The sequence below is a fragment of the Pan paniscus genome, chromosome 11, assembly GCF_029289425.2.
Source record: "Pan paniscus chromosome 11, NHGRI_mPanPan1-v2.0_pri, whole genome shotgun sequence".
Classification (NCBI taxonomy): domain Eukaryota; kingdom Metazoa; phylum Chordata; class Mammalia; order Primates; family Hominidae; genus Pan; species Pan paniscus.
Window position 1 is genome coordinate 49381453 of NC_073260.2, and position 144179 is coordinate 49525631.

General features: G+C 44.5%; 2 long non-coding RNA genes across 2 annotated transcripts; one reads left to right on the forward strand and one right to left on the reverse strand.

The window, feature by feature from the left end:
- The first annotated feature begins 32688 nt into the window (after nucleotides 1-32688).
- LOC130540485 (uncharacterized) lies at nucleotides 32689-53478 on the forward strand. The gene is made up of 4 exons (XR_008954453.1): nucleotides 32689-32895; nucleotides 38060-38143; nucleotides 48023-49558; nucleotides 52582-53478. It is a non-coding gene; the product is annotated as an uncharacterized LOC130540485 (long non-coding RNA).
- A 693-nt stretch (nucleotides 53479-54171) lies between these two features.
- On the reverse strand, nucleotides 54172-105305 carry LOC130540484 (uncharacterized). Its single transcript, XR_008954452.1, has 8 exons — nucleotides 104645-105305; nucleotides 95715-95871; nucleotides 86669-86936; nucleotides 82169-82312; nucleotides 81351-81505; nucleotides 67362-67436; nucleotides 58861-58958; nucleotides 54172-55091 (listed from the first exon to the last, which is right to left on the reverse strand). It is a non-coding gene; the product is annotated as an uncharacterized LOC130540484 (long non-coding RNA).
- Between the last annotated feature and the right edge of the window lie 38874 nt (nucleotides 105306-144179).

Here is a 144179-nt window from a genome sequence, read left to right on the forward strand (position 1 = left end):
CAGATAGGCTGAACTAATCCCCTGATCCTCAAGGTGGTTGGGTGATAAAATTTCCTGTTTAAATGGGACTCTGGCTGGATCTGATAAAGCAGTTGCCCACACAATACAAGTATAAACACACCACATAGGTAGTTTCAAATTTCCTAGTGGTCATATTTTAAAAATATAGACAGAAACTGGTGAAAGTAATCTTAATGCTATATTTTATTTAACCTAATATATGCAAAGTGTTATTATTTTAACACAAAACCAATCTAAAATGCATTGATGATATTTTTTACATTTTTGTCTTACCAAATTATCACAATTGGTATTTTCTAAATGACAGCACAGCTCAGTTAGGACTAACTGCATGTTAAGTTTTGAAAAGCCACATGTGGCTAGTGGTACCACAGTAGTCATCACAGTCTAGAACATTGAAATCAATGTCAAACACTAAAGCAAGGAGTTACATCAACTGTGGACAACCAGCTAAGGTTTGTGAATTTGAAACTAAGATAGTCAGGATCGGCCGGTGACCCACTTGCAGGGTCTAAATGATGAAAAAGGCTGGCATAGTAAAGCATAATTCTTCAGAAGCTGTCACTGTGCCACTATGCACTCTCCATCAGGATGAGGAGGGCGCTTGCATTCACCCTTCCCATCAAGCAAGGGGGCTTCCAGACACCACTGAGAGACACTGGCTATCCCTCCTGGAACTTGAGAGCCATGAGACCTGGTTTCTGAGACTTGTCTGGAAAAAGCACAAAGGTCAGAGATTGTGGCTGATGATGCCCAGCTCACAAGGGCAAAGACAGCAACCTTTGGAGCAAACTGCTCCTTCTCTGATTTCGGGCCTCACTAGCCTGCAGGAGACAGTGCATTGAATAAAAGGACCCACCCACACCTGTCTCAATTCCCTTGCAACTTTCTAGTCCTGAAACAAGCCCAAGTTGGCAAAGAAAACATTTTTTTTTTTTTTGAGGTGGAGTCTCGCTCTGTTGCCCAGGCTGGAGTGCAGTGGCATGATCTCGGCTCACTGCAGCCTCCACCTCCCGGATTCAAGCAATTCTCCTGCCTCAGCCTCCTGAGTAGCTGGAACTACAGGCGTGCGCCACCACTCCCGGCTAATTTTTGTATTTTTAGTAGAGACAGGGTTTCGCCATGTTGGCCAGGATGGTCTTGATCTGCTGACCTCGTGATCCGCCCACCTCGGCCTCCCAAAGTGCTAGGATTACAGGCGTGAGCCACCCCATGCCCAGCCAGAAATCAATTTTAATGTGATAATAATGGAAGTTTGATCATTACATTGGACTGACCAACACAATTACTGAGATGAGACTGTTCCTATAACCAAAGGCACCAGAAAGCCACGATACCTATCCAAGATGTTAATTGAGAGGTAAGCAGAAAAGAAACAGGTTCACAGAGTGAATTTTGCATGCAGGGATTAGACACAATAAAGCTTCTCTGGTATTTTCCTGATCTGAGTCCTCTTCATTCAATAAACTGGTTACCTGAGGGGGTTTTTGTTTCACCTCTTGTGGCCGTAGGTAGGGGACCAGAAAGAGCTAAGAGAACCTGAGAATCAGGTGAGATTTGGGCTCATTCTGCACTGTGGAGGATGCTTCCCCAGAGTCATACCCTTCATCAGTGGGACCAGCACAGCACCCAGAGGGGCAGATGGTCTTATCGCACTTCAGTGGTCTGGTCCGTGCTGCCCGGGGACCAGACTATCAGTTCTATCAGGTCAGAGCCCTGGTGTCATCCAGAAGCTCCTATCATTCAGGGCTCACTTTCTGGGCTGTGGAATCTTCTCTTGCCACTTCGGAAGGTGGAAGGAGATGGGAAACTTGGAGAGAAGCAATCGATAGCTTTGACAAGCAAGTTAAAATTGTATTTTTCTATTTATTGGTGAGGGACTAGTTAAACTGGAAGAGATTCGAATTTTGGGTAAAAAACAAGTTTTTGTTTTTGCTATTAACCAAAAATAAAAAAAATGCTCTTTCCTTTAACCCAAATGCCATCACCATGAGTCCAGAAAAAGATCATACCAGCTACCTAAAATAAAGGGTGCTGCACACATAGGCACAAGCTGTATTACATTTTATAAAGGAAATCAACAATTTCCTTGAGAGCGTGATATTTGAGTGGTATCAAAAGAAGCATAAAGGTTAATTTTTGTGGCAGGAGGATGAAGGAAGCAGATAATTATAGGGAAATATAGCATAAGCTATGGGAGAAGAAGTCAAGCTGTTGGAGTCAGGAAGCTATAATTTTGGAGACAGGAAGGCTCATGGTGATTGCCCAGGCACCTTTTATTTTGTAGATGAGAAAATTCTGTCAAATGATTGCAGAATGTCTCACAATTAGTAGTCAAGCTGGTGGAATCCAGTGAAACTTAATTCAGAGATTTTCTTCCCCCACCAAAACATGCTCTAACTTTTCCCCAGGGAACTGTTCTTCACTGACTCCATTTTTCTTTTTGTAATTCAAAGGTAATTCAGCACTATATATTTGCTGTGGTTTGAACGTCTCCTCCAAAATTCATGTTGAAACTTTATCCCCAATATGGCAGTATTGAGAGGTGGGACATTTAAGAGGTGATTGGGTCATGAGAGCTCTTCCCTCATGAAAGAATTATTCCACTCATGGGTTAATAGGTCAATGGGTTATGGTGGGAGGGGAACTGGCAGATTTATAAGAAGAGGAAGAGAGGCCTCAGCTGGCACACTCCGCCCCCTCACCATGTGATGCCCTGCACTGCCTCAGGACTCTGCAGAGAGATACCACCAGCAAGAAGTCTCTCACCAGATGCTCCCTCTTTATCTTGGACTTCCCAGCTTCCATAAGAAGCAAATTCCTTTTCTGTATAAACTACCAGTTTCAGGTATTCAGTTATAAGCAAGAGAAAATGGACTAATACATTATTCTATGAGATTTTGGCTTTGGGAAGCTGAGGTGGGTGGATCACGAGGTCAGGAGTTCAAGACTAGCCTGGCCAAGATGTTGAAACTCTGTCTCTACTAAAAATACAAAAAATTAGCCACGCGTTGTGGCGGGTGTCTGTAATCCCAACTACTCGGGAGGCTGAGGCACAGAATTGCTTGAACCCAGGAGGTGGAAGTTGCAGTGAGACAAGATCATGCCTGGGAGACAGAGCGAGACTCCATCTCAAAAAAAAAAAAAAAAAGAAAAAGATTTTTTTCCTCTCCTTCTTCTTCTCCTTTTTACTTTTAATGTCACTGGCTTGGGAAGACTGTATTTATCAATGACAGACCCAACAATATCCTGTTATGATGGAACATTTGGGTCCTCTGAAATTAATATGCTGGAGCCCTAATTTCCAATGTGGTTTTATTTGGAGATGGGGCCTTAACTAATTAAGGCTAAATGAAGAAATGAGATCATAAAAATGGAGCCCTGGTGTGATAGAATTGGTGTCCTTCTTATAAGAAGAGGAAAATCGCTCTCCTCCCCGCTGCCACCCCATGTAAGGATACAGTGGGAAGACAGCCACCTGCAAACCAACAAGAGAGCCCTTACTGGAAACCAAATTGGCCAGAACCTTGATCTTGGACCTCCAACCTCCAGAACTGTGAAAAATAAATTTCTGTTATTTAAGCTGCCAACTCAACAGTTTTTGTTATGGCAGCCCAAGTAGTTTATACACATCCCATCCTCCATGCTCTTCTTCAATGTGGCCATCCTAGTCCCCACTAAAGCCACCCTGCTGAAGCTGGGCTGGCCTCAGGAACTTGGTCAGAAAGCATGGACCTCAGCCCGGTTCTCTTGGGACACTTGCTGTCTGGACGATCCCTTTTGAAACCCTCCTTTTCAGAGCTCAGCCTCCAGGCTGTGAGAAACTCAAGTCACATGGAGATGCCATGTGCAGGCACAGAGCCCCAGCTGATTCCAACCTTTGAATCATTGCATTCTGGACATCAGACATGCGAGTGAGAAAGCTTCCAGATGGTTCCAGCCTCTAGCTGGCCAAGCAAACCACAAAGTTCCAGGTTGTCCCAGCTGAAGCCCTAGACATCGTGGAAGAGAGATGAGCTATCTCTGCAGCACGTGTCTGAACTCCCAATCACAGAATCTGCAAGTATAGTCAAATGGTCATTTATGCCATCAAGTAGGGGCATTTTGTGTGTGCATCCATGGTAACTGAAACCTGACATTTCTTTCAGGGAAATTTCCTCAGTGGGTGTTGTCTGGCCAACTCTATCAATTCCACCCTGTCTGACTTGTGAGACGTAGGGAGAGCAGAGATAAACATGGGAGAGAAAACCTCCTGGGGGTGAGCTAATGACAGCTTGTAGAATAGAGTTCACAGTGTTTCTTATTTATGTTCTTTCTCCCCATTTTATTATTTTTATTATGAGATGGGGACTTGCTCTGTCACCGGGGCTGGAGTGCAGCAGTGCAATCGTAGCTCACTGCAGCCTCGAATTCCCGGGCTGAAGTGATCCTTCTGCCCCACCCTTCCAAGAAGCTGGGACTACAGGTGTAAGCCACCATACCTGGCTAATTTTTAAAAATTCTTTTCGAAATTTATTTATTTATCTCTCTATTTGTTTGCTTACAAGTTCTCACTAAGTTGCCCAGGCTTGTATTGAACTCCTGGCCTCAAGTTAATCCTCCTACCTGGACCTCCCAAGTAGCTGTTTACAGGCACAAAATACTATGACCAGCCCTCAAACTTTATTCTTGATGGTAAGTTTCCAAATTGCTTACTTTAACTACAAGTGCCTCTGAGCTTCTAACTTGGGTTATACTCAAGGCTATGTTTACTCATCACAACATTGAAAGTTGAATCCGTCAAAATGTTCAAAGCACTCCATGCTGGTCCTTTTGTTCAAGTTAGACCAGCCCAAGTCACTACTCTTACCAGACAGAAACCAGAGTATCTACAAGGGAGTAAAAGCATCAAGTGGAAAGACAGGAAAAGCAAGAGTCAGCGTGGTCTCTCCTTGGAAAAAGGCAACCAGGACTCAAGAACAGGCTTCAACTAGCTACTTGCCTGGTAGTAGGTTGATTATAGTACAGTTTATTGTCCAAACAGGAAAGGGATGCTCTTCATAATTACACTGGAACAACAACATGCATCTGGTGTAATTCCATTTATGTAAAATTCTAGGAAATGTAAACTAATGTATAGTGACAGAAAGTATCTTAGTGTCTGCCTGGGGTGGGGAGGAGGGTTGGGCCGGAGGGAGTAAGAGTAAGCATAAGGAGACTTTAGGGAAGATTGGCATGTTCTTCACTTGGATTGTGGTGATGGTTTCACAGGTGTACACAAATGTCAGAACTTTTTGAGGTATACACTTTAAATACATGCAGGTTATTGTTTGCCAATTATATCTCCACAAAGCTATTAAACAGTCTATACCACAGCCAAGATTATGTTGCTGGATGTTCTGATAGTATCTTTTTGTAAAAGAAATGAAAATATTGCAAAAACATCTTTTCTAACCTCCTAACCTTCCCTTATTCTCTCACCTCCTAAGCCATTTCCCCAAAGTAACACCTATCAAGATGGTAGCATACTTCCCAGGCACAATTTTATACATATTCTGTGTGTATATATCCATTAAGGTTATTTGTTTTCTTTTGTGGGTGCAGAATCTTTGCATAAGTATTATCATATTGAGGAAATTATCTAATTTGTGACCGTTGGGAGAAAAAAAAATTTCTCCTTTTGATGTCTTCTCTCCAGGTCTGAGTGCTAGCTAGCCTCCTGGGGTTGCTTTTCAGGAGCCCTTAGGTTATGACCCCTGTTTATTAGAGGCGTTGTATTCTCCTTGGTTGCACTCCTTTTGCTTGTTTTTGCAACAGTGTATTTTCAAGAGATCTTAGAAAATATTTTTCTGCACCTTCAGAAAAGTACATAGATGAAAAGTAAACTTTCTAATCCTTCCCCGAATGTCTAAAAGTGTATTTTTTAAATTTTTTCAATTACATTTGATCTATAGTTTGACTGGGAATAAGTTTTAAGTTCCAAATCATTTTCCTAAGAACATTCAAGCACTGTTCCATCATCTTTTAAAAACTAGTGTTACTGATGGAAACTTTTCTACTAGTCTTTTTCTTCTTCCATTGCAGGTAACATGCATGTTGATTTTAGAATGTTTTATTGTCTTTGTTTTATTCTTAGTTTTCTGAAATTGCTTTAGGATGTGCCTAAATGAAGATCTAGTTGAATATGTATATATTCCTTTTTTCTATCATTGTTTAAAACATATAATATACTCCCCCTTTTTTCTCTCTCTTTTACTTTTGTAGACTCCTAATAGAAGATAGCATTTCTGAATGAGCAATCTCTGTTCTCTGTCTTTAGTTTTCTCTGTCATGTTTCTCATCTCTTTGTACGGAGACATTTCTTACTTTATAAATTAGTTCTATTGAACTGTTTTCTTTAGGTACAATATTTTTAATCCCATGAACTGATTCTATGTTCTGATTTTATATCTTCCGAACAATAGTCTGTTCTTAAATTGTGAATGTAATTTCTTCTCTTCTAACTCTGAATAGAGGTTTGAAAGTACCTCTTAATTCTCTGGATTGTCTTTGTTTCTTTTCTTTTCTTTTTCTTTTCTTTTTTTTTTTTTTTTTTTTGAGACGAAGTTTCACTCTTGTTGCCCAGTCTGGAGTACAATGGCACAATTTTGGCTCATTGCCACCTCCGCCTCCTGGTTTCAAGTGATTCTCCTGTCTCAGCCTCCAGAGTAGCTGGGATTACAGGCATGTACCACCACGCCCGGCTAATTTTTTATTTTTAGTAGAAACGGGATTTCACCATGTTGGCCAGGTAGTCTTGAACTCCTGACTTCAGGTGATTCACCTGCCTCGGCCTCCCAAAGTGCCGGGATTACAGGCATGAACCACCATGCCCGTCCGATTATCCTTGTTTCTTCTGGGATCAATTCTATTCACTCCCTCCTAGACCCTGTTCTTTTCTTTCATTTTCCTTTGATTCTTTTTCTTGGAGTATGCATTTATAAATAAATCATATGGATGATTTATTCAGAGAGTTCACAAGGTTTTCTTCTACCATTACTCTCATTTTTTGGTCCTTCTCCAGGGTCTGAGGGCTTCTTGCAAGGTCTGACTACAGGTAAGATACATCACCTGGTGACTTCTTTAAGGGTATAAATAATGATAAGGGAAATTGGCAGGCCTACTCAAGCATCAGATACAAAACTGGGCCGTATCTCAGGGCCTCTATTGTTTTAGGAGCCCTAGCTTCTCTCCTAAGCAGGCATTTCTGCCTTTAGTCTGGGAGTAAATACCGGCTGTAGGAACAAAAGGTGGAAAAGCCTACCATGACCCCAATTCTATTCTCAGAGTTGCTCTAAACTTATTCTGTTTATATATTTCAATCCCAGGATCATGACCCAAATAAACTACATGCATTGAATCTGCTCTCAGGTCTGGTTCTGGAGGAGCACAAAGATATTCTCCTGAATTCAACACTTGCCTGCAGAATCCAGAGATTTCCTTTCTTCAATTCACCAACTAAGGGTTTGTAAATATATTACATGTCACTTTGTATTTTTACAGAAAAATAGTGTATATAAACTTCAAAGCTGCCAGAATCACCGCTGTCCATTTTATGACACTGTAAAATGAGGAAGGCTTTTGCATAGATTGCACTGCACTGCCCTTCTTGAATCTTTCATGCACTAACCCTGACCTTGCCTTGCACAGCAGACCAGAAGAAAAATAATTCTATAATCTAATAGTGTCCACTTACTTTTGACTTCTGGACAACTCTGGTTTTTATGAAAGATTTCCCTCCTGTGCTTTAATAATTATTAGGTTGGTGCAAAAGTAATTGCGGATTTTGCCATTAAACCTGCAATTACTTTTGCACCAATGTAATAGCTAACAAAATAATGCATTGCGTTGTATCTATTCATCAAGTTAGTTAAATAATGAGTGACTGATCACCTATTTGGTGCCAGGCCTTTTAGGAGATATAACGTCCATCATCACAGCCCATCACAAAGTTTATAGTCTAGTGAGAAAGACACACAAACGATAATTATGATGCATGAGATAAGGGCCATGAGAGAAGAATGTTCAGCACTGTGACAGCCCAGGAGGGATGCGGGTCCCTGACTTCAGCAGCAAAGAAGCTTCCCAGGATGAAGTGAACTGAAGGGTGAAGAATAGAGCTTTGCTCATCACAATGACCAGGTGTCTCGAGCAGAGAAAGCAGCATTTATGAAATACACCCTTCCATCTGCTAGATCAGTGACTTTCAAATTTTTTTTTAAAGAAACAGAACAGGCCAGGCCTGGTGGCTCACATCTGTAATCCCAGAACTTTGAGAGGCCTAGGCAGGTGGATCACTTGAGCCCAAGAGTTCAAGACCAGCCTGGACAACTTCGCAAAAACCCATCTCTACTAAAAAACACAAAAAAACAGCCTGGAATGGTGGCGCGCACCTGTAGTCCCAGCTACTTGTGAGGCCTAGGTGGGAGAATCACCTGAGCCCAGGGAAGTCGAGGCTGTAGTGAGCCATGATCAAGCCCTTGCACTCTAGCTTGGGCAAGGGGAGTGAGACCCTGTCTCAAAATAAATAAATAAATAAAATAAAGAAACAAAACAATTGCTTCAAACACAAGTTTCTTGGAATGCCCAGTAGGTACAACTGAGAGGCTCTGGGAATTTGAGGAGTGGAGCTGAAGAACACCATCCTTTGCTTTGGAATAATCTCCTTGTCAAACTCACAGTCTCAGTTCAAAGTTTTCTCCCAACTCTGGCAGCATCACGTCCTCTTCTGTCCAAGGCAGCCCCAGTGCAAGGGCATCCCCTTGTGCTATGAGACATACACTCTCTTCACTGTGAGTCTACATGACTTAGATACCGCTCCATAAATTAAAGAAAATTACTCCTACCACCAGCTGTCCTGAGAAGGACCACTCCAAAACAACGTAGGAGGAACGTTAAGAGCTGGATCAAAATGCCTTTTTGGAAGAGGCTCCATTTCCACAGCTAGTGACTCTGACTCACATGCACAGCTAGTGAGTCAGAGAGGGAACGAGTCAGCAAGAAATGGGAAAGCAAAGGAAGGAATTACTCTCCTTAGGAACATGAGATTTTTAAAAAATGTATGTTCAATTTTATTTATTACTTCTTAGATGTTGGGAACTGAGAAGTCAGAAATGGAGCAGAAAGATAGGACATTGCTCTGGAGGCCAAAGCTCCAGCTGGCTGAAGAGGCAACAGGTCATTAGTTGTTAAGGGGCACACATGTGTAATATTTAGTTTTAAGTTTTTTGTAAAGCATCCTGATTGGGGCAGTGGAGCCTGAAGTCAGCGTGTACTGGGTCACAAGAGCCAATTTTAAATTGTCAGGAATTTTACAGGCTAGTCGTTAAACCCAGCAAGTATTCAAGATTAAATAACAGAAATTTTAAATTAAATAAACCACATTTTTAAGAAGATAAATACTCAAAACGTATCAGTTTCTAATAATTTCACTACATTGTAAACCTATGCTTTTGAGATTACTGAAATCTATACTGTATGTCTGGGGGAAACACTGTATAATATGATAATAAAGTATTATATAGTAACATAATGCACTCTAATTCCTCCCGGACTCTGCTCAGTGATGTCATATTGGTAGCTTGAAGGATTTGTATCACAGGATTTGGCAAATGCTTCAAACCAGGGCGTTTTTGTTTGGAGAGCAGGTCATTAAACTTCCACCAGTGAGCCAGTGGGTCAAGGGCACAGTGTCTGGAAGCAGCCACTTGGAGATCTAGCTCAGTCAGTTGCTGGTTGTGTGACCTGAGCAAGTCATTTCATCTTCTTCTGCCTCTCTTTTCCCATATGGTTATTTTGAGGACTGCATCAATCAAAAATTGTAAAACACTTAGAACATTACCTGGCACAGAGTACCTATTATATAATTGTTACCCATTATTGGTGCTGTTGTTGTTAGATTTATTTACATAATAATAGTAATACACCTCTTATAAATGCCTGACACCTTCCTGAACCCTCACAAACACACACAAAAGCCTGGCTTTCCCAGTATCCATCCACTGAGTCTACGTAGTTACAGGATCCCCACCTATTACCTGAAAACACAGCGCCTATCACGAGGCCAGTCTTCCCTGCTTCCTTTGACAGATCTGAGCAAAGTTTTGAAACCGTATGTGTCAAGGAACAGCTACCTATAGCCTTTCTTAAGAGATATCTGAGTGGCAGCCTTGCCTCTGCCTCTTCACCCCTCTTCTTTCTCTGCAGGCTGTATCCCACAATGGTGGGATCCCCAGCAGCCATTTTGTACTCTGAGGTGACTTTGGGAATGCAGGCTCCATGATGGAGCAACAATATGGAAGTCACCTAGGTCCCCAAGGACTCCGCACCAGGCCTTTCCTGGGAAAGAGAAATGAGTTTCTGTGTTGTTGATGCCCTTATAGTGCGTTCCTTGAATCAGCAGATCCTTTCAGGTTTTAGAATCTCACTCTTCCTCAAGTCTGCTGAGGTGCACAGTAATAAAATCTGCATTTAACACAATCGTGGGGTGTTTCCTGTGCGCATTAAAGTCTGAGAAGCCCTGGTTTAAGCTGCTATAATGTCGGCCATTCTAATTCTCAGCTGAGCTCTATCCTAACTGCTTTAGCCCTGTTAGGATCTAATCTGTGCATAGCAAACAATAGAAGGGGTGGTGCACACCGGGGTTCTCAGGATGAGAAAGAACAAGACATGGCATGGTAAAGACAACTTATCAGAGGCAGGAACCTGGAGCCAGTGCCTCAGCAGAGAAAAAGCTCTTGGTGGGTAAAAAGAGGAGTGACTGGCTTTTGTAAAAATCTTGAAATACAAAGTTATACCAGTCTCCCCATTAGTCTGGCCCACGTGGCATCTGGATAACAGATTTAACATCTAATTCCCTGTTAGTCAACAAGCCACTCCTCTAGGAGCCTGGATCTTGGAAATCCAACTCCCAAGGCCGAGCCACTGTTTCTGGCACCACATTCTGACATTATCAGATTACAGTAAGTTATTTGCTCATTTCTCTCTCCCCTCTCAAGCCTGATGAATGGACTTTCTGGGGAGCTTCTCATTTTATGTCTTGAGTGTAAGTTGAATTAATTTTTCTCATCTTATTAATTTTAGTTTCTATCTAGCAACAAACTGTGGGCTTCTTCATCACCTTTCTCTCTCTTCAGGCCTCCTCATCACAGGATAATGATGCCATCTTGTTGACCATCTGGACTTCCTCCACAGCTCTCTGTCTTCCTTAGCCACTTTGCCCATCAGCTTCCTTTCCTATTTTGGGTGGAGGGTTGCACAAGACAAAGGCAAGACACTTTCCCTGGTAAAGAGAAATCCTAAAGCTAGCTTGGGAAGTGTTTTAAAACGCAGGTTTTATTATGATTCAGGTAAGGCGAGGCCAACAGATGTAGAGATGACTTCCATTAAAAAGATAGTATTTTGTACTTACAGATCCCAAGTGGGGGCACGCCACGCCACCAGGGCCACATGGGGAAGCATGGGGTCCCTAAGGAGACAGAGAGAGTGAGGAGAAAAGGTGGGTAAGAGCTTTTATTGTGGTTGTTGTGGAAAGAAATGGACAAGGCAGAGTAAACAGGCTAAGCAGATTTAGGATCATCTGGTTTGAATAATTTCAATGTGTTTCAGGTACAGGCTTTGCCTTGAGTTGTCTGGTCCCTGGTCTTCAGGTAATTAAGGCAGAAGAAGATTGGCTAGAGTGTATGAGCAAGATTGGGCTCTGGATTGGTTCTTTTGCATGAGAAAGGCACACTCTTGGGAAGTGTTTGCTACCTCTTAGCTGACTCTAGAAATTCTCTCCACAGTCAGCAGGACCCCTGAATCCAGAGCATTAAGACTACAGAAAATAAGAGACTATAATGAATACAGGAAGGCTTAGCAGAGACAATGATTTGGACTTGAAGGAGTATGTGGCCTCGAAAGGTAGAGAGATGATTCTATGCCAAGTAAAAGCGCAAAAGGCCTGTCTGAGAAAGATGACAGTGAGTGCAGGATAGGGAAGAGGTAGGTGGCAGGAACTGTCAGCTGCTTGCTAAGAGCTATGCAGCCACTCTTGTGGTGGCCAGCTAAGGCAGACAATGATAGAAGGTGGAGCCAAGGACCTTCAATCCGTTGTTGAATTCCGAAAAGAAATGTGTACCTTCTCACTCCAGACTCCAAGTTCTACGACATAGCAAGCTGCCCTCTTACTGAAGGCAGTTAGTTCCAAGCTTCTCTGACATGTGAGCCAAAAGCACTGCAGACTGATACAAGGCTGGTATAATGAAGGCAGAGGGCTGGCCAGACTGGCCATGTCTACCAGAATACCAAGCTGAAGGGCAACAGGAAGAGCCATGATCATAACATTTTAAAGAGATGACTTGAGATATTGCATAATATTTAAAATATGCATATATTTAATAATTCTTATAAAATATATAATAATAAATTGCATATGTAACAATGCATAAAATGGACTCAAGGGGAAATAGAATCAAGAAAAATATCAAATAGAAAGTAACTAAACTCAAGAATGGATGAGCATCCAGATTGTGAAAATAAAGAAGAAAAGTCTAAGAATGTTTTAATAGAGTGGCCACTGCACTTGGCAACATTGGATGCAGCACTGAGAAGGTAAGCTACTTGGAACTCCCATGACCAGGACAGTAATGGTGCCTTACAGCGAGAGCTGTCAATAAAACAGGCATGGCAGAGCCATCCAGACCCCAGCAAGCACATGCAGCCCGCGACTCAGGTCTTTGTGCAAGCTGACAAGCTGCTGTTCACAGACAGAAGTCTGAATATTACATGCCATAACAGATGAAACAAATCTTTCACTCATGAAAAAAAAAAAAAGAAGAGACTATTTTTGAGATTTGATGATAAATCTATTTTTGAAGTAAGGAACTTGGGTTTCTAGAGCAGTGATAATGCCATCTGATATTTTTTCTTACCACAGCCATGTTTGGTTATTATTATTCTTCACAACTTAATTATGAAGAAATGAAGGCTTAAAAAGTTCAAGTACAATTTACTTGTGTTCACACAACTGGAAGTTATAGAGCTGGTAGCTACAAACACATGTTTACTATAAAGACAAACAAGCGGGGGGTGGGTGATGTTTTAAACTAAAAGTCTTTTTATTTCTTTAATCTGGCCTCAAAATCTTCACCTACTATTTAAATAATGTTAAAAGCTCCTCCTGAATTAGCCAGTAACTAATTTTACTCCAGTATTTATAAATAGATCTGACAATTTTTACCAGTTTGGAAAATAGAGCAGAACAGATAATCTCTATAAACACAGGGATTAACTTTTTTTTTTTTTTAATCTTTACTGCAGGACCTGGATCAAAAGTTCCCATGAATTTAGGGTACTACATTTCAGAGAAGAGTTGGAAAAGAGCAGCTTGCAAAAATGTGGGTGATATGGACCTCGACAGGCAGGTATGGAATGTGGATTTATAGGCTGTTGCTCACCTTAAGACTCCCAGAGTGGAATGTGAACCCAACTCACACAGCGGTCAGGTTAGTGACACTGGCAAACAGCCCTGACCCCACCCATGGCACACAGCACTGGGGGTTTTCTCCACGTGGATCCATGCCTGGATGGGACCAGAGACTGTCATTCACTTCATCTAGATCGGCCACCTCCTGAAGCTCTGTTCAAGGTAAGCATCGTGTCACGCTGGGCAAGTACAGCTCAAACTCTTTGCTCCTTTCTGGTGGTGCGAGGGATCTCCTGCCTGGGCAGGAAGGGACTCTGTCTTCACTGTGCATCATATATGATCCTTGCTCAGGTATGGGTCGTGGTAAAACACCAAGGAGAAGGCATCCAAAGGAGTTCTGTGATCCACATTCTTTGAGCACGGGCCACTGACCACCAATATCTACCAACTAAAATGCAGGGCACAAAACCCTGAGTGAGCAAAAGACAGAACACCTTTTTATGAGGAAAGACGATTCAAAGGCCCTTTTCTAGATTAACCATGTTAAATCAGTGTATGTCCTTCAGAATATAAAACAGATAGCTCTGAATATTGATTTTTAAAATATCATCCTCCAAGCAGCTTTTCAAGGTGGCTGGCCTCACTCTCTGCCTTGTTTCTAATTGTGCAATGTCCTCATTCCCAGAGCTGCCCCAGGGAACCTGTGCTCCTCCCCACTCCAATGCATTGCTTGAAGGCTTCCATAGCACTTGACGGAAAGAACATCCCCCTCCCCACCCGAGACCCTCTCCTAGTGGGCTCCTATAATCCCCCAGTGGCTCCAGCCTTAAGCAACCCGAGACATTGCCTGATCCCTGGCTCCAGCAAAGCCACACAGGACCAGTACCATAGAGGACTCTGTTTTCCTGAACCCAGAGGAGTGTTCTGCCATAAGACCCAGATGGTCGCTGCAGCCTCCTGCCTGCCTTATGGGTCAGATCCTGCCTGATATAATGTGTCTAAATCAAAGCTTAGTTCCCAGGTGCCTGCTATCAGATTTGCCCATTTTAGTCCTACGTTTTCTGGGTCAGCCAGATAATGGACCTCATTTACCGGTTGGTTATTACCGCTTGGCTTCATCAGGCCATGCATTTGCTTCCTGCGACTGCTGTAGCACCTTACCACAAACTGGGCGACTTCACCGAAATGCACTCTGTCATACTCTGGAAGCCAGATGTCTGCAGTCAAGATGTCAGCAGGACCATGCTCCCCTGAAGGCTCTGGGGAGGACCCTTCCCTGCCTCTCCCAGCCCCTCCACGCTCCCTGTGTCAGCATCATCCCCTCTCTGCCTATCTTCACATGGCCATCTCCTCCCGTGTGTCTGAGTCTTCAAGTCTCTCCTTGCAAAGACACCCATCATTGGAGGCAGAGCCTGCTGTAATCCAGTATGACTTCATCTTAACTTGGTTACATCTATGAAGACCCCGTTTCTAAGTCAAGTCACATTCACAAGTACTGGGAGTTAGGACTTGAACCTACATTTTTGGGGAACTCAGTTCAGCCCGTTGCAGGCTACATGCCCCTGGCCTGGCCTAGGGAGCTGGAACCACTGTTTGCTGTGTGCTATGTAAAGCCATCTGCTAGCGTATCAGAGATCCATGCAGCCCTCTCCGCCAACAACTCAGGAGGGGCTATGTGGATGGGACAGATTTTGTCACTGTTTTTTGTTGTTGTTGTTTATTTCATTCCACTCACTGTTTTTATTTTTTTAGAGGGAGGAATGGGAGGAGGTGGAGGTCGGGATGACCTCTCTGGGCTAACCCGGGCTGCCCTCATGTCCCTCAGTTCCTGGGACCCAATGTGGAACCCCTGATAGCTGCGGCTGGAAATCCAGGCTGGTCGTGGGCCTGAACCCCACCCCTGGGCAGATCATAGCCATGGTCCCTGCAGCCACTCTCTGCCACCTTCACTCTAGGGACGAAGTGCAGATTCCAGGATGGGAGCCGGCCCTCATCATGACCACCATCATGGACTGTCTAGGCCCTCAGCCCTGGAGCAGTTTCTCCCAAACTTTCAGATAATAAAAATCCACTGTGGGACTCAAACAAACAAACAAGCAAACAAACAGAATAGGACGTCATGACTCATAACCTTCCAGAAGGAGCTGGGTGCTGTTTATGTTGGCATTTCTTCTCTTGATTCTCCTCATCCATGACTTTGGAACCACTCTTAAAGGAGCCTTGCACCATCTGATATGGTTTGGATGTCCCACCCAAATCTGATGTTGAATTGTAATCCCCAGTGCTGGAGGTGGGGCCTGGTAGGAGGTGTGTGAGTCATGGGGTTGGATCTCTTATGGCTTGGTACTGAGCTCCTGATAGTGAGTTCTCAAAAGATCTGATCATTTAAAAGCGTGTGGCCTCTCCCCACTCCCTCTTGTTCCTGCCTTCCTGATGTGATGCGCAAGCTCTCACTTTGCCTTCTGCCATGAGTAAAGGTCCCTGAGGTCTCCCAAGAAGCGATGCCTGTGCTACGCTTCCAGTGCAGCCTGCAGAACCATAAGCCAATTAAACCTCTTTTCTTAGAAATTACCCAGTCTCAGATATTTCTTTGTAGCAATGCAAGAATGGCCTAATACACTATCCTAAGGCCTGGGCTTCTGCTCAGTGTCACCCAGCCAAACTTTGTTTCTAAGTGATTGGAGTTTAGTCACAATAACAGCAACACCCACTCCAATAGACCATTCCTGCTGCCCAGGGCCTGTCCTGGTGCCCAACTATGGCTCTGATTTTGTGAGTGGGCCTAGGGCTTCTAATGACTGTTGAGCTCAGAATTAAAAGTGGAGTCTGGGGTGTGTGTCTGCATGCATGTGTATGTGTGCATGTGTGTGCATTCAAGAGTGTGTGTGTGCATTCACAGGTGTTTCATTAATGACCCTGTCTGACACGAGACGGGGGAGATGAAGACTGAAACAAAAGTAAGACAACCATAGTCACCCACTGCAGCCTGCTGGGGAAAGGCTGGTTTATCTCCAGGTTACTTGTCCTGTTATAAAATAAAATCCCATTTGGGGGGATTTGGAGACCCCCGAGGCCCTGGTCTGGAAGGAGAAATGGACTGACATGGAGAGTTAAATGCCTGTGCCCAAGAGGTTAATGGCAACATAGGAACCTCTGGAGCAGAGAAGAGAGCAGCAGGGTTTGTGTGCAGTGGAGACTGTCCCATCAGCAGTCTGCTGGAGGACTGGGACCAGAGACACCGTGTTGGCCTTCCTTGCACAGAAGAGTAAATGCTGGTCTCCTGAGAGTGGAGAAAGCCGGTCCATGTGCCTCTGGGGAGGGTTGCCTCATCAAACACAGATGTCCCTGCCTTGTGAAGCCTCCACTTAAGATTTTTAGACTTTAGGTGGTGCGAAAACGACATGGCATTCCATAGAAAACATTCTTTGAGTGCTCATACAAACATTCTATTTTTCACTTTCAGCTTAGTATTCAATAAGTTACATGAGATACCAACACTTTATTATCATATAGCCTTTGTGTTAGGTGACTGCCCATGGTAGGCTAATGTAAGTGTTCTGAGAACGTTTAAGGTTGGCCAGGCTAAGCTAGGAAGGCCGGTAAGGTAGGTATATTGAATGCACTTTCCACTTATGATATTTTCAACTTATGATGGGTTTATCAGGAAGTGACACCATTGTAAGTCAAGCAGTGCATATTGGAATTTTGCATGGAACACACCTATACAAAGACATTATGCCTTATCTATCTGGAATTCACACATGTGCCACCCTACCTGTAAGGTCCCCCAGGACATGTCAAAGACAGCCTGTGGGTGGGTACAGCCCATTCTCCTCCTCCCACTCCAGCATCCATGGAGACCACCAGGATGGTGTGGGAACCAATTCCATTAGACTCTCCAGATACCCAGAGCTTCAACACATTTAGTATTAATAGGGGGAGAACACAAGAGGGAGAGAAAACAAACCCTGTCCAGTACCAGGCATCTCACTAAGTGAGACACCCAGCATCTCAAGAAGTCCTCCCTCGGAAGACCCCTAAGCAGAAGTGGGGAAACGAAACCTCTGCGGTAGGAGAGGATTAAGTTATTTGTCAAAGCTCACATCATTAGTAAGCAACACAGGTGAGGAAGGGGCTCAGGGTGTCTCACCTCAATTGTTTTACTCCGTGACCAACCTCACTTGTCTACCACATTTCTTCTTGAGTTGCCAGCACAATGTTCCCACTCTCCAAGTGGCCCAGGTTGAAGGCTAGCTGAGGTCCTAGCTCTTGCTGTCCCCTGTCCATCATCCATTGCTGACCAGCATCCCAGGCATAGACATAGTGGAGAGAGTCTCTGTCTTCAGCAGTGGGAGAAGCAGTACATGTTGAAAGGGTGCTTTAATGGGAATATACAGAATTACTGGATGAGAAGAGGACAAGCAACTAACAGTGTTGTAGGAAGGCATGATGGAAAGATTTTCTGAAGATCTGATGTTTATGCTGAGCCTCAAAATTGACTAGGAGTTACTTGGGCCAACACCTGAGGGAAGGGGCATGGGAAGCCTGAGATATAAGGAGCAGCAGGTGCAAAGGATTGACAGGGGTAGGGGAGCCATGGTAGATTCCAAGAGCAAGGCCAAGGTGGCTGAGACAAGGAGGGAGGACCTAGTGGCCAGGGATGAATTAGAGCCTCAGGGTTGAGGTTCCTGATGCTGGATTTTATTCTTAGTAGAATAGAGCCTGGAAAGCTTATAGTTGCCCTCTAGCGCCGAGGCAGGCTGCCTGGGTTGGCTGCATTTTCAGAGCTTCTGTATTAGTCTGTTTCACTCTGCTGATAAAGACGTACCTGAGACTGGGTAATTTATAAAGAAAAAGAGATTTGATGGACTCACAGCTCCACATGACTGGGGAGGCCTCACAATCATGGCAGAAGGTGAGGGAAGAACAAAATCACATCTTACATGGTGGCAGGCAAAGAGAGAAATGAGAACCAAGCAAAAGGGGAAACCCCTTATAAAACCATCAGCTCTCGTGAGATGTATTCACTACCATGAGAACAGTGTGGCGGAAACTGTCCCCATGATACAGTTATCTCCCACCAGGTCCCTCCCACAACCTGTGGGAATTATGGGAGCTACAATTCAAGATGAGATTTGGGTGGCGACACAGCCAAACCATATCAGCTTCCCAACTTTCCGTGTCTTCCTCCAGGGCCACCTGACAGGGTCTCCCAGCTATGACCTCCCATGTGCCTTGGAGCTCCTGGCTGAGGGTCCTGGGCTGGCCTCTGACAGAGTCCCTGGAGCCCATCCCTGTAACCTGTCCTGCCCCAGTGAGAAGGCTTCTGCCCCACGCTGGGTCACTGTCTCCTGCAGGTTCTGAGACGTATTCCTACCTTGTGCCTAGGCCTAATGTCTGATTGACCCACCCTCCTGGAAAGCATCTCTAAGACCCACAGAATATCTGTCAATTTTGCATTTTTCAGAACAGAGAAGAGGAGAAAAGTAAAGAGAATTCCCCAGCTGGTTCAACATGATTCCTGGCAGAGCAGTCTTTCTAAGGAGGACAGATAGGACCATGGGCCACATAGTTACTTTTGGAAAGAGCTGTCATTGCCTGGAAGCTGGTGACAGGATGGACTCAAAATCCCAGCAATACCATTTGCTTGTTGGATGATTTCCCAGAAATTATTTATTTTCTCTGTGGCTCATTCTCCCCACCTGTAAGACAAGGTCAACTACAATGCCTACTGCACAGGGCTGTTTTGAGGACTGAGGGCAATAAGCCAAATGTAGCCTTTAGCACAGTCCTGGCCTGTGGTCTGTACCCATTAGACATTAACCTGGTATGAACTGGGGGCTGGCTCTACCCTAAGCCTCACATGAGGGTGAAAGACAGTAGAACAGGGGCTCCAACACTTCTATATTGTCCTGGTTATCAAATGGAGTGGAATGTACATCCTTCAGGAGAAGGCTGCAGTGGAGAACAGGATAGTGGGAGGTTGGGTCTTAGAGGAAGGGGAGAAGAGAACTGCCATGCAGGGGCAAGAAAGCAGGACATTGGAGAAAAGAGATGTTGGATGTGTGAAACCTTAGCCCCTCAATTAAAAAACAAGAATCACAGAAGTGTGAAGGAAAGTGAAGAAGAGGCTGAGTTCTGGATCCTGGCTATTCAGTCCATGATATTGCAAGCAGAGATGAAACGCTCACCTTCCTCACCAGGGGGTGTGTGTGGGCATGAACTGACTACTCTCTTACCTAAACACCAGCCAGACCCTGCCTCCAAAGTGCACTTTCTTCCTTGAGGAACACAATTGTTTAGCTACGTGTGGAGGAAGGGAAGACAGTCAGAACAATTGACCATGGCTTGTGTCCTGTTGCATTTTTCCAGAGGCAGAAAGTCAGGGCTGCACCGAAGATGCAAATATTTATTGTAACATATTCTGTGCCAGCACTTTGCCCTAAAGCATCTAGGGATAAAAAGACCATAGAAGACACAGGCACTCCCTCATGTTGCTCGCAGTGTAATGGGGGAGACACATTACTAAACTCATCAGAAGAAAGACTGTCTCAGAAATCATAAGGAATTTGAGGCAGGCAGGGTGGTTGCCCATTTGCCGGTGGCCAAGATGTGGACCTGGCTGCAGGAAGCTGATGCAATTAATCCCAAGAAGAAAAGGTAAAACTAGTGTGATGTGAGCGATACACCTGAACCAAAAGCACAGAGTTGGGAGGCTGGAGATGGAGTGCAGGCTTCCATTAGTCCCTCTTGTTCAGGGCTCAGCAGCTCAAAGTGCACATCAGACCTGGCTGGAGAGGAGGTGGGAAGGTGCAGACAGGGGTCAAGCAGGCTTTGCACCCTGAGATGGGCAAAGCCCCCACCAAAGAGTGAAGCCAAATGCCACATTGGCATTCTTTAGAGAGACCTGGACCACAGTTGTAACAATGTATGAATCTTTAAAAAATGATACAGACATCTATCATCTGGCAAATATGAGGACTTGGAAAGGGTGAAGGGCCCAAGCACTTCGATGAGGAAAGGTACAGAGATGGTGGGAAGGCCAGGGGCAGGCATGGCCACCAGTGCCCAAGGTGAGTAAGTAGGTGATGCCAGGTGCTGACAGTGGCCCCATGTGTGTTAACCCCCTGTTATAGGCTAATTGCGGCTCCTGAAGTTCATCTGTTGAAGTCCTAATTCTCAATGCTTCAGCATGTGACCTTATTTGAGGATAGGGCTTTTACAGAGGTAATTATAAAGTTAAATAAGGCCATATGGATGGGCCCTAATCCAATCTGACTGGTGTCTTATAAGAAGAGGAGATGAGGACACAGACACACACAGAAGAATGACCATGTGAAGACACAGGGAGAAGATGCCATCTGCAAGCCAAGAGAGAGGCCACAGGAGAAATCAGCCCTGCCGACCCCTTGATCTTGGACTTCCAGCCTCGAGGACTGTGAGACAATGAACATCTGCTGCTTGAGCGCCCCCATCTGTCATGCTTGTTATGGCAGCCTAAGCTGAGGAGCACAGGCTCCTTCCAAACAGCCAAGGGCCAGGGTTCCCATGACACCACACTAGATTCATAAAAGTACATGTTTAAGATTGTATTTTAGCTCAGAATATCAGCTCTTTATCTGACTAATAAAACAAATAGCTGTTTAATTGTATGTTACATAAACTATCCATTATTGATTAAATAAAAGTAAATAAATATATAAAACTTCCAGAACATATTGTCCAGATGAAGGAAATAATAAAACTCTCCTTGGGGGTAAAAGAATAAATAGAAGCTGGAAATAATTCACTTATTTGGGGACATTACCCTAAACAGATTAAGCTCTTTTAAAGATTAGAATCTCTTCTCCAAAACAATTTAATTTATGCTGTTGGTTCTACTCATCACACTTAACTCTCATAAGGAGATAGCCCAGTCCTCAGGTTTGCTCATTCCTTTTCCTTTTCCCTATAGTGATGTCCAGAAGCAGATGCAAATGGAATGTATTACTGTATTGGGTTTTGCTATGCTAGGGAATTTTTTCCATCTCCCAGTTTCATCTGCTCTGTGCCATCTTCTGAAACTTCCCCTTTGAAAAACTGTATAGTCCCAGCATTGCATGGCTTTTGCTTGGCTTCAGAATAAGCTTATTTGACTTCTGCTTCTGTGGAGATGGAATAGATAGATGTACACTTCCCTATTCCTCTCACTAAATGCAACTAAAAACCTTGCATATTATGTTAAAAAAAAAACATAACAAGAATATGAAAAGTGAAGAGAAGAAGGCAGGCCAGCTATGGACCTTGGGACAGGAAGATCAACATGGTGACATTCCTAGGTCTTCTTTTTGCCTCATATAACTCTGAGTTGGAGTGGAAGAAGGCATCGATAAAAACAATACCTTAGCAGAAGCCTGCCGTCTCTAGCCGAAGGACAAGGAAAGACACAACCTAGCCAAAAAGAACATTTTAGAAAATAAATGCTCAACTCTTAGCCAAATTCTACCAAAAAGCGGTAGCTAAAACCCCACCCATGCCAGCAAAAAATAAGTAAGAAGTGTAGACTTCCAGCCCCTCTGGGAAGAAAAGAGGCACCCCAAAATTCCCTACCTCGCCCTTTTCCCGCGAGAGTGGTGTAATAAAAAGACAACTAACACAGAAAGCTTAAATAAGATTCAACTTCTCATACCACAAAGCCCACATTTCCAGTTTTCAATAAAAAATCACTCATCATACCAAGCACCAGGAAGATTTCAAACTAAATCAAAAGGACAAACAAAAGATTCCAACGTCAAGATGACAGAAATGTTAGAATTCCCTGACATATATTTAAAAGAAGTCATCATAAAAATGCTTCAATGAGTGATTATGAACATGCTTAAAAACCATGAAATAATAGAAAGTCCCAGCAAAGAACTAAGAGATGTAAAAAAGAATCAAATAGAAATCTTAGAACTGAAAAACACAGTAACCATAAAAAAATAAATAAATGGAAGAACTCAACAGCAGATGGAGGGAGCACAAGAAAGAATCAGTGAAGTAGAAGAAAGAATGATGGAAATGACCCAATCTGAGAAACAAAGAAAGAAGACTTAAAAAAAAAATGAACAGTTTCAGGGACACATGATAACCCTACAGATTTGAGAGGCTGATTAAATCCCAAACAAAATAAACTCAAATAAATCTACACCAAGACACATCATAGTCCAACATCTGAAAACTGAAGATAAGGAATATATCTTTAAAGCAACGACAGAAAAATGAAACCTATCCACAGGTGAAAATATAGCGGCTTCTAAAAAATTGTTATGATGATGGACTTTTCATTAGAAACCATGGAAGCCAGAGGGAAGTAGCACTGTGTTTTTCAAGTGCTGAAAGAAAAGAATTGTAAACCCAGAATCCTATGTTTTCTATGTAAATTATATAAATGAATAGATTCTATACATGATTGAAGAGAAAGTCAAGACATACTTAGAAGAAGGAAACTAAGCTAATTTGTTGCAATCAGACATACCCCAAAAGAGCGACTAAGGGAAGTTCTCCATACAGGAAGGAAACAATAAAAGAACTTTGGAACATCAGGAAAGAAGGAAGAAAACAATGAGCAAAAATATGGCTAAATAAAATAGGCTGCCTTCTTCTTCTTACGTTTTCTAAATTATGTTTGACAATTCAAGCAGAACTTATAACCCTGTTTGATATGGTTCTAAGTAAATATACAGGAAATATTTAAGACAATCATAAGAAAGTGATGAGCAGAGTTTGTAAGATTTCTAAACTTCATTTGAACTGATAAAAAGGCAACACCAGTAGACTCTGATAAGTTATATGTGTATCATGTAAATCTAGAGCAATTACTAAAAGAGGTATATCAAGAGATAAACTAAAAAGCACAATAATTAAATGAAAACAAAATATTTAAAAAAATGTTTGAGTGATCTGCAGAAAGGCAGGGAAAAACAAGAGAAAGGAACTGAGAGGATAAACAGAAAAAATAAAATGATAGACTTAAATCCCTAACATAATGATTACTTTAATTATCAATAGTCTAAATACGTCAATTAAAAGGCAAAGAATGATGAGATGGATTAACAGCATTACCAATTTATGCTATATAGATGAAGTTGTGTGCACTTTAAATAGATAATATAGACATACTGAAAATAAAAGAATAGAATAGCTTATATTATGCAAATATTAAATAAATCAGTAGTGGTTACATTAATATACTATAAAGCAGACTTCTGAGAAAAAAACATTATTAGACATAGAGAGGGTCATTATATAATTAGAGAAATCAGCCAGGCATGATGGCTTACCCCTGTAATCCCAGCACTTTGGGAGGCGGAGGTGGGCAGATCACTTGAGGCCAGGAGTTCGAGACCTGCCTGGCCAACATGGTAAAACCCCATCTCTACTAAAAATACAAAAATTAGCAGGGCATAGTGGCAGAAGCCTGTAATTCTAGCTACCCAGGAGGTTGAGACAGGAGAATCCCTTGAACCTAGGAGGCAGAGGTTGCAGAGAGCTAAGATCTCACCATTGCACTCCAGCTTGGGCAACAAGAGTGAAACTCCATCTTTAAAAAAATGATAAAAAATTAATCTACCATAAAATATAGCAATTTGAAATTTATGTGCACCCAACAACAGTGTGGTAATATATGTGAAGCAAACCCAACTGAATCAAAAAGAGAAGTCCACCATTACAATTAGCGATTTCAACACCCTTCTCTCAACAATTGAGAGAACTAAACAGAAAATCAGTGTGAACACAGAAGACCTCAACAGCACCATCATCTCAGTTCAATTTGTGCTTTTAAAATAAAATTCCACAGATTGGACATTTTATTTAAGAAATTATTTTGTCACAGTTCTGCAGCCTGGAAAGTCCAAGATCAAGGCATCGACATTTTACAAGGGCCTACTTGCTGAATCATCACATGGTAGAAGGGCAGAGACAAAAGAAGGTTGGACTTGCCCTTTTATAGTGGCATTAATCCTGCCCATGCAGGTGGAGCCCTCATGGCCCTATCACCTCCCCAAAGCCTCAATTTCCAACACCACAATGGCAACCAAATTTAAACATAAGGTTTGGAGGGGATAAACATTCAAACCATAGAAACCATCAATCAACAAGTGCTAATCCATATTTATAGAATACTCCATCCAACAACAATAGAATACAAATTCTTTTCAAGTGCTCACACAATGTATATCAAGACAGATATCCCGGGCCATAAAACAAACCTTAGAAAATTTAAAAGATTTAAAATCAGGTAAGGTATGTTCTCTTAAAAGAATTAAAATCAGATAAAGTATGATTCCCACAATGGAATCAAATAAGAAATGAATAACAGAACAATAAGGGAAAATCTTGATATACTTACAAACTAAATAACACACTTCTTAATAATCTATGGGTCAAAGAGGAAGTCTCAAGGGAAATGAGATGCACAGAGTTGAATGAAAATGAAAATACAACATAACAAACTTTATTAAACATCACAAAAGCAGCGGCGAGACAGAAAATTGTAGCACTACATGAATAGATAAGAAAAAATGAGAAGTCTCAAATCACTAATCTAAGCTTTCACTCCAAGATCCTAGACAAACAAGAGAAAAATAAACCCAAAGAATGCAGAAGGAAGAAAATAATAAAGATAAAAGCAGAAATCTGTCAAATAAAAAGCAGAAAAGCAATAGAGATAATGAATGAAACAAAGAACTGGATCATTGAAAAGAGCAATAAAATTGACAAACTTCTAGCAAGACTGACAAAAAAAAAGATAATAAAATTTATAAATAAAAATAATGAAGCCAAGGATATCACTACAGACCCTACAGATGTCCAAAGCATAAGAGGATACTGTGAATAGCTAAACACATAAATTTGACAACTTAGATGAAATGGACCAATTCTTTGAAAAACACAAACCACTGGAGTTCACAAAATATGAAATAGAGAATTTGAACACTCTTTAGGAAATTGAATTAGTAATGTTAAAACTCCCTCATAAAAGAAAGCTTTGAGTCCAGATGGTTTTACCGAAGAATTCTGCCAAATATTTCAAGAATTAACACCAATTATACATAGTCTCTTCCCCAAAATAGAAAGAATGGAAACACTTCCCAATGAACTTTATGAATCCAGCATTACACTGATACAAAACTAGACCAAAAGTATACCAAAAGGAAAACTACAGACTAATATTTGCCATAATTATAGATGCAAAAAATTTTAACAAAATAACAAATAGAATTTAGCAATACATCAAAATAATCGCACATCACAACCAAGTGGATTTTGTTCCTGAAATTCAAAGCGAGTTCAATATTCAAAAATCAATTACAGATACTTTTCAGCTTACCATGAAGTTATGGCCCAATAAACCCAGTCATTAGCTGAAAATATCGTTAAGTCAACAATGCAGTTAATATGCTCAACCTACCAAATCTCATAGCTTAGCCTCGCCTACCTGAATTGTGCCCAGAATATTTCCATTAGCCTACAGTTGGGAAAAATCATCAAACACAAAGCTTATTTTATAATAAAGTATAAAATGTCTCACATAATTTACTGAATACCATACTGAAAATGAAAAACAGAATGGTTAGATGGTTTTGTACTATTGTAGAGTCAAAATATTGAAAAATTTTAAGTCACACTATTGCAAGTCAGGAACTGTCTGTGTTGTAACTGACCACATTTACAAGCTAAAGAAGAAAAATCACCTGATGACATCAACTGATGTAGAAAAAACCATTTGGCAAAATGCAACACTGATTCATTTAAAAAAAGAGAGAGGGAGAAACAAAAAAGAAAACTTTTAGAAAATAGTAATAATAGTAATAAGGGAGAAACTTCCTCAACTTCACAAAAAGTATCGGTAAAACCACAGCTCACTTTATACTGCATGGTGTGAATGCTTTCCCCCTAAGATTTGGAGCCTGGCAGGGATGTCTGTTCTCATCATTCTTAGTGAATACAGTGCTAGAAGTTTTAACCAGTTCATTAAGGCAAAAAAAAAAAAAAGAAAAAGAAAAAGTAAATAAAAAACAGAATGCAATGAAAGAAATAAAACTGTCCCTACTTGTAGTTGGCTTGATTGTCTACTCACAAAATCCTAGAGAATCTACAAAAGCACACCTAGAAGTCTGGGCGTGGTGGCTCACACCTGTAATCTCAGCACTTTGGGAGGCTGAGGTGGGCAGATCATGAGGTCAGCAGATTGAGACCATCCTGGCTAACACGGTGAAACCCTGTCTCTAATAAAAATACAAAAAATTAGCCAGGCATGGTGGTGCACGCCTGTAATCCCAGCTACTCAGGAGGCTGAGGCAGGAGAATCGCTTGAGCTGAGATGGCGTCATTGCACTCCAGCCTGGGCAACAGAGTGAGACTCTGTCTCAAAAAAAAAAAAAAAAAAAAAGAAAGAAAGAAAGAAAGAAAAAAGCACACCTAGAACTAATAAGTGGGCTCAGCAATATTTCAGGTTAAAAGAGAAACATACAAAACTCAGCTGTGTTTCTGTACTCTAGAAGAGAACATGTGGTCACAGAAATTAAAATATAATACCATTTACAATAGCTAAAAGAAATGAAATACTAAGGTATAAATCTAACAAAGTATAAACAGAAGTTGTACCACAGAAGGCTGATAAAAGAACTCAAAGATCTATAAAAGGAAATAGAAATACCATCATAGATTTAAATAATAGATTTAATCATGGATTCAAAGACATAAGAGAGTGAGGATGTCAGTTCTTCTCAAATTGATCTATAGGTTTAAACAATTTCTTTCATAATCTCAGTAAGACTTTTGTAGATTTGGACATTATTCTAAAATGTGTGGAAAGGCAAAAAAAAAAAAAAACCAAACAGCTAGTATAGCTAAAAGAACTTTGAAAAAGAATAACTTAGAAGTAATTAGTCATCAAGACCAGTATGGAAATCTGGGTTTGGCCACCCACTGGCCCCATGTGCTGCAGCAGATGGCTCGATCTCACAATCTCAGTTTCCCCAGATTTAAAACTGGAGGCAGGACAGTAACCTCTCTATCGTGCTCCTGTGGGGGTGAAGTGAAGTGATGCACGCAGAGCCCCTGTAGCGTGCATGGCCCACAGGGAGCATTCCACAGCTGCTGCTTCTTCATAAAGCATCATGTGCAGGCAGCCACTGCCCCTGTCTGTGCCCACCAGGTTACAGAACATGAGAGCACGGGCACCTCACTCGGGTACACCACCCTAAGTATGGTGGGCTGTGGACATCCCTTCTCCACTTGTCTCCCTCACACATTTCTCCAGAAGTGCTCTGGGCCAACATCAGAAACCAGGATTCCAGCTCCTGTTGGAGATGAAGACCTGCATCTGATTGCTGCTCCCTGCAGAAAGGACAGGGCTGCCTCAGTAGGACCATGCTGACATGAGCCTTGATCTGCCCCTGCTCCCTGCCTCCTTCCACCTATCAAAGAGGTGATGTCACATTCATGAAGACGATTCTTGTCAGAAAAGAGGGAAGCCAAGTCCCAAGGCACTTTCCAACTTGCTCTATCTCCCTGTGACCCTGTTTCCAATGATTTGGGGCTAGTGCATTTCTTCTTATAATTGTAGTAGAAAGCGTCTAGAAGGACCCCAGTACGTTTGGTATTCACACCCTTTGTGATACCTTCTTCTTGAGTGAGGGTGGGACCCAGTGACTTGCTTCTAACAGAGACAATATGGCAAAAGTGATGGGATGTCACATCTGTGATGAGGTTACAGAAAGACTGCATTCTGGCTTGCTCATCCTCTCTTGTCTTATGCTCATAACTGCAGAAAGTCAGCTGCCACAGTGTGAGCTGCACTCACAGTACAGACACACCTTGCCAAGGGACACACAGCTCCAGCCGACAGACCATGAAGATCTGAGACCCTCCATCCAACATCTGCAAAGAATGGCATCCTGCTCCTACCCAGGTGAGTGAGCTTGGCAGCAGATCTGACCTGTTCCTCAAATCTCAAGATGGACGCAGACCCACAAACATGCAGACTGCTACTCTGAGACCCTGACCCAAACCACCCAGTGAAGCCACACCTGGATTCCTGACACTCGGAAACTGAGATACTATAAATGTTTGTTGTTTCAAACCACTAAGATTTGTTATGTGGCAATACATCACTAATATCATTGTGTTAGGTCTTAAATCATCCTAAAAAGCTTCTTAGGTGAATCCTTTATTTCCACTGAAATACTCCCATTATCACAAATAAAGGGATGATGAGAAATTGACATGAAATTCCTAATGCCTATACAGTAATCTTAAGTGTCCAACACTAAACCTGTATTATATACCAAATACTGTATGCATTTCATACACGGCCCATGAGACACCCTATTGCTTCCTTAATCTACTTTTCTACTTCTGATTTATTTTTTAAATGGAGCTAGGCTTTAAAAAAAATATATGGAGTGGCCCCTTCTACAAATTGCCAGCTATCCATAAATTGTTCCAGTGCTGATAAATGGATGCATGCGTGCCCCTAGGAAGCTGCAGCCTGTGGTGAGTCACTCTGTTGCCTTCCTCTGAAGCGTCCAGGACAACTGTTCTGGCCTGAGATGAATTGATCATCATCCAGGCACACAGGGCAGAGGGAGGCCCTTGTCTCCACTGGCCTGGCACACCGGGAACAGTTACGGTTTTTCTTTCATTGTATTCCCCTGACTTTGGAGCTCCAATTTACCTTTTCATGAGTTTTTCATTCCATTGTTTGCTGTCATTTCTGTCACTTCCTCCTAGTTGTTGTAGCACAAAGGGAAACGCACCAGTCACCTGCTCTCACTTCATGTCCCCTGCCTCCTGGAGTGCACAGCTAACAGACTTTAAATGACTAATTTTCTGTTTACAATCGCAAAGGAGGACAGGAAGAGAGCACTTAGTCACCTCCTTGTAAACCAGTTTCAAAATATTGCTTCCATAGACATTTTATTTCTTTTCTTTTAAATTGTGATGAAGTACACATAACATAAAATTTACCTTCTTAACCATTTTCAAGTGTACAGTTTAGCAGCATTAGGTACATTCACATTTGTACAACCAACATCGTTAACCATTTCCAGAACTTTTTTTTATCATCCCAAACAAAAGCTCAGCACTCATTAAACACTCACACCCCATTCCTCCTCCCCCCAGGCCCTGGAAACCGTCATTCCACTTTCTGTCTCCATGACTTGAACTTCTCCGGGGGCCTCCCATGAGTGGAATCAGACAGCATTTGTCCTTTTGTGCCTGGTTTGTTTCACTTAGCATAATGTCCATGACGCTTATTTACGTTGCAGCTTGTGACGTGATTTCCTCCATTTTTAAGGCTGAATATTCTCTTCCTCCTTCTCTTCCTTGTCTTCCTTCTTTTTTCCATCATGCAGGTCCAAGACACTTAGCTGGGAACCAAGGGGCACAGAGATGAACACACAGCATCTGTGTCATGTGCTCTGGGTCAGAAGGAGATCACCCCTACACACACACACACACACACACACAAGTTGTGGTTATAGACTTATGGTTGCATGGTTGCTGGGTTGAGCTCTATGGAAGAGGAATGGGCCAGCTGGGGGCACGAAGAGACTGATCAGTAACCAGAAGATGTGTGCAAGTATGGCCTAGGACCTTCACAGGAAATGAGGCCAAGACTGATGGATTTGGAATCAATGTGGGAGAGGTGGAAAAGGATAATATGGCATCCACACGATGAAGCATTGCATCCCAAGTGGCTGAAACATCAAGAAGGTGGGTAGAGAAAGGGAGGAAGACACGCCTAATTAGACAGGGAGAATTGAGCACATCAAGAAGGACTCTAAGTGTCTTGCAAAAATATCTCACTTAGACAGCAATAAAGTCATTAAAAACATTTTCTACTTTATTGCAAACCTACATGAAAGTAAAAATGAAAGTCCTTAAGGCAAAGAGGCAACTACAATAGTATAGCCCAATTAAGTGTTAAAAAGCCATCCTAACATGACTACACAACAAGCCATCAGTATCATGACACCATAACAGAGCAGGTAGTGGTGCCCTGGACTGGATCCTGGAACTAAAACAGGACATAATTTTAAAAAACTGATGAAATCCAATAAAATCCACAGTTTAGTTAGTAGTAATGTAACAATGTCAATGTCTTAGTTTTCACAAAAGCACAGCGATAGCATCTGATATTAATGATGGGGGAAATTCAGTAAAGGGTATATGAGAAGTCTCTGTAATATCTTTGTAACTTATCTATTAAATCTAAAATTATTCCAAAATAAAATTTATTTTAAAATATTGAAGCCCTAAAAGTCCGCAATGATATCCTTTAATCAAATCAATGTTTTTCCTCTTCCTGTGCTTGTCTGTAAATATGGTGCATATTCATTTTTATGTATGTGAAGAAAGATACTGAATAGATATTATAATTGGCTGTTTTACTTAACATTTATTAATATTTTATGTATTGCTTCCTTCTTCCCTCATCCTTCTACCACAACCATGGAACCAGTATTGAGGGCGTGTATGTTACACAACTTCTGCACGGCCAGGCCCTCAGATACAAACATACACACACGTACCCGTGGATCACAAATGTCTCCCCTTCTTCATCGTGTTATTTATTTATTTTCATGTTTATGTTTTTCTGAGACAGAGTTTCATTCTTGTCACCCAGGCTAGAGTGCAGTGGCATGATCTCGGCTCACGGCAAGCTCCGCCTCCTGGGTTCAAGCAATTCTCCTGTCTCAGCCTCCTAAGTAGCTGGGATTACAGGTACCTGCTACCACGCCCAGCTAATTTTTGTATTTTTAGTAGAGATGAGGTTTCACCATATTGGCCAGGTTGGTCTCGAACTGCTGACCTCAAGTGATCTGCCCACCTCAGCCTCCCAAAGTGCTGGGATTACAGACATGAGCCACCACGCCCAGCTCATTGTTATATTTATATATCTGTCCAACTTATTTCCTTACTTCATGGCATGGGCATCCCTATAATTCGATGAATGTGGATCTAACTCAACATGCTTAATATCTGAATGATACTCTATATTAGGTGTGTAGTCAACTTATTTAAGCATTTTCCTGTTGGTGGACTTGCAATTTTGTGCTGGAATATGTCTCATTGTACCTATGATATGCACAAATGACTTCATTTCTGCAGACTAGATGAGCAGAAATGGAACAGATGGATGTGTGTGCATGTGTGTGTGCATATGTGTGTGTGTGTGGATGGGAAAATATAATAAACAACATATAAAATGCTCTCTCCTTTACCTCCTCATCAATGTGGATAATATTAATATGATGGTTTTTCCAATATGATAAACCAAGATAGATGTAATTATTTATTTTCATTTACTTTTCGATGCTTCCATATACGACTTGATATTTTTTAAAATATGCTTATCAACCATTTGCATTCACCTCTCTGTGAATTGCCTATGAATAGGATTCACTCACTTTTTTCTGTGCTATTTCACTTTTATTATAAGTTTGTAAAAGTTATTGATATGTTGTCCATATTAACTCTTGTTATAGCTCAAGTAATGTTTTTCCCAGTATCCTTGCCTTTGTTTTGTTTGGGGTATCTTTGTTGTAATTAAAAAAAAATCCTATAGTCAAGCATGCATAACTTATTGACTAAATGGGACTTGGAGGGCAGAATTATGAAATAGACTTTTTCCCTTACACAGCACAAGTCAAATGTTTCTCCCTTCTCAGGTTCCAGAAGGCATCTCAGGCACTATCAGGATCAACCATTACGGTCATCTCCGGTTATCATTCCCCAGTCTGATGATCAGATATTGAATGTCCAGCCTAATCTAAACCTAAGTCTCCCACTCTCATCTGGGGAAGGGCTCCCCCAGCCATGGTGAGAAGTGAAGCCAGCTGGACTTCCTGGGTCGAGTGGGGACTTAGGGAACTTTCCTGTCTTACAAGAGGATTGTAAAACGCACCAATCAGTGCTCTGTAAAATGCACCAATCAGCAGGATTATAAAAGTAGCCAATCCTGGGGAGGATTGAAAAAAGGGCACTCTGATAGGACAGAAAAGGAACATGGGAGGGGACAGTAAGGGAATAAAAGCTGGCAACCCCCAGCCAGCAGCTGGCAACCCCCAGCCAGCAGCTGGCAACCCCCAGCCAGCAGCTGGCAACCCCCAGCCAGCAGCTGGCAACCCCCAGCCAGCAGCTGGCAACCCCCAGCCAGCAGCTGGCAACCCCCAGCCAGCAGCTGGCAACCTGCTGGGGTCCCCTTCCGCGCTGTGGAAGCTTTGTCCTTGCGGTCTTCACAGTAAACCTTGCTACCACTCACTCTTTGGGTCTGTGCCATCTTTAAGAGCTGTAACACTCACTGCGAAGGTCCACAGCTTTATTCTTGAAGTCAGCGAGACCATGAACCCACCGGCAGGAACTGACTCTGGACACAATGGCGGCTTCTGACCAGACCCTCAGAACCTGAGGACGGGGTGAGTCCTGACCTTATTCTTCCTCATGCCCATTCCCTGTGTTGGTCTCCACAGATGGCCAAGACGGTGGGCCAGTGGAGAGGGCCTTATCTCATTGGTGACATTTCAGTTGGACATTGGTGCCTGCTGGACAGTAGATGCCAACACTTGGATTCTCTTTCTTTTTAAAATTGTGATAAAATATACATAACATAAAATTGACCATCTTAGCCACATTAAAGTTACAGTTGAATGGCATTAAGTGCATTCACATTTTTGTAAAACTGATACCACCATCCATCCCCAGAAATTCTTCATCTTCCCAAACAGAAACTCCATACCCATCAAACACCTCCCTGTTCCCCTTTCTCCCGCTAGCGCCTGGTGACCACCATTCTACTTTCTGTCTTGGTGAGCTTATCTGACTCTCTTTTCCTATTTGGAGCTCCTGCAGGTTCTCAGAAGGCAGTCCCTGTGGCCCTGTGTCGTCTAACCCTAGCAGAGTCAGGCACGACCTGGGGCTATCCCAGGCCCTGCTGGTGGCAAGGTTCCCAGGGTCCTCTGTGATCCATGCCTGAGATGCCCATCTGCTCTCAGGACACAAGTCGCTCTGTCTCTCCCACTCTGTCCTCCCAGGAAGCTCTAGGCAGCTTCTGACACTGTAAATTTCGCCAAGCCAGGGGCAGCTTTTCAGGGAGTTCTCTCCAATCATCCTCATTTGGCATGAGCTGGGGAAAACACACCTATCCCCACAGGGAAAGGTGACAGGTGAAGTATCTGCATAGCTTCTTCAAAGAGAACTCGTTGCACCCTCCTCACAGTCCTCCTTTAGGGCCCAGGAGGCAGAACAAATTTTGTTGGGGCTGCCCTTCACAAGTCTTTCCGGGAAAGCCGCTCACTCTGGTACGATATGTGACCCTTTGCTCTTGGATGCAGCTTGAAATCAGAAGACCCCCTGTGACTCCCTGCTGCACAGGCTATCCTATCCTTTATGGATTAAAAAAAAAGAGATTTTGAGAATCAAGTCAGAGGGGGGTTCCGGGAGGCCCAGTAGGGATGTGACAAAGAACGTCTCCCCAACCCAACTCTACTCAGGCCTTCCTGAGCTCTTTTCCGACTATGTCTGACTTTGCGACCCCCATGTTCGTGTCTGCATTGTCCAGTTTTAGCAAGAACCCTGCTAAGTCAGTTTAGCCAGGAACCCCACCCTCGGTATCTGATCAGGTTCCTTATCCCCCACCACTCCCAGATGATGTCTGGCCACCCTGGTTTGTCTTCAGCAATAATCCTCTCAGGTCAGTTAAGCCAGAATCCCCCCACAGCCCTGATGTTTCTTCTGAGTAATTTTCCATCCACTGACCCCTGTCCTACTCCTTGGTGATAAATTCCCACTTTTCCTTGTTGCGTTCAGAGTTGAGCCCAGTATCTCTCCCCCACAGCAAGACCCCACCACAGTGGTTCCTGTACCTATCATAATGGTCCTAAATAAAGTCTGCCTTAACATGCTTTAACGAGAGAATGAATAACTTTGTCTTGAATAGATGTTCCAGATCTCTCTCCTCTTGCACAAGCAGGCCTCATGGTGTGGGTGTGAGGGTGCCTTCTGGGCAGGGAGCCCCAGCAGGAGAGCAGTGAGGAGGCTATTGCAATAACCCAGGCAAGAGGCTGGGAGCTGTGGCTCATGCCTGTAATCCCAGCACTTTGGGAGGCCAAGGAGGGCAGATCATTTGAGGTCAGAAGTTTGAGACCAGCCTGACCAACATGGTGAAACCCCATCTCTACTAAAAAATACAAAAAATTAGCCAGGCATGGTGGTGCTTGCCTGTTGTCCCAGCTACTTGGGAGGCTGAGGCATGAGAATCACTTGAACCTGGGAGGCAGAGGTGGCAGTCAGCGGAGATCGCGCCATTGCACTCCAGCCTGGGTAACACAGCAAGACTCTATCTCAAAAAAATAAATAAATAAAATAAATAAAAACAACCCAGGCAAGAAATAACTAGGCTTGTGGGAATCGTGTTACCCTATTCCGGAAAATCATTATTTAATCCATAAATTATACTATAGTTCCTTCAGAATCATTTTCGAATTCAAGAACCCATCAAGTCATCCTGGAAAGCGCTAGTTATGAGGACGTAAAAGATGAAGTCCCTGCCTTCTTCGGAGGAGACAGCTGGACCAAAACAAGGAGATGGACAGTCAGGGCGTGGGCGGGCCTGCCTAGCTCGGCCATGCTCCGGAGGCTTTGACTACTGGATCCACAGCCCAGCTCAGAGCCATGCCCCTCCCCTTGGCATTTCCAGGTCCAGTGTTCTGTGGGTGATGCTCTCTGGGGGTGATGCGTGCTGCATTCCACAAACCGACCATGCTGGTTCCTCGTAAACACAGGAGGCCAAAGAGAGTGAATTAAGGAGGCTTGTTAAATGGGGCATGATAAATATCATTTAGCTGGAGCATTTGAGCTCTGGCGCCATCCAATGAATGCATCAATTGTCTGCTTGAGGCTGTTAATTTGCTAACACCTGGAATCACAGGCCATCAACCATTTCTACCACAGACTCGGCACGCCATGAGAAGTGAGCACGCCGGTGCTCCGCGGCTCTAGCAAGCTACTAAAATGCATCAAAACCTCACTACATACCCCATAAATACGTACAATTTAATTATATGTAAATTTACAAATAAAATTAAATTAATAAAATTTAAAATAAAAAATAAATAATTTTATACAGGCATTCCTGGGAGATAGTGCAGGTTAAGTTCTAGACCACCACGATAAAGTGAATATTGCAATAAAGCAAGTCACGTAAAAAATAATTCCAAAATTCTCACTTGCAGCTATGTACACATATGTATATGTGTGTTTATATGTATGTATATCTATCTATCTGTTTATCTATCTATGTCTGATTTTTGCACTGCTTACTGACACAAAGCAAACTCCACTTCTTTTCTTATAGAAGCTGGCATAAAAAGGCCTGGTTCACTCATCCCCACCAGGATCTCACTTCTTCAGTTTTAATTACCCCACAAAATAGATGTTATAAAATGTAGTCACACTTTATATATTCCTATGATGATATAGGACTATATAATCATGTGGCCAGATTGAATAGATAGAAGTGTTCCACTGTGGGGAACATGCTCAGGTTTCATTTGCACATATCAAGCATCCCCAAAAGAAAACAAACCAACAGGGAGACAGAATTGGTGAGTTGTTCCAGAATAGCTGCTATTCCCTGCCTTCAGCTGAGACAGGCATCCAGGCCTCCCTTCTACAGATGAGGAAGTGGAGTGTGGAGATGCTGCCATGCCCTTGCACCCCTGGGCTCACTCCCAGCTCTGTCTGAACCCCTTTCTCAGCCATCCCAACACCTGGACTTGAACCCCGTCTCTGCTATCAGTTTGGTGTGGGATAAATATTCTGGGATCCACAACATCCTCTTGAGCATTGAATGCTTTTGCTCTTTTATGTTGCTCATCAATGATGTTTTCTTCCTGCATCTCAGATGCCACCTCCAGCATTACTCTCATAAGAACACATGACTGCCACACAGCAGAAGGTTGGCTGTGCAAATCCTGATGCCAGTGGGAATTCTGGTAAGGCCAGCAGCAGCAGGAAGAATGAGGCAGGACTGAACCTCCCAGGGTCCTGTCCTATGTATGAAGAAGGGAAGGGCTGGCCCAGCCTTCCATGGGGAAGGGCAGAGCATGCTCTGAGCATCCTGAGGAATGCATGAGTGAGCCGCACCATTCGGTCCTGGTAGCAAGCAAGGAAGAAATGAGATGAGATTCCAGTCTACGCGGTACCTCGGAATCAGTCGTCCTCCTGAGCGAGAAAAGGGTTCCTGGATCATGGTGGCAAACAGATGAATACAAAACTCCTCTTTTGCAAAACCCACAGTAGGGGGCAAGCAGCTGTCAGCACACCACGCTTTGGTAGAGGCAAAGCAGCTCAGAATGCTTAATGTCCCTTAAGGATCAGCAGTGCACATGGAGCCTGCTTCTGTGAAAGGGCTGGAGGACTCCACTGCTCCATGACTAATTAAAATGCACCAGAGCTTAGGTACCATGCAAGTTGTCTAAGGGTTTGCTCACATTGCTCCCCATGGGCAGCCCCAACAGAAGTTGGAGGAGGCAAAGCCGGCAGATCCACATCCTCAGTGGAGGTGGCCTCCTGCTGCCCACACAGGCCAATCCAGGGATGAGCCAGGGAGTGGTGCAGGAGCCAGAAGGTACTGGGACACAGCTTCTTCTGCAGGTTCCAGGTGGAACTTCCAGAATGCCAAGAAGGTTTTTGGGAGATTGGGGACAATGTTAATTAATAATAATTGTTAATTAACAATGTGTATTTCTCATTCTCTCATATTTCTAAAAGATGAGTGAGGCAATTGCTCTATGGGAAAATCCAATCATTTACTGACAGTATATTGACTGTCAATCATTAATTGCCTCCATGAAAAACCTCTGCAAATCTCCTATAGCAATTTCTCCTGGAGCACTTAAAGTATCATCAGATTAAAGAACTGTTTCTATACTATTTCACATTCAGGAATATATCTGCTTCTCCCAGGAGGTGTAGCAGTCCATACAGGTATAGTCTCTACCCACAGTAGTAAACAAAATTAAAAATGTCCCGTTTAGCACAAGTGAGAGAAGGGCAGGTTCCCTGGCCCCAGCATTACTGAGGGCTGGTTGACTTACACACAATGTGCATTTCCCTCTAGGAAAGTGGGAATAATAACAACTGTTTTCTCCCAGGTAAAGCAACACAAGATATGCTCAACAAAGTGTTTAGAGTTCTTCAGAAGAAAGCTACAATAAAATAATATAGTGCTTAGTGCTTCAGCTGTTTTCAGCCTAGTGCTTGTACACTGACTTACTCACATCTGAGCTACCACACAATTTAGGAGATGAAAAACATCAGTCCTACTCAAGCATTTTAGGTGAACATTTATTTAAGGAATTTAACAGGTAAAAGAAAAGGATTTAAAGAGTTAAGAGAAACTGATTGTGTTTGTGTGCGTGCATGTGTGTACGTGTTCGTAGTTGGGCATATGTCTGTGAGTAAGTGCACGTGTGTGTGTGCCTGTGTGTATAGTTATATCTCTGTACATGAGTGTATGTGTGTGTTCATGTATGCATGCACACATGTGTGTGTGTCTGCATTTTTTTTTTTCTCCAGCAGTGATCATTTCTGGTCCAGTGTCTTGACTGGCACCAAGTCAAGCATTGTCCTCCACGTCATCAGCTGCAGGCCAGATAATCTAAGGTGAGACCTGATCTTAGATTTCATTTACTTTCTGGACAAGTCTCCTGTGTCCCTTATTATTTTAAAAAGACTATTCCTTAGATTCAGCTTAGTGTGTCACGTGGAAGAGTACTCTCTGTTACTGATGATGCTGACTTAGCTCTGTAAAATGCCTGGAGTTGAGAGCCTCAACGGGAGACTTTCTCCCAAGCCCCGTATCTATCCTGCAGTTTACACAATGAACACCTCGTACGCTGAATGCTGGAAGCTTCAGCACATGACTGGCTGTCCACAAATGCTACCAGCTCACTGGGCCTGCCAGAAGCCCCTCGTCCTACCCACTCCACTTCATTCTGGTGTCAGTTATAGACAGTGGGTTCTTGGCTGGTGAGAGCTTCCACACTGGCCTTCCTCATTTTGCTAAAGACCAGGTGGAGGTACTGGCGTGGAGGACAGTGGATGAGAGGTCTTCTATAATAATAAAATTGTGAAGCCTGGGGACAGCACCCTAGTTATAGACTTCAGCACTGTAGTGAGAGAAATGCACTCTGTACTTAGGAATCATGTGTTGCTCTGTATTTCAACCAGATATATGGAATTAACTGAGTCCTATCCAACAGAGGCCACTTTATAACACAGAAGCCAAGTTAAACCCTTTAGATGAATGTCAATCCCATTAAACCCCATAAGAGGAGGGAGGTTTAGTTGAATGTTAAGGAAACTGATAGGGGCTTTTCTGCAAAGAAAAGACATAAGAAAGCTGTTCTTTGTAATGCATAGTTATAAAGAGTGAGCCCAGAAAGAACTTTATCTTTATAATTAATAAAAGGCATGTTAAATAAGTGTCACTGGCCCTTCAAATAAATTGCTTAAAATGCAATTATTGCTCTTAAATGAATAAATGGCCATAAAGACCTTCAGTAATCCAAAGGAATGAAGACTAGGGCTGATACAGATCACAGAGCACTAACAACCTTTATTTAAATAGTAGTTTAAAATAGAAATGTTTTGCTAGATGTATTGTAAAATCTTTAGCTTCAGATATTCTCAATAACTGCATTATTTATTTCAACCAGCTTATTTGATTTGTCACTTAAAACTGTTACAAATGCATATTTTAAAGGCATAGGACATGGTGGAGTGAGTAGGGACATAAGTCTGAACACTTGGCTCATGAGCCCACAGGCTTGTGACCCTGAAAACAACTTTATTTCTCTGAGCACGGGGATACCTTTCAATAAACAAAAATACTGGCCTCATTGAGTTTTCAGCGTGTTCCAATGAGGTAAGAAATGTGAAAATATCATGTGCTGTGAATATTATTAGTCAGAGTTAATATTAATCATTGCATTTTAAACATGATATATTTAACTCCTGCTCCAAACTGCCAACCACGATGGTAAACATGCTAAAGTTTCTACGTATGGAACAACAAAACCAATCCTACATTTGGCTCTGAAGTTAGCACTTTCTTTTGAAGCACTGACATGCTGATAACAATCAGTTCAGTCAATTTGCGGGAAAAAAACATTTGGACACGATGTTTTGATTGACTAAGACAAAACAACAGGTCACCTGTCTGAATCACACTGTTCAGTGGGGCAGTTTTATGTCTTCTTGTTTTAAATGCAGTTTTGGAACGAATCAAAGCATTAGAGACATAACTGCTTTTCCGGGGGCATAATATTTCCAACTGTGAAGATCCACAGGTCTCAGTAGCTGTTGACTCCTGTGATGTGAAGGAGGGAGGGGCTTCTCTACTCAGCTCATTCACGTTGACACAGGGCACTGACAATTGAATCATCTCAGCGGTTTCGTTTGTTCACGGGCTTTGCAGGCTATTGGAGTATGTAGGGCCATGTGTTCAGATTCCAAATGATTCAACTGAGGCCTGGCGAGTAAAATGAGGCCATGGAACCTCAGAGTCAATAAGGATCCAGAATCCAGTCACTAACTTTTAGCCCAGTACATTGTCTGAAGCCCTGTGTGCCGAGTCTCTGCCTTGATACAGTCAATGTGCAGTCAATACAAGGCCAGTACTTGAATTTTTTAAAAAGAGATAAAAGGCCAGACGCGGTGGCTCATGCCTGTAATCTCAGCACTTTGGGAGGCTGAGGCGGGTGGATCACCTGAGGTTAGGAGTTCGAGACCAGCCTGACCAACATGGTGAAACCCCATCTCTACTAAAAATACAAAAATTAGCCAGGGATGGTGACAGTCACCTGTAGTCCCAGCTACTTGGGAGGCTGAGACAGGAGGATTGCTTGAACCTGTGAGGTGGAGGTTGCAGTGAGTCGAGATTGCGCCACTGCACTCCAGCCTGGGTGAGACAGTGAGACTCTGTAAAAAAAAAAAAAAAAAAAAGGAAAGACAAAGGAAAACAGAAACAAGAAAAACCTGGAAGACGAGCCATATACACTTAGGACAGAAGTGGCAAGGATGGTAGGCAGGTGCAGGGCTTACTGTGCAATGCTTGCTCTAACATCAAGCCTTCCCAGAGATGGACTGAGAATAGAGGACTATTGTTGACAGTCAGACAGAGCATGCTCTCAGTGTCTGCAGAAGCTGGGTTCCTGGCTGTTGGGCCAGTGAGACTCCTCACACCACCTCTCAGGAAAGTCACAGGGAGAGTATTGGCAGCTGGGCTTAGGGCCACACAGGGCTGGGTGGATTGGCAACTTGGAACCTATCGCTAAAGGGCCAACAAGTGACAAGCTAACAACACCAGTATCCCACAGAGGAAAACAACACATACCTTGAATTTCAAATCTGGGTCTCATTGAGCAAACTGCAACCTCCAGTTGGCTCTAGGGGGAGGCGTCTATGATGGAGAAATGCAATATGGTATTGGGCCCAGTGGTGGTGTGATGTGACCAGCAGGTCACTGTCGCAAGAGAGGAGCTGGGCCTGCCACCACCAGGAGGTAAGCTGCGGGCATGGGCCCAGTTACCCACCACCACAGCGTCACACGGGAGTGCCTCATGCTTCCCGCCTCACTTCCCCACTCTGCAGCTTTCAGTGGATTCCCCTTGCAGCTCTGTAGGTAAATGAGTTAGTGGATTCCTCTATGAGTTATTTTGTTGTTGTTGTTGTTATTTGGACAGGCAAAACTTTCTTTGCTCTTCTCACCAAAAAAAAACTGGGTTCCCATCTATCAAAAGGCATATGTCTGTAAAGCTATGAGTCAATTAAATTACAAATCAAAGACTATTTCTGACTGAGTCATGTCGACGCCTTATAAGAACTTAGAGTATATTGAATTATCCTGAAGCAGGGAATCCCTGGAAGTGAATATTTTGTCTGAATTTGCACCCTGTAGTGGGAAGGTGGGCAGTGCCCTGCACAAGGAGCTCTGCCCTGTGGTTCGGCAAAAGGAGGGCAATTCAGGCCAGGGAGCAACGTCCTCATGTGGGGGCGGTGTGGCCTCAACAACCCCAAACAGACGCGCAGCCTAAACTACACAAACACTGACCTGCATGGCACAAACCAGGAGATTTCTATCTCTTATGAAAACAGGCAAACAGCCAATCACCCTCCATGCTTCATGTTAGCAAGATCACCGTCCCAGCAGGTGGTTAATTGGCATGTTGTGGCATTCCTCCGTGGTCCAACCCACCATAACAAACCAGGGTTGTGGGTGACCCCAGGGGAGGCTGGCTGCCTGGAAAGGGAAGAAAGTGCACCGTGGACTCTTTATCACTCCAGAGGAGAGTCATTGGGTTTACTCCCTGCAGTGGTTTTCATTGTCATTAAAAATAATAACAATAATAACAAACAGAAAATTAAAAATAAAGCTTGCAGCACCACAGCCATTGGTGCAGCATTGTGCGGTGGCGCAATGTTAGCAACCAAGCGCTATTTACCCTCTGACTCTTTCAATCTATGTGCATTTCACAAATATTTACTAAGTATCATGGATACACAGATAGAAAGAGGTGATTCCCTACCCTTGAGGAGCAAGCAGCCTAATGAGGAGATAGATGCATAAACAGACAATTTCAACACGATGTCAATGCACTATAATAAACCCATAGACAAGGCCCAGCGAGAATGCAGGGAGGGACCCCCTGAGACTATTCATGGGCAGGTGCCGCGGGGGGGACCCCCTGAGACTATGCATGGGCAGGTGCCTCGGGAAAGGCTGGTCAGATGAGGGGAGAGGAAACGTGGCTTTTGTGGGGGACAGGAGGTCCCAGAAGCATTCAGGCTGGAAGGATTCCATGCAGTGGAACAGCTCGTTCAGTGTCTCATGGGAACCGCAGACCTGTAATGTTTGGGCAACCAGGCATAAAGGTGGCTGGGACATGGGGAAGGTGTGTCAAGCAAGTGGGAATAAGCTAGACAATGGGGGAGTCTCATACAGACCTTGATCAGGGGATGCCAATACCTTGCAAGCCAGGGTCCTCTGGTCCGGTGGGTTGGTGAGATTGGCAATTGCAGCCTCAGAAGCAGAATGCCCAAGAGGGCGGTAATTCCAAGCAACACAGCCAAGCTTCAAACCACGGCCCCCATTCCATCCAGGGCAGCCTTGAAAGACAGAAATAGAACACGAGAGACATCTGCAATTGTACGTTTTCTAGAAGCCACATTTTCAAAAAGTCTAAAGAAGCGGGTAAAATTAATTTTTATTATAAAAATGATTTTGCCCACTATAGCTAAAATATTATCATTTCAACATGTAATCAGTTCCCAAAAAGTATTAATGTATTATTTTTCTTTGTATTTTCCATTGTAAGTCTTCAAAACTCAGTGTGTATTTTACACATACAGCACGTCTCAGTTCAGAGCAGCCACATTTCAACAGCTCCATAGCCACACGTGGCTGTTAGTGGCCATGTGGGCCAGCACAGGTCTAGAGTCTGAAGTGTCCAAGACACATGTTCTCCATTCAGGCCATAATTGGACAGAACACCATACTTGCTGGTATTTCTTTTCCAAAAGGTACATAGAAATGAAACAAGTACCCCTGCCAAAAGACATATAGTCATCCAATATTTCAACTGCAAGCTATAGGACTAAGTTGGTGGGAAAAGTTGTCTTAAAATAAACATGTACTGCATACTTCTCTTTGATTTCCAAAGCTTGAAGAGGAGAGGGTGGCATAGGATAATTTGCATTTTAATAAACACAGCCTCTTGCAAAACAATGCTCAACATTCTTGATGAGCGCCTCCCAATAACAATAATTACCATCAGAAGATGCCATGCCAGCATTCTCTAATGACTGTCTCCCAAGGCAGGCCATGTTTTGATTGACTTAAGGCAAAGCTGTTAAGTAACTTGCATGGGGCCATCCAGGGCGTTGGGTTTATGCAACTTGTTTCCCAGGAGGAAAGCAGTTTAATTTCCCTTAATCGGGCCACAATAGAGTTGGCATTAGAAGTAGGACTACAGCATGGGAATGTGTACACAATTTTTCAGTACTTAGGACCTCAGAGGGGCCCTAATTGTCCTTTAAAGCACACGGTAGTCAGTGGTGATGTCACCAGCCTCATGTATCATGTCAACTCTGCCATATTGCCCCATCCCATGCTGGATGGCTCCACTCTACTCAACTGAGGATGGGTGTACGTTTGGTTGAAGATTTAGCCACATCCAAGGGTCTGCTGGGTCCTATAGGCTTTCACAGCTTAATCCCTCACGTCCTCAGGCAGGCTTGTACCTGGCTTGCAGAATTCCCATCCCAAGCGCTCTGTGGTCTTGGGCTCCTTTCCAATTCTCAGTTTTGACAACAGCACTGTCGTGTTTGCAAGCACAAGACAACCCCACACGCCCTGCCAGGGCCTTATAGCAACTTTGTAGAAAAGCACTCACAAGAGATGCTCACTCACTCTGAGTCACCATGCACCAAGCACCGAACCAAAAGCTGTGCCGGGATGAGATCAGTAAATCTTCTGTGCCACTCCATGAAATGGGTCTGGTCATGATCCACATCATACAGACGGGGAACCCAGGGAGGTTGTGTAACTTGCTTTTGCAGCTCAGTAAGACCTGCCAAAGCCAGTTGATTCTGGGGGGCAAAGATTTAAGCTACTAGACATGGCATGCTTTATTTGGCGTGGTTAATTTCTTGTCTTGTATGGTTATTAAATAGAAACACCATGGCAGGCAGAATTCTACAGTGACTCCCAAGATTTCCACCCTCTCACATCCATGCCCTGTGGAATCCCCTCCCTTAGGTGAGGGAGAAACCCATGAATACGATGGAACAGCACTTTCATAATTTGATCAAAACTTGGCTGACTTTGAATTGATTAAAAGAGACTATCCAGGAAGGCCTGACCTAGTCAGGTAAGATTCTTAAAGGCCCTTTCTGAAGAAAGAAAGATTCTAAGCATGAGAGAAGCTGTGGATGGGGCCAAGTAGCAAGGAACCCCAGAAACCTCCAGGAGCTGAGAGCAGCCCCTGGCAAGCAGCCAGCAGAGAATGAGAGCCTCAGTCCTACAACTTTCAGGAACTAAAGAGGACCCTGAGCTGCACGAATGAATGCAGGCCAGCTAACACCCTAATTGTAGCCAGTTGGAAACCCTGCACAGAGAATCCAGCCTGGATTCCTGACCCATAGAAATGGTGACGTAATAAATATATGTTGTTTTAAGCCACTGAGTCTGGGGTAATTTTTTACATAGCAAAAGACAACATATCCACATACTTTTCCATCTGCAGGTGGACTTATCTGATTATCAATACTTGCAAAAGGGGGCATTAGAAATACCTTCCTTTAATTAGTTGCTCCATTTCTGCAGGCTCTTCCTCACTGGCAATATTACTATTTTAAAAATAATTAATAAACTTTATTTTTAGAGCAGTTTTAAGTTCACAGCAAAATTGAGTGAAAAGTACAGAGATTTCCCATTTACCCTCTGCCCCCACACATCCACAGCCTTCCCCATTATCAACATCTCCCCACCAGAGAGGTTCATTTGTTACAATGGATGAATCTACATTGACATATCATTATTACCCAGAGTCCATAGTTGACATCGGAATTCACTTTTGGGGCGGTACCGTCAATGGGTTTTGACAAATGTATAATGGCATGTATCCACCAGTATAATATCACACAGGGTAGTTATTTTCATGCCCTAAAAATCTTCTATGCTCAACCTATTCATCCCTCTCTCCCTTCTAACTCCTGGCAACCACTGACTTTTTACTGTCTCTATAGTTTTTCTTTTCCAGAATGTCATATAATTAGAACATATAGTAAGTAGCCATTTCAGGTTGACTTCTTTCACTTAGTAATATGCATTTAAGGATCCCCCATGTCTTTTCATGGCTTGATAGTTCCTTTCTTTTTAGGGTGGAATAACATTCCATTGTATGAATGTACCACATTTTATTTATCTATTCACCTACTGAAGGACATCTTGGTTGCTTCCAAGTTTTGGCAATGATGAATATAGCTACTATAATCATCTATATGCAGTTTTTTTTGTATGGACATAGTTTCCAACTCCTTTGAGTAAATACCAAGGAGCATGATTGCTAGATCTTATGTTTAGTTTTGTAAGAAACTGATAAACTGCCTTCCAAAGCGACTGTACATTTTGCATCCCCATCAGCATTGAATGAGAGTTCTTGCTGCTCCATGTCCTCACCAGGATTTAGTGTTGTCAGAGTTCTGGGTTTTGGTGTGTGGTGGTATCTCATTGTTTCAATTTGCAGTTCCCTAATGACAATGATGTGGGGCATCTTTTCACATGCTTACTTTCCAGCTGTACCTCCTCTTTAGTAAGATTTCTATTAAAGTCTTTCACTCATTTTTTAATCTAGTTGTTTGGCTTCTCATTCTCTTGATGTTGTCTTTTGCTGCGCAAAAATGTTTTATTTTACTGAAATCCAGTTATCAATTATTTCTTTCATGGACTGAGCCTTAGCTGTTGTATCTAAAAAGTCATCACCATACCCAAGGTCATCTAGGTATTCTCCTATGTTATCTTCCGGGAGTTTTGTTTTACATTTTAGACTCAAGTCTATTGCCTACTTTAGTTAATTTTGTGAAGAGTACAAGATCTGTATCTAGAACTTTTTTTTTTTTTTTGGCATGAGGGTGTCCAGTTATTTCAGCCCCATTTGTTAAAAAGACATTTCTCCATTGTATTGCCTTTGTCTTAGTCAAAGTTCAGTTGACTATATTTATGTGAATCTATTGGGCTCTCTACACTGTTCTGTTGAGATGCTTGTCTATTCTTTCACTGATACCACACTGTGTCAATTACTATATGACAAGAACATATTTGTATCCCTCCAAAATCCATATATTGAAACCCTAATCCCCAATGTGAAAGCATTTGGTGATGGGGTCTTTGAGAGGTAAATAGGTCACAGAGTGAAACCCTCATGGTGAGATTAGTGTCTTTACAAGAACTGACTTGAGAGAGCTTGTCTTTTCTCCCTCTGCTCTCCACTGTGAGATGACTAAAAGATGACTATCTGTGAATGAGAAAGAGGGCCCTTACCAAGACCTTGACCATACTGGTACCCTGATCTTGACTTCAAGCCTTCAGGACTGTGAGAAATAAATGTTTATTGTTTAAGCCACCCAGTCTGTGGTGTTCTGCTATGGCAACCCCACTAGGTTACCTATGAGGCTGGTGTCCTGGCTGCCCCTTGTAGGGCTCAAAGGTTGGACCACAGACTTGATCGGTGTGATTCAGTAACATGTCCTTGTTCCACAGTATTCATTTAATTCTAAAAGGAATACTTTAAAAACTCACTAAAGTCTTCCATCCCTTCTTTCACACAAACCAAAGCAGCATTTTCAGCACTGCCGTATGTGATGAAAATATGGCACCCCAGGGGGCAAAAGAATCTTTTGTGCAAATGCAGATGAAACATCAGTTGTGATTTGCAGGACATAGAAGGGCCTGGATCTCAAAGATTGCTTGTTTCTTTTGCAAACTACAAAGTAAATTCTGTATCCCCCAACTGCCACCTTCTGACTTCTGTTCACAAACATTGGGCCAAGAGAGGCCTGAGGTCAGTATACATGCCTGCACGTGGCCTTCTTGAAGGCTTGTTTGCTTCATTTTTATGCCTACAAGGTTGACATTGAATTGAGTTGTCCTCTGCATGGTTGCTGAATCATGATATATCATTTAGTAAGAAGAAAATTGTGACCAGGTGCTACAACAAAGTTAAGGGATGATGAAGTTTGTGAGATACGATTTATGAACACAGTTAAGGGTGGATGGACACACTGGAGAATTTGCAGAAATAGGCTGGTAAAGGAAGGCATTGGAATCTACCTATGGACTTTTATAACTAAAAGATTGAAATTGACTTTCACCTGTACCACCCCACCCCTTCCTCACCTCAACTCCCCTACACCATTGGAGGGTTACAGGAAGCAAAATATAATGTTCCAGGTTGATCTACCTGATACCTTGAGGAAAAGGCACTGGTAGGTTCTCACTAGAAGAAATATCAACAGACCACAGATCCTATTCTTCCCACCCACATTTCCCTTTTAAAAGTGTAAATTTTGGAGTTAGCTCTGGGTCTGAACCCCAGCCTGTCACAGTAGGGACAAGTTACCTACATGCTCAGAGCCTCTGTTTCCTTGTCAACTAAATCAAAATAATATAGTTGTCTCTACAGATGAACTTGAGATGTTGAAATAATATAGATACAGAGCCTGACAAATAAGATGCCTTCAAATCATTTCTCTGATTTGGACAATTTTCATTGAGTTATTTTATTTAGTATCTGCGTGGACCTGTCTCTGTGCTAGGAACTTTCATGCCACCATCTTGTAAGGTTAGTGAGCCCCCAAAACTTAAAGAAAGGGATGCTATGTCTGCACCAAGAAAGCTAAGAGGCAATTAAAAATACCTATAAACTGGCAAGCTACAGCTCCTGTTTCTTTGTTCACCTGTTTTGTTTTGTTTCCACCCAGATGATGCCAAACAGTCACTGCAGAAGAATTTGCTGCACGGAGCTGTCTGGGATGCCTCAGACCTGCCAGCGGTAGAGCTGCCTGCCTTGCTTCCTCTTGCTTACTCACAGCTCTAAGTCTGAACTTGGCTGCAGCTGTCCTGAACAGCCCAGGAGGAGCCTAGGCAGGAGGAGGCTTCTCTCCTATGCAATTTGGCTGAATTTTAGTTACTCAAAAGAGCAAAGGAAGCACTTCTGAATGTTTGTCAGGAGGAGCCAACCACCTTAGCTTGCTCCCTGATGGGTTTTGTTCAGCCCCTGCCTTACTGTTGTCAGCCTGGACTGTCTTCTGGGCTTGGGTTCACCATGTGTCTGCACCACGGGAGTGTCTCTAGGTGTCTCCCTTCCTGTGCATTTCTCCTGGGCATAGACACCCATCCTGTGGAACACTGGGAGGAGGGTACAAGACCCCACTGCACCCAGGCTTGGTTCCTCTTGGGTGCAGCAGCCTCATCCCCTTGCAAGCCTTCCTCCCACTCCTCCCAGAAGGCTCTGCTTCCTCCACTTGCTCCTCTCCTAGGTGTGAGCCAGCAGGGTTTGGTCACCCAGATATGAAGTATTAATGTTGGACTCCTGTCTGGAGTCGGGAGTCTATTAAGGAAGACGTGTGGGAGAGGCCTGTGTTCAAGGCCCTTAGAACCATTCTGCCTGAGCCATCAGCTCCTTAAAAAGAAATCACCAAAGATCCCAAACAATGGCAGACTCCCCCTCCCACCCTTTGGGCTACTTGGTAAATAGGCCCACCAATTCTATCTCCAAAATATCTCCCATCAGGACCATGTGTATATTGACATCTTTATCTTCCATCAGGTCAGGGTTGCCAAAAAGCCTCCATCCAAATTTCCTGAAAAAGCCCAGTTTCTCTAAATGTGTGCATGAACACGGTGCTGGGCATGGCCCTCTCCTCTCAGTCCTTCTGCAATGCCCAGTGCCTTCACAGCCCAGGCCAGACTTCCTAGTGGAAGAGCAATGTCCCTCCTGACACGGCTTCTGCTTGCATCTGCAGCCCCACTTCCCCCACACCACGCTGCACCCTGAGCTCCTCACGGAGAGCCACCGTGTTTCACACCTGCCGTGCTCTGGGCCAGGTCGCTGGGCTTGCTGGTCCTTAGACTTGGAGCACCTGATGCTGTTTGCCCATCTGTCTCCTTGTCAGCCTTTGAGAATTGGATCTGTCAGCCCCTCCTCAGGAAGCCCATGAGAGCCTCCGCCCCATACTCACACAGACCCTGAGCTAGGTGGCCCCTGCCTGTGCCCCTCAGCTCCCAGCCCAGCTTCCATGCAGCTTTAGCACAGTTTACCAGCACCATCAAGACCCCTCTGGGAGGACAGAGAGCTCTGGGAGGACAGAGAGCTCTGAAGGACAGAACACGCATGCCTTTCTGGTTGTTCCTCTGAAGCCTAGCACAACACTGACACGTGAGAAATACCGGCTGAATAAAAGGTGGAAGTAAAAAAGAACAACACTGACACGTGAGAAATACTGGCTGAATAAAAGGTGGAAGTGAAAAAGAAAGACAAGAAAGGAGGATAGAAGGAAGCAGAGTGGTTGGGAGGAAGGGAGGGGGGAATAGCTTTTCAAGGAAAAATGATGGATGGTATGAGAATGAAGGGGAGATGCCTATTTCCTACAGAAAATTTCTAGTGTCTTTAATAATGGCTTTTGGCATCACTCTTTTGTTTCTCATTTTCTAGACTCCACATTTAAGGCCTATCTAGTGCAAATCGAAGGGAGAAAAGGTACCAGTTCAATTGCCAAGCAAACTTAACATATAAGTTAGTCGCAGATCTGGACTGGAACACAGATCTTTCTCTTATTTTTGAAGCACTCAAGGTTGGGACTTTGACTATCAAACTTGGCTTCTTAAATAAGGTGATGCTTACCTGGGTTTCTTCCAAATCATCACACCCTCACTCAAACTGTGTTTAGAAAAGAAAGGGGAAATTAGCTGCTTGTTGCTCAAATATTAAGAGCTCCTTCCTGCAGATTGACGCTACTTTGTAGATCAGGCCACGCCTGGCAAAATTCTTGGCAGTGTTGTGTCTACACAGGAGAACACCCTCCTAATGGGCCGTGGGTTTACATTTCCTGTAGAGAGATGTGACTGCTATGCATGATACCCTGAAAAAGTGATGCTGTAGGTCCAGCTACCTGAACAATGCAGACTGCATCCCTTCGCAGCTGTGGAATGGGGAGCGCTGGTCCCACACTGAGGACTGAAGGATTCTCTGCTTTCTTGCTTGAACTGCAAAGGATGCCTTGACTTTGGGCTGCCAGGATGTGGACGGTGTGCTGGCTTTCACCTCGCCAATTGGCAAAGTTGGCTTGGCCAACCTGATGGGTCAAACACACCTGGGGTCAAAACAGAATCTCTAGCTCTACCCTCAGCCCTCAGTCCCATAGCCACATGAACAATCTGAGCAGTGTATTTTCTGGTGTGAACTGAAATAGGAGGACAAGGAGAGAGGAAACGAGGGAGGGATTTGAGCAGAGAAGAACACAGCCCTTGGCCCCATGGTGGGCTGTCACCAAGAAGGTGAAGGGAGGGGGCAGTCCCAATCTGAATCCCACCAAAATAGGTGGTAGAGGGTTGCCCTCCTTTCTTCCCTCACCTCTGACCCCGCTCTTCGAAGCCCTGGTCCTGTCAAGGCACCTATCCCATGGCCCATGTGGCAGTAGCTTGTTCCCAGCGACCACTCAGCTTTCCACTGAAAGGAAGCAGATAGAGAGTGAGTCGAGGTATCACTTACTCAAGGCAGAATCTTCCAGAAACTTCTAGACTCAAATGAGTGAAGTGGTTAAAGATAGAAGAGAAATCACTGGGAGCAAGGTCTCTAGATGGGGTTTTCTTCCCCCTGTCCCCACAACTCCCATGGCATAAGTGGCCATTTTATAAACTTGCTGCTGGGACAGCTTCATTCCAAAGATATTGTGGTTGGGCTGTGAACCCAGGAAGTTTACATGATCAATTTTTACCCAAAGGATTGTCACATGACCCCCAATGCTGGGATGACACAGAAATACAATCTGTCAAATTTATATGAATCCAAAGGGAAATGAAACATGTAAAACTGAGACTGCAGCCCAGTTTTTTGTTATGGCTTCAACAAAGCAATGCCACGTCAGCCTGTCTGAGCATAGCACATTGTCTTCATGTTGATGTGCAAGATTCCCTACAGACTGCAGACCAGGGCTCAGCAAGAACATGGAAGGAAAATGTCCCACAGCAAAAGGAGAAACAAATACAGATTAGAGTGTTTAACAGGGCCAGGCACACAGCAAGTCATCACTGGATGGCAAATCTAAACTCAGCAAGTCATTACTGCATGGTGAATCTAAGTTCTTACAGTTATCACTAGTACTGCAGACACCTAGTGGAGAGGTGTGCTTACTCATGCAGTGTGAGAGTAAGCTCAGGCTGCCAGCACAAAATACCATGGACTGGGTGGCGTAGACACCGCAATGTATCTCCCACAGTTCTAGAGGCTGGACATCCAAGATCAAGGTGCCAGCAAGGTAGATCTCATTCCGAGGTTTCTGCTCTTGGCTTGTAGGTGGCCACAGTCTCCCTGCGTGCTCAGGTGATCTCTTCTTTGTGTATGGAGGGAGAGGTGGGGGAAGCCTTCTGGTGTCTCTTACAAGGACACTAATCCTATTGGATCAGGGCCTCACCCTTATAACCTCATTTAACCTTAATTACTTCTGTAAAGGCCCTGCATCCAAATACAGCCGCACTGGGGGTTCAAGCTTCCACATGTGAATTTTGGGAGGATACAACATTCAGTCTATGAGATGGAGGCACAGTCCGGTAGCACTACTCTGAAGTTATCTGATGCTGTGCATCTTTATCTACATGGTGACACTTAATTCACAATTTATCCCCAGGACTCAGGCCAGCTAGGCAGGCATTATTAAAGAAAAGTCTGTCTGGTTCAGTAAAATCTTAGGATAAAATTCTACTAAGCCTATCAATTGGCTTTTGATTCCAGAACCATCTTTGTAAAAGGTTGTAGGGAAAATTTGTAAAAGGTTGTAGGGAAAAATATGTGGGGGAAAAACATTTAAATGAAATCATGGTCTCCTTTGGAAATCCAGGTTACAGAACATGGTGTGCAGGTGTGAGGGTCACCAGGTCTTGCTGGATTGCAGATGCTCATGGTGAAGACAGGAGTTTACAGGGGCAGTGGGTCTGCCCACATGTCCCAGCACTGAGCCGTTGCTGACTCTCAGAACCTGGTCATCCAGGTGCTGTGTCCCCTACTCGTTTACTGTAACTGAGAAATTTTCCAGGCAAGGCGGAGCTGAAGTCTAAATATATCTTCAAGCCCTCATGCCTGTCTGCTTGCAAATATTTCACCCTTCCTTCTTGGCTATTTCCATCAATGTTGTTTTGTTCTGAGAGTGAATGCCCAGAGAGAGACATTCTGTACTTAACCGGTTTGTGTTTTGTGATTTTTGTGCTGGTACTAGCTCTTTCAGCACAGTGAAATTTTAAACAAGTAACTCTCTCTGCTTCCCAGACACTGTGCATTCCCTGCCCATGAGGAAGGAAGCAGCTTATTCCATTTTCACCCCAGCAGAACCCCTGCATGCAGGTTTAGGTCAACACTAGCTGCCAGCAGGATGGAGACCCAGCAGCACGCGGCAGACAGGAGTCTCGCCGCGGGTCGTTGATAGAAGAGTAACGAGACTTTTCTTGAAATAGTGTCCTGAGTTGAGATCTGAGAAGAACCTGTTATGCATCCTAGAACACAGTGCATTTGCAAGTCATAAGATGTTAGCACCGATTATGGAGCCTCGTGTGTTCTTAGGGGCTATTTCCGTGACCTCGTCGGGGGTTCAATGAGCAGCTTCAACAGAAAATTGGATTTCCTTTTCCTCCAAGGCTGTCTTATTTCCAGATTACTCTGGACCTAATTTGAATCGTGCACACCTACCATGGCAGGCTGTTTTCCTGTCCACCCAATGATCTCCATACAATCTCACTGCTGGGTAGCACCTCCATTCCCTTGCTTACCTAAGCCATCAAAACCTGCAACAACTCACAAAACCACAAAAAGCAACAGAAAATATCAGAAGATAATCCAATGAATCAAGACCTCCAGAAAACTGTGCATAATATAATTCAGTTTTTATTTCATTTAATGATAATGTCCACAGTTAATCAGGCATTCCTTATCATTTGGATCTACATGTTGAATAAACACAACATCCCTAGACCTTTGAGGGTTTTCTAAATAATCTGCTGTTGATTTTCTTAGGTACTGACCAGATTACTATGAATATTCCTGATAGAATATGCTGACAAGAAACAAACAGGACAAGCCTAAAATAGAGGCTCTGGTAAACATTCAGGGAAAAGTTTATTACTGACATGTGAGAGCTCGGTTTTCAAGGTTAATAAAATAAAGTTGACAGAAGTCGTGATGCCTCACATGACTCAGACCCATTTCTCCTTTCCCTCGTAGCAGATACCGGTGGGCAGACAATTCAATGAACAATCTTTGAATTCTGATTCCTGACTCAGAAAGAGAAACAAACCCCTAGAGCAGAAAACTTGTTCAGTGACAGGAAATATTCCATACATGTTTGTGTAACACTGGAATTCTTCTAATCGCATGAGGACATGACATGACATGACATGACAGCTGGCATGCTGGGCACTGCAGTGAGTACCACAGGAACAGACTGCACCAGTCCACGTGCAAATAAGAAGGAAATACAACCTTCATTCTAAGAGGTTCTCCGAGGTCATGCAGGCAGCTGCTCCCAGGCTGTTTGTGAAATATGGGGGGAAGATGCTCTCGGAGGACCCAAGCAAAGAAGCCTATTTATCCTTGTTATTCAGCATGATCTAACGTATTTGACCACATATACTCACCTTTTACTTTTCTACGACTCCTGCTACATCCTCTGAACTAGAGTTTCAGAGTACACAGAGTGGGGCTTTTGCTGCACCATAAGCAACAGCAACTCCTCCAGCTTTGTGCTTTTAAAATTCTGTCATGACACTAAAGTTCTCATTGAGAACTTTATCTTGTTAAAGTTCTTTAAGAAGCCCCAAGTCCTGAATTCTTATTTTTCTTTTTAAATTTTTAAAGACAAGCATTAAATATTTGAGGTTTATTCTTACACAGAGTGACTCTAACCTTGAGAAGTTTAAATATGCACACACGTACATGCTTTGGTTCGCATGCACAGGGGCCTGGCAGATGCAAGCCTCATGGTAGACATTGACCAGCAGCAGCTGCTCTGTTCCTCTGGGAGGCGGGTGCCCAGGATGGCATGCAATGCATTCCCCTGCTCAGTGCCACAAAAGATCCAGAGAGCCGACACGGTCCATCCCACTCCTGTGATGCTGCAGCTCTTGGGGCGTCGCTGGAGAGGTCAACGTGCTGGTCACGGACTTCCCAACATTCCGGCAGATGACAGCATGAAAATTCACTTTCTTTGTGGGCCATTGATTAAGGGATGGGCATAGGGCCCAATTCGATCCCATGAGTTGCAGGGAGACTCCCCTTGGAGATTTTTTTCTGGAGGGATTTATGGCTTCAGTTGGGTTCCCTGGAAATGATTTATGAGGATGTTTTCTTGGGAACAACAACCATAAGTCAGGAAAGCAGGATTGGGCAGAGGCAGTTCAGATGGAATGTGGTCTCCACAAGGACCTCCGTTTCCCCAAAGGCAGCAGTGGATCTGAGGTAGCCCTTCAGAGGCCATCACAAATAGAAGCCAGGCAGTGGGCATCTTCCTCCTGCGTCTAGTCACTGGTGCAGGCTGTCCCTGGAGAGTGGGCATCACCTGGGCTCCTGGGCTATGTGTCCCCTTTCCTTAGAGAGTCTCAGCTGTGAGCCTTCAGCAGCTGGTACCGCCCGCAGTGGGAGAAGGAGTAGCTACATCCTGATGAGGTTTCCTGGGTGCTGCATCACCATCCACTACAGATCCCTGCCCTGCTGGGACTCCCTTGTTTTGTATGGCAAGTCCACTCCATCTGGGAGCAGCTCCTCTGGTGTTTTTGTCTATCTTCTTCCTGAGGAAACAACCAAGAGATTTAGTGGAAAGAATCATGGCTGCAGCCACTGCAACTCCTCTCCCCACTGATGCTTCTCAGCTCCCTCGTCCACTAGCCATTGTATGTTCTCCTTGCTCTTGGTCTGCTGAGAGCTGGTCCCTGTGGCCCTCCTAATGTGGTGACCCACACCATCTTTCCTGAAGTCTGAGGTTCTATTTACCAAGCCCTTCTCAGACTCTGGCTGCAGTGCTTGTTTATTTGTCATCAAAATGAGGCAAGGGAACACCAAGTGGTGCCTGGGGATCCCCTGAGTGCCAAACATTTTCCTCCCTGCCCCTGTGGTGTGAAGCAGCCCTCTCTCCTCTGGCAGTCAGAGCCTGTGGCCCCCTCCAGGAAACGGGCTCCTCTTCTGCCTCCTACTTTGTTGGATGAAAACCTCAGAAGTTTAAGCAAAGTTTAAACTTCATGGATTCTTGCTGTGACCCCTGATGGAAGCATTCCCCCTTTGGGAAGAACATCTCTAGATCCATAGAACCTTAAATTGGTGGGAGGGGAAACAGAACTTATTCCACAAATAGGTCTGGGGAGGGATGTAAGCAGATCCATGCCTACTTTCACTTCTTGGATCCTAGACCTGCGTCCTGCTACTCAGGGTTGGGGGGATGCAGCTCCATAAAGTGATGCTGGATACAGGTTGTATTCTGCATTCTGAAGGATGGTGCCCTGGCCTTGCCCAGGCTCATCTCTAAGCTGGCACTGCTCTGGGCCTCCTCTAGTCTGTATAACTGGGCCTTCATGTCAGCAGCTTCTGGGCAACGTGGGAGGTGAGGACCAGAGGACCTAGGTGCGTGTGCCTGCTGCTGTACCACTTTTGCTATAAGGGGGTCCCTTGGTCTGAGAGGATGCTGCATAGTGTTTCCTGCAGGTCATCAGATTTTCATTCTGGCAAAGGTGCACATGTAGGAACATCAAACCCATAACTAGAATATAAATCAATTTCAGTCAAGAAAGATCTCTTTTCTTCTAGGAAAGGGATCCAAATGTAAGCAACTTGACACCCCATGATTGGTTGGCCTACTTGAGGGACGGTGCCATGTTCCAGCATCAGGCGGGTGTTTCACAGAGACAGGAGCTGGTCAGCCCTGGGGAGTGGATGCCTTCCACAAGGCTCACGCATAAGCCCCGTCCCTAGCACCATGGCTACTACCTGCATGTACCTTGCATGCCAGCACTGGGGTCGCCAGTATCAGAGGCTGGCTGATGCCACCTGGCTTGTCCTTCTGTCCAGCTGGTTGTTTGGTTCCTCCTACATGGCAATTGCTCTCTGGTGGGTGTTATCACAAGATACAGAGATTTTCACACTTCATGCCCACCTCCATAGACCCATCCATGCCTTCTCCCCAGACCACCTCTTTCCCACTCTCCTAACCCATCTCCCTTAAGACTCCCAAGCCAAATCACACATTACCCATAAATTCAAGTATATTCTTACATCGAACTTCTTCTTTCTTCACACAAAGATTTCCAAGTGAGCTACTGAAAACTCCAACCACTGGGAGAATCTCTGCCCACCAGTGTTGATAAGGCCCCCCCAGGAGGGACGTAAGCAGATTCATGCCTACTTCCACCTCTTGGTTCCCAAAAATATGTTCTATGACTTTGGGAGTAGAAGGGCAGGTCTGTAAGATGATTCTGGAGGAAGGGTATATACTGTATCCTGGAGGATGGTGCCCCAGCCTTGGTCAGGGTCATCTCCAAGTTGGCACTGTGGAGGCTACAAGGTCCTTTTTAGATCAGTCTGAATTGGTTTTGTCTTCCTTAAAGATGATAGCATTGTGACTGGTACACGTTATTTCAAAATTGAACTTAGAGAAAGCTCAAAGAATGGACGGAAAAAACAAAAAAGAGAATTAACAAGACTGATTGAAATTTTTTCTGACCTTAGTCTTGTTTTTCAAAAAAAGAGGTAGAGAGGCTACAATGAAATGGGGACAATATGTTGAAATATATTGATGTCCTTTTCTCTTTTGCATTTGTTTATACTGACCTTCCTCTTACTGTGTTGGTGGCATTCAATTACTTCAGGGATATTTAGGTTTGCTACTCTATGAATATGAACCAAGATTCCATATTACATTCTGACATCTAGAACATGATTTTTAAATCTGCAGCAAAATGTTTGTTTTATAAGTCAAGGATTTTCTATTTTTTTTTTTTTTCTGTTTCTGCTAAGATCCAGGCCTGGACAATAAGACATTAAGTTTAGCATTATCCAGGGCTGGAGAGAGAAGGACATGATAGAATCTATCCCTTCAGATCTCCTTGAAGTGAGAGCGAGAGAAAGAGAGAGAAAGGAAATCAAGCAGAGAACCATATGTGCCCTGCCATTCCTCCATGTGGTGAAGTCGGGGATGTGAGAAGGCACAGCAGACATTGAAACAGAAAGCTCAAAACAAAGGAACGGTCTCCCATTTCCATGTGGAACCCCAGGGTGCTGCTCGGTCAGCTATGAGTGACACAAGGAGCCAAAGGAGCTTGTGGGTGTAGATACCAGAGGTCAAAGAGTGACACTCAAGACCCCCAGTGAGAAGTGTGAACACACCCCCCAGGAAGCCTGTGGGAATGCATCACACTTCACCAGATACAAGCCATGGATCAGCCACAGAAGAAGAGAGAAAAGATCTGATGCCCATTCCTCTCCCACTAGGAGGCTGAGAAAGCTCCTCTGGTGGCTTGCTTTCATATTGGACAGGGGAAAGGGGACGAAGGGAATCTAAAAGGCAGAGCACTTGCAAAAAAGAGACCATACCACCAAAACAATAGGATTCAAATCTAAAGAGACAGCGACATGTTAAACATGCAATGTGATGTCTGAGTATAGCTGACTCTGCAGCAGCCTGCTCAGATCATCTTAGATCCTCTTCCACTCCTAGCCAGAGCCCACTCCAGCCATGTGTGGAGCAGGTCAGAAAGTACCAGAAAATCAACACCCTGCGGGAGCAGCCCTCGGCTACTGACAGTGGGAGAGTGGGATGGGTGTATTCATACCCCAGCTCCTCACCTCAGGAAGGATCATTCTAAGGCATGTTCTATACTGTCTTCCAAAGCTCCCCAGTGGGGTTGGGCTCCAGTTGCCCACGGTGCTTAAAGTTCTTGCTAACACATATTTTACTGCCTGCCTTCCCGTTGCAGCTTCCCAGGATGATCTTGCAAAGAAACTACTTGCACTCACAATCTTGTCATTGAGCCTTTTTCTGAGGAACCTGAACTGAGAGGATGGACTCCTATCTCCTCTTTACCTGGTGAGATGGGAGTCAATGATGAAGATGAAATCTTCTATTTTAAAAAGAAACTGTATTGGATCTGCACAGCCAAGGCAATGAGAGTAAACATTCATACCATTATAATAATAACCACACTTAATACAATTTTTTGAAAGCTGGAAGCATCATTCACTTGGGTGACAAATATTTATCCACTTAAAATTATTCACAAGGTGTGATTTATAGGCCAGCTTGAAATGTGTTTTGGTAACATGGGATTGAAAAGCACAAATAATCTCAGGGCCACATTCAAACAGCAGCTCCCATTGTCTTCCCCAACAATTCTTTTCTGAACTAACCAGTCTGGCTCATCTCCTTTTGGGTTTCCTATTAACTTCTGGCAAAGGCACCATGTTGTTCAATCTTAAATGACTAAAACAAACAAAGGAAGAAAGACAAAAGTATTGAGGGGCGCTGATTAATTTATACTATCATGCATTACACACCATGTATCTAAGACCTACCATGAGACAGTCTCTGCAGTGGCCTGGAAATAGAAAAGTGAATAGTAGGGTCTCTCTCCTCATAGAGCTCCATCCTAGCAGATAGATGCATGCCTTAACTGTAAACGGAACACAGTGTGATGAGCACCCACAGCAGACAGAGCACCCTTCCCCTTGGGACATGAAGGGTTATTTTATTTTTATTTATCTATTTATTTATTTTGAGATGGAGTCTCACTCTGCTGCCCAGGCTGGAGTGTAGTGGCACAATCTCGGCTCACTGCAACCTCCGCCTCCCAGGTTCAAGCAATTCTTTGTGCCTCAGCTTCCCGAGTAGCTGGGATTACAGGCATGCACCACCACGCCTGGCTACTTTTTTTTGTATTTTTAGTAGAGACAGGGTTTCACCATGTTGCCCAGGCTGGTCTCGAACCCCTAACCTCAAGTGATCTACCCACCTCGGCCTCCAAAAGTGCTGGGATTACATGCGTGAGCCACTGCGCCAGGCCAACGTGAAGGGTTATTAAGGAGAAGAAACATATCAGTGAGCTAGTTCCACAATAGTGCTGTGGATAAAACTCAGTGGCCTACAACAATAAGCATTTATATTCCTCTCTCGCCGGTAAGTAGGCTGTGGTTTGCTGGCTGTGCCTTGAGGCTATGGCATGTGCCCAGGTGTGTTCTCTGTGCCTCACACTCCTTGGATCAGTGACTCAATGAGGCACCCTTCCACTGTGAAGGCATAGTATAATATGCCAAAGGGCAAGCCAGAACCTGCAATGCCTCTTCAGGTGTCAGCGTAGGATGGGCAGGCTGCCATTTTGGCCCACATTGCATTGGCCGAAGCAGACACATGGCCAATCCGAAAGACCCTGCATTAGGAATGTGAACTCCACACTGAGGACCGGGAGACCAGGTGTCTGTGTGCCATGATCCCATCTATCCCAAGGAGTGAAGGAAGGAGAGGACACCCCAGGTAGAAGCAGCAGCAAAATGTGATCATCCTTGAAGGTTCAAGCCACATGCTTAGTAGAAACATAGGGTAGACGTGTGTAAGCAACGCTTCAGCTTTTTTAATCTCTGCATACCCACAGTTGTCGCCCCCAGTAGACCCCAGAAGGCTTTTAAGCAGCTTCAAATGGTCACCTTAAAGGTCAGAGTGGCAGAAAGGTGGACCCAATGCAACAGTCCTGTTAACTTAACAAAGGGCATTTCTGTATCAGAGACCTTGAGGGCTGCCATACTTACACAGAAGGGCACTGTCGGAGAGTGAAGGTTCATTCGAATTGGAACCATGAGAGAAGTGGGAAGCGGTGCTGTGGGCCCCTGGATGGAGACAGCTCCTGATGCTAACCTTTTGTTTTCTTCCAAGGGAGATGCCACCAGCCAAGCGGCCGAATTCTGTGCCTGGGGCACTAACACGGTGGCATATAGCCAAGACTGTGGAAGTGAACACCATCAATGGACAGAGGGTTTTCTCCGGAATTGCTTAGGATCTGAAATTTCACCTTCCTGATGTTTCCTACCCCTTGTGCACCTATAGCCACCTGTCACCTAGCAGAAGGGAAGAGGCTACAAATTCAAAGGAGGTAAAGCGGAGAGTCGGTGAGTCCAGGAGACAGGGTCATGCTATGGCTCACCAGGTATAAAACCACCTAGGCTTGGCTACATCGTTTCAACACTCCATCACTGGAAACTTTGAAGAGTAGATCACTCAATTTCTAATGTGTTTTAAGTAATGGAGCTCTTATTCTCAGACCACACTTCATGAAGGATCTTCAAACAGACAAATGAAAACTTAGCTGCTTTAATTTGAGGAGGATTTGGGAATGTTAAAGCTCTGACTAATTCATCTCACCCCTTCCCTTGGAGGTCATGCATGTGGAATTCCAGAGTCTTGGTATCAGAAAAGCACAAGCAGAAATGGATGGGAGAGATAGCATTTTAGCCCCTTCCTACTCCTACTCCACGACAGTCTGAACATGGAGTTCCACGTTCTGCCAGGAGTTCCAAGTGATAGAAGTTAGAAAGGCTGGGCATGAGGAAATGTACACTTTCAGTTTTCAGGGGCCTCCTGCCTTTTGTATTATGGCAGCAGGCCATGGAAGCAGGTGGCAATTTATTAACTAATCACACGCCAAAGCAATGCCATTATTCCTCTGAAAACATTGCTTATTTCCTGACTTATGCCATTCAGGCTGTTGTGGCAAAATACTGTACACTGCAAGGAATAACAAACATTTTTTACAGTCCTGGAGGCTGAAAGTCCACAATCTAGGCTCTGGCAAATTCAGTGTCTCATGAGAGCCTGCCTCCAGGTTCATAGACAGAGCCTTCCTTCTGTGTCCTCACATGGTGAAAGGGTCACAGGAGTTCTCTTAGGCCTCTTTTTTTTTTTTTTTTTTTTTTTTTCAGAAACAGGGTTTCACTATGTCGCCAAAGGCTAAAGTGCAGTGGTGTGATCATAGCTCACTATAGCCTTGACCTCCTGGGTTCAAGCAATCCTCCTGCCTCAGCTTCTCGAGTAGCTGGGACTACGGGAACATGCCACCATGCCTATCAAATATTTTTAAAACTTTTGTAGAGGTGAGGGTCTCACTGTTTGCCCAGGCTGATCTCAAATTCCTGAGCTCAAGCGATCCTCATGCCTTGGCCTCCCAAAGTGTTGGGATTGCAGGCTTAAGCCACCAAACCTCTTTTATAAGGGCACTAATCCCATTCATGGGGGCTCCACCCTCATGACTTTGTCACCTCTGAAAGGCCCCATCTCCTAACATCATCACCTGAAGTGTTAGGATTTCAACATATAAATTTTGGAGGACACAAACAGACCATAGCATTTTCTGTTCTGATCCTAAAGTATTTTTCTCAAATCATATGACTTTAATCAACACATAATATAATCAATTCTTTAAAATTTTTTCTAATGTAATCCTTTTTTCTTTTTTTCTAGCTCAAGTCACTGGATATTTTTTGAGTATTCATTATGAAATTTGAAATAAATCTTAACAGAGATAATGATACCAATTATGATTCTTGTATTACCACATCAGTTCATTAACTGAACACTTAACTATATGCAAGACACTTCAGGGAGGGCTCAGCATCTATATTAACTCTCGTTCTCATAAAACTCTTGCTAATTACTTATCATTAATCCTAGTGTATAAAACAAAATGAGAGCTTATGACAAGTATTCATGATCATAGAGCAGGGAAACTTGAAAAAGCTATTTTGGGCCAAGCGCGGTGGCTCCCGCCTGTAATCCCAGCACTTTGGAAGGCCAAGGTGGGCAGATCACGAGGTCAGGAGATCGAGACCATCCTGGCTAACACAGTGAAACCCCGTCTCTACTAAAAATACAAAAAACTAGCCGGACGTGGTGGCGGGCACCTGTAGTCCCAACTACTCGGGGGGGCTGAGGCAGGAGAATGGCGTGAACCCGGGAGGCGGAGCTTGCAGTGAGCCGAGATCGTGCCACTGCACTCCAGCCTGGGTGACAGAGCGAGACTTCGTCTCAAAAAAAAAAAAAAAAAAAGAAAAAGTTATGTTGATTCCAAAGCCTAGACCTTCTCTTGACACTCAGAAAATCAAGCCATATAAAACAGCATAGATGCAGGGCTGAAATGTGCAGAGGGTTCAGTCCACAACCACGCAGAAGAAAACAGCTGGCCAGAGGCAATAGGAAAGGCTTCGCGCAGCAGCCTAGACTGACCCGAGGTATCAGTGCTTTTTAGGGGCAGAAACGTCTATGTCTTTCCCCCCAGAATGGCTCTGATGAAGAAGCAGGTGAGAAAAAGTGTGATTGCCCCACGCCTTGTTGTCTGTCTGAAACACTGTTTGCTTTCTCTTTTTCTGCCCTGAATATAGCTTTAATTTAACTCAGTGGAGTCCTGTGAGCTGCATTAACAAATGATACTCCAGATAGCTTAGGGCCGTGTGCTAAAAATGAGTTCCCAAAGAGGCTACAAACCATGGAGGGTGGAAATATTGGGAAACTCCTCATAATACATTACTTTCTTAGATATTCATATTCCACATCGTGCACTAAACATCTAAGAAATCCTATAGTCAAGAAACTTGTTAGATTTAACTAGAGTTTCCCAAACTTTCATCATGGCTGAACCTTCTTTCATACAATGCCCATTCCCTGTTAATGGAATGAACACAGAATCCTTGTAGACTAGAGAAGCAAACACGCGGTGTTCTGGTGTGCCCCTAGAGGATGTAACCACCCCAAATCAAGGGCCATCATTACAAGACGAAGGGTCCATGCAGCCACACTCTGCACCCTGATGTCTGGTCGGACGCTGGCCCGTGAGTGCCCCGGGAGCCCGGGTATACCGGATGAGGTGGCTACCGCAGAGGCTCTGGATCTTCCCCCGGTCCCTCTGATGCTGGGCCCTCCTGCTGTGGTGCCGGGCTCTCTCTTCCTTGTGCTTCCTCACACCTGGCCTGCATTCTCTGTGTGCTTCAGAGCAAGACTTCAGTGAGGCCACCAGACTGGTTTTCAGGTTGCATTTCTGTCCTTGGTGCCATCTACTGGGTTGTCCCTCAGCCCTGTGCCTTTAATCTCACAAATCCACCCTGTCTAACCCACCCCCAAATTCCAGATGTGCACCATAGACTCTCTTTACCTGCTGGAGTCTTCCGACCTTGATGGGCTAACCATGGCCACCAAATATGTTTCTATAACTATCCCGTCTTCCTTAAGGGCCAGACAGCTCAGCCTTCACAGTGGAAAACATGTTTTCTAGCTGCTATTCTTCAACTTGTTTTAACCCATGGCCCCTTTGGTAATTACAAAATATCATGCCTTTCATTAACTTCCTTTGAAACTTTAAAATTAATTAAATACAGGTTGCAATGAGCCAAGATCGCGCCATTGCACTGCAGCCTGGTGACAGAGCAAGGCTCAGTCTCAAAAAAAAAAAAAAAAAGCCAGTGGCGGTGGCTCATGCCTGTAATCCCAGCACTTTGGGAGGCTGAGGTGGGCAGATCACGAGGTCAGGAGTTCAAGACTAACCTGGCCAACATGGTGAAACCCCGTCTCTACTAAAAATATAAAAATTAGCTGGGTGTGGTGGCGCGTGTCTGTAATCCCAGCTACCCAGGTGGCTGAGGCAGGAGAATGGCTTCAACCCGGGAGTTGGAGGTTGCGGTGAGTGGAGATCACACCACTGCACTCCAGCCTAGTGGACAGAGCGAGGCTCCATCAAAAAAAAAAAATAAATTAAATTAAATTAATTAAATATTACAATGAAAAACAAATGTAACTGATGTCTGCAACTTACTCCAAAATACAATGCATAAGAGGAATTCATGGGTGGATACAGGCATGGCTAGCAGCACGCATGTGTGATAAAGCAACTACTATGTAGCAAAGGAGCGATTTAGGGTGTGGGTAAATGGTGTTCACTGTAAAATGATTTCAATTTTTTGATACATTTCAAATTTTTCACAATAAAAGGTTAGGCAAAAGTTCAAGTAATGATAATTCTACACTATTTTTTATCAACTGGCACAGAGCACCCACTATGCTCACAGACAGATGTGGGTTCCAGGGAGGTGGGACTGTGGGTGCCTGTCCAGCCAGGAGGAACTGCTTCTGCTGTTTAAGTCTCTGTGGGAACTATGGGACTTCCTGCAAACTGCTGTTTGGGGAAGTGTTGCACCTGCCCCAGCTGAAGCCCTGCGAGCCGTTCCAGCTCATCTGTGGGGTAGGAGGCCGACACATATGTTCTGCCGGGGCTGACCTCTGCAGACTGAGATCTGAGCTATGCTCAGCTAGCCCAGCTTGCCTGGCTGCCATTCATGCCCCCACATCTCGTTGTCCCTGAGCCTATCCTTCCAGACGCCACCTGGATCATGCACTAGGTCCCACAGGAAGAAAAGATTGTTGTTCCATGGGATGCTTTCCCAATCCAGTTTCCATCTGTTTGCCACTGGAAGGGAGAGCAGAGTCAACATCACATCCAGAGGAAAGATGGGCTCCTGCATGATGAATTTGCTTAGGAAGCAAATTGTGCCCAATCTACACCTTGGTTAATATTGGTGTGTTAGAAAAATGTGCATATAGAAGGGCTACCAGAGCTGCTTAAACAATTCCTGCTGTTACTCCCTTCTGCACAAAGAGATAGAAGACTTACGGTGGAATGCATGGGGAGGGGAAGGCCCAGGAGAGGAGAATGCAGGGAACCTGCCCTTCAACGGAAGCATCGGTGATCCTTAAAATCACAGGTTCGGTGTTGTAGGGGCTCTTCTGAATTCAAGAGAACTCCTAGAACTGCAAGAGGTCACTGTATTCTCAAAAGTAACAAATGCATTTCCACAAAAAACAGCTATACGCCTAAGTCTATTTTAAGGGAAACAAAAGGTCTTAAAGGCCCACCCCCACACCCCCAGATTAAAAGCAGCTAGGTGTGGAGTGACAAATAGCCAAGAAAGCTGAGGGGACATCAGGCTCGCCAGGAATGTGTACAGAATAATGGCTATAAGGCTGGTTCCCCATATCGCTTTGAATATCTAACCAGCTTTGTATTCAATTAATACTTAATATATGGCCAAAAAAAGTCACTAAATAATTTTGAACCGTAGAGTATCAAAGTGATGCTCTAGAATCTAGAGTGAAAGAGTTTGTAAGTGAGATATGGTGGTTCATCTTATGTACCAACTTGACTGGATCATGGGTCAAGCCCAGATATTTGCTTAAACATTATTTCTGTGAAGGTGTTTCTGGAAGAGATTAACATTTGAATTGGCAGAATGACTTAAGAACATGGCCCTTCCCAAGGTGGAGGGGCCTCAGCAAATCAATTGAGGGGCTGAGTAGAGCAAAAAAGCAGAGAAAGGAAGAATTTACCCTGTGTGCTTCCTGTCTGCCTGCTTGAACTGGGACATCTCATCTCACCTTCTCTGACCCTCAGACAAGGATTCGTATCATCAGCTCCCCTGGTTCTCAGGCCTTTAGAAACAGATTGAATCACACCATGGGCTTTCCTGGCTCTCCAGCTTGCAGACCCAGGGACTTCTCAGAATCCATGATTTGTGTAGGCCAATTCCTCATCATAAATCGCTCTCTCTCTTTACACACATATACACACACACACACACACACACACATACTCTCTCTCCTCTCTCTCTCTCTCTCTCTCATCCTCATGAAACCTTTGCTGGTTACTTATCATTAACCCTAGTTTACAAAACAAAATGAGTTACAAAACAAAAATATATATGGTGTGTGTGTGAGAGAGAGAGAGACAGAGAGCGAGCGAGAGAGAGAGAGATCCGGTTGCTTCTGTTTCTGTTTCTGTTTCTGTGGAGAACCCTGACTAATACATGAGGAATTATTGGCTTCTAGGGCTTCTCTATGACCAGAAAACGCCATAGCCTGTGTGGATCCCCAGCCCAGCTTGACTGGTAAATGCTGACCACAAGTAACACTTCATCTGACAAATGGTGGGACCAGAAACCCAGAAACCAGTGTGGGGACACAGCCAGCAGGCCATGGTCTCTGGAGGGATCATAGTAGAAATCCTCTATCAAACATGAGAGGAAAACAGGCAGCAGCAAGACTCCACAGTGGCTGCTCTCTGGTTAGCTCCAGTGAAGTCATTAGCACCAGGAAAGCAGGGGAACTAGCTTAGGAATTCACCAAAACCCACCTCCAGGCCTTGCAGCCTCACAGTAGAGAGAACAACTGTGTCTCCACCTGGCCCTGCCCGCAGAGGCAGTGGAATGTGTGAGTATTTTATTTAATACTCCACGTCGTTGCTCTCTGCCTCCCACAAGGGATTTAAGATGGCTTACAAACATGGCCCCAACATTGGCAATGAGAATAAAATAAAAATAGACGATATAAGCAAAGCAGAAGGAAAATCAGGCAGGGGTGTAAGATGAAGTGAGGAATGAAGTCAGCATCTGAAGCAGCCAGATTTAACTACATGGAAGCACATGAGATATTTGTCACAAATTCAATGTCCTGGGGAAGTGGAACCCCAGTGCCCCAGTCATCCTAACATCTGAGAATTATTTAACTGGACACGTGAAAGAAGGGACCATGAACTTACTTAGCTGTGGGTTCTTAATGCAGAATTTGAATCTTCTGAAAAGAAATGAGATGCCTGTGTTCACATGCACTTTTCTTTTCTACTCAGATCATGTAAATGCTCATCAGATTATCAGAGGACTCCAGGACCCAAAACCCATTCACCATTAGTACCACTGCTAACATTTCCAGAAAGCCATGGAAGGATAGAACCATGACCAGGGGATACTAGATGTGATATTGTTAACCGCACTGGATACTTACTAACGATCAGCATCTGGGCTAAGCGTGTCCCATGCACTATCTCACTTTAGTCCTGGAAGCAAGCACTATAATCACTGCCATTTTATAGATAAGGAAGCAAAATCTTGGAGGTTAATTTCCCCCACAGTTATGCAGTTGGTCAATGTCAAGATTAATTTCCAGGCAGTCTGGCTTCCAAGCAGCAGGTACAACTGCCATAAATCCAACTCACCACATTGCAGGAGAGAAGGTTTCCTGATGCAGAAACACACCAGGATCTTAGGGGGAAGCTCCGCTGTTCCTTATTCTGAAACCAAAAAAAGACACTGTGAACCATTATCAAGTAAACTATTACTCTTAACTTCTGATTTGTGTTGTATCTGCACAATTCTTTGAATGAAATGGACTCTATTCTGTAATTTTCTGGCAGCTGGCATATTTTTGTCTTTTCTTAAAAATCATCTTCAAGGTAGAGCTCATTCTCAGAAGAGCTCATTCAAGGAAATATCTAAATCCCATCTCTGCCACTTATTGACAGTCTGACTTTGGGCAAGTTACTTAGTTAGCTTTGTTATTCTTTTTCTTATTCTTCGTATTATTATTATCATTCCAGTGCTCTGTGTATGTATTTTTCCACAATATAAAATAAATAAAATCAACTAACTTTATTTTGTGAAGCATGTAATACTCAGAAACTAAAATAATTTTTTAACAGGAAGAAAAATATAAACCCTTTTTAATAAAGAACATAAAGGTAAAAATTTTCCCCAAAAAGGATAGTGGTGGGAGATCGAATTATGTAGGTCATTATCAAAGTAACTCCTGAGCTAGAGTAGAGAAGAGGCCCATGGACAGAACATATTTGTATTCCAAATAATAGCCGGGGACAAAATAATGATCCTCTGCATGACATTACTGTTTACCATGACTGCAAATGCCCTGGGCAACACCGTGGCAGGTAAAGCTAAGTGGTGATTCTAACTGTTACACAGGAGGATAGAACGCCATCTTGTTTTCAGTCAATGTGTCCACTTAGAAAACCCAAGAGAGGTAAATAAAAATCTATTGGAATGAATAGAACAAAGAGAATTCTATACAATAGACAAATTTAAGGAAAGTATACTAAACATAGGTTTAAGGTATAACTAATCAAGATATCTATTGAGAGAAAAAAATTCTATTAAATATAGCATCAAAATATAAACTATTCCAGAATTACTCTTAACACAAAAGTGATAATATATAAGGAAAAGTACAAAATAACTGAATGCCTACTAGAGCCCTGTGAGTGTGCAGCCCCTTCCCCTGTCTTAGTTTTCTTCAGAGAATGGAGCCCCCGAGGTGTCCTGGGCTTGCATGAGGGTCTCCATTGCCTGTCTCAGCTCTGTGGGTGGGTGCTCCACTAGCCCAGGCTCCTCTGTGGGTTGCTCAATGGTGTAAGTCCGGGCTAGAGCAGACCTGACACACAGAGAAGCATCACTACAGTGCCTACAGCCCCACTCGTTCCAGGCACTGCTCTGTCCTAATCCACTCAGTCCAGGAGAAGGAGAGGTCAAGGTTTCCATTTTGCAGAAGAGGAGATAGAGGCACCGCCTAAGGGCTCACAGATGGTGACCATGGAAGTGTGACCTGAACCAGGCAGTCTAGTCTCAGATTTCATGGCCACCATCATACTCCATAGCTTCCTTTTTATCAGGGGAATGAAAAATGATGACAATTATGTTAAAACTCTATGTACATATAAAAGTACATAAACATCAGGATAATTTATTGGGTTATTAATCTGTAGTGTTTTTTGACTATTCCTCATTGCATATTTTCCTCCCTGGCCTCAGGTTTGTGAATGTATGAGCTGTGCTGTCATACGATGTCTCTCACCTGGTTTAATACATTCCTAATGCTGTCCTGGAATTCTTAATACCTTTTCTTTTTCAAAAAAGATCTTGCAAATTATGTGGCAGTTCTTTCTCTCTCCCATTTCAAGCCAGCATTCTGGACTCCCTCACCTAAGGGGTAGTCAGGTTGCAGGAAAATAGTAGAAGTTTCCAGAAGGTTATAGCACATTCTGTCTCTGGAGGGAGACAAAAATGGGAAGGAGGGAGAAAAGAAAAATGAGGTGAGAAGCTGGGACTTAGGAGAGACTCCTTCCAGCTGGGGAAGGCAGGGAGGTTAGGGGTTCTGCCAAAGCACCACCTCCTCCACCACCACAGTATCTCACAGAAGCTTCTGGTCCCTACTGGACAATGGCTTAGTGTCTGCAGTTTGTGTGTGTGCTTAGCCTGTCTCCTCAACACTGAAAATCTTCCAGGGGCATAGGCTCGTTCTACATTTTGTTCAACACTGCATCTCTAATATCTAGGGAAGGGTAGCCCCTGGGCCCAGAAATCTCACCAGAAAAATCTTTCCTGTAACTAAAAAGCAGCATAGATGGAGGACTTCAAGGCCCCTGTGGGCACAGAGAGTCAGGGATCACTCAGGGACCTCAGTGTGAGCCTAGGACCTGGAGCCCCCAAATACATTGTTCTGTTCAAGAACCCTGAGAAATATGTGCAGAGAAAGACACTCCAGAACTGATTGAGATTTAATTCAGAACTGGGATCTAATTTTACTTAACAAGTAAATAAGGACATAGGACATTTTTTGCACACTCATGTGTGTAGCTAAGATTTATACACCTGTCCCATCGGTAGCCCAGGGTGCCACTCCTCCTCTGTGTGTGAGGGAGCCCTTGACAGGTGAGGGGAGACAGGGAGGTCACATGAGCTTTATCTCTCATGGCTGGGCATGAGGTCACTGCAGCTGGTGGTCTTGAATGCACAGAGTCCTCCAGCCATGCCCCCAGCAGTCCGGGAGCTGGGGAGAGTCATCCCTGTTTATTCTCACAGAGTGCCTCCCCTCCCAGTCCTCACTTCACAAAACGCGCACCCGATTGCCTTGCTGGGGGAGACAGCATGTTTCTGATGGAACTCAGAAAGCTATTGAGCTCCCAAGGGGAAGGGTGAGATCTGGGAGAGATGGAGGCACGGAGGTTCCAGTCCCCTTGGGATGAGCTGTCCCTCCCAGGCAGGCACTCATGGTGGCTTTCCTAGACTGCTTTGATCAAAGCATGCTCTTGCAGAACATGCACGGCCTTATCCTGCTGCCTGTGAAATGTCCAGCTAAGCTGCCCTCTCTCCTTCTGACCCTGGTTGTCACTACAACTCAGATGGGGACCCAGCTTCCAGAAAGTTCTGAACCCCTAAATCTTCCCCCTGGGAAAAGACTACATCTAAAAATAGGTAGAATCATCAGTTTTCGATGGGGAGATTATATATCGATTATGCATATTTTTACTTAATTACTTTTGTTTGTTTTCCTGGTTTTCCAAAGTTCGTGTCCATTTTACATTTGAAAAAGGAAAATATATATTTTGGCATCATCCTTGAATGGCATGAACAATCCCTTGTGAAGAAGCCCCAGCGTCCTCCCATGAGTCCGGACCACCACCAGCACCAAAGACCTTGCCGGAGAATCTGGGCTTCGAGTCAGCTGAAATGTTAAATGGGCCTTTTTGCTATTAAAACTTCCCCCCCGCTTTGACTTAAATATAGTGATAAATAGCGCTGGAATGAGGTTTTTGTTCACCAAAAGTTTCTCCCAGAATAGAAACTGCCCCAGTATTTTTCTTGGGAAGTACATCTATCTGGCAATGGTCACTGTTGACATTTTAAGCTAATGCACTCTGCTATGCAAAGCTGAGCCCAAAAAGCAAAGAGCTGTTTGCCATTTTGTGTTTCTTTTTTTTTTTTTTTTTACCCAAACTCTGCCAGCTGGGGTAAAGACACCCTTACTAGTCAAACGTGCTCAGCACTTGGACTCTTTGCTTGTAAATTCCTGACACTCCAGGCACTGCCTGGGTTGGTTTGGCATCGTGGCCTTCAAGCTGGGACAAGTGGCCCAAAGCCTTTCTTATCCTTCTCTCTGGCACTTGCGGCCTCCAGCAAAAGAAAAATTAGGACAGTGTTCTTTGCATGAGGATAGAGTTTCATATGCTCTGGTCTCTTCAGAGGGGCACCACTCCACAGATGAAAAACAGCCAGCCAAAAATTAAGCAGCTGGCCCCTCTGTCAATCCAAGTTCTGGGGTCTGGGGCCTAAAACACAGCACCTGTTGCAAGTAAGCAGTTGCAATGGTCCTGCAGCTGTGGGTGCTGTTATGCAGCCATCTCGTAGCAACAACACAGCAGTCGTTGTCAGTCTGACACGTGAGGATGGCATAATAAATGCATTTTGTCACAGCTCCTGCTGCCCCCCAGAAAGAAACCCTGCACAATTTAACAGGATCACTACAAGTCATCATAGAGAAACACTCATTTGACTGGGTCGATTAGCCTCTTGGACACCTTTCTACTAGGTTTCTATGGTTACCATGTTCATTATTTTTGTAGAACAAAACACCAATTCACAATCTGCAAACCACAATCTCCATCAGATGCTGCAAACCCAACCCCCCACCCTTCCTGCTTTCCTCTGGCATCAGTAACCAGGATGATAGGAAAGTGCCCTGGAATGAAATCACTAAGCATTTAGGCACTTCACATTCTCTGTCCCTACCGGGGAGAAGCCTGCAAGCACAGAGACAGGCAGGGATCCCAGGATCAAGGGGGCTGGAGAGGGGCAAGGGGTCGATATCACACCCAAATCTTTGGTAATACTTGTATGTTCATCTTGGCTTGGGATCCAGAGTAATTATTTTTTATCCTATCTACCTCTGTTGACATTTTGGCTAGATTGCTTTTCAGATGAAAAAGTTTTATTAAAGAATTGCTTCTGGAAAATAATTTTCAAACCAGTTCTGTGCGTGTCGTGATCAAATTCAGGATAACATTGCAAACAGAGACTGTGAATTCCTGAAAAGATTTGGAGTGTGTATTATTATCCGTGTCTCATCTGCCACTTGAATGCAGACGCGGAAAATCTTGGGCAGTGGCCCTTTTGTCAGAAGGAATCAAATGGTACCGCCCTGCTGGAAACGATCCCGGCGGCAGCCCCCGAGGCTCACAGCTAATTCAAAACACGAAATGACACCCTAGCATCCAGAATTGCAGGGCCTGTGCTCTGCTGCCTGGGCCCTCCACCAGGTGCCCCTTTCTGTGGCCTCTGCTTTGTCAGAGACATGCTGCGTAGAGCAGGGAACAGGCAGCCTTGACATCCTTACAAAGCACTCTCCTTGGTATTGTTCCTCTTATTTTATTAATGCAAACTCTCACTCCTGTAATCCCAGCACTTTGGGAGGCAGAGACGGGCGGATCACAAAGTCAAGAGATCGAGACCATCCTGGCCAACATGGTAAAACCCTATCTCTACTAAAAATACAAAAAAAATTAGCTGGGTGTGGTGGCACGTGCCTGTAGTCCCAGCTACTTGGGAGGCTGAGGCAGGAGAATCACTTGAACTCGGGAGGCGGAGGTTGCAGTGAGCCCAGATCACGCCACTGCACTCCAGCCTGGTGACAGAGCAAGACTCCCTCTCAAAAAAAAAAAAAAAAAAAAAAAAAAGACACTGAAAGGGCACTGTCTTTTTAATTAAGTTGTTCTCTCTCCCCCGTGTCTTTAGTTCTATACAGAAAAAATGTCATATTTTATCATGCTCTGAAGTCTCTGTTTTAGTTTACTCTGACAAAGCTGTTGCTCAGAGTAAAAGTCAGCAAGTCACCCAGCCATAACACACATTGTCTATACCAGCAGGGCAAAGGTGAAATAATCCAGGGATTGTCCCCAACTCTCTTCTGACATGACGGATGGTTGGCCCAGGGCCTGATGATAACAGGAGCTACGACAAGCAGGAGTATTACAAGATGAAGGGAGATTTGGGACGATGTTTGATCTTTGAAGGTCAGCCTTCCTGCGTACGAGGCAGAAGTCAAGCTGACGTCTCTAAGCTCCTCTCCTGGTTTTGAGCAAGCATGTTTCAGGAAGCTGATTTGTTATTTTGGCAAGTGACTGTTTATCATGATGCATTTCGGGGGAGTTGGGGGTCAGGTTTCCTGTTGCAGGGAGTTCTGATAGTTCCTGATATTTACATAAATAGGCCTTCAACTATTGATGAAAAATGTAATGTGGGAAGGTGAATTTCAACCCTATGTGGTTGAAACTCAACAAAAAGAATATATAGAGATAAAAAGCTGGGGAGAATGTAGTCTGTATATTACGAGGATTCTTTGAATCCATGCATAGAAATTTGTTGTCTCCATTTTTCTTCCACACAGAACACTTAAAATTTAAAAGTCAGGAGAGGCAACTTTGATGCTGAGAGATGAGCTCTCCATGACATCTCCCTGAAATAGTTCAGATTTATCCTGCAGCCGCAAATCAGAGTCATGCATTACTTCTTTCTGAAAAACAAATTTAAAACCACCGGTCATTCCTCATCATTTGTACAAAAATCCTTATGAAAATGATTAAAGAAGGTAATGGAAGCACAACTCCCGCGTTGGTAAGGACAGAGCAAAGACTTTCCATAAAAGCTAGTTCCCTTCTCCTCCTTTTGAAAACCAAACCAAACAAAAATATCTGGCTGAAACGACAGTGAAACAGCAGAAAATTATTTACCTTCAAAATTGCAGACAAAATAACCCCCCACACACAGTTCAAAGAAATGAACTTGTAAATATTGTGACTTATTAAAACAACAAGGCTATAATTCACTTCACCTCCAGAAAAAAATCAAAACAGCACTTGCTTAACCTCCACAAGAACCCTGAGAAGTTGGCAATGCAAAGGACAGCTCTTTTTGCAGGAGCAGCAGGGAGAGGGAGACTTCACCTCATGCATGTTTACACAAGGCTTAAAATAGATTTTGAGTGCCTAACGCTGCTCAGCGCCTTAGTGTAACTCCAATGCCAGCCTTCCCAGCAGCCAGTGGACTCCGACCTTGATCCCTGCACCGGTGCCAGGCAGGCCCCAGGAGCATGTGCTACGGAGCCAGTCCACAGAGCTCCCTCCTCAGGGACCCGACACCAGAACTGGACCTTCATCTGGCTGTCCCCAGTCACTCCCAGCCCCTTCTCAGGCATTTTCACTTTCTGGGCAGAAGGACAGGTGGGCTGTCTCTTCGGTCTCAACACCCAGCTGTCCCAGCCAGGCATGGAAAGTGAAAGCTTGCTGCTGAGAACCACCGCGACTTACAGGAAGGAGCCCTGAGGTTTCTGTGACCCCAGGCCCTTGACTGGAAAGTGGCTACTGAGGCTGAGTGTCTCCTACCCCTGCCCTGGTGTGTGCCTCCCTGGGGCAGAGGGGGCATCTCAGTCATGCCCCTCTCCTCGGGAGGGGGAGAGCCCCACATGGCCCAGAGGTACTGGGGGACCAGCTCAAGCTCCTTTTGCCACAACACTTTTCACCAGAAAACTCTAAGCCTGCAGGGGCTGCCCCTCAGCCAGCTCCTGTGCACAGGTCAGGAAATCAGAGCCGCTGTCAGGCAGGGCAGGCCTCAAGTCCGTGAGCATTTTCCAGGTCAGAGCCTTCTCAGAGCTGTGGCCTGCTACACCCTACCTGCTAAACCTGCATGGAACCCTGGGCTTATCCCCCTAGGTCCATTTAAAACCTGGAGCTCTACGACCAGTTCTAGCCCAGGCAGCATCTGCCAGCCGTCGCAGAACAGCTCAGCACAGCCTGGCAAGGCCAGCAAGCCACTGGGCAAACTGGTTATCTCAGCAGGGCCCAGCAACAAAACTTTCTGCCAACTCAGGTGAAAGAGAGTGAGTACATGTCTGTAATGTCTCTGTGTATGTGTGTGTACATACAACACACACATACAGACATATATATACATATATATTGAGGTATATCTGCACATATATATGAAAGTATATATTTGACAGTAAATGTCCCACAAGTACAGGAAGCTGCATAAAGCAAACATGAAGTTTAATGAAGTCCTATAAGGCGAAAATGCTTGTAACCCCCAGCACCCACTCTAGAGCCTTCCCACCCCCCTACAGAACCCCACTCCCAAATCTCTCCTCCCTCCTGGGGCACAGCTGGGCTGAGTCTTATGGCCATTAGTACTCTAATTTTCTTTGTCATTTTATTACCCAAGTGAGATTCATCCTCCATGGAGCATAGTGTTGCCTTTTATCTTTGGCTATGCCTTATAAGTCAGTAAGTGCCCACGCCTGAGGTAGACATGCATATACATATATGCATGTGTGCATATGCATGAGTATGAAAGCAGATGCTGTAACATGCTTAGAACAGAATCCACACTCCTCTCCCCTTCAGGCTAGTGCCCTGCTATTTGGAATGCCATTTATTGGATAAACAACAGACAAGTATAAATTAATACCATACTTTAAAAAAGAAAACTGCATGTGGTGCCTCAAGCCTGAGCCGTTAGAACAATTCCCCGAGTATGAGTGTGAAGCTACTCCCAGAGCCAGGAGGCCTCCATGTGTATCTCCACCACTCCCTCTGCAGCCCCATGGGGGGTGAGCCTGGGGACCCCAGTGAAACATCTCCAGCTCCTACCAGATTCCCAGCTTCTTGAGGAAAGAGGCCAGCAGGGCTCAGTACATTGGCCACAGAACACAGCCAGAGAAGGAATCCAGGGTGGTCTAGGCCAACCCGTACCCCCTTGATGGGGTCGATTGCCAAATATCTGTGAATTTCGGGACCAGTTGTTACACACAGCCATTATTAAAAATTAAAATGAATAGATTTGCAATAAAATAAATTATATTAAAATTCAAGATAATAACCCCCACATTGTGTTATTATCAGTGTTCTCTAGGCTGCGTGTCTGTTTATCTGTCTGGTGATATATGTACGTCATTGTACTTAAGGTAGTGGCTCTGCACACCCTTTCCAAGTCTGTTTTTGGTGACATGGCATTAGCTTTCCATTGGCTGTCATGGGAGGATTTATACCACAGACAATGACAAATATTACAAACCAGGTGTCCCATACATACACACAATATACATCCATCCATATGCATATACCAAGCACACTTATATGCATGCACCACACAACACACACGCACCACACAACACACACACACCACACTACACACAATACACTGTTGGTTCCTCCCCCAAATCCTCAAAGATTAAGAACTGGAAGCCAAGCATCTTTTAAGGCGGCCTTCCCAACCTGAGACCTTGGGTGGCCTCCCAAGTCTGAGAGAAGTTGGGATGTCTCATCCCCACCACAGGGAGGTGGCTCTGGGCAGGGCCAGAACCTGATGCGCGGCTAGTGGAGGCTGCGATGTGGTCAGGGATGGCCTGAGAGGGCTCAAGGCCCTCTGAGCAGAGCCCTGCTCACACCCAGGGTCCTTCAGTCAGGCAACAGTAGCCCACGGTTTTCTTGGGCGATCTATGTCCCTGGCAGCATCTGCCCCGTTGGAATTGCAGGTGGTCTGCAGCACCTCCACACCTGGAACCCCACGAGGAGCCTTGCCTCTGCCTTCACAGCCTGTTTTTTGAGGACAACAAGGGGGCTCTGCCTGGTGCTGGGGATAGATCAGGAAAATGCCCCTGTTCATCCATCTACCTCCTGATCTCTTTTCATCCCAGACTGGCACACAGCTCCTGGAACCCTGGGAGTTTGCTGTTTTCTGTGTGCTAATGAGATGGTGGGTGGCTGAACTCTAGACAGTTTCAGGATGGCGGCTAGTGGCCAAAAAGACCAACCATGATGCCACTTCATCCCCAACCCAGAGCGGGGGGGAGCGGCTGGAGACTGAGTCAGTCACTAATGGCTAATGATGTATCAATCACACCTACATCATAGAACCTCCACAAAATCCCCAAACAATGGGGTTTGAGGAGCTTCCAGGGTGGTAGAAGCATCCACATGAAGTGGGGAGCTGTGCACTGAGAGGACAGGGAAACTCCACGCTTGTTTCCCCAATACCTTCTCCTATGCTTCTCTTGCATTTGGCCACTCCTGAGTTTATCTTTCATAACAAAACCATAATTGTAAGTAGAGTGCTGCCCTGCATTCTGTGACTCATTCTAGCAAGGGAGAAGGTCATAGGAGCCCCTGATTTCATAGCCGGATGACCCTTGGGCCTTGTGGCTGGTGTCTGCTGTGGGGCAGAGTCATAGGACAGAGCCGTTCACCTCCAGTGTTCATGGCATGAACTTGTTGGACACCCAGGTGGCGCTGGATAACTGGAGAACTGAGAATTGAGAATTGCCACTTGCAATGACACCAGACAAGTGCAAAGTCAGACAAAGTCCTGTGTCCTCTCTAAGAAGGCCAATGCCCCTAGTTATTCTTTAAGCCTGAATCCAAGGGTCTCCACTATGTCTCCTTCTTGGCTGTGAAAGACAGCCCCCTCCACACTCCCATCCCACTCCCCGGCAGTCCCCAGAACATTTCCATGGCATTTATCACTACAGAGAGGTTTGGATAGGTCTAGGAAGTTAAGACCTCCATAGGCCAGGTGGATCTGGGCTCACCCATCCTTTTCCTGCCACCTGTGCCCCACCCACATCTCCAGAGCCCAGACCCCAGGTCTGGAGCCTCTTCTCACAAATACATCATGCCCAGCCGTCACACCTGGGACCCCACGATGCTGTATGTTTCCTGCTGTGTCTCCCAGCAGACTCTGCTCCACCACTGCCACCTGGGCAATTCGCAGCAAGTGCATCCAGACCACAGGCATTGGCAGCAAGGAGGCAGGCCAGGGGCAGAGACAAGAGCCAAATCCTGATGTTGACATGCAAAGGATGCCACACCTCCAGGGACATCCAACAGGCAGCCAGTTCCAGCCAGTTCCAGGGGATGAAAATACAGAGATCCTTTACCCGCCTCCACCCCCTCTCCAAGCAAAATTGCCCAGTGCTCCTTTGAAGACTCCAAGGTTGCATCTAAAATGCTTCTGGAAATTACTGTTTGAGGTGTCACCCACCTCCCACATCCAGCCCCTCACAGGCACCTCAGTTGTGCAAGAAGGAGGAAGAGCTGGGGGAAAGATTAAATAGAAGGTGTTGGCGGGAGTAGGGGGAAGATGAAATGACAGGAAGATAAACACGGGGTCCTACACCAACAAGACCCAGGGTTGGGGCTGGGTGACCACAGCCAGCCACTTGATGTCTCCAGCTCTCTTTAAAATAGAGACGGAGTGAAATCTTTCTTGTTGTGGCAACAAAGTGAGGGAGGCACGAAGAACCTCTGTGAATGTGATGAGCCCACTGAGGAGAGGCGAGACCACCAGGGCAGGCGGGGCTGTCCTCACCAGCTGGCCCCCTTGGGCCCAACACGCCCCTGCCTGCCCTTCGGCCCCTGCCTGAGGGAAAGAGGAGACCCCAAGAGCAGCCAAAGACGCTGAAAATGAAACACAGAACAAAAGCATCAAGACCAAAGCAGAATGGAGCAGTGGTGTGTGAGTCTACGGGGCCATCCTGAAGGGTGAGGCGGTCACTGACAGCGGGGGTACAGAGGCACAGCCGCAGTGTCAGATATCTGTGCCTTTGTCTCATCCTCTGTGAAGTGCCGATAAAACACACATTCAAAATGTGACTTCTGCCCTGTCAGTGACTCCCTAATCTGGGGAGGCAGGCTTCAAGATGCTTTCAGTCCCTGGGGATGTTTGCAGACAGAAGTAGAGAGACATTGTCCGTGGAAAGCCATAATCATCTAGTATTTGAATGTTTCCGAAAAGGCTTGTTTTCGTCTGAAATGACATAGCTGCCCCTGTCGGTTTTGTCCACCCTGTATGTCCTGTTCCTTTCATTCTGGAAACACAACAAACGGTGCGTAAACAAACGTGGGCAGCTCTCTACGCAGTGTTCTTTGAGCCTGGTCCACACTGAGCTGCTCCCACAGCTGATGCAGAGTCCGTAGCTACGGATCCTGGACAACAGGTCACACGTTCCAGGAAGATTCTAGCAAGTTCTCCCCATACCCAAGAAGCCTGTGAGGCTAATGTTCAGATGAGACGGCTCTGTGGGAGGCCACAGCCTGTGCTGTGGGAGAACTTTCCCAGGCATGCAGGGCAGGACGGATCCATGGAGCCCACCATGTATGTTTCTTAGTATTCTAACCAGATCCCTCAGAAGTCAGATGCAGAGAACACAGAAATCAACCTGTGTTTCACAGCACACTGATCCAGCTCTCTGCATAAGGCAGTGGTTTTCAGACAGGTGCATAAAGGGCTGTGGGAGTGGTTTCTAGAATGCAGATTCCCGGCTCCTCCCCCAGAGATTCAGACTTGGCGACTCTGGAGTGGGGCCGTCCTCATTCATTCCCGGCTCCACCACTGACCTGCGTGTTTCTGTGAAACCTCTGTGCACCTGAGGTCTTCTGAATGAGGGGTACTGACTGGACATAGAGATACTAAGGGCCTTTTTAAAATCTATTTTCCAGGTGCTGCGATGGTTCAGTAATGTAGTATCTCAGGCCTGGTGCACAGTATGTGGTCAGGGTGCATTGCTTTTGTTAGCAAGATAAGGTGTCACATGCTTCTTGGATTCCAGGGATTCTTTCCTCTATCTGTCTACAACTGTCATCCTTACCCTGGTTATTGGATTGATCCCATACATGGATTTTGGGAGAAATCCTGTTGAGACAGTGTCCTTGCAGTTTCTGTCTCTTAGCAACCAGCCTGGCCCTCTGCCCCTCCCCGACAGTGACGAGACCTAATCTGCCCTTTGCCCTGTCAGGCCACCATCAGGAAATAATTTCACAATTCTAGTGGAACAGCAGGGGCCCCTTCACAAGACAGTTATGTAATAGAGCTCGTATTTGCAAACAGCCTGCCTCCCTAGCTGACTTAAGCAGGAAAGGAATTTATAAAATGACATTAGAAAGCTTCTATCTCAGGAGGGCTCGAGGATCACATGAAGACGCTCTGGGCCCTGGTGACACAGGTGGCTCAAGTAAGGGACACTCCCCTTTGGCCTCTGCCACTGCTGCCCTTGAATTTCCTGCTCCCCTGCAGGAGTCAGGACTCTGCCTCCCAGGGTGTCAGGCAATCTGTACTGGCAGCTTGCAGGGATCATGTGGGGTATGTACCCCAAGAAAAGTGGGGTGCTATTGCTAAAGAAAGGAGGCAGAGGTGCTGAGGCCCCACACACATACACATTTGCACACTCTCATACACATGCATGCACACACACATACACAATCATACACCCCCAATCAGACACACTCATACACTCATGCATGTACTCATATACACACAATCACTCACTCATACTCACACACATACCCATACACACTCATGGATATACTCTCACACATTCATGGTCACACTCACATATACATACCCCTATACATATGTTCACACACTCCCTTACACACTCACACACACACACCTACACACTCATACTTATACACATGCATGCACACAGCCATGTACAATCATACACACACACTCATGGGCACATACTCATGCTCACACAATCCCACATGCACACAAACATATATACAACATACCCATACACACGAATGCATATACTCTAACACTCATGCTCACACTCATATACACACTCACGTATACACAATGACACACACACCCCCATATACACATTCCTCATACACACTAATACACACACCCTTATGTACCCTCACACACAATCACATATACACAATCACACACGCACACATGCCACACACATACATACCCTTATACACACTTACACACATACACTTCCTCATAACTCACACATACCTGCTCACACACAGTCACAGATACATACACAGACACACACCTGCACATACACACATACACACGCTCACACTCATGCCCTCTCCAGCCCTTGCTGTGCTCCAGCCCTGGGCACGGCTCAGGTGCAGGCTACAGTGGAGCTCCATGACTGGAAGCCCGTGGCTGAGGGCTGCGTGGAGCTGACAGCTAGGCAGCCGCTAGAGCTGAGTGTGGCCCTTGTGAGGACCAGAGGTGCCACTCGTTTCCAGGGAAGGAGAAACAGAGTGGAGCAGGATGGGTCTGTACCACCTGCTGGCTTTCAGTAGACAAAGTAGGTCACACGACTGAGAGACTGTTGAAAGTCCCTCTGGGAAGGCAACAGTCCGAGACAGCACTTAACGGAGGAGGGGCCCTTGGGGCCCTGAGTGAGGGAGGAATTGCTGAGCACGGACGAAGCACAGAGCCCAGCCCGCTTGGGACATTTTCAGGATTTTTCTAAGCTGGTTGTGAAAGTTGTCTATTGTTGAAAATTAAATTATACAAAGTTACAACTAAACACATTATATTAAAACTTCCAGCTTGGTGCTGACCTTGACCCGGTGTGGCATGTCAGCATCACTGCTCCTCCTCCCAACTCTGCCGTCAGTGAGGGAACTGGAATCACGGAAGTCAGCAAAGGCTACAAATTAGGACTTCTGTGCTCTTCTGGAAAGCCAGTGAGACTCCTTGATCAGCACAGCCCTGGCTGGAAGGCATATTATTGCAGGTTACCTTCAGCTGTCCCAGTCATTCCCATGGCCGGCTTGGGACCTAGGCTTTGGACTCCCAGCTCCCATCTCATGACTCATGGACTGGAGCCTGTTCTCATGTGGGATGGGGGCACTAACTCCCCTGCACTTCAGGCCTTCTCTGTGCAGGATCTGAGGGCTCCAGCATCCAGAGAAACCCCTCAGGCCAAGAGCCAGAGGCTATGGGCAGGGTACGGGCAGCTTCAGCTAAAAGGACCTTCTCCAGTTCAGCCGCCACCTTTCAATGTGCTTTCCCCCTTTTATCCCTTCTGTGTTCCTCCTGTGACCTGACACCATCCACAGGTACCATCCATTTACAGGACTGTTCACATCCACTCACCCCTACTTCACACATGTGACCCAACTGCCCATTGGCTCGGCTCCCTCCTGGCTGCCTCCTGCAGAGCCCTTTTCACAAAGGGAAATCTGTGCCCTGTGGTCACAGCAAAGCCAGACATCAGATGGTGCAGGTGGGATGGAAAGAATTGAGCTCAGAATTCTCTGGGGGGTTTACAGATCACAGTAGACCTGAGCACAAAGAAGCCAGCACTTTCCATCAACTTCGTATGCTTTTATGTCAAAATGGGCTCTAGCTGAGCACACTCCCACACTTCACTTACAGACACGCCAGCATTGTAAGAAGACAGCAGACAGCTAGTGAGGGGCCAGGTGAAGGTGACGCTCCCGGCTGCTCCAGCACTCCATGGCCACATCATGCCTCCTCTCATCGTCTCAGGACAAGCAGGGACCTGGCCAGGCTCAGTCTGCAGAGGTCAAGCACATCCTCTTTCAATGTATTTCTCTCTCATCTAAGAGCACAAGCTTAAGATCATTATTTGATTCAACCATGACTTTTCTTGCAGCCCTAGTGCAATGTGTTAACAAGCTCATTCCATTAACTAATTTTCTTCTTTTTACAAAGAAGTACAGTAGCCCAGGGAAGAAAAAAAAAAAAAAAGGATGCAGCATTTGACTCAGAGGAGCCACGCTGGGCTTTCTTCCAATGCAACTGCAGGTAGCACTTTGAGAAAATAAGGCCTTTGGATAAATTTGCCTGAAACAAGTGATTCCAATTTCCCCTATTACAGACGTGGTTCTTGACTCTCTTGGCAGGTGAGTGAGTCAGATGGGCAAATTAATCAGATGGTGAACGCCCAAGACCCAGCTCCAAATTCAACACCAGTTGCCCTGAAACTATCATTACATGCTACAAACCCAAACAGGCCTGAACTCCACAACCCATTCCCTGGGCAGGCACCAGTGCCAGGCGGAAAGTTTCAGGGAGTCAGCCCGTCAGAACGTGACCTCCCTGAGTCCACACACACCCAGGCGCCTCAGACACAATCATCATTATTATAAGAGCAGCAGCAACAAAGCCTGCCTCTATAGGCTCTCTGCCTCCTCCAAGCTCGGACGCATATTAAATTATTAATGCTAATGGGGCCTCCCATGTTGCAGATGAGAAAACAGAGAGGTGGTGTTTTCTGAAGAGCAAATTGTCGATTGCATTACAATGATTAGAAATTGTGGCTGATATACCCCGTGACTAGACTCTGCAGTGATTTTAATATTTGAAGACTTAAACGTCTTAATTTCAAGTTAGAGGCCACTGCTAAAATTCTATGAGGACTTATATGCATGTATTACTCACTATCAAACTCCACTTGGTCCCTGATTTCAGAATGCAAGAGATCAGACGTCTGTTTAAGTGATAATCTGCTTTTTTATAGCATTGTGATATGGCAAAATCTATAGTAATTTTAATTTATTGATATAAAGGGCAAATAATCACTAGTGATTTCATTCTGACCGTGACTCGTATCAGTCATGCTGTTGTTGCCAAATAAACCCAGGCATTGGCTATGTGCTCCAATCAGTACTCATTTCCTTTCTTCTCCCACATTCAGATCCAATCTTTCCACTTTCTACTTTGCCTTTCATTCTGTCTTTGTTTTGTCTTTTGACTTTCTAAGCTTGTATCCCTTATAACCTATACTCCATGGAAATAAGAACAGGTCTAAGCAGGAGATGCTGATGTGGAGATTCTGAAAGAGACTTTTAAGCCTCTTCCACACTCTATCTTCTTGGTTCACAGAAACCTTTGTTAGTCTGGAAAGTGGTCCCCGTCTCCCACAGGAAAACACTTACACACAAGTGAACAGGAGGACAAGGAGAGGCCCCCCTCTGAGGGTGGGCATCCCCTTTCTTCATGCCCACCTGCCTTCAGGAGAGGCCCTTTGTGGTTCAAGAGCCTCTTTCCCCAAGAGTGACAGGAAGGAGGGCAGGGAACGAGGAGAATTTGGAAACATGAAGGCAGAGGGGTTGGCCTGGAGACTGGGGATATCCCTGATTCTGGGAAGGGGTGTGAGTCTGGGGGAGCCTCTTGGGGAGGTTGAGGTCAGTGCTGGAACTCATAGGACCCCAAGGGGAGAGACATGGCTGCCTTGTACACCCAGAGGGCTGGATTGGGCTGCCCAGGCTGCAGACCCAGCCAAAGACTTCTGTGCCCACATCAAACCCGGAAGCTCTGTCTCCCTCTGCATGGGCATCTTAGCAGCCATCCTGATGGGCCAAATACCATAGGCCCTTACTGTGTTTCCTGGGCACGGTGTCAGGCCCAGAGGTACACATGGGAGCCAGCTGCACATGCTGAGACTGAATTTCTTACCAGTCAGCTTAGTGGGACTTATAAATATGTTTTTTGTCATTTAGAAAAATAATGTGACATTTCTTGCTTTTGATTACAGTGGAATGTTTTAACTAGGATCAAATTCAACTACATAGAACTAGAGTGACCTGATAGCAGCTTAAAGAAGAGAGGGATTATTTTTGTCTCATATAAAGAAGTCCAGGCCTGGTGGCTCAAGCCTGTAATCCCAGCACTTTGGGAGGCTGAGGCGGGTGGATCACATAAGGTCAGGAGTTCAAGACCAGCCTGGCCAACATGGTGAAACCCCGTCTCTACTAATAATACAAAAAAGTTAGCCAGGTGTGGTGGCGGGTGCCTGTAATCCCAGCTGCTCAGGAGGCTGAGGCAGGAGAATCACTTGAATCTGGGAGGCAGAGATTGCAGTGAACCGAGATTGCGCCATTGCATTCCAGCCTGGGCGACAAGAGCTAAACTCCGTCTCCAAAAAAAAAAAAAAAAAAGAAAGAAAGAAAGAAAGAAAGAAAAGAAAAGAAAGAAAGAAGGAAGTCCAAAGAAGGAAGTCCCAGGTTCCTTCTAAAGTTCTTTCACCATCCTCAGCGAGTTACTTCTGACCTCAAGACTACTTCATGGACTGCTGAAGCCTAAGCCATCATGTCTGCATTCCAGACAGGAAGAAAGATAAAGGTGAGAGGACTAAGGGGAATGTGCCAGTTGCCTTTCCCTCTTTTAAGAGGCTTTCCTGGATGCCTCAGCCAACATCTGCTACTTAAATCTCAGTGGCCAGAATTTAGCACAGCCACAAGTGTCTGCAATGGGGGCTGAGAAATTTGAATTTTGTAGCTGGACTCATTGTTATTTCAATAAAACAAGGGTTCTGTGGCTAAGGAAGAAAAAAGAGATAGGTAATAGATGGACAAATGACACTCTGCCCACAAAAAGTAAAATTAACATTCATATGTGTACGTACAAGTCTATTGGCCTCAGAAGAAAACCTCCTTACTTAGTGATGGATAGTTTTTCATTACCTTACTTTATTTTTATTTCAGAACTACTTGAATTATGGTGGTATTACAGAAAAGATTCATAACATTTACTTAGCTATTGATAGTGGAAATGACTTACACTACTCATCAAAAATATCTCCAGGATTCTGTGTTCTCCTCAGTGAAGAGAAGTTGTCCTCTAAACTAGCACGGGGCCAGCAGCAGACAGCAAGACCAGGATACATTTTGTATCAAATATAAAAAAGAAGATGCTTTCAATTCCTGACATGCTTTGAGGTGGTGTGTCAGTCCTATACTTAAACCATGATAGGAGTAATATTCTGATTCAAAAATAGAATTGAGTGAGAAAAGGAAGACAGGTTTTACTCAAGTAGTTAGATAAGATTTCAAAGAGAAAAAAAAATGAGAAGAAAAATATTAAAGAGAATATTTTTGCCCAAGTGAATATTTAGAAGTGAAGTTAGTTTAACTGTGACAGAGCAACAGGGGCTCAGTCATTATGTCCTTGAGGGGGAAGGGAGCAGGGAGGTTGAGGGAAGCCCCCAGGCAGAGCGCTCCCCAGAGGGTTGGTGGTGGAAGGGAGCAGGAGGTGGTGTGAGCCACTGGGAAGGCTTGGCTGCCACCCTCTTACCTGGGAACAGCCAACCCTTCCTGGTGCTCCTAGAAAAGAAAAGCCACAGTCTCTTCCCATTTACAGAAAGGAAAAATCCAGGTGAGTTTGTATTCAACCAAATGCCTTTTTGCCAACATCAGCTCTTTGCATTAATTTTCTGGCATCTGATATGCCTTTGAAAATTGCCAAATACATTCAAGGAGAAGCTATTTCTGCTCCTTGAGAAATCCTCCCCTGTACTCATGCAAGAGTAGCTATAGCTAAGGGCCTCTTCTTTGTCACTGGGGGCCATGCAAAGTATCTCCTCCTCACCCCCCATCACATACGATCAGTAGGTGGCTGGACATTGCCTGGGGGCAGACATAGAAATTGACTTGCACAGCAGGCATGAGTGGGTGCCATGTAAGACGCAGGAGCCTCATTCCCATGTCTCACCCCATAAGCTGCTGCACCTAAAACCACCTTTCCTCTTGCATGGTGAGACTATCATTGCGACTTGGAGGTGGGTTTTGGGGACTTGTTCTATTGGTTCACTAAAAGTCCTTTTATTGGGACAAATGCATACTCCCATGGAAACATCTTATTACTTCGGCACAAAATAGGAGAGTGGAAGAATAATGATAACAGAACAAAACAGGAGCAGCTAAAACTATGCTGAAGGGCCAGGAAGGACCAACTTCCTTTCAGATAAGTTTGTACTTATCTTTAAAAACCTCATGTCATAATACAGGAGTGCAGCAGGTGGGGAAAGAGGTTGCCCATAGCAAGTTCTACTCCTACCCAACACTGATTAAGAGGCAAGTGGCACCCACACCATAGGTCCAAATATTTTAAAGTTATCGATCAAACTTACAAACTGCTAAATAGAATATGTCCTTTTCTTCCACCTTGACAAATATGCCTTCATAATGACTTGGACACCCAGAGCTGAATCTAGAATTTTCTTTCCCACTGGAGGTGTCAGCATGGGAAGATCCAGTCCTCAGCTCTCTGGAGGGGACAGTTTGGTGAGGGAGAATGGTCTAGAAGGTGACTGCAGGTTCTTCATAGGCCTCTTCCTTGGGTTCCATGGATGCCTCACTCAGTGGTCTCTCTTGCCAAGGTCTAGGGATGATACTGTCCTGGAAGATAGGATAATTGCAAGAAAGCCCGTGAGTAGCTGCCCAACCTGTTGTATATGCAACAAATTGAATTCAGCGCACTCACCCATATCACCAAGGTTGGAGGAATCTCAAAACCCTCCACAAAAGTGATTTAGCTAGATGTTAAAGGATGGATAGACCTGAGAAGGAAGGCTTAGACCCCCAGGCAGGGAAGTGTTCAAGCAGTCTGGCTACCACAGGCGTGGTGGGAAAGCATATTGGAATTCAGAATATAAGATGGAAAAGGAAGGTTGGAAAACCTGGTGGAGAGCCTGGGTTGCTCAACTGTGGGAGTGTTTTGAGCTGAACTGCACCTCCTCCTGAGATACATATGTTGAAGTCCTAACCCCCAGTGCCTCAGAATGTAACCTTATTGGGAAATAGGCTTTTGCCAATGCAGTCAATTTAGAATGAGGTCCTGGCAAGTGGGTTGGTCGGGGGCAGGGGCGGAGGGGTAGGTGGTTAATCAAATATTACTAGCGTCTTTGTAAAAAACGGGAAATTCAGACACAAGGACAGACACAAACACGGAGAATGCCAAAGATAGAGACAGAGGTCAGGGTGATGCGTTCACATGCCAAGGAACCCACAGGCTGCCAGCAAACCCCCAGAAGAGAGACCTGTGCAGGTTCTCTCTCACAGCCTCAGAAGGAACCCACCCTGCCAACACCTTGATCTTAGACTTGCAGCCTCCAGAGCTGGGAGATGATGAATCTCTGTGGTTTAAACCACCAGGCTGTGGTGCTCTGTCACAGCAACCCTAGCTGACTGACACAGGGAGTTTGCCTGTGCTCTCAAAGCATGGAGAACCATGAGAGAAACACAGAGGTGACATGTGGAAGTCATTTTCTGGGATGATTCATGTGGCAGGTGTGAACAAGTGGAGGGAGCATGGGTGGAGTCAGCAGTGGTGTCTGGCTGGTCTCCTAGCATCAGCAGTAGAAGGGTCCGTGGCTCTCTGCAGGTGGAGGGAAGTGAAGGCCAGCCATGGCCAGGGTGGTTCCTGTCTGCTCATTGCCTTCCACCATGACCATTAGCACCCTGGCAAAGAGCAGAGCCGGCAACGATGGTGTTTATAGCAAGCATAAGGCCTTGGAAATGCAGAGCGGCTCACTGCACCAGCAGTATCACAGCCCCTTATCCCTTAGCCTACAATTGCCTTCTCTGTGGATGTGGTGATGGAAGTACCAAAAAATCTTCCATAAAGCAGGCCATTTAGGAGGGCCTCACATCTTCAATAGCACAGGATTCAGGGCTGTCTCACTGCAAGGTCAGTGCAACAAGAATGGAGTCTGGCAGAGAAGGGAGACACCACAATGGCATCTTACCTAAACTTGCACTGTCACAGGCTTACCATGAGGGTTACGGCTACTTGCCTCCAACCAATAAGCGAATAACTTGGGTTGACTCCCAGTGCCTGTTGGAAAATCAACTTGGTTCTCTGTCTTCACATGAATGTGGGTCCATCAAAGACTTTAAGAGGAGGGGGTTATGTGAGGATGGTTGGTATGAGGAGTTTGCAACACTCTCCTAAAGCCAGGGAAGAATCAGTAAGACCGGATTTCACAGCAAGAGCAACAGCAGCATTTGTCACATCCCTGCCTAATGAGCGTCTCTGACCTCCATCACTGTAACAGGCACCTGATATGGCAGAAATTTGATAATGCCTTGGGAACATAGGACTGAACATCTCAGGGTTTGGAACAAACAAAATTTAATTCCAGCCCATGGAACATGACAATGCACATCGCCAAGGCTCCCTGCTCATCACTGCTGCTCAGAGACCAGGCCAAAAGGCACCAGTTTGAATGCTGGCCATGTGGCAGTCCAAAGAGCTCTGTGTGACCTCACATTGAAAATCAAATGCACATCCTTGAGGTGCTCTCTGCTCCTATCTCATGACCACAATGAGTCATGTGACACCCCAACACCCCAACAAAGCCAGAAATAGCAAGTCTTTGAGTCTTCCTCATGGAGAACAGAGGTCAGCAAGGTTTTGTGATCAACATGGACAACATCCCCATAATCCTGCAAGATTGGCATTATCCTCTTATTTCAAACATGAGGCTCAGAGGAGCTACGTGACTTGCTTGAGTGAACATTTAAACTCAGGCCAATGGATTTTTTCAAGTGCATCTTTTCATTCTAATTTGCTTCTCTCTCTCTCTCTCTCTCACAAACACACACACACACACACATACACACTTCATACATACACCCATATATTCTCATTTCCTTTCCTTTTCATTGTGTTTGGGCAAAACAGGATTCCTAAACTTTAGATGGGTCTCATTCCTCTGGAGGTTGCTCTGTACTGAGATGTGCATCTTTACAAATTGAAACTGATTTTGAAATCCTCAAAATACTGAACTCAGAATAGCTCAGTTCAAAGTTCTGTCAACATAAGAAAAAATAAGAAGACTCTAATTTTGCACCATATCTGGGAGTGCCATAATTTTGTGTAGCATCAAAAAAATTAAGAGTGAAAATAGAACAAGTCTTAACCCTTGCAAATGTTCACTCTTTGTACAGTAAAAAGGTTGTGGCTTGGTTCTTTGGGCAATTATGTCATTCCCCACAGGACTGACTGTCTGGTTCAAGTGCTGTTTTAAAACTGAGCCTTTAGTAGATGTAAGCAGGTTTTAATTTCAAGGTAGAAAATTGTTAGGAATGATGAAATCCAAGCCAGCGTGTGAAATATTAGGAGTATTTGTGCTTTAACGTGTATAGCTCCATTGTCAAGGAACCAAAGGCAGTGAGGGAGGATGACTCAGAAAATACATATTCTGAATAATCCTGACATCAGAGAGAGCTGACAGGAAAATGTCTTTGATTACTCGAAGACAATTTGGGAAAATATCAGCTGTCTATTCTTGCCAGAATTGCAAAGGACTTTGAAAAGATCCTTTTGGATGGAGTGGTATGAAGGGAAACAAAATCAGGGTGGGATGGTGAGTGAAGCTCTTCTAAGAAGCATTGCTGCAAAATGTCAGAGAGATGAAAAAGTAGTGAAGGGGAAGGTGAGGTTGAGACAGGAGGTTTTCTTTTGTTGTTGTTGTTTTTTAATGAGTAATATTAGATTTTGTATTTTATGACTTCAAGTGAAATGTGGAAACCTAACTTCCATTTAGGCCTCTTTATGGTCCCATTTTTAAATATCATCTTGAGTATCAGATAGTGTTATGTTGGTTTCACTCATCAAATATGGTTTCTAAAACTCACAGATAAAAGCCTAGTCTCGTTTGTGTCTCCGTCTACCTGCCTTTTCCACCGTTCCTTCCTCCTTTCCGATAACTCCAAGATTCTTCGTTTCAGCTTTTCCTTTCTGCTTGAAGAGCTACCTTTAGCAATCATTTGGGGTAGGTCTTTTAGAGACAATTTTTTTAGTTGTCCTTCATAGGAAAATGCCTTTATTTTCCTGAAGGATAATTTCAGTGGGTTTAGACTTCATTATTGACAATCCTTTTCTTTCAGCCCTTGAAAAATGCTGTACCACTTTCTTCTGGCCTCTGTGGTTTCTGATGAGAAATCTGCTGTCATTTGAGTGGGTGTTTTCCTACAAGTGATGTGTCATTTCTCTCTCTCTGCTTTTAAGAGTTTCTTCTGTGTCTTTGGATTTCAAAAGTATAATTATGACGTGTCTTGGCACGGATTTCTTTAGGTGTACTCTATTTGGGATTTGTTCAAAAAGCTGAACAAAATATGTAAACAAAGAAAGAGTATTCAAACACACAACAGCAGAAAGTCCCCAAATTTGGCAAAATATATAAACCTTTGTTTATATAAACAAAATATATAAACCTTATGTCTCTGAATACTCGTTCAGCCTCATGGTCTCCTTTCCTTCTGAGACTCCCAAAATATGAATGTTGGATCTTCTGTCAGAGTCCCACAGGTTCCTGAGGCTCTCTTCGTTTTCTTTTTTCTAATCTATTTTCTTTCTGTCGTTCAGATGAGGTAAATTCTATTTCTATGTCTTCAAGACCACTGCCTGACACACTGGCAGACTGCAATTGGGGGAACCTGAATAGGATTGGTCTGTAGAATCATTGCTCATTTGAGATTTATAGTCATGATTTAAGATGAAACCAGTCAGTCCAGTTGAGTGATTGATACTTTTAAAATCAGGTTCTGCTTGGACACAGAAGGAAGAAAGATACTTACACTAAAGCAGGTTAGGGTTTGGCAGGGAATTCTACTGGAGTAGAGGGCATCGGGAAGTTGATTGTAATGACAGTCCACAGAGGGAGTGAAGGGATTGTCAAATGGAAGATCTCAGTGAAGTTTAAATTGCTTTGGAATTGAAAGAATAGGAGGCAACACTCATGTTTTGAATGCTCAGAGTTGAGCTCTTATATATTGGTGAGCCCAAGATCCCAGATATGATGGAGGAGTGACTGGTGGAAGTGGGAGGGAGGAGAACATAGATGAAGAGAAAGCAGCGACAGAGGAGTAGATATCAGGCCGACCACAAGACCACCACTATAATTTATCTTCCAAATGGGGAGGCATGAGAATGAAAGTGGTGCCGATGATAATTACTTCAGGACAATAGGCCTAAGCCGGGACACTCCTAGAGAAACCATGACATATGGCCACCCTAGGCATCCATGAGGTTTGAAACAACAGTGTAGATGATGATCAGAATGTAGATCATGATCAGGATGGAGTGTGCACAAAGCTGTGGCTGGATCTAGTGTCTGAAATGACTGAGAAGGACCAAGTAAGGAGACAGTGGCAATGACCAGGGCAGAGGACGGCAGAGGCCAGTGACACACATCCTTGAGCATCAGGGACTTCTGGTTAGGAGAGAGGGAGAAGAAAGGTTTGGAAGGAACATAAGAAAGAGGAGAAACCAACTCCACTTCCTAATCCTGATATAGGCAGTGTGTGAGAAAAAAACCCTGCATCTGCAGTGACAGAATGTTCCCAGAGAACAGCGAGGTGTCAAAAGGTGAGAGCAAAGATCAGAGGAGAACTTGATGGGACTCAGGGCAGAATCCTGGGGACATGCACTGTACTCAGGCTGGCCAGAAGATGGGGGTGGAGGGGAGGGATGCACCGTAGGGTCAGATGAGAACTTGCACAGGACTTGGGGGCATGACATTTGGAGTAGCACCCTCGGACGTCTTTTGGGGATGGATGTAGACGGGGATGAGGCATGTGAGCCACAGATGGGATTGATCAGTCTGAATGCTGAACTCAGTCATGTGGCTCCTATCATGCTGAGCAGGAGCCAGGTGGTGTCCACCAGGAGAGCCCATGCTGTTGTGAAGGCTCAGGGTGATGGGTTCCAGAGTAATCCTGGCCTTCTTCGTGCCATCTATTAACTCAGCATTTTTCTTTAAATCCTAAAGGGAAGCTACTTGGGAGTCTGAGGGGGAAGGAACACTTGTGTCCAGGAGGTTGAGGCTGCCATGAACACTGATAGCGCCAGCACACTCCAGCCAGGGCGACATGGCAAAACCTTGTCTCAATAATAATAATAATAATAATAATAATTATTCTAAGGTAATGCTCGGTTTCTGTTTTGTTCTCCAGGCATATTTTGGTTTACCTTTAAGTGAGCTATGGTGTCAAACATGTCCTCCTTGCCCTCAGGCTTTATTTTCTTAGAATTTGGGGATTTAAGACTCACCTGTTACAGCAATATAACCAAAAAACAAACTTTAAGTAAGCCTACAGGATGCTATTTGTCTGGCTGGCTGAAAAAACCTAAGTGTTCTGAGAAACCTTTCCATCACCACCAGGCATGGAACTGCTACGGAGAAACTGCCAGATGGGAAAGTGTTCATTAACAAGACTATAGCTGCACGATATAAAAGAATATTGATGTCTTCCATCGAATGCATCTCCCAAGAGAAATCAGAATAAATAAAACCGTCTCTTACTGGCTCCAGATAAAAATTTCCTGATTTCCCAAATCACATTTGAAGGGAACAAGGCAGGGTAAATTCTGTTGGTCCCCATAATGTGGTCAGAACTTGGTGAGCAGATGGAAGGAAGGGGATGCAGTTTCCAGGAGCTGCTCCTCCCTGGCGTCTATTCTGTGTGAATGGCAGCCTCTCAGACAATGGTTGTGAATGAACCTAGTTTAGGATGCTGGTCTCAAAACAAATCACTTTCTACCTGCCCGTCCTCCCTAAGTCATTGAAGACAGTTATTATTAGACAGATTCCTAAATCCTGAGTGTTCTTCTTCTAACCTTGTGGGAAAAGTTATAAAACTGGAAGCTCTAAATATTTAAGAACAACAAGAGTTATTTTAGCTGACTGTTTAAATTTTTCTTCGTGTTTATTTAATTTTCAAAGGCCCTCCATCGTTGCCCTGTTAATTGCTCCCACCTCCTAAGCCTGCTCAGTCTTTGTGACAGCTGATGATGGATTGTCCCTATAGACAGTTTAGTTAGCAATTGCAGCTTGTAAATGGCACTCGTTCTTCCAAATACTTCAATCGTCTAGCCATGTACACCAGCATCATTCTGCAGCACACGAATGAGGTCATGGCAATTCTAAAGGTGCCTGTTACCTGGGCATCCACTTCAACACCCACGTGATCCTAATGCTCTGAGGAGGTGTCAGGCACTGGGAATTTAGAGATGGAATACACAGCCCCCATTCCCACCATCTGGTGAAGGTGCACACCTGCTTTGTGGTCCCTGTCCTTAGTGTCTTTCTGGGACCCAATTTTAATGACCACATGAAATCCCATAGCTTGTCTGTCTAATTTCCAATGTTCCCCTCTTTAAACTGTAGTCTAGCTACACTTATCTGCTTATATAGTTCCATCTCTATTGTATTTCATCTATCCAACCCTTTTGTATAAGAAGGCAGGATATGAATGAATTCAATGTAAACAGATACTTTCAATACAACTTGATAGCTGCTATAATAAATGAATGCCTGGAGAGATTTCAGAATCCTGGGGACTTGCACTGCACTCAGGCTGGAGATAAGGGAATGTCTTCCCTAAGGATTTGATACAAATGAAGAATAGTGTGTAAAAGGGTCAGCTCTTGAAGTCATGCTTTCATGTTGCAGTAGCTGGGAGCACTTCTGTAAGGGTGCTGTATACTGCCAAGGTAAGCAAATGGCAAGGTGGGAGTCTGGATTGGAGGACAGATCTCTGATCACAATCAGTCCTAAATGCCATTGCTAGAAAATATAAATATCGTCCAAGGGTGCAGGGCAGTCATTAAAAAGATGCAATGCAGAAGGGTGGCATCATCAGATCTGCACCTTAGGAAGATCCTTGACATCGAAGGTGAAAGGAAAAAGAGAAGGATTCATTTGCTATTGCAGAAATCACTTAAGAATTCATGCTGTACTTCCACTGCAGGTAGTGGTAGGGTAGGTAACTGGGACCATCCCCAGTTGAGATTGGGATCCCACTCCAAGGAATGCACCCTAGGTTTCTCAGACACATACCAGGGAGTGGAACTGCAGTGCATCCTGAAGGCAGTGGTGTTATGATCCACTCTAAACTAGGAACGACCTAGTGTACCCCAAGTGACAAATGGGAAAAAAGCGTGCTCTGTATTAATGCCATGGAACCCTACACAACAACGACTGTGCTTCGCTGCGTAGATGAATCTCAAACTCATAACTGTGAATGAAAAATTAAATGAAATGAAAATCAAGGAAGAGAATACATACCGTTCACAGAGAGGGAAATTCAGGGCACGTGTCAGAGAGGAAACTAGGAGAAAAGTTAAGAAGTGATCACTCTTAAACTGGTCTAGGGATTGCCTTCAGAAGGAGGAAGAGGATGTTACCCAGAAGAGAAAACTCAGAACCTTCCAGAATTCGAGGAATGTTCTTTTGCTTGACCTGAGGACTGGTTACTTAGCTGTTTCTGATATACTATGAGGTTGGTGCAAAAAAAAAAAAACCCAAAAAACAAAAACATGATTACATTTGCACCAACCTAATATATATGTGAATTTTATGCTATTTTCTTGAGTGTTGTATGTCATGGTTATTGTAAATGGTTTTTTAAAATGTGAATGGTAAGAAAGGGTGGGAACCCGTAATAAAGTAATAAAGTGAGATATTTTAGAACAGAATCCATAGGGTTGGGTGAGTGACTGATGGAATCAAGAGGCTAGGGAGCAGCACCTAGAATCACCCTGAGGTGTGTTGTTGAACAGCAGGTGGGATGGTGGCTTTACTCACCACATATGAGTTGTGTGTGTAAAGGGTCAGCTTTAGGAGCAAGTCTAGTGGACTCAAACAGAGGAAATCATGAGTTAGGTTTTAACTTGTCTAGATCCAGATGCTCAGGTCTACTAAGAAATTGGATACTGGCCTAGGGCTTGAAACAAAAGTATGGTTATGAGTTTTCGATTTGAGAGGCATCAGCATTGGCAATCAACATAAGACATCAAGAATGCAAATGGCTAAAAAGTGTATGTGTGTGTGTGTGTGTCTAGATTGATTAATAGAAAAAATATGTAAAATCAACATAAAAAGCTCTTGAAGAACTTCTGGAGTCTAAACTTCTAGTTTGTAGTGGAATGGTGGAGACAAAAACAGTATATTACAGAGCTAGAAATAAAGGATCAAAGTGAAAGAGGAGAACAAAACAGCTGCTTTTGAAGGTCCCTAAAGGGAAGGAGAGGGGAGGGGAGGTACCTATGAAGGGGTATGAGTTCTCAGGAGAGTTCTTTCTGGTCTGTCTTTAGCTATGGCAGAGGCTGTTACTACTGGGCAGAGAAGATAATGTTGCAGAAGGGGCAGGAAAAGATGGAATCCAAACCTCAAGTGTTGGTGCTCCTCTTGAATAGGGAGAAAAACACCCTCTTACTGCAGAGAGAGGAACAGCAGCTTGGACAGCCGATGCAAGAACAGGAAATGGGATCCTAAACCTTTCTGGCTGACTTTAGATGGCTGCAGGAGGACAGAACGTAGAAGTCCTAGGAGATAAAATCAACAACTTAAACGACTTTGAGCAACTTCACTCCCTTCCAATCTCAAGTCTGTGTACTTCCAACATTACAATTTATGCGAATTGCCACTTTGTAAGGGAAATGAATATTTGGGAAAAGAAATAGTGTAGCATCCATGGTGACCTAGTTGTTGTTTCTAAAATCCAAATAATTTAAGTTTCTCAAAACACTAGTGTGGTCAAAGAACAAATATGCACAGTAAAAAGCAGCAGATTTCACTTTAAATATGAAATATTGAAAGAAGAAATGAGCAGCATTGCATCTGCTCTTTCTTTTATTTCTTTCTTCTTTTTGTTTCTCCTTCCTTCCTTCCTTCCTCCCTTCCTTCCTTTTTCTTCCTTTCTTCATTTTTCATTTCTTTTCTTTTTTTATTTAGAATGTATGCATTGTTCCAAATTTTCCCTTGAAGTCTATTCTCAGGTTTGCAGTTGACATGTACAGAAAAAGGAATCGATAACCTCATGAGAAAATGGAAAAAGAAAACAGATGCTTATTACTGTCTCACAGCATTGCTGTCCCGAAATTAATTAGACCAGGAAGCTTGTAGGTTGACAGCTTATCTACCTCTTAATTCTGACCAAGGCAAGACTGAAATTCCTTTGAGAGAACAGGGGCGAGGGGGCCACTGAATGTATTACAAATGACCTGCCGTTTGACGTGTTACCAAAATCACTGTCAATTTTTTATTCACCTTGGATGAATTGTATTGCAGAAAAGACACATACATTTAATTACTGGAAGTTTGGAATCTAGGGATAAATTTTCATGCACTCATTTGCCATGATTTTGAAAAACAAAAACAAAGTAAAAACTCTAGTACTACAAACAGTTTAGAAACCAAAATGAACCATGTTTTCAGAAAACAGACCCACTGGATGGTAGAATTGAAGGTAATTTTAATTTCCTTCTTTATGCTTTTGATTATTACATGATTTTCTTTTTCAGCAAGTATTGTAACTTCTATAATGGAAAGAAAGAAAAAAGAAAGCAGCTACAGTAGCCACATTCTGGATTGCCTTCCACTCAACCAACCCAGTCAGATGCCCCACTGGTCCTCTGAGATGCTTGCACACCTGTGTTCCAGCTAGCTGGGCTGCTGTTGTCCTGTCCGCGTAGAGCTCCTGGATGCCGACATGCACCTACTTTGTTGGACTCACAGGCATGGACTTCAGCAGCTGAATGGTGTGCTTAGTGTGAAGGATATTAACACAGAGGTGTGCAGTGGGCAGAAGGGCCCTGCACACAGCCAGATCCTCCTGCCAGCTGAGGACACCAGACGAGTTGGCAAGAAAGCCCATGCCACATCTAAAGCCCTGATGGTGCCAGGACGATGTTCTCCAGGACTCACCAGCTGCCCTTCCTACATCTGGCTGGAGCATCGCAAACACTTATCTGAACATATCCAGCTTACATGGGTGAAGGACTTGAAGGACTATGCTAATGGCATTCACAGTCTGGGTATATTTCCACATCAATACCCATGAAGCCCTCAATTTAGGCTTCCCAAGAATTGGTTGTGCTTTTGCTAAACGCGCTTATGCTGCTTCTACTTGATATTGGTATTAATTCAGATAAGCCAATAATAGCGATAATAAATACTGAATGAGTGCTTACAGCGTGCAAAGCTAACAAAATTCATTTAATGCTCATAACAATTCTACTATGTATGTACTATTATTGCTTTTTTTTCAGATGTAGCACGTCTGAAAGTAACATGCCTAAATTCACATGGAGTGCCAGGTTCAAAACCCAAGTGGTCTGGTTTGCGTTTCCCCCTGAAACACCATGAAGAACAGAATTAAAGCAGTTGGGCTGTGTTGCATTTTTCCCTCTATTATGGGAGGGTGAAGGGAAGGTCCTAGAGGAAATAAATTAAGGCATAATTCTGGGCTTTGGGGCAAAAAGACTAATAATATTTGCTTGGAGAATATCTATCTGTGGAATACTTCAAGCAAGATATCCATGACTTACAACTGCTTATGTAATCAATTTACATTTATGCAGCATGGCTTCTGGAGAGAGGTCACACAGGACTCCCCTCTAGAGAGTATCCGATGAACTCATAACTTACGGTTCTCCCCGTTATGTACTACAGTTGTTTTTGCATCTCCTGCAGCTTCCTGTTAATTCTCTTAGTCTTGTTACCATTCAGGTGAACAGTTCAGCAAATGCTTGTCTTCACTGCCCCCCTCCTTCCCATCCTGTTCTCTGCAAATGCTGTCCCCATCACCCCAGTCCTTAGGTCCAAAGTCTGTTTTTAGGTCTGTGAGATTTCTGAAAGCTCTGCTGGCTTCTGGGCCTCTCCACAGCCTGCTTCTGTCCAAGATGGTGATGTTCTCGGCCTCTTGCCCCATCTGTCAAAATTGACAGATGTTCCAAAGTAACAAGCAGCCCATTAAAGCTCCTCTTCACGCCACACACTCCTCTCGGATGTGGGCTCTGAGGAAGTGGCTCCTGGGAGATGCCTCTATGGCTCTTCAGGGCATTTCAACAGCTTCTTACATTTTATCTGGCTTTTTCAGTGGCTCTGGGCAAGAACATTGGTCTGCTACAAACTATTTCATCACAATCAGAAGCAGAACTCCTATATTTCAATTTGGAAAAAATAAAAATAAAAAAGAAGTGACTTATCTACTGTAGTACTTCTACACGTTTTAGGTTCCACGAATGCAAATATATTTCATTTTCAGTTTGAGTTTTTTGTTGATACAAGGTTATTCTTGTTTTGAAAAACTCACATGATCTTATTGTCCCTAAAAATAAGACAATTACTCTACGGAGTCATGAATTGGTAGGGCTGGAAGGAAACTTGGGGAAATTTAATAAAATGTTCTCATTTTTAAGGTAAGAACTGATGGGCCTAAAACACAGAAAATTGAAGCATGATAAAGCCTCAAATGTTTCTTCTACTTCTCTAGCTTTCAAGTTCTTTTCTCTCTCTTCATGTCTTATGACTTCAAACATTTGAAAAAATAGTTCATATGGGTCATGAATGAAGTCATCACGTGACTTAGCAAAATGGAGGGTGAAATACCAAATAGAATGTCCCCGTACCTCTGGCCTATTTTGCATATGCTGTTGTCCAGACACCCCTGGGATGGCCAAACAGAGTTGCCACTGAGCACCCCTACCTGCAGACATTTGTTTACACAAGAGATCCTCTAACCCATAGGTTTAGGGAAAAGCAAAGGTGCTTAAGGCAGCCAGCATTCTTCAGCTCTTGGACTTAGAAGCAGGAGCGGGGGCTCAAGCCCACAAAAATGTGTTGTGTGTGCTGGGCCTACCTAAGCCCCCATGCTGGAGAATACAACAAAGTGTTGTAGACTAAAAGAAACAGGAAAGAAGGACATCATCTTCATCTCCTTCCTCCCTTACTTCTTGCATCCAATTCACCCCCAAGTCCCATTTTAATTGCAAAATTAAAAAATAAAATTAAACTATATTTAAAATTAAATTACATTAAATATATTAAAATTAAAATTAAAATATATTTAAATTGCAAAATATATCTCAGGTTCCCCCACTTTTTCCCAGTACCACTGCTGCAACCCCAGATCCATCCTTCTTTATCTCATGCCTGGACTGTTGCAGTAGCCACCTAATGACCTTCCTGCTTCCATTCCTGTTCCCCTTCAAATTATTCTTCTCCCATGTTAATATTTTGTAACATATCTACAGTCTTGCCACATCCTTGCTTAAATTCTTCAGAATATGCTTTGCATATGGAATATCCTCCAAGTTCACACCTTGGTCCACCCTTCCCCCTCCATGCCCATCTCATGCCACTGTCCCTGCAGGGCACCTGCATTGTGCACCTGCCATGCCAGCCTCTTCTGTGCCTTCTGTATGCTTTTTTCCACTTCAGCACATTTTCTCTAATGAGAAGCCCTGCACCCACACCAAAAACACTCATGTGCATGCCTTGCTCCATACCCTACCAGTCTCAGCTTAACTATCATCTTCTCAGTATACCATCCTTGACCCTCCCATTGTCTCTGTCATTGACATGGCCCATTTTTTTCAGAGCCTGTCTCACACTCCTATTCCTTCACTTTATATTCCGTCTAAGCCATTCATGTTTCATGATGTCAGGAGCATGTCCATTTTACTGCCTTTTGTGAAACAAGCCCCCTATTGCCTGGCGTGCACTAGGTACTCTCTAACGGAATGCACTTATGGATAAATAAATGCAGGAAGATATGGGAGGATATGCTCTTCACTTCCAGAGTTGACTGGATTGGGTAAAGTTTTCTTCCAGAAATACTGTTCAAAGGTCTGGAATGACTTGCCAAAAGATGGAAGCAACCCAAGTGTCCATCAACAGATGGGTGGAGAAACAAAATGTGGTCCATTCATACAATGGAATATTATTCAGCCTTTAAAAACATGGAAATTCTGACATATGCTATGTAACATGGATGAACCTTGAGGACATTATGCTCAGTGAAATAAGCCAGCCACCAAATGACAAAGACTGTATGATTCCACTCATAAGAGAAAAGTCAAATTCACAGAGACAGAATGTAGAAGGGTAGATCCCAGGGGCTGGGGCAGTGGGGAAACAGGTGGTTAGTATCTAGCAGACATAGAATTTCAGTCTTGTGAGGTGAAAGCATCCTGGGGATTGGTTGCACAGCAGTGTGTATATACTTAACACTGCTCAACTATACATTTAAAAAATGCTTAAGATGGCAAATTCTACATCATATGTATTTTACCACAATTATAAACAAAAATGTAAAAAAAGCGATGAATGACATAAAAACAGACATTCTACATATTACATGTTTGTAAGAATATAGAGAAAGACATAGGTCTCCTGACCTGGAGAAGGAAGATTGAGGAAGGATGAGAGGAATCTTAAGCATTTTATTTATACTGCCTATATTGTTTGATGATTACAGTTTGTTTGTTCACATTCTTAGGAAAAAGTCCTCAGTAAAGCCACAGATCCCATGAAAAAGTGGCAGAGGCACAAGTGAAATCAGGTTTTAAATGCATTCCTTTTACTCTCTTACCAGTAGACACACTCACAACTAATTTTTCGTAACAGACCATGTCACAACACTGGATAGGTTCTCTTGGCCTAAAAATGCCTATTTTGGTCACATATTGTATGGGCCTTCCAGTGAAGAAAGGGACTTCTCACCCCTGTAGAGAGAAATAAGTGTACTAGACTCATCGAGTAGCAATCCCCAAGTTGGAGAATATTCCTGAAGACAAACTTCAGGAAACTGCAGGTCATTTTTTGCCCCATGTACTGATTAAAGCCCAACGCCCATGTAAGATGGATAGAGGTCTAACCTGCTACCCCACTGAAAGAACAAATCTCATTCCTCCAGAGGAATATTACCAGCAATGCAGAGCCTCCAGAACAAGTGGGCAGTAGGTATTTGAAGTCTGCCAAGGGTAGTTTGTAAGTTTATTTTTTTTTCTCAGGAGTAGGAAAATTCTATTCTACCCTACTGTTTTAAAGGCAGTTTCAGGATGAGTAAATTTTCCTGCTAAACTGCTGAACATGATTTATTTGTTTTGTTTTTGTTTTTTGAGACAGGGTTTCTCTCTCATTGCCCAGGCTGGAGTGCAATGGCACAATCTCAACTCACTGCAACTTCTGCCTCCTGCGTTCAAGAGATTCTCCTGTCTCAGCCTCCCGGGTAGCTGGGATTACAGGCATGTGCCACCACACCTGTTTAATTTTGAATTTTTAGTAGAGACAAGGTTTCACCATGTTGGTCAGTCTGGTCGCGAACTCCTGTCCTCAGGCAATCTATCTGCCTCGGCCTCCCAAAGTGCTGGGATTACAAGTGTGAGCCACCGTGCCCAGCCCCTTAAAGTGATTGATATATGGGCCGTCTCCCTGTGCAGAATTCCTGTGTAGAGATGGCAACGATTCTTGCAGCAGGGATAACCCCTGGATTAGGAAAGAAGGGAGGGAGGGAGAAAGGAATAATAGCATGCACCAGGTAAACAGGATGGAAAGGGGGGTAATTCTGGACAGATAATCGTATAATAATCATGGTCCTTTAAGAAATCTTATAAAATAAGTGCTGCTTAGCACAAGATGTGTAGGAAAGGGAAGAAAGTTAAATGAGGCATCTAGACCCAGGCATCTACAAATTTGGCAGAAGCTTCATTTGTTTTGAAAATTAAAAGAAAATAATTTGTGGCCGGATGTGGTGGCTCACGCCTGTAATCCCTGCACTTTGGGAGGCCAAGGCAGGTGGATCACGAGGTCAAGAGATTGAGACCATCCTGGCTAACACAGTGAAACCCCGTCTCTACTAAAAATACAAAAAATTAGCCTGGCGTGGTGGTGGGCGCCTGTGGTCCCAGCTACGCGGGAGGCTGAAGCAGGAGAATGGCGTGAACCTGGGAGGCAGAGCTTGCAGTGAGCCAAAATCGTGCCACTGCACTCCAGCCTGGGCAACAGAGCAAGACTCCATCTCAAAAAAAAAAAAAATGGTGCAGCACACCAACATGGCACATATACACATATGTAACAAACCTGCACGTTGTGCACATGTACCCTAGAACTTAAAGTATAATAAATATATATATATATTTTTAAATTCTAAAAAATAAAAAAATGTAAAATTCAGGAAGAAAACTCCCTTTGGAGTCTTAAAATTTTGTGTTAGCAATTGTTTAATTTCTAATTAGGTTAAAATTAGGAATTATCAGGGGTAACTTTTGTACTCCTAGATTTTCCCAACCACTCAAAACTTACGTTTTGTCTATTTTCAAGATTGATTGTATTTTAAAAATCTTTATCTGTAGTTATGTTTGACTTTCGTTTCTAGTGTTGTTTATTTGTGACTTACCCCCTTTTAAACTCCATTTTGCTAGGACTGGTCTGCCGATGCTTGCAGCTATCACCTTCTGAATTCCCTTCCTTCCCCATCTCCTAAGTTTGCTGGGTTGTTCATTTTCTAGTCTTCTGAGTTGGATCTTGGCTGTGAATGTCCGTATTTCTTTTTTGGCTCCATGTTCCTCTCCACACACCTCTAGCTGCATCCCACACGCCCTGACGCAGGGGTATTTTCAGTGTCATTCAATGCTAAGTACTTTGCCCTCTGCAATTGCCATGTAGCATTTTCAGTTTCATCGCAACAAACCAGGATTTTATGACATGAGGGCTTCGTGTCTGTGAGACACGCACGTGTACGGCTGTTCCCTCTTCGCTCAGCCCTTCACCCTCGCCAAGCCCTGGTCTTCTCTTTGGGCCTGGTCTTGTTTTCCACACAGATGCCTGGACGGAGCCATGTGTCCTGGCCGTATTGCTGGCCCACTGGGCAGAGTGCTCAGTCCCATCACCGAAGCGGCAGCGCCTGCAGCCCTGCCTTCATGGGACACAGCTCCCGCCTGCTCCTTGCTAGTGCCGACTAAAGGTAAAATAATCAAGCTTTTAAAGAATTAAAGTGAGTTTTATTCAGAAGTCTCGTTGAGGGCTACAGACAGAAGCCAGTAGCCTGGGAGCAGCTCTTTAGAGAGGATCTATCAACGGCTCTGGCCAGGGTTTCAGCCCATAGCTCAGATACAGGTGGTAAGGGTTCAGTACGAGCAAAATCCCATCAAACTTGCTCAGAAGTTATATTAAAGCAGAGCCAAATCAAGGCTTAAGTGTAAGAGTACACTTACAGGTTATACTTTACAGAGGCATAATCACTACTGGTCAGACATTATCTTCTTTTCTGAGACAGAGTCTCCCTCTGTCACCCAGGCTGGAGTGCAGTGGCGCAATCACGACTCACTGCAGCCTCAGCCTCCTGGGCTCAAGTGATCCTCCTACTTCAGCCTTCTGAGTAGCTGAGACTATAGGCATGTGCCACCACGCCCAACTAGACATTATTTTATGTGTAGGAAAAGGCAAGGACTAGGATCATGTGTGTTTTGACTATAGGAATGTAGGGACTCAGGTGAGAGACATGGAGGTGCTCTGTGCTCTATTCTGTTTTGTCTTCAAAGCAACCCACCAGATAGCTCCACGTTGTCACAGTGCCAGGGGCTTTGTGGAATTATGCTGGCCAGCAGAAATGAGCAAATGTGGCTTCTTACCTCTGCTACTGTGTCTCACAGTGAACAAGGCGGCCATGTCCCTCTCTGAAGCCTGCCCGGATGGACTCCACCCCCGACTGGACTCCACGCCTGACCAGCGCCTAGAGATTGCGGGCAGCAGCTGGAGTTTGCCACTCCAGGGCTCAGTGCTCTTTATGCTTTTGCTGCTGGGCTCTTGTGTGTATTTTTGAGGCATCACATTTTATCCACATCTTCATGAATTTCTCAAAGGAGGAGGTGGGCTCATGTGAGCTCCTACTGCCCTGTGGTTACTGGAAAGTGAAGCCCTAACAGCCACCTTCCTCTGCCTCCACCTATTTGAGATCTCAGTAAGATTGGCAGTGTCTCTACACTGGGAACCTCACTTTCCATTTGATTGATATTTTTGAAGGATGAAGAGAAAAGGAGAAGATTGTAATACATGAGTGAGGATGTGTGCATATGTGTGTGTGTGTGAGAGAGAGAGAGAGACTAACTAAATCCTTAGTGTCCAGGGAAAAGCCTAATGCTGGAAAAACAGAGTAATGAAGCTGAGCTCCCCCTCTTTCTCAGCAGCTTTATTGATTTACAGTTGACATACCATAAAGTTCACCTTTGTAAAGTGTATGGTTCAACCGTTTTGAGTATATTTACAAAGCTATGCAATTATCACTGCTTTCTAATTTTAGAACAATTTCATTACCTTGTACCAAGAAGAAACCTCGTACCCATTAGCAGTGGCTCCTCCTTCCTCTGCACTTTGCCTTCTCCAGCCCCAGCAACGCCTACTCCACTGTCTGTGAATTTGACTCCCCTATTACCTCATAGAAGTGGCTTTTGTGACTAGCTTCTCTCACTTTTTGGCTATGATTAATAATGTTTCTGTTAATACCCATTTACAGGTTTTTGCATGGATGTGTGTTTTAATTTCTCTTCATGTATACCTAGCAGTGGAATTGCTGAGTCCTATGGTTACTGTGTTTAACATTGTGAGGATCTAACCAACTGTTTTCTAAACAAAGTGGCTTTTTTTTAAAAAATTAATTTTATTTTATTTTTATTTTAAGTTCTGGGATACATGTGCAGGACGTGCAGCTTTGTTACACAGGTAAACATGTGCCATGGTGTTTTGCACACCTATCAACCCATCACCTAGGTATTAAGCCCAGCATGCATTAGCCATTTATCCTGATGCTCTCCCTCCACCTGCCCCTAACCACAGACCTCAGTGTGTGTTGTTCCCCTCCCTGTGTCCATGTGTTCTCATTGTTCAGCTCTCAGTTATAAGTGAGAATATGCTGTGTTTGGTTTTCTGTTCCTGTGTTTGTTTGCTGAGAATGGCTTCCAGCTCCATCCATGTCCTTGCAAAGGACATGATCTCATTCCTTTTTATGGCTGCATAGTATTTCATGCTGTATATGTACTGGCTTTGTATTTTAAGGACTGTTTGAGATTGCACCCCTCATGCACTGCTGGTGCATGTAAATGTGAAGTAATACAGCTGCTTTAGAAAACAGCCTAGCAGCTCCTCAAATGGTTAGACATAGAGTTACCACATGACCAAGAAATGTTACACCTATGTATATACCCAGGAGAAGTTAGAACGTGTATCCCCACAAAAATGTGTGCACAAAGTTCAAAGGGGTATTGTTCACAATTGTGAACAAGTAGATAGCATCCAATGTTCATCAACTGATGAATGAATAAATAAAAGGTGATAGATACACACAATGGGATATTGTTTGGCACGAAAAAGGGGTGAAGATGTTACAGCATGGATGATCCTTAAAAACATTCTGCTAAGTTAAAGAAGCCAGTCATCAAAGACCACATGTTGTATGAAACTATTTCAGGAAAATCTCCAGAAGAGGCAAATTCCTAGAATCCGAAGGTGGAAGAGTGATTGCCTAGGGCTGGGGTGGGAAAGAGGGGGAGGGTTCTTTGTTTTGACATAATTCAAATGTTCTCAAGCGAACTGTAATGATGGATACACAACTCTATGAATAAATTAAAAGTCATTAAATCGCACACTTGAAATGAGTGAACTGTATGGTGCATAAATTATATCATAAACACACGGAAAAAAAAAACACAACTAAAAACCCTCCTGTTCAGTACCCTATATCCTGAATGCTGTCACCCTTATGTGAATGAACCACCCTGGATGGAAACATTCTATCTTCCCTCTTTCACATGGGTTGAGACACATGGGAACTGCTTTCTCTACCCGAGCAGAGAACTGCTTTTTAAACAGCATTTAGCATTGCTGGCTAACTTTGAAGATAAATCCAATTTATCCTGCATGTAAGAAAAGTTGACTATTGCCAAGGCCAAGTTTGAGAGAACAAAACTATTTCTGACTGAAGCCCTCTCAAGGATATGCCAGCCCAGCTATACTGGGGGCCTGCCTTAATCTTCCCCACTGTGAGGCAGACAGTGTGAGTACCTGTGCCTGCCTGTGGGTGGCTGGCTGAGATGGGGCAAAGGAATGGGAGGAAACTCCAGGGTGATGGACCACTAGGACCCTCACTGCCACAACACAGGACATCAAGTCCCTGTCACTGCCAGGTGCAAGAGTGAAAGCCGAGTGGAGGAGCTGATGGAAAGGAGGTGTTGGCTGGGGGCTTCTCAGCTCTCTGCTTACTGCTGCAACACAAAATTCTGGAGATGAAGACACCTCTGTTCTCAGCCACTGACTCTGCTAATGAAGTAATCAAGGCCCTGAGAGTTGACCTGAGGTCCCAGGTGGTAATACGACCGACATTCCCAATGTGCTGTATTCCAAAGAGCGGGTGACAAAGAGGGTGTCCTGAAACACCAGCAAGTTTCCCAAGGGTTTCTTTTTAACTCTAAACATAAGAGGTCTATATCTTTCTCTCCAGATCAAAGGGATATAATAGAGAGTTTAGAAATAAACTCATCCACCTATGGTTAATTGATTTTCAACAAGGATGCCAAATGCATCCTTATTCAATGGGTAAAGAGTATTCTCTTCAAAAGATGGTGCTGGGACAACAGATAAACCACATGCAGAATATGAACAAAAATTAACTCCAAATGAATCAGCAGCCTAAACAGAACAGCTAAAACCATAAAACTCTTAGAAGAAAACATAAACATAGGATGATTATTTTTGCTAAATATCTCTACGAGGAAGTCATGAAATCTGAAATGACTGAGAGTTAGTGGCCAGGCCAGATCAAAAATAATTTTTAACAGCTTTGTTGAGATATAATTCACATACCAAACAGTTCACCCAGGTAAAGTGTCAATCAGTGATTTTGGTATAGTACACTATTAATTTTCAAAACTGTGGTAAAATAAAATGTAACATTTGCCATTTTAGCCATTGTAAGTGTACAATTCAGTGACATTAATTATATGCCCACCATTGTGCAATCCTCACCACTATTTCCAAAACTTTTTCATCACTCCAAACAGAAACTATGTACCCATGAAGCAATAACTCCCCATTCTCTCCTGCTCTCAGCCCCTAGTAACCTCGAGTCTAATTTCTGTCTCTATGAATTTGCCTATTCTAGATAGTCCATATAAATGAAATCATATCATCTTTTTTTCTTTTGTGTCTGGCTTATTTCACTTGACGTTATGTGTTCAAGGTTCATTCATGTTGCTGAATGTATCAGAAAGGCATTTCCTTTGTTTCTGGATAATAGTTATTATATGTTTTTGTTTATCCAAGTATTTTCTCCCATTTTGTAGGTTTTATTTTCACTATCTTGATTATGTCCTTTGATGCCCAAAAGTTTTTAATTTTGATGAAGTCTAATTAATCTATTTTTTTCTTTTGTCATTCATGCTTTTGGTGACATATCTAAGAAGGCATAGCTAAATATTAGATCTTAAAGAGGTACTCTTGTGTTTTGTTCTGTTTTATGGTTTTAGCTCTTCTGTTTTGGCTGCTAATTCATTCTGAGTTGATTTTTGTACATCTTTTGCATGTGGATACCCTGTTGTCCCAGCACCATTGTTTAAAGAGAATATTCTTTCTCCACTGAACACATTTGACATCCTTGTTGAAAATCAGTTACCATAAATGTGAGTTTATTTCTGAAATCTCAAATATGTTCCATCAATCTCGATGTCTATTTTGGTTATTATATCTTTTTAAATCAGGAAATGTGAGTTTGCCAGCTCTGTTTTTCCTTTTTAAGATTTTTTTTGGCTACTCAGTTTCCTCTTGCAATTCCATATTAATTTAAGGATTAGTTTTTCCATTTCCGCAAAATGGCCGTTGGAATGTTGATAGGGATCTGTGGGTCTATGGATCGCTTTAGGTGCCTGGGACACTGTTGAGTATTTCTAGCTATGGCATGGAATGTCTTTCCATTTATTGAGGTCTTCTTTAATTTCTAACAACTATTTTTTAAACACTTTTATGAACCCATGTGGGATCAGAGAAAATAGAAGAAACAGCCCCTGTCTTCTAGAATGCCTCTAGGAACAAGAGAGACCATATTTTTTCCTATTTAAAAGTTAAAGCCATTGTTTGTCTCAGTGCTTTTTGGCAAGTCTTTTACTTCATATGAGCAGCCAGTAATCATTAAAGAGCAAAGTATCAAGATGTTAGCTTCCAAATGGTTATTCCAGCATTGGAGGAGCATAAATAGGACAAGACAAGAACACCAAAAGCAAGTTCCCCCACTGTTAAAAGAAGAACCCTTAGGCAAAGCCAATATGGGAAAGATGAAAACATGAGACCACATGAAAAAATTAAAGTCTGTATAGGGGAGCAAAGTTGCAAAAAAATAGTGGTCTGTAAAAAAAAAAAAAAAATCTGACATATTTGACAAGTAGCTATTGTTTTCCCCAAGGTGATTACACAAATCCCTGAGACAAAGATGAACAACCACAAAGAAAACTGAGTGGAGGCTATTTGCAAATGACATGTAAAATTGGCTAATAAACAAATAAAGATGTTCTAAACCTCATTATAATTCAATACATGTGCATCTTAACAACAAAATACCATATTTTACCTATCAGATGGGCCTTGATTAAAAAGTTGACTAATGCCCATTATATGGGTGATGCTGTAAGGAATGAGCGACTCATAATCTGTTTATGGGAATATAAATTGGTGCAACTCTGGAAACTAATTTGGCAACACACATTTTTTTAAAAAAATCCTTTGACTCAGCAATTTCTCTGTTAGGAAGTGATCCTACAAGTATGCTCACAAAACTATGCCAAGGTACGCGTGGAAGGATGCTGTTTTCGGTATTGTTTGTAATGGCACAACTAGACACAGGACACAGGGTAATTAACAGCAGAGTTTTAGTTTTTTGTCTGTTTGTTTGCTTGTTTTTTTAACACACAGTCTCACTCTGTTGCCAGGCTGGAGTGCAGTGGTGCAATCTCGGCTCACTGCAAATTCTCACTCCTTGGTTCAAGTGATTCTCCTGCCTCTGCCTCCCAAGTAGCTGGGATTACAGGCATGTGCCACCACGCCCAGCTAATTTTTGTATTTTTAGTAGAGACGGGGTTTCACCATATTGGCCAGGATGGTCTTGATCTCCTGACCTCATGATCTGCCCGCCTCCGCCTCCCAAAGTGCTGGGATTACAGGCGTGAGCCACCGCACCCAGCCAGAATTTTGCTTTTTTAACCATGTGTTTGAGATATAATTTACATGTGCAGAAAATATTGCACATTTTAAACATGATGAAAATTCGGTTATTTATTAACATATTTATTGAACACTTCAGTTGATACGTATGTTATGAATGTAGATGAAACTCAAAGCTAAATTATTAAGTAAAAAAAGCAAGTGGCTAAACATTGTGAATAATGGTGTGAAATCATTCAGTGAGTGTGGATTTTTGCAGCATAGACACACATGGGCATATGTACAACATTTCTCTGGAGGTTTACATAGGAGGCTGTTAAGTAATGTCTCCCTTTGAGTGGAGGGACCAGAGCTGAGAGTGGAGGGAAGTTCACGAAAGAAACTTTTCTATGTTTCTTCATTTCCTTCTGTACTCTCTGAATTTTTACCATGTAAGCCTATGATACTTACATTAAATAAAACTTTGTAAAACAGTCAGAAAACTAGCTAAAAATGACTACTTTCCAAATTTATGCAAAATAATCATAGCTTTGGGCTAATTAGTTGACTTTTTAACATGCAAAAGTTTGTAACAGGATTAAGACCTATTAATGTGATTAATTTAAATTATTAAAAGGCACATACGTGTGCACATACACATACACACATTCATTGTTCTCTAGTTGTGTTTGATCTATGACTAGAAGAATGCTATGTGTGTATGCATGTATGTGTGTAAGTGTGTGTTGTATGCATATGTTTGTGGATACATGTGGGGTGTGTGTGGAGGTGTGGTGTGTGGTATGTGTGTAGTGTGTGCAAGCTCCTGTGTGTGTGCATGTGGTATGTGTGGTGTATGTGTACACATGTGTGTGCACATGCAGGTGCATGTGGTATGTAAGTGGAATGCATGTGTGTGTGTGTGGCTGTGTGTGTGGCTATGTTTGTAGATAAGCATGACTGGGGGGCTTCAGGGTGAAGAGTAGGATTACCAGCAGTCCAGGGAAAGGGGCTCCCAGGCAGAGGGAGTGACGAGGGAGGAAAGGGAGGGTGCCTGGAAACGAGCACTTACCCTGTGGCTGGGCCTGGGGACCCTGGCACTGCCACCCCTGTGCTCACCGCTGAAAATGAGCGCCACATGATCATCGGCCCTTGGTGTGGACATCAGATTCACAGTGTAGGTGGCCGTGGTGCAGTAGCATGACGTGACGGTGCACAGCCATGCCATAAAAGACAAGGGAGTTATCCTGCATGTGCCTGTTCTTCCCTCTACCAACACAAAGAAATGCAACAAAAGAAAGGAGGCAGCCATGGACAAGCTGCTGCCAGGGCTAATTTAGTCAGAGTTCCATGATGCTTCCAACCCTTTTGTTAAATGAGAAGTTGTACCGGATGGTTTCTCAAGCCCCTTTGAACTCCAAGGATAGAGAGGCAACCTAGGACTCTTAAGGAGCACAGTGACCATTTCACCATCAGTGAAAGGGAGGAGAACAGTGGCAGAGAGTAGCCCTGCTACAGCACCGGGGTCTGTTGGGCAACACATTGATTGGGAAACTCAGCCCCAGGCCCCACTGGGGTCCCGATAGAAGCTGCAGCCACCCTGAGCCACTAAGGTGGCCCCAGCTAGGGCACAGCAGACCCTCGTCTTGTGAGTGCTAGCAGCTCCGGAGCACAGGACAGCCTTGTGACATGTGGCTGAAGACCTCAGACAAGACCCCGAGCCTCTCAGGCCTTTACTTTGCCTTCAACAAGCTGAAGTCAGTGCAGAAGCTCCCTGGGAGCACTCCATCAACTCTGTAGTGACACTAAAAATTGGTGTCATTGGTCCCCCTTGACTTGGCCTGTCACATCCACCCAATGGTGTGGACATGGCCTTGGGCACTGATATGATGTAGCTGGGACCCTGAAATCTAGGGACCTCTCCTCCATACCCCCAAATCCAAACAGGAACACTGAATGTCCCATCTTAAGGCTGTAAATGTTTTCAGCAAGAAGTTAGGAGAAATGGATGACAAGTTTCACTTCCAGATATCTGTGAAGACAGGACCTCCCAGTAAACTCCCGGCAACAGCTGCAGTGGTGGACACACAATTAAGTGCTTACTGATGAGACTGGAATCCTATTTCCAGTCAGCTGCTTGGCTCTGTACATGTTTTTCTTATGGTTTATTCTGCATAATTTCCAATCTAGCTGCCTGTTTTGAAAAAAGGGAAAAAGTCAGATCTAGAATGTTATCCAAGGAGTACTTTCACTTTCACTGTGGTTTAGTCACTTAACTCTAAACAAAGTAAGCCCACAGCACGGTGTTCAAATGGGTGGCGGGATCCTGGAGTTGGACACACCACACATACCTGCGTTGGATGGCTGCTGTCCAGCCCTGAGTCCAGATGCGCTGGCCTGGGAGCCCAGAGCCCAGCCTACAAGCTGTCCTTGGAGTAGCCTTTGGACCTTTAGGGCAGCCCTGCACCTTTGAGCATTTGAGGGAGAAGCAAATGTGACAAGCTCGTTTCTAGACCCTATTTCAAAGACACAGGAAGCTGTGATTCAGTCAGAAGACGGCCCTGCTGACCTACATGCACCAAATGAAATCTCCTCACTTAGAAGACGGCCCTTGCCCCTCTCCTTCTCTTCACCTCAGTGAGAAAGAGTCCAGAGCCTCCTGGGTCCACAAGATCTGTTCTGTCTCTGCCCTAGATTGGTTCCATGGGCCTTGGCCTCAAGGTTGGGGAAAACACAAAATAAATCCATTATCTTTCAGAGCCTCAGAGCATCCAGCAACATAGGTATGTCAGACAACCCAAAGAGAAGGAACCTCACGTCTACACCCACTGGGAAGAGAGTTTCCAGTGTTTACTTCATGTTGGCCCTGTCCATGCAGAGATCCCTGAGAGGCACACAGTGGCACCAACGTGACCTGCACCATACCCAGCTAGTCTCCAGGCATCCACCGTGACCCCGGACTGTATAGGTTCCAACTCCAGGAGTTGGACTCCTGAACAGTCTCTCCTCTCTCCTGTCACGCCCTCCATTCCTGTCTCCAGGAATCCACTGTGAACCCAAGCGGGCCCCACCCCAACTCTAGACATCCACGTTGACCCCTTACAATCTCCACCACATCCCTAGGCAACCAGTGGATTTTTTAGCATAGACAGACAGTAAGGCTGTTACCAGGAGAACTGCAATTTGGTCCTCAAGAAGGGAGATGGGTTATTGACCTCCATGTGCAAGCCTCATAAGGGCAATGGCCCTGCCCTCCCAAAGGTTCCGTGTCTACAGAATGGAGCTGCAGGCTGTCTGTGGTCCAGGGAGGGAAGAGATGGGTCAGGAAACACTTGAGGAAGCAGCTCACCTGCTCAAGGACTGGAGAAAATTCCACATCTCAACTTCCTCCTATAAATTCACATTTTAAGAATGCACTTAAACCAATACACCTTCTGTTAATTCTTTTGTTTTGATTCTTTTTTCCTTTCTGGAGAAATTTCCAAGAACCCTGAGATAAATGCCAGGATGAAAAACTTGTACATTCCCACACAACAACTTTAATTAGCTCTGAGGTTTGGCTGTGGAGAAAGAACCAGTAACTGGTTGTATTTGAACTGTGCGGCCACTGTTAGTCCAGTGTCTCTAGGTGTTTGCATAGGAAGACAGGCTAAAGGAGAGCTAGGGACACTGATAGGAAGGTGTTTCTGTTCTTCCGTTTTCTTTGGGCCTCTCCTCACCCCACTTCCAAATTGGAGACAAGCCAATTTTGTTTTACCCTTTAGTTCATTTTCCACATTAAAAAAATATGTTGTCCCAACAATGCAACCCACCTGAAATTTCTATTGTCTCCTGGAGCAGGTGGTGAAGCCCAGCTCGTGGGAGCCCAGGACATCCTAGAACCTTGGGCTGTGTGTAGTGTGACCTCAGCGAGCCACAGGGGCTGCACAGAGATCCCGACTCAGCTGTGCACACTAGATAGGTAGGACACACCTGCATGGGTCCGTGTCCTCATCCATAAAATAAAATGGAGCTGATAGTAAAGGTCACTTAAGACACTTATTCTGCAGTTCATACAAATAGAGGGATAGGCTGGAAGCTGACAGATGTGCACCCCAAAGCATTTTAATTTCCCAATCACATGGCTGTGTTATACATTCAGAACACAAGTAAATAGAAATAAAGTAATACATTTGTAAAAGATAAGCCACGGCCAGAGACATTTGCAACATTGATCATGGACAAAGCAGTCATATAGAGAAGTAATCAATAATTCCTTCAAGCCCATATTAAAGATATGAACAGTGAATAGGAAAATGGGCAACAGATATGAAATTTGTCAAAGAAAAAACTTTCATGTTCAATAAAATATTTGAAAAGATGTTTAACAGGCTCGCCCAGCCCTGGCCATGCCCCTAGAGAGAAGGCTCCCAGCCGCTGTGGGGTAGGACTGGGCCAGTGCTCTCCACGCTCTCTGGCAGAGTGTGAGACCCGTCACTGCTCACCCATCCTCACATTTTATTTTTATTTTTTATTTATGTTTATGGTTTTTTTTTTTGAGATGCGGCACCCCCATGGCTCACTGCATCCTCAACCTCCTGGGTTCAAGTGATCCTCCCACCTCAACCTACCAAAGTGCTGGAATTATATTCATAAGCCATCACACTCGGCATGCCCACATTTTAAAGAGATTCATTCAAGCATTGTTGTTAACAATAAGAATTTTTGAAACATTTAAACATCTATTAATAGAGAAATCAATGAATACGGCTTTTATACTTGTATGATAGAATATTTGCATCAGTAAAAATAAATAATTGCGTAGCAGCATGGATAAGTCTCTAAAACATTGTGCTCGGAGGAGAAAGCAAGTGGAAGAATGATACCTACAGTTAATGCCATTTCTGTAACTTTTTAAAACGTGCAATTATTATGGACTATATTTTCTGTGACATTTTAATAACTTGCTATAGTTCCATTATAAGTAGGAAACAAATTAAACTGTTGGAAAAGGACGTTGTACCAGTGGAGTGAAAATGAGGTTGTCTGTCAGGAGTTCATTAAAAGAACTTCAGGCCGGGCGCAGTGGCCCTCACCTGTAATCCTAGCACTTAGGGAGGGCGAGGTGGGCAGATCACCTGAGGTCTGGAGTTTGAGAACAGCCTAGCCAACATGGTGAAATCCCCTTTCTACTAAAAATACAAAAATTAGCCAGGTGGGTCGGCGTGTGCCTGTAATCCCAGCTACCTGGGAGGCTGAGGCAGGAGAATCACTGGAACCCAGGAGGCAGAGGTTGCAATGAGCTGAGATCATGCCACTGCACTCCAGCCTGGGCGACACAGCGAGACTCTGTCTCAAAAAAAAAAAAAAAATTCAGTTCTGCATGCCATGATTCATTTCTTGGAAGGAAAACATCTGAAAACAAATATGGCAAAATATGAACTCATGTGAAGCCAGGTGGTATGCATAGGCACGTTGGTTCTATTCTTTCTGTTTTCACAATAAACTTTTAAAGGGATGGTGGCATCAGGACTTGGAGATGTTTGTGAACCTGCAATCCAAATGTGGGAATAGCTGCAGGCTTCCAGATCCAGGGGAGCAGAAGGGCTTCACCTGACTCTGGGGGCTCTTCGTTTACGTCTTTGAACAACTGTTCTCTCCTAGCCCTCCCCAGGGATGCAGCCTGTGCATCACCGTGCGTCCTTAGAGCTATGAGTTCTTTGGGAATTGGGATAAACACAGAACTCGCCCCCCTTCCCCTGCCACACACACACACATACACACATGCGCGCACGCGATATTCCAGCATCCCGAATTTCCAGTAACACATGCATCTCGTTCTGACTCTGTCCCTTTGATCCAGGGCTCCCCTGCCTGGCACACCCTCTTTGCTTTTCAGCTGAGCCCCTGTTCACGTGACTCTAGCTAATTCTTACCAATGGTAAGAGTTAAACCAGATGCCACCTCCTCCGGGAAGGCTGCTTGGCTTCCAAAGTGGGGTTTGTTGTAAGGTGTTACCCCATTGTTGATAATGGCCTGTTAATGCATTTGTCACCTCCAGTGGGTGGGTGTTCCCTGAAGACAGACCTGTCTAAGTCACCATTGTACCCCAAATCCTAGCAAAGGGCCCAATGTAGTAAGCAGATTCAATGTGTATTTCTCAAATGCATGTACCAACCTTTTTCAACCTCCTGCTCCAAACATCTGCAACATGAATATGTGTCTACCTGTCAGCACATTTAAGATAAATTGATGGTCTGTAGTGAGCGAGAGCTGAAATCATCCCCAAGTGTCTACAAAATGTCACCTTCTTCTCCATGGAGGCAGCCTTTAGGAGAAGCTGTACACTAGAACCTAACCAATCCCTGGGCCTACAGGCAGCTTCATACTAGAAGCCCTCACTCTGGCCTGGGAAACTGATGCTCTGCTGTTATGTCTCATCACCTGGGACACCATTCACAAAGAGCAGGAGCCCCTCTCTGCCTGCAGTCCCCAGGAGCCTCCCACTTTCATGCTAGCCTACCCTTGGGCTCTAGCAACTCATCAAAATTTCTAGTTTAATGTCTCTGCTGGCTTATAAGGTGACTTCTACCCAGGTACGCAAATGTCCGACTCCTGTGTCCCTTGCTGGCCCCTGTCACTCTTCACAATGGCCGTTTGTCCTGTGATCTCAGTTCTCTGACAGGTTCATGGAAAGCTGTAAATTTTCTACCTGTCTAGCTTTTTCCCTGTGGTAAGGATAGAGCTCACTACATGTGGAATTGGACTCTACCTAGAGCCAACTATCTGTGTGAAAGTCCTTTGGCCACTACAGCACTCCCAATAAGTATGATATTACAGTGGTATATGTAGGAATGAAAGGGCATCCCTGGTGCCCCATCACCCACTCCCTCAAGCCTGTGTTTACAACTTCTCACACCAGCTGTCAGAACACCATGGGTGGCAAAGTCAGACGTCAACAGGTGCCTGGCCCTGGACATGCAATCCACCTGCTTTGGAAAACAATTTGGCAGTTTCTTAAGAAGTTAAACATACACCTATCATGTAACTCAAGAGTTCCTCTCCTAAATATTTACTCCAAAGTACTGGAAGCATGAAAGAGTTGTGCAGGAATGTTCTCAGCAACTATATGGGAACAGCCCAAACTGGAAGCAACCCAAATATCCACCAACAGGGAGTTAATAAACACACTGTGGTGTCTCCAAACCATGGAAAACTCATCAGCACTAAAAAGGTATAAACCGGAAATACACACAAAAATGGATACATCTCAAAGTAATTATGCGGAGTGAAAGAAGTCAAAACAAAAGTATACCAGGTGTGATTTTTCTTTATATAAATTATAGAAAAGTCACACTTATCTGCAGTGTCGGAAAGTAAACCAGAAGGTGGCTGAGAGTGGAGGAGGGGATAGGAATGGGCCCGGGGCATTTTGGGGGGTGATGAATATGAATATGTTCATTACCTTGGTTGGTGTGACGATTTCACAATCATGTACATCCATCAAAGTCATCGCATTGTATACTTTGAATATGTGCGATTATTTGTATGTGATTATAGCTCTATAAACCTGAAAGAAAAAGTGCCAGCAGGGAAAATATTTAGGTGGATGGAGGTAGAGAGGAAGGGGGTACACTGGTCAAATGGAGCCCTGCAACTGAGCCCCAGCTAATTGTTACCATACAAGACAATGGGCATAATATTGTTAGTGACCTATTTTCCAAGAAAACCTAGAAGATAAAATAAATTTATGTATGCCTCTTTAAAATTATTGCTAATTCTGTCCCCCCCAAAACACTGCAAGCCTAAAAAATAAAAAGATAAAATAAAACATTAGAAGTCAGCAGGCCACCTGTTTGTGCCTTCTAATATAAATATTAATGCATGTAAAACACACTAACTTCTCTTCTAACATAAATATTAATGCATGTAAAACACACTTCTCACCTTGCAGAGACAGGGGCACACATATTGATATATATTTCTAAGAAGTCAATATCTACCAAAGATTTAAGAGGCAGAAGGTTCAGGCAAGACAGCAGAGTGGACAAGCATGTAAGCTCCAGAGTCTAAATGCCTGGATTCAAACTTCAGTTCTGCTTCTCACTTGCTGTGTGACCTCGAACAAGTTACTTAACCTCTCTGTGTTTCACTTTTCTCCTCTGTAAAATGGAGATAATAACCATATCGACCTCCATAGAGTTATAGTCAGCTTAGAATGCATTAATACAGCTCTATTATTTGGAGATGTGCCTGAAATATTCCACATGCTCCATAATTGTTATTGCATTTTGTTATATTATTATTGTTGTTATTTCTTCCTACAGGCCTATTTCCTATATTTCTCTTCAAGAAATGATATGCCCTCCTTTCCCCCTACTCCAACGCGAAGCAATGTGTTCAGATATTTGGAGTTTAAATTCTTGCACCAAAAATGTGAACTTAAATGAGATGTAAAATGCCCTTCTGATAAGTTTGAGCCATGTCTCTTGTTGGGTATGACATTGGCTAAGTGTGAGATGGGAGAAGTGGGCTTGCTTTTTGATGATTGCTTCATATTTTGATCCCTCATTGCTGTAATCTCCACTGCAAGAGTGAGGAAAGAAGGTTCAGGGCTGAGTGCTTCCTGTAAACCAGCCCCCTGGGGAAGGTCTTGCTCTCAGCCCACTCCATTCATCTATTAAGAAATACTATTTGGCATTGGCTGGGCCCCCACTCAGCTCAGACATTGGCAAGGGCACATTCTCTGACCGTCAAACGCCTATCTCCATTTTGCCTCGGGTTTTTAGGGCCCCTCCTCCTCTGCGTCCTTATGATAGAGGCAGCTGAGCACGTTGCTCCCACTATAGTGGCCTCGCAAGTTCCAGAAACACACCCACCTGGCTCAGGTCTGCAGGTAGGTAAGCCTGCTCCTCCCTATCCATTGGCTGCTGTCTGGATCCGCACTCCCCAGTAGAGCTCTCTGCATGGATGAAACTGTTCTCTGTCTACCATATCTGTCATAGTACTTGCTGCTACATGTGACTATTGAGCATGGAGGTATCAGTGTTTACATTTATTTCACTTTGTCAAAAGTAAATAGCCACCTGTGACTAGTGACCCTGGTATTGAATCCATAGATGCTGAGCGCACACTCTTCCTCCTAGCACAGGTATTTAAAGATGGCTCACACCGAGTGCTGAGATGTGCAGTTGCAGGCTCCTGGGTTTGCAGTTTTGCCCCAGTAACTAAGAGAAGCTGATGACATCTGGAGTGGCACCCACTATGGCTGAGGTCTGTTCCAAGCATTTTCAGTAACTTACCTGGTTCTCCTAACAGTCCTATAGGTTATCATCTCCATTTTCTGAGAGAGGAAACAGAGACAGAGTGAGATCAGGCCATTCTCCCATCATCAGGCAGTTATGATGGTGGAGTGGGGTCCCATATAGACAGTCCAGCCATGCTGATTTCACTGCGGCTGCAGCTCGCTTGGCATGCAGCCAGCAGGCTTCCCATTTCCTTCCCAGGCGTCTGTCCTTACGTGAAGCCGTGCTCTCTCTGAGCTGGCCTTCCCTGGGCATGGCCCAGGCTTATCTGGGCAGCATCTGGACTCTTCTTTTCAGGTCCCTTTGTCCCCTGGAGAATGTGGCTTCCACCCAGAAAGTCCCAGCAGCACTTTTGCAGGACACATGTTTGGCTCCCAATGTGACCTCTGGGGTGTCCAGGGCCCTGAGAGAGACAGCCAGAGCGCTGGCAGCCAGAAGCATCTCGGAGCCTCCTTTCTTCTATTGTCAAGAAAAATAAGGAGAGGGGGCCTGCCTGTGCCATGGGTCTGACCCAGAGGATTCTAGAGGGAGCAGATGTCCAATCTGGGGCTTCCCAATAAGCCCCCCTTTGGCTTGGCACCTGTGCCCTGCTCGAAGGGCCCGATTAAGCAGCAGTGCCACCGAGCAGATGGACACAGTTCAAGGCAGGCCAGCAATTGCACCGTGTGACTAAACGCGTGTGCTGTGGGCACCACTCCCAGTTGGCAGGGCTGTGCAGCTGAGGGCCCCTCGCCCTGCTGACCCTCTGCTTCAGATCATGGCAGACTCTGTCTGGTGTAGATGGTTTTGGCAATCACTACTGAAACCATGTTTTCTTTCTCCAAAAGGCTTTTACTTTAGACTGTTTGTGTGTTTGGGCTTCTTTTGCTTTTGTTTTCTTATCAGGCTTATTGACACATCCAAATTGTGGGTGCTTTCTAGATGTGGGAGCTTGGGTTGATGAATCAGAAACAGCCAATTGTCACCATTACCTGTGCTGTCCTTTCTCCTGGCACATACCTGCATGGCGTTTACCAGTGTTTTAGTCCATTTTTGTTGCTATAGTGGAATACCTGAGGCTGGGAAGTCTATAAAGATAAGAGGTGTATTTGACTCAGGGTTCTGAAGGTTGTATAAGAAGCATGGCATCAGCATCTGCTTCTGGTGAGGGAGGTCTCAGGCTGCTTCCACTCATAACAGAAAGGGAAGGGGGAGCAGACATCTCACAACAAGAGAAAAAGGGAGGGGAGGGAAGTGCCAGGCTCTTTTTAACAATCAGTTCCCTGGGAACTAATAGAGAAAGAACTCACTCATCACCAGGACAGCACCAAGCCATTCATGAGGGATCCACCCCCAGAACCAAAACACCTCCTAACCGGCACCACCTCCCACACTGGGGATCAAATTTCAACATGAGATTTGGAGGGCCAAACATCCAAACTATACCAACCAGCTTCCCCTGGGGTTGAGTGAGGCCATGTGCCCTGAGTTCTGGCCAAAGGAGTGTGAGCAGTAGTGTGCCCCATCTCCAAGACCTACCCATGAAATCTCTCACATGTAATCCCTGCTCTCTTTTCCCATCTGCCAGGTGAATGGAGAGAATTCCAGGAACCAAGAGGAAGGCCAAGTCACAGATAGAAGAAGCCTAAATTCCTGAATGACCATGTGGAGCAGAGAATCCTCTCCAATCCACATATGACTGCGTTGTGAGTAAGAATTACATTTTTATTTCATTAATGCCCTGCAATGCAATTTTGACTCATGTGTTATAGCCATTAGTCCACTCTGACTAATACTCCTGAAATCACTAATCTTGCTATGTTTTAGTCACTGTTTCTTTCTATAGAATGCTTAGAAATGAGCTTATTACAATAAGTCAAACTATGTCAGCTTCAGAATAGTGCTGGCCAAATTTTGCTTTCCTTAGACAAAGTTTATTTATGTATGATCTTAACAGCAGCCAGGATGTAAGGGAGCTATAAAGCGCCTTAGTGGTTAATAATAAACGAAGCAATTGAATCTTCACAAGAGGAAAGACGTGTGCTTCTGACCCTCAATCCCACCACTGCTCAGTCTCTGGCAAAAGACTAAATAAATTTCTATTGACATGGTTTTGGGAAAACACTATGGATATATAATACAAATGATATATTAATATAAATGATATATAAATACAAATGAATATAATATAAATGAGTTTGGAGTGGCCTCCCCCTTTGCAAGGATGTCATAGTTATTATATCTATAGAAACAAGAGAAATCACATTGCTGCAGAGCAAATATATGCAAGGTCGCTAACGTAGAAATGAGTCTGGAGTCTTCAAGCCATCCCGAGAGGGCCAGGAGCTGAAATGTGATGGATACAAGGAAGAGGTGCAGCGTAGAGGTAGAGGTGGCAGGGAATACGTCATGCTGAGCCTTGGAGGTCATTTGTAGGAGTTCACACTGTTTTTCTGAAGCACAAGGAAGAACCATGGGAAAGTTTTAAACATGACTGGATTTATGATTGCAAAAGTCCAGCTGGTAGCCCAGGTATGAAAGAATTTGCTGTGAGTCCAGCATGAATGTGGCCCAGGCAAGAGGCAACTTGGGTTGGGATAGAGCAGCTGGAGAAGCTGGAGAATGGGGATTATTGTTGTCTTTTAGGGATAGGAGATACTAAAGCACGCTTAAGGGGTTGAAAATGAGCCCATAGCAAGAGAAGACCTGTAATTCCTGGGAAAGCATAAAAAGAAGGGTCCTGGGGTGCATGCTGAGAAATAGCATTTTTGGTAAGAGAGAGGGAAAGTTAGTAGCAGCCAGAAGAGAAAAAGAGATGATGCAGATAAATTCAGCTTTGAGCATCGATGATGAGGAGGTCATCAGAAAGGACACCGACTAAGGGTGCAGAGAGGTGGTTTGAGGGGAAAAAACACAAAATAATTCAATAAAGGACCAGGAAATCTACTAGGTAATTTAGCAAGTCTCACACAGTGTTGCTGTAACAGACCAATAGGTATAGTGTCCCCTTTCATCCAGTACTTGGTTCATGCCCAGGCTCCTGGTGTAGCCCCAGCACCAGCATCTGAGTCTGTTTGCTGGGAAGCTGCCTACAGGCTGCTGGAGCCCACCCTCCCCACTCCTGGGAGCTGGAAGTGCCTGAAGAATTTGATCTTTCTCCCTGTGTCAATGCCCCACCTGCCAGGTTTCCTTGTTTCCTGATGGGGACAACTCTGAGATGTGACTCACAGAGTTCTGTGTGGGGCTTGTTTGATTTGTCATCCAGCTTCATATCCTCACCTTCCTGGTCCTGCATCCTCAGTTTTCTCACAGGTGAGCCTCTTACAGGAATATAAAAACACCGAAGTTGGATTCTCTCCTGGCTTTAACCTTATTAAAAAGAATGATGAGTTGCCAGTTGGTATACAGAAAACCATCCAGAGATGGATATGATTTACGCAGGTCATAGAATCCTGAGTTTGCCAAGGAATTATGCCAGAGTCCTTGCAGGAATAAGAAACTTACCTTCTGCAAATAATTTCACAAGATCCCTAAACACTCTTCAATGACATGCTGAGAAACCTAGAACACATATGAGGAATCCAGTCTCCCCTGTACTCATGTAGCTATTGCAATGGAGAATCATTTTCTTGAACCATCTCTTGCATTCATAGCAAAGAGTCCCAATACCAGGAGAGAGAGGACCAGAAATCCATACAGATCATTTCTGGGAGCCAACAGTCAGAGTGATAGAGCTCCACAAATGTTGGGAGACCCTGGCTCCAACTCTCTAAAATGTAACTTTAAAAAGGGCATTTTATGCAACTATCATCTATATATTAATTGTGTCCCACACTCAGAGAGCACATGAATCTGTACATCCACTTTACAGATATGCAAAGTAGAGGGATTTTCTCAAAATCAAGACAGGCCTCATTAGAGCAGCCAGGGGCAGAACAATCCTCTTGTTCTCACCATCATAGATGGTTTATACATCCACCCCACAAATCACCTATGATCTTCTTAGAGCAGGAACAATTTCCATTCATCTCGCCGCCCCAGGACCTAATCTGAAAAGCAGGAAGAACTCACCAAGAGTGTCTGGGGAGGCTGTGTCTCCATAGTGGCCTTTGTCACACGGTCCTCCTGGATGTTCCATCACCAAGCCCCTCCACCACACTCCGGATGTGGTATCATTGCACGAATCACTTCATGTTTAATTATGAAGTGCTTTGGCCTGAACTTCTTTGGACTTATCCTATTTGCCAGATTTGGGGAGTTTTCAGCTATTCTTCCTTCAATTACTGTTTCAATCTCACTCTCTTGTCTCTCCTTCCAGAGCTCTGATTATATCAATATTAGTTCTTTTGTTATTGCCCCACAGATTCCTGAGATAATTTTTGTCTTTTCCCCCAATAGTCTATTTTCTTCTCATTGTTGAGATGGAGTAAATCCTATTAATCTGCTGTCAGATTCACTGACTCTGTCTCTGCCATCTCTCTTCTTCTGTTGAGCCCATTCAGCAAGTTTGTTTTTGTTTTGTTTGTTTGTTTGGGGAGGGGAGGGGTTGGTGATAGTATTTCTTCAGTTATATAATTTTCATATGATTATTTTTATATTATCTATTTTTTTGCTGGCATTTCCAATTTTTTAATTTGTTTCAAGATAATTTGCAGTTGCTTGTTGAAGAGTTTTTATGGTGGGTGCTCAGATATTTCCAGCATCTGATTCATCTTGGTAATTCATCTGTGGGTTGTCATTTCTCATTCAAGTTGTAGTTTTCCTTGTTCTTGTTGTGGTGAGTGACAAATTAATTGTAACCTCTGTCTTTGGGTTCAGACTCTGGATTTTACTGAGTCTTCTTTTATTAGCAGGTAGTCCCCCTGCTAACATGCAGAGTAAGGGCCAGGTACATACATGCAGCTTCCCTCTGGGTGTTCTCTTTGTTCATAGGTGGAAAGGAAAGTCAGCTCTTTCCACACCCCACCAATGCTTTCCTGAGAAGTGGAGACCAATTCACACTGTCACATTGCCTCTCAGGGAGAATGCAAGTTCAACCACCCACTGGGTGCTGCTGATAACAGAGAAGGGGAGGGGAAAAAAGGCCAACCATTCCCACCTCCCTCGAACCTATTCCGCTTCATTGATGTTGAGTGGGAGTGAAGGGTCAGCTCTCCTGAGTTATGTGTGGTTCACGGATCAGCAGTGATGGCATGGCCTTGTTAGAAATGCAGAATCTCAGGACCTGCCCCAGGCCTAGGGAATGGGACTACATTTTGACAGCAGTCCCAGATAATTCATATGTGTATTAAAGTTAGAAAGCACTGATCTAAATACTTACAACTGTAAGTGAGAAGCAATGACCTATCTAAAACTTCTGCAACTACATTTACTTTTCTGCAAACAGTTGAAGGAATCTCCAGGCCACAGACACTGCCTTGCCTAAAGAAATTTTGTATTCATCTGAAGATGTCCAGAGACTGGCCTCCACTTGTGGTTGCCTTTTGGGTATTATAGAAGTTAGCAAACCTCTGCTCTCATTCACTCATTGATTCCAAATGACAGTGTTATTAAAGGCCAAATTTCTGCAAGAATACTCTCTTTGAGGTGTAATTTTTACTTTTTAAAACATCTCCCAATCTAACAACAAAAGAAAAAGTCTTTGAACATAATGTGAGCCAGAAGTTTTTAGACCCAGACCTTGAGGCATGGGTTATTGTCCGCCTCACCATTAGTCATTATGTGGCTGATACGGTTTGTTTCTGTCTCCCCACCCAAATCTTATGTTGAATTGTAATTTCCAGTGTTGGAGATGGAGCCTGGTGAGAGGCGATTGGATCATGGGGGTGGTTTCCAGTGATTTAGCACCATCCCCCAGTGCTGTCTCATGATAGATTTCTCATGAGATCTGGTTGTTTGAAAGTATGTAGCACCTCCCTGTTCACTCACTTGCATGCTCTCTCTCGCTCTCTTTTTCATTTTTTTGTTTTATTATACTTTAAGTTCTAGGGTACATGTGCACGACATGCAGGTTTGTTGCATAGGTATACATGTGCCATGTTGGTGTGCTGCACCCATTAACTTGTCATTTACATTAGGTATATCTCGTAATGCTATCCCTTCCCCCTCCTCCCTCCCCCCACCCCACGACAGGCCCCGGTGTGTGATGTTCCCCTTCCTGTGTCCAAGTGTTCTCATTGTTCAATTCCCACCTATGAGTGAGAACATGCGGTGTTTGGTTTTTCTTTTTCTCTCTCTCTCCTGCCCCACCATGTGAAGAAGGTGCTTGCTTCCCCTTTGCCCTTCCACCATGATTATAAGTTTCCTGAGGCCTCCCCAACCATGCTTCCTGTACGACCAGCAGAACTGAGTCAGTTAAACCTCTTTTCTTCATAAATTACCCAGTCTCAGGTAGTTCTTTATTGCAGTGTGAGAATGGACTAATAGAGTGGCTTTTCATGTACAGTGTGAAGGGGAATTACTCACATCCCCCGATGGCTTCATGATCCTTTCCCACATCCACACAGCAATTTTCTCACACATGTTTGAAGTGTTCCAGAATCCAGCATTAATTATCAATGTAAGGAAAAATACAAGACTTTGGAATAAGCAAAAATATTACTGGGCATCCTCTCAATGGATGAGGGTGTCCCTCGGATGATCTGGACCTTAGGGATCAGAGACTTTTCTCCGAGCTGTTTAACACTACTGTAGATATTTTGGCTAACATGTGGAAAATTGATAGTAATGCAAATAATTGTTCATAGACATGCAAATCAATTATATCCCAAAAAGAAACAATGACTTTCACTCCAAGCCAGTTTTGCTTCCGTTTACAAATTTGTTTCAATATTCTTAATCCATAAATCATTATTGGATTATCCTTTGAAACTTTTGTGACATTTTACTAGCTTCTTCACTTCAAAATGAGTTAAATAATTTGCACAGCCCTTGGTGATGTTATTACAGCTCATGTTTGATTTTGTCCCTGATTGTTAAGTGCTTCGTAGGCACTCTGAGAGAAAGCAGTGCTATCTAGATGTAAACTCTTTGACGGCAAGAATGGGGTCTCTATGCCTACAAATGTCACCCTAAGAGTGTTGAATACAGAGGTAGACTCACCTGACCTTTCAGGTAAAATCTTATCAGTGAAAATCCCCAAAGCCCCATCGTTCACCCTTGCCCTCCTTACAACCTGTGCCTGGGATCGCAAGCCTGTCCAGATATCATCACTTGTTCTCTTAACCTTTGCAAGTCCTTTGGAGGGAAATCTAGATAAGCACAACACACATTTTTGATGACCTAAGGATGACACCTTTGACAAATTTGTATTGCCCCTTAAATCACAGGATCTGACAACTCTTGTCAAAATTTGAGTTCTTGCCCTGCTGACGATTGTTTTTGATAGCCTCCGTAGTCTTGGATTTAAGAGCTACTGTCAAGCAGTATCCTTCCTGTCTTTGTTACACAAAGAAATCTGCTTTGCATTAAACTCTCTTTGAAAAAGTGTTTTGAAATATCATTAAAAAATGCCTTGTGATTGTACAGAGAACAGACTGCAAAGAACACAAACGACTCTGTTCTGGCATACCTAATTCCTCTTTGCTCTTGCATATTGAAAACATGACTGCAGGTGTCTGGATGCAGCAGCCAAATGATTCAGGTCAGCAAAATTCACCCTTGAAAACCCTCATAAGCCAATTATTTTCACCCTTCTCTCTTTCCTACTCAAATGTTGGAAGCACTGTTGGGTAAAACTCAGTGTTCAGAGAGCTATGAAAGCAGAACAGGGCCTTAGGTGTTCATTGGTGAGACTTTTAGAGCCAGACTGGTAGATATGTAAGTGTCACTTTGCAACCACTGCTTGCAGTTGCACCTCCCCAGGGATCTGACAGAAAAGAGATATGAACAGCAGAACTAGTAATAAAACCAAAGTCTTAGAGTGGTTGGGGTAAGTTTGCATGTATAAGCAGCTTTCTCCTAAAAATGACAGGAGATCCATGTGGAGGAACTTCTGCCACAACCTTGAGACCAGAGCAGCAATGGGCCACTTGTTTCATCTCCTCTCTATTAGCCCATCCCTGCCTAAGAGGTGGCCCTCTTGTCCATGAGCCTCTGGGAAAGACAGCCTGACAGCCTCCCCTAGAAAACCCTCGGTCGGTTCTCCAACGCCCATGTCCTATTTTGCTTGTTTGATTTTTGTTTTTCTCTCCTGGTACCAAACTCTAATCATTCTGCAGCAATTTATAGTCATTTCCTTTTGTTCATTCTTCTATGGTGTCCAATCTTGCACTGCCCTCTGTGTGGATGATTTTAGTCCACCTGAAGATCATACAAGTAGACTCATTTCAACTTTGCGTTTGAGGCAGACAACCTCACTTCTCTTAGTGTTCTGTTTGTTTTGCAGAAAACAAGGACACATTTAGCATCTTGGAGTGTCAAGTCCTCACACTGGCCTCTGCTCCCAGCTCTCTATTGGGGTGCAAGTGCAATATTTACCTTTGAGGGTCTGGTTTTCCATTTGTGAGATGATGTCATCTACACTGTCATACCTCCCAGAGATGGTCTACGTTCTCAAACAAAAGTAGAAAATGGGATCTGGGTCCTAGGGCGGCTTGTCCAAGTGATGGAACTGGATACAGGTGGAAGAGTCTTTAAGGAGGCAGCTGGGCCCTACTTCATTAGGAAGAGAAAGAAGAAAAGTGAACCACAGGGGTCTCTGGTGTGGCCTTGTGTTATCTTCCTTGTGTTCAGGAATAGATTTTTCAGGAAGATGCCAGGCTATCCCTCCACTTCCTGTGCACTCATGAGCTTTCCGGGCATGCGTATCTAGGCGATCATAGTAGCCACCTCTGGGTGAAGGCCTGCTGTGGGCTTGTTCTCCCTCCTTTCGCACAGGACCATCATGAGCCAGGCATCACCCCCTCCACTTCTGATGGTGAAGATGAGGGGAGAATGGGAGTGAGCTAGCAGCATCTGCATCTCCATGAGTAGTTGAGCTGGATGAGGCCTGGGGAGAAGAGGTGAGACCAGGCATGGTGACTGGGCAACAGGGCAGGAGAAGCTGAGGCTCCGACCACAGTCAGACATGCCACTGACCACTGGGGGAAGCATGGTCTTGTGCGTTTCCAGACCATGCTCTGCAGAGCAGAGGAGACCCTCAAACCTTTGGAAAGGTGAATGGGGAAGAGGAAGGCTGAGGACCCCCACCTTTCTTTCCAACTGAGCCCCTTGGCCTCCGGTTCACACATTGGGCTTGTGTTCATGTTTCACCTAAAACAAAGTTCCACTGACTTAAAAAAAAAAACACACACACACGCACAACAAAAACAGTCTAAAGCACTGGGCGCAGTGGCTCACGCCTGTAATCCCAGTACTTTGGGAGGCTGAGGCAGGCAGATCACCTGAGGTCTGGAGTTTGAGACCAGCCTGGCCAATATGGTGCAACCTTGTCTCCACTAAGAACACAAAAATTACTCACGCGTGGTGGCAGATGCCTATAATCCCAGCTACTCGGGAGGCTGAGGCAGGAGAATTGCTTGAGCCCACGAGGCAGATGTAGTGAGCCGAGATCATGCCATTGCATTCCAGTCTGGGTGACAAGAGTTAGACTGTCTCAAAAAATAAAAAAAAAATTTAAAAAGTGCCTGGCCTGAAGGATAAAATCCAAAGTCCCAGGGTAGCAATGCCTGGCACGCCTGGCTCCCGTGCCTCAGCTGGGCCCTTCCTCTCCCTCCACCCCCCTGGGCTTTGCAGAGGGTTCCCTGCTCCCTGCCTCTGCACCTCTGTGCATGCCCTTCCTCCTTCCCTCCCCTGTGATGTCATTCTTGGGAGGCGCTCTCCAGCCTGCCTAGGATGAGGTAGCACTTCTCCCTTTGCTGCCTCCATAGTCCTCTGCAGCTTCATGATAGAATAGTGGCTTCTCTGCTGTCTGGAGTGTGAGCCCTCTGTATTCCCACTCCTGGCATGGGCCTGGGACCTGGCACAAAGGAACAGCCTGTAGTTGGCTGTGCATGGATGTAAGAACCTAAGGTGGGTGCATAGACTTGAGAGGGATGACACATGGACTTGCAATGGTCTGAATGGGTCTTCTATTCAGGAACCAGAAAAGCAGCCCAAACATAGCCTTTTCCGAACAGAGCTCACTAAAGAGGTTACTTACCCCAACACTCAGTAAGCTTTGAGTGACTTGCCTGATTTGATTAAATGCCTATGCTTTAATGTTATTTCTTTCTAAACATACTTGATTTATTCAGAAGGAGGAACTGAAATCATAGAAAAAAACATTTTGTCCTACAAGGATTTTTTCAATGTCATAAATAAAATACATTTACAATACTTCAACCTTTAGATGCTTGGAAAACAGACCCCCGGGTGACAAAAAGAGTTGTAGCACATAAGTATCAGTTTGTGTTACAAGACAAATATTAAATAAAGGTAAGGAGTCATAAAATAAAAATGTTTACAGCCCTTGGCTGAGTCTGTGAATTTCACACACCTAATAGATCATCTGAAACACTCCAGAGGAAGACGAGACCCAGAGAGCAGGCCTGACCAACCCAAGCCAGCAGAAAACACAGTCAAGGGTACCAGATGCTATAAGGAAACCGAGTCACCATGTGGGCTATTGGAACCTCTGCTTCTCCCCATAGCCTGCTTTCTCTAGCAAATGCCCTTGAAAGCTAATCAATAAAGAAAGTCATACATGTTATTCCTCCTGAAAAAAAGTAGCAGCAATAACTCCAATGTTTGGGGAGGGAAAGAGGTGCAAGGTCCCCCCAAAGGCAGGGCAGGGAGGGGGACATGATCAAAGAATCATGTCCCCAAGATCAAAGGCATCCTCTGGAGCCCCGACTGCAGGTGGGAGGATACAGCAGGAGTTCCTGTGAGTTGTGTTCTCACAACCACCACAGGCGCAAAGGATTTCCAGCTAGGATGAATGCTCAGAGGCACAGCCCCAAAGGCAGGTCCCACCCAAGGGGTCTGTGCTCCTTTTCTTTTTCTCAATCCACGTCCAGTGCATTAGAGTTGGTGCAGGGGTACACAAGACAATGCTGGGATTCCTTAGGGGGTGTTTGCTTTGCAAAGGAGGGTAGGTAACCTGACTCAGGAGGTCTTCAGGGTGCAGACACATGGAAATGCTATTTTAAGTCTAGCAGGTGGTGGAAACCACGTATAGTAGGAACAACTTCAGGGCTCTCCAGACAGCCACTGTCTTACTCAGTGGCCCATTATTCTCACCTGGCCTGTTCTAACTGCTCCTGTCATACTCCTGGATCCCTTCTCACACATGCCCACTGAAATCTATCATCACCACGGGCTCCTCCTAGAACATCTGGGCTTTTTTCGCTCTATTGCTCTAAGGCTGCTGCAGCACACACATTGTTAAAGAGACATAACCCTCCTCCTAATCTGTAGGACACTGCACGAAAAAGTCCAGTTGCTGAGCTTGGGGGAGGCTGGTTCACACCCCATAATTCAAGACCCTCCTCTTCAACTTCCATCTATCCACAGCCAGCCCCGCTGCGCTTCCTCAGCTCCCACACTCCAGCCTTGTGCCTCAGAGTCTGGCCCATTCCTTCTTTCCTCCCTCATCTTTCTCTCACAGCATCTCTCACTTTTCTGGATTTCTGAATTTCTGTGTCGGCCCGGGCTGCAGTCATCTCGAGACTTGCCTTGGGGAAGATCCGCTCCTGAGGTCACGCATGTGGCTGCTGGCAGGTGCTCAGGTTCTTATGGCTGTTAGCAAAAGACATCAGCCCCTTTCCACATGGGCAACTCACGACATGGCAGTGTGATTCAGTAGAGCAGGTGAGCTGTGAAGACTTGATGGGAGAGGTGGGTGCAAAGAGGGACAGACAGAGGGAAGTCACAGTCTTTCAGTCACCTACTCTCAGATGTGACCTCTCTTCCCCTTTTCCATATTCTATGTTAGAGTTAAGCCATAGGTCCTGCCCACCCCCATGGGGAGGGAACCCCAGGAGTGTGAGCATCAGCGTAGCTTTCCCCGTCATTCACTCCAAGCGAGGTGTAGGGGTCTCCTTCACAGCCAAGCGCATCCTGTGTCATGCTGTCTTTCACTCTCCAGTCCTTTCTGTATCTCCCTGCTTTCTCTGGGGCCAAATACCTTTCTTTATTTTTCCTTTATTTCTGAGTTTCTGGCTTCTGCCCTGCTCAGAACCCCTAGGTCTGCTAGAAAGCTGCCTTCCACACTTCCACACGGCTGGGGTGATGATAATACTACCGTGAATGTATCTGGTTTATTTCTTTTAGAAGCTCCCATACATTCCATATGTGTGATCTCATTAGCCTCCTAGCATCTCTGCAAACCAGAAGAGTGACAGGTGTTTACAAGGAGGGCATGGGCCTTAAGTAATCTCTTCAAAATTATAGGGTGAGTCACAGGGAGCACAAGGACTTAAATAGAAACTGCTTGGCTTGCAATGAGGTCCTTTTTCCACTCAGTTGATTGGCAAAGAGTTATTGCTTTTCTTCCACCAAGAAATGGGTGTTTATACCACCCAGATAAGCATGTTCCAAAATCTCCAGCACTCACCGATTGGGGCCAAGACAAAATCACCATTTTTTAGCCTGGCATAGTAGGTTCCCCATGCAATAGCTCTTCGTCCATGACAGGCCTCCCCACTTTTATCAGCCCCTTACCCACTATTTGAACCCTATACTACAGCTGAATTGCTGTAGCTCTTAGGGATGGTTGCTGCAGCTGGACTGCCTCCCAAGACCCAGGATCATGGCAAACTGCACTCTTCCTCCAACCCTCAGCTCAGATGCTAAGCCCTTTCTCTTCCAGGACCAGTTGTAATGATTTCTGTCCATGATTTTAGTCATGAAACTGAGAGCAAAGAATGTGCCTTTTAATCTGCAATTTCAGCTTAAGCAGTGTTCTGCTTATTAGCTTTATTTTGCTAATTTGTTGTTGTTGTTGTTTGTTTTTTGTCTGTTTGTTTGTTTTTTGAGACAGGGTCTCACTCTGTCACCCAGACAGGAGCGCAGTGGCATGATCTCAGCTCACTGCAACCTCTGCCTCCCAGCCTCAAGCGATTCTCCTGCCTCAGCCTCCTGAGTAGCTGGGATTACAGGTGCACACCACTATAGTCCGGCTAATTTTTTGTATTTTTAGTAGAGATGGGGTTTCACCATTTTGGTCAGACTCATCTTGAACTCCTGACCTCAAATGATCCACCCACCTTGGCCTCCCAAAGTGCTGGGATTACACGTGTGAGCCACCCTGCCCAGCCTATTTTGCTCATTTGTGAGTCAGGAATTTGAAAAGAGCTGGCTGGGAAGCTTTAGCTTAGAGCCTCTCATGGGTGACCATCAGATGTCATCCAAAGGCTTGGTGGGCTGTCCTTGCACGATGTCTTGCTCACATGGCTGGCAGGTGCACAGGCTGCTGGGTACAGCTGGACTGGGGCTGTCAACTGCAGTGTGTACCCATGGCATGGTGATCTTAAAGTAATCATACTTCCTACATGGATCGTGGCTTGTCCTGGTCTTCAGAGAACCAGGCAGAAGCATGGCTTTCCTGACTGAGCCATGAAAGTCATTCAGCACCAATTCCACTGCATTCTGTTAGTCATGAGTGAGTCACGAGGCGAGTCCAAATTCAAGGGGATGAGAACGAGGCTTCACCTCTTGATGAGGAATGTCAAGGTCACCTTGCAGAAGAGCACATGAGACAAGAGAAATTGTTGCAGACTTCTTTGGAAAATATAATCTATGATGAGTGGCATGGTACTTTTGCTTAGTAATTACTTTATAAATATTGAATGACCATAAATGAAGCTTTTCTCTACCCTAGCCACTTGGCGAAAATGAACTGCAACAGAGTGCGGTGGTTCCAGCCATTCTAGATAGGCTTTCTCTGTGCTTGCTGCTGAACCACCATCAGAAGTCCCAGATGCTGCTTAAAAAGGCAGATTTCTAGACACCACTCCAGACTCATCAGCTGGCGCCTCTAAGGGTATTGTCAAATGTGTGTATTTTAACCAGTCTCCTGCCCCAAGACAATTCTAACATGCTACCCAGAGGAGATGGAGAAAAAATTCCACAAGAGGTTGTATTAGTTACCTATTGCTGGGTGGAACATGCCTCCAGGACTTAGCGATTTAAAGCAGCAACCACTTATTATATCCTGATTTCTGTGGGTCGGGAGTCTGGGTGTGGCTTAGCTGGGTGTCTCTGACCCTAGGTCGCTCACAGGGCCACAGTCAAGGTGTGGGCCCAGGCTGCAGTCATCTCGAGGCTTTTCCTCAGGAGGATCTGCTCCCGAGGTCACGCATGTGGCTGCTGGCAGGTGCTCGGGTTCTCATGGCTGTTGGCAAAAGACATCAGCCCCTTTCCACATGGGCAACTCATAACATGGCAGTGTGATTCAGTAGAGCAGGTGAGCTGTGAAGACTTTGGGGGAGAGGTAGGTGCAGAGAGGGAGAGACAGAGGAAAGTCACAGTCTTTCTATAATCTAATAGCAGATGTGACATCTCTTCCCTTTTACCACATTCTATTAGTGCTAAGTCATAGGTCCTGCCCACCCTCGTGGGGAAGGAACCCCAGGAGTATGAGCATCCGGAGTTGAGGATGACTGGGCCATGCCAGAGGCTGCCTGTCATAGGGTTAGAGAAGCGTAGGACTGGGTGCAGACCACAAAGGAGTTGGTTGAAGGAAACTAGAGATGAGCAGAGCCGGGCATAGCTGAGGGCAGACTTGATTGATTCTGAGAACAAAGGGCCAAAAGGGTCTGGACACAGGAGAACCAGAGAAACTGTAGCATCTAAAACATTCCCGAAGCTTACGGTTGCAGGGGAAGTCTTGACTGCACTTTTTGAACAGGACAGGACTTGACTAGGCCGAGAGGAGAGAGAAGGAAAGGACAAGTCTCATTGATTTTGTGAGGACTGCTTTCCAGATCCTGGGGGCGAATGTTAGAAACTCTGTTTTGGCATGTTAGAAGCATGACCCAGCAGTTTCTGTGTCAGAAGAAGCCCAGTGTATCATAATAAAGTTTGTGGTCCAAGTACCCCTTCCCCCGCATTCTAAAATACATCCCATCAGTAATTTGCTCTTGTGAGATAAGAATATAAGAAACCCGACCTCCTAACCTAATGCTATAAACAACAAATGACTTCAGAAAGGGAAGAAAGAGGCAGAGACTGAGAGAAAGGGGACAACGGAGCAAAAAGAAAGGAGGTTTCCAAAGACCTGCCCAGGTTTGGTTTGTGAAGTTCAAGGCAACTTTCTACTTTGTGAATCAACAACATCATGAAAAATATTATTTTCATCCCCAATGTGGAGAGAAGCAGCTCCAACACACCATTTATTTAAGCTTTCTGCAGGAAAGGAAACAGGAAAGTAAGAAAGGGCAAAGAAAGACAAAAAAACTGTGAAGACCAAAACAATCTAATCTGGAAAAAAACACAAACTGAAAACAAGAAGTTTCCTCGAGTGTTCTGAACTGCGGGGTGAAAAAAAGAAAGAATGAAAAAAAACACAAACTGAAAACAAGAAGTTTCCTCGAGCGTTCTGAACCGCAGGGTGAAAAAAAATAAAGGAATGTGAATTTAGTTATTAATAGAAGTTTCACATAAGGGATTTCTTTTTAAAAGAAGTGAGAATTTGGAAATGAGGCACCAAATTGAGGCTTAAGCCACCATTTACAGAGTTAATAAATTAATTAAGAGCAACAGTAGATAATATACACAAGTAAAAAAAGAAAATCACGTTATATTAACTGTAAAAAAAACTTGTTAACCTTCTTATTTACTCTCTCATTTTTGGGTAATGGCAGACCAGGTAATTTAGACCAACGCTTCTGTTGGAAACAACCCGAAAATGCCAATCTATGTCTCATCCATCCATATCTATATGTAAATACATATGTCTACATCTATATCCATAAATATTTATTTCTATCCATATCTATCTCTCTATAAAGGCTTAAAGGCAGTAAACAGCTAAGCAGATGGTGAGAAATTAGCCAACTGAAATCCAGGAAAGTTCTGGAATCTAGCAAATTGAGTCAAGCACTTGAAGCTAATTTTTGTCCTGGCGAAATTTCAAAGTCTGGAAGCAAGAGTTTAGAATCTGAGTTATATTCTTGCTGACCTCATGACATTAGAGAGACAAAGTTGCACAGAGGTGCCCAAGGACCTGGTAAAATAACCCCTCAAAATGACACTGAAAAACACCAGGAAAAGGTACTTTTTATGGTGTTAAAGAATTCTTTACCCCTTCCCAAAATCACCAAGATTACCCAGTGTCACAGGTGAATTTTTTTAATGTTTGAAGTAACAGAATATTTTGGTGCATTTAAACTATTTCAGAAAGCATAGCAAAAATAAGAAAGTTAGCACAATTTTTTTTACAGTCAGTGTAACACAATTTTTCTTTTGTAATTAATAAGCCTTGTCTGGGCAGTAGCTCACTCTTGTTGTTTTCTTCTTTTTATTTTTCTGTATTAGACAATTCTACTAAGTGATTAAAAATACATTAAATATGCCTAACATGGAAGATCAAGGTAATTAATAAGTTTACAAAGTGGTAGGATAGGCAAGATTATCTATTCAATTTCCAAATTTGGTCAAAAAGTCTTAAACTTTTGAACCACACAAATTCAAAGTATGTGGAAAATCAGATCTTAAAATCCAAAATCATGTGTGTAGAAGGTGCAAATAGGGAGGGTAAAGCAAAATACAAGAGCCTGGGAGAGTGAATGGCCTGATCGGGAGACCAGGCAGAGGTCACTCTTAGCTAAAAGCCCTGTGTGTCTGCCCAACTCCTCCACCCCAACAGACACAGAAGATTCATAAACCAGATAGTGCCTTAAAAAAGAGTGATGATTCTGCCACGGCTCTTTGACATACTTCTGGACCATTTTTTGTCCTTCTCTTATGCAAATATTAAGCCCCTTCTTCTTTCAGATAAATAATTCAGTACTTTTAAATGTCCTAAAATGATTTGATGTTAAGTCTGTTTTAACCAGCAAAACAAGCATTCAGTGAACATGCACCTTGCACCAGGAATATGCTAACCATTTAGCTAAGAACTGGTTCAAGAGGGACATAGGATCACAATTTTAAAAATCGTGGGAGCAAGGTCCGCTTGACCTGTCTACCATGGAGGGCTGTGAAAGAGCAAAGCCTGGCTGCCAAACACCCTTCACCCACTTCTTAAGCTCACTCAGGTGCTTGAAAAGAAGAAAACTACTCCATGACAGCCCCTCTGTAGTAAGAACAAATAGTGAGAGGAATCCAGAAGCTCTGTGATTGTAGCTGCTTCACATAAAGATCCATCTCAGAGACTTGGGATCCTTGGCACTTTGACCTTAGGAAGAACCAGTGAGAAAATATAAGGCAGTGACATTGACCTAACTAACCAACTAACCTTACTAGTTCTTTTTTTTTTTTTTTTTTCCTTTTTTGAGACAGAGTCTTGCTCTATCGCCAGGCTGGAGCGTAGTGCTTCAATCTTGGCTCACTGCAACCTCTGCCTCCCAGGTTCAAGTGATTCTCTTGCCTCAGCCTCCTGAGTAGCTGGGACTACAGGCATATGCCACCATGCCCAGCTAATTTTTGTTATTTTTAGTAGAGATGGGGTTTCACCATGTTGGCCAGGTTGGTCTCGATCTCTTGACCTCATGATCCGCCCTCCTCCGCCTCCCAAAGTGCTGGGATTACAGGTGTGAACCACCGCACCCGGCCCTAACCTCACTAATTCTTAAGAATAATAACCTTTCATCAACAAAAGAGAGACCTTTTCCCTCAACCTGCAGTTTCCAGCAAAGCTCCCACAGTTCTGGAAGATCTGGAAGATCTGCAATCTTCTGAAGCATTCTCAATCAATATCCAAAATTTGGATCATTCAAGGGCCCCAGTGAGTTCTTACGGTGTGCCTTCCTCCCAGCAGGCAAGTCAGCTCAGAATGGACAGAGTTGCCCACCCCCTTCTTTCCCTTATGGCCTGAGTTGTTTGCACTAGGCTGAGGGGGCAGCCTCTTCAACAGATGAACAAGGAACGCAGAAGAGCTGCCGGGTGCTTTCTCAGGAGTGAGCAGGTTCTTGATCCCCTTGTCTGTTATACTCCTCTGTCCTCTGAATCCAGCCCAGCTGCTTTCATAAAAGCCTGAAAGCATCCTTCTATGTCTTTGCCTATTTTGTGATAAATTATGCTCAATTTCCATTTCTTCTTTTCATCAGAGCATTTGACTTCCTCCAAATATAAAACCCAAGTTCGTTTCAGTTTTAGGCTGATAAAAAGTTAGTTTCATGTGTGCATTCTTCTTTATCCACAAGCCTCAACCCAAGGTTTAGGAATAAGGGTTCCACCCTGAGTGAAAGTAGGTCAATTGAGAATTGTTCCCTGGCTCACTGACAGTGTTGATTTATCCAGGGGATGCCTTTCTGCTAGTTCAAATGAGAAGCTGATTCAGAGGCTAGTAAACTGTGTGTAGATACTGATGCCCAGGGATGGAGAGAACGTCTGTTTCTTAAACTCGTATTCCCAGTACACACATTGCTTTGGGCATTACGGCATCCAACAGGGTTAGTGGTGCCATAGCATTGAGCCACCAGGAAGCAAGAATTAAGGAAACAGAACACATCAATCATCCAAACATTGTAGGGACCTGTCCCATGTTCTTTGTCATTCCCAGTATGAGATGGAGACATTTTATAACACCCTCAGTCACTCTGAAGACAAGGAATAGGAAGAAACAGACTTGGAGTAGAACACACTGCCAACCAAGGTAGGAATGTGGGTGCATATCCTGGGCTGGTTTTTGTGACTTTGATGATTAGGTGGGATGATTGGGTGGATGTACTTGGGAAGCGACGAAGCACCAGAGAAATAGGAGCTAAGGTGGAAATTCAACAACCGGGTTTCAGAAGAGCTGGGCTCAAGTCCAAGTTCTACCCAGTCCATGTGATCTTAGGCAGGCAAGATGCAGTCTGCATGGCCTGCAGTGTTCTCAACACTTCGCTTTCCTGGCTTCACAATGTCTACCACGACTAGTGTCTGAAGTGGGCTCTCCATTCCTCTTGGCTTTGACACTCCAGTTCTGAACTGTCTCCCATTTCCCAGCTACAGAGTTTATACAAACAAGTGGTGCTCGTCGGAGAACCTCTCCGAGTGCTTGGGCTGACAAAGCAAAGCACAGCCAGAATGCAGGCAGCTCCAGCCTCCAGCATCCTTGACCAACTTCACAAAGGACTGTAGAGGAAGCGACATTAAAGCAAGGGGCCATTGTGAAAGCTTTTCTATTGACTGTAACTCTCCCTTTGAGTTAGAAACAGACTTTGAAAGTGGGGCCATTGTCTGACCAGGCTCCCTGTTAATGCACATTTTACCTGGACCCAACAGGTCTCTTGTCTCCTACAACAAATATTGTGCCATACTGGGCAGCTGCCAACCTCAAAGCACACGCCTTCCTGCCAGGTGTGATCAGGTACAGTCCATATTTATGTCGAGAGATGGAGAAGGGAACAGTCACCCCCCACCTGGATTCCAACAAGTGTGCCTGGCACCCTATGCAAGAAAGAAGGGCTCGCTGTCCAGGGTCATCATGGCCAAAAGGGCAGCTGGGGCCGGGGTATTCCCAGAGTGGGCTGAGCCCCTGGGAGGGCTGAGCAGAGGACGGCCCCATGACATGCAAGCTGGCAAAGTCAGGGTTCAGGTTGTGGGTTCTAAACTCCTGACCACGGATGACATGGTGATATGACCTTGAATCTGGAGTTTGGAGAAAGATATTCCCAACATACCTCACGGAAACATGCATCAGCAGCCAACCTCATATTGCTGTCACTTTCCCCCACCCTCTCCCTCTCCTTCCCTCCCTTCAAATTTGTCTTATTCCTCTTATGCTCAAGGAATCAAGGCTTTCTTACAATAAGGGTTGGAGCAAAAAAGCAAGAGGCATTTAGAGCTAAAACAGCCAGTGATGACAGGGAGACAGACAAGGCTGGGAAGATACAGTCACTAATGCAGAGCACAGCAGGGCTAACGAGCATTTTGGGTGGGAGTCCGGCTGCCCTGGAGCACCCTTCACCTGGTCCCTCTTCCTGGGGCCAAGTTACATGGAGGAGAACACACTGTCCAGAAAGAGGCCTGCAGAAGGATCACCTTCTCTCTGAGTCCGTACACCTGCATTTCAATCTGTCATCTGAGGTTCTGAGATTGAAGAAGGAGCTGTGCATATCCATTACCAACCAAATTATGTCTAACAGCAGGGCCCCACCTGTCTGTACGTGGTTACGGCCAGACCCGGACCACTCAAGGGGGAGAATAGGAATGTGATTCATTCATCCCAAGTTTCACAGGGAAAGGACCAGAAACATTTCCCCCTCCCAAAACACCCTTTTTGGAAACGCTTCTTCATACCTGGCCACTTGTCAGCAGTCAGAAAGTGACCTTCAATCTCCAACACGAATGCTTTGTGAATACCAAAGTCTTTTGATATTCTGGCAATAAAAAAATAACAAAAATAACAAGTACTGTAAGTGCATTTAAGCTGGCACAAGCACAAGCATTGGTGGCCAATGACCCATGTTGCTAGCAAAACAGAAACATTTTGTACCAGCATGTGCTAAGGCCAGCTCAGTCTACTCTTTTGTTTTGAGGACAACTTGGTCAGAGAGCAAACCCCTGGGTTCTGTTGGTGCTGCCTCACTAGAAATGTGCCATGGCTCGAAATCAAGGAGAAGGTTTGGGCAAAACCATCTGCCTCACAACTGTGCTTGTCACAGCTCTGCAAAGCATGGGCAAGAAAAGAAACGTCCTTACTTGGAATGCAATGTTCTTTCCCTTCTCCAAAGCCCCATGTGTGCTTGCCCTCATCATGAGCAAACTACTCCATACTGCAGGCACTTCTCTCCTTTGTGGACTTTCTCTCCTCTTCCCTATCTCACATCAGCTGTTCCCTGAGGACCCACTTACCCAATACCTACCTCCAGGACCCGTAGATGCTCAGGTTCCTTGCCCACAGCCCTGGATCCAGAGATGGAGTTGGAGTTCTCCTTGCAGAAGCTTCATTGCTCCTCCAGATGCTTATTTATGCTTCAGCCTCTCTAGGAAGCCTTTGACTCCCATTCCATTGGACCTTTGATTTCCATCCCATTCATCCCTACCACCCTCTTCACCTCCTACTGGGGGCAGAGGCCCATCCTTTCCTGGGCTTTCCCACCCGCTCAGGAAGAGGAAACCTGCCTCAGAGTCCTTTTCTCCCACCATTGTCTCACATAAACTCAGCACCCCTACTGCCACCCGTCTCTTGGTGCCCTTGCATTTATCTCCAAAGACCTTATCTTCCACTCCAGAGAAGCTTCAGTTCCTCATCCTGCTCCATCATCCTGCTCAGCCATAAGAAGCAACTTCTCATACATTCAGGTTTGGTCATGAGGTTGTAGCAATTCAGTCCCATCTTCAGGCTCCAATCTCTTTGGTTTTGTTTGTTTGTTTGTTTGTTTTTGAGATGGAGTTTCGCTCTTGTTGCCCAGGCGGGAGTACAATGACGCCATCTTGGCTCACGGCAACTTCCACCTCCCGGTTTCAAGCGATTCTCCTGCCTCAGCCTCCCGAGTAGCTGGGATTACAGGCATGAACCACCACAACCGGCTAATTTTGTGTTTTTAGTAGACACAGGGTTTCTCCATGTTGGTCAGGCTGGTCTCGAACTTCCGGCCTCAGGTGATCCTCCCACCTCAGCCTCCCAATGTGCTGGGATTACAGGCTTTCTCTTGCTATTTCCACCACTTCTGTAGTGAATTCCTCCCCCAAAGTCCTGAACCTCTCAAAGTCATTTATGAGGGTTGAAATCAGCTTCTTCCAAACTCATATTTATGGTATTTTGACCACCTCCCATGAATCATGAATGTTCTTAATGGCGTCTGAATGATGAATTCTTTCCAGAAGGTTACCACTTTTTCTCTTGAAAGATGCTATTTCTAAGTTGTAATTAAATCAAGTCTTGACCATTTCTAGCTAGAAATCCTTTCCTTGCTGTGTTCCCTGAGAAGCTCTATGGGTTGCATTGTTGGAAGAGGAGGAAAGCTTTGCTTCAGAGAGACGGCCACTTCCTTTGCCTTTTTGGAAATGGGCAATGGCTCTGTTTGAACTTCTTTTTATGAGACTTGAATCTGTAACCTCTGGATCCTGCGTCAACAAAGACTTCTGCAGCCTGGAGGCCCCTGGAGGGTCAGAGGAGAGAAGCAGGGTGGGGGCTCAGTCCCCCAGCTCCAGAGCAGGCCACCCCACCCGAGCCTTGTTCCAGCACAGCCCCTGGCACAGCAGGCTCTAGGCCTCTGCTGTGTCCACAGACCCACGCAGGTCACGCCGTCTTCCTCAGTCAGGATGGTTCCCCCTGCTCACACACCTGTGCAACGCAAGTCTTCCCACAGAGACTCCCAATGTTGTCTTGTGGGAAAAAAATTGTATTGAAGTGTTCTGTGTGTACATATATATGGAAAAGTATAACTGAATTTTCACAAACTAACCTCACATGTGAAACCTGCACCAGAGGAAACAGGACATTTACAGCTCCCAGAAGCCCCTCACGGCCCCTTCTCATCACTAACCCAAGGGGAACTGCTCTTCAAACTTTCAACAGCAGGATTCACTCGACCTGTGTGTGCTACATCAAGGCAATCATACAGTAGGTGCTGTTTCACTCACACCTGCCTTCCAAAAAGTACATTTTAATACAATCCATACTGTTCCTTCTTAAGGCAACCCAAGTTTTAATTCCAAGAGCAGTCATGCCAAAAGCCGCTGTGCAGAGGATTCTCCCTCCTACGTAGGCAAAATTTGAATTTACCTGCACTGTGGTCTTTCTGCCTCTCCTCAGAGGAGGGTCATGCATGTGATGGCACTCTTGCTCACAAAACAGACAAACCAAGGCAGACTCTCGGAGTCAGTGCAGGCTTTACTGGTATTCCAGACCCGAAACCCAGGTGAGACTTTAGGGCCTTGTGGAGACTAGAACCCCTCAAGAGGTACTGAGAGTGATAGAAAATGTAGAGGCACCCCAAACAGGAAGCCTGAGCTTCATGATGACTCCCCTCTTTCTTCCCGCCCCCTCTCACCCCATGCCTGCACTCTCCCCATGCTCTGCAGCTCTGTCCTCTCCCCTTCCTGCACCTCTTCCTGCTGCCATCTCTCCGCCACATTGCCCGGCCTCTGTCCCCGCCCAGGTTTCACCTGATGCCAGGGACCCCTCCGGCAGCCTGCTTACCACTAGGCCGCCTTGCCCCAGACCTGCCGCTCTCTAGTCCATGCTCCATGGTGTGCGCAGAGGGATTTTTCTAACACAGAACCTTACCGTGTCACCAGGCCATTACAGACATTAATAGCTCCACATGCCCCTAGCACAGCCTCTTCCTCCCCAGGCCGGCCACTCATACTCCATTCTCAGCCATATTCTGCTCCTTGGCCTGTGGAGAGGCCATTTCCTCTGCCCAGCATAGTCTCCCTCCCTCATGTCCCTTCTTCTCTCAGTCCACACATGGATGCTGCAGCTTTCTCTTCACGCAGCCTCTGCTTCCTGTGGGCCCCAGCCTTATGCTCACGAAGTGGCATTGTAACTGCTGGCCTCACCAACTCTCTGCACACCGCCTAAGGGCTGGGATTAGGTTTCTGTGCTTTGCTGCTTTTTCCTCCACAAAAAGTCCTGAAGTATACTAGACATGCAAGAAAGACTAATGGAATGAATGAATGAATGGATGGATATACTGTCAACAACGCATCGAAGCAGGTCAGTGCAAATCTATGCCCGGCTCTCCATCACCTGCCCAATCAGACCTTACTCCACAGGCCCTATACCTGAAGAAAGATGCACCAGTTGTACCAAAAGTTATCAGAGTGAAACCAGGGTCTTCGTCAATAACATAGAAAAAGTAGTAGCCTCAGGGTGGCTGCTGGTTTCTAAGAGGCAGAGGAAGCACCCTGGTGCTGAGACAGATGGAGGAGGATCTGTGTGATGATTTCCGCCCGGTGTCCTTCCCGCTGCTCTCTGTGCCATACCCTTTAGGGGCTAAGGCTCCACAAATGCAGACAACAAGGAAATCACAAAGGATGACTGCCAGGAACAGGAAGTGGGTATAAAAATAGCTTCAATGGGACACAGCTGCCCCTAGACTGTGCAGCAGTAGGGGAGGAAGGGGGAGCAGACAGATACGTGTGTATATCCTGTGTGTTGTGACCAGCTGTAAATATCTGGCCCTATTTTTTTCCTACAGTGTCTCCTTTTCCATTTGGCAACCAGGAACTTGTGGCCAGAGGTGGGAGGCACCTGGGCATCAGCTTCCACCAAGAATAACATAAAAGACGTTACTGTTTCAGCAAATAAATTAACATCATCATGAATTTGTGATTCATTATTATGAATCACAAATGTTGCAAATTCGTGACCATATTCAGAGATTGAGTGTCTCAGAGGGAATATTGCAGAAATCGCAGCCAGGCTGTGCAAAACTGTGGGATGACTGAGCAGTGGACTTGCACTCTAAAACAGCCCTTCTCCCTTCCTCTGCCCCTGCTCCTTTCCCCAGCCCCTGCTCCCTTCCCCAGCCCCTGCTCCCTTCCCCAGCCCCCGCTCAGGTTGGATTTCCATTGACACTTCAAGCCTGGATGTAATAAATCAACTGCTGGTATAAGTAACAATCTGGAAGCCTTTGCTTGTGATCAAAGCAGGAGCTAGACCATTGACCTCCCCAGTATAACAAATTACCCGTAAGGCCTGAAGGCTGAAGTTTACAGCAAACCTCTGTTCCTCATTCCCCTGAGACTATCTTTAATAAGTAGCAAGACCCCTGACCCCATACTCCAGCCTGGCATATGAACACTTACAGCTTGTCCTGTCTCTCCTAAGTGAAAGAGGTTGGACAGCATTCCACAGGCTGGGCCAGGGCACTGGTGGCTTGCTTTGTTTGATTGGGTTTCTGTCTGAAGACCCACTTTTCAGAGCCTTTGAGTCCTTGCTGACACTTTCACCATGACCACCCTAGAAGTGCCTGTGTCACCCAATGCATGGAGATGCATAGGAGAAGACCACCTATCACTTTTGCCTCAAATCTTCAGAGAGACAACCCAAAGGGTTATTCAGGAATAGTGGGCTACATGGTGGAAAAGTCTGGGAAAGCTTCTGGGAGGCTGGAATTTGAATGTCTGCCCCTGCCTGCTTTGTGAAAAGGACCTTTAGCTGAGACTCAAAAGCTCTTTGTCAGTCTAGAACTATCTAGGACAAGCATGGAGACCACCTGGCTCATGAGGACAGCTGGGCTGGGTGCCAGAATCAGCCCCTTACTGCGGAGGGCCATGGTTCTGGACCGCGCTGTTCTATGCTCAGTTTGGTTGAGCTGAAAACTGGTCTCCTGGAATCCTTTCCTGCAAGGACTGGGGACAGAGTTGGCCAAAAATGGACA